Source organism: Wyeomyia smithii, chromosome 3 (assembly GCF_029784165.1).
Source record: "Wyeomyia smithii strain HCP4-BCI-WySm-NY-G18 chromosome 3, ASM2978416v1, whole genome shotgun sequence".
In the NCBI taxonomy this organism is placed as follows: domain Eukaryota; kingdom Metazoa; phylum Arthropoda; class Insecta; order Diptera; family Culicidae; genus Wyeomyia; species Wyeomyia smithii.
In genome coordinates this window covers 49,159,904-49,274,737 of record NC_073696.1, presented here as the reverse complement: position 1 = coordinate 49,274,737, position 114,834 = coordinate 49,159,904, and the positions used below count along the sequence as shown (strand labels likewise).

Sequence of the window (114,834 nt, the reverse complement as noted above, 5' to 3'; positions counted from 1 at the left end):
AATATACTGGAAAAACTTAAAATTAGTATGATTATTCAGTTGTACACACTTAAGTAAAAATTTTTTTTTTTTCATTTTGTTTGAAAAAAAAATTAATATTAGCAATAAATTAATTTTCGGTGTATCTTTATTATTTTCAAACGATGTTTTCTTTATCAACCCAAAGTTTTTTTTCTGAAATTTATTTTGTTAACCCATTACAACATCGCTAAGAGACTTAGCGATTATTCATGTGAAATCATACTAAATCGAATAAAAAAATGAATTATTATCCCAAAAATGATTCCCCGTGTTTGTTTTATGGAAACACGGCCATGAAACACCACACGCAAACTTCTCTTACCGAACACAATTATCACCGCCAGAGTTAAACAAATGTTTCGAGCTTGCATTTGGACATTTACTCGTCAGTTACAGCCGAAGTAGAAGCTGTGTACCGGATATGTCGACATTAGTCAGCCTATACACCAGAGAGACGCCGAAACACTCACCGTTAAGGCAACTGTCAACATCAAAACGGGCGAGCTGTATAATTTTGCATTGCCGTTATCCGTTTTGATGTTGACAGTTGCCTTAACGGTGAGTGTCTTGTCATTTCTCTAATATACAGGTTCCCTAGTCGACATACAGCATAAACAAATGGAGGTTCTCATGGTCGAACTTTTCAACATTGCAGTCATGTTTTTCACAAAATTCCATTGAGTTAACCGTCAATCTCACAACTACTCCCACGCGTAAACCCGCAATCTCACACATATTGTTATGCTCTTGAATCATGCGGCTCATATGTCTTTTATGGCTGACTGATTCTAGTTCATACCTTTGAAACGATCTGATTGCTTGTGTATGTGGGGGAAACAAAGTTTTATGTGTGCTTTACAGTTCTGAAGTTTTATTCAAGTGTTCTACGAAGAAGCGAGCAATAAGTTAATAAGATCGATTCAGTGAGTTTGTTCATTCAATTGCATTGAATTGATCAAGCACAGGTTTAAAACAGTTGTTTACAAACAAGATCATAGAAAACTGTATCAACATTTGGTGGCTCTACAATCGAGATTTGCCAAATCGTTTCGTCGTCAGTAGTTTTGTTTGAATTGAATTGCTTTACAAATTTGCTGAATGAACCATATCTCCTATCAAAAGTTAGATTCGTGCGCCATCTCTGCGGGCAAATCGTGAACTCTCGTAACTCTCGAAGCCATAAGAAGCGTTTTACTATTATGTGCATCTTTGCTGAAAACAGTAATCGTTTTTCTCGTTCCACTAACGAGTTATTTAGGTTCATTCGAAAACACAAAACATTTGCCTCAGTTTACGTGGTTTATAGACAGCCCCTTGTCAGTACAAAACTTTTCTTATATGTCATAATCATCTGCAGTGGAAAGCCATAAATTTGGCACACAAAAATTAATTTTGGCCGGAAATTTCAATTTTCCGACCATTGTGCACCCGTAAGTAAGTGGTTATCAGAGATGCCAGATATACAGACAAATCTGTATTATACAGACTTTCTGTGTTGCGATACAGACACGCATAAGCCTACAGATTTTATACAGACATTTAGTATAATACAGATATTACACAGATATCTGATATTATACATAATGGTTTTACCAGTATACACAAAAAAACGAACACAAAAACCAAAAGTCACTGTAGCCGTTGCTGGAAAAAGTGAACTAGGAACTGAACACTTTGCTGAACATAATAATCTTGCGTTTTTGAGAGTGAAATCATGACAACGGGAATCGAGTCAGGCTATCGGGGTTTTTATTGGCCCCGTGGGCACTAATCTGCCTGTTTCGCCCCCAGTAACAAACAGCTGATTGTCTCGATCGATTGCCATGCAGGTTATATTGGTGAAAAGACCGTTTGTTCTATTCGGAGCAATATCCAACGTTGAAGAATTGCTTAAAATGTCCCAAACCTTGAAGGTACTATTTTTATAACCGCGAGACTTCTGCCATCATGTATCAGTTTAGCTACATTACGACGAACGACGATTTTTATCACGGGAAAGACTCTTACTTCTATGTGTTACTTAGATTTAAAAGATAAATTAGTTATCGATTAATCGACCAACTATGATAGACTCGAAAAAGAACAATCAAAACAAGCAATAAAACAAAACAATCTGACAGGTCGACAAATAATTAGGTATCAATGTATCGGTAACTTTTTTTCGCAGCGGTATACAGACTTATACAGACATTTTTATGGATTATACAGACTTGCCAAAAAAAAGTCTGGCATCTCTGGTGGTAATGCTCCCGCTATGTGACGCTCGCATCACTGACAAACCAAGCACAGATATCGTTATAATTTTGATACGGCAATATTCATGCAGGGCAACTGGGGCACCACAAGACAGATGATTCAAATTTTTACATACGATTTTCAATTTTCTTATACACTAAAGTCGTTTTTTACGCGGGGGATACATGCCGCGTAAATTCCGGAATCCGCGTAAAAGAACCGCGTAAATTCCGGAATCCGCGTAAAAAAAACCATCGTTAATTTTGCATTCCGAGTGAAGGGGAACCGAAATCCGGGCAAAAAAAATACCGCGTAAATTCCGGAATCCGCGTAAAAAAAAACCGCGTAAATTCCGGAATCCGCGTAAAAAAAAACATCGTTAATTTTGCATTCCGAGTGAAGGGGAACCGAAATCCGGGCAAAAAAAATACCGCGTAAATTCCGGAATCCGCGTAAAAAAAACCGCGTAAATTCCGGAATCCGCGTAAATTCCGGAATCCGCGTAAAAAATAAACCGCGTAAATTCCGGAATCCGCGTAAAAAAAACCATCGTTAATTTTGCATTCCGAGTGAAGGGGAACCGAAATCCGGGCAAAAAAAAATACCGCGTAAATTCCGGAATCCGCGTAAAAAACACCGCGTAAATTCCGGAATCCGCGTAAATTCCGGAATCCGCGTAAAAAAACCATCGTTAATTTTGCATTCCGAGTGAAGGGGAACCGAAATCCGGGCAAAAAAAACCGCGTTAATTCCGGAATCCGCGTGAAAAAACCGCGTAAACTTCGGAATCCGCGTAAAAAAAACCGCGTAAATTCCGGAATCCGCGTAAAAAAAACCGCGTAAATTCCGGAATCCGCGTAAAAAAAACCGCGTAAATTCCGGAATCCGCGTAAAAAACCGCGTAAATTCCGGAATCCGCGTAAAAAAACGCGTAAATTCCGGAATCCGCGTAAAAAAAACCGCGTAAAAAGCGACCTTAGTGTATGTCTATTCGTTTTAAAATATCCCTGATGTTGGCGAGATGGACCAACATTGGTCTCAGCGGTCTCAGCCATCCGATGGACAACACATACAAAAAATATCTCTGATATCACTGCCATTGTAAAAGAACTGGTGCACTTGCTACACGCATTGATGTCAGGTAAACAGACAGCTGTGCATGCATAAATTTGGTCACCATCAAATATATCGATTATATCCATTTTATCAGTAATAGTGAATTTTTATTTTAATACATTTTGTAAATAGTAGAACATTTTTGAGCTAGGTTTTTTATGAGCAACAAAGAAACAGCAAAAGTCATTGATTTAATAAAAGCAAAACTGTTCGCAAATCTGGCATCGATGAAGTTACGAGTTACATTATGTGAACTTTGTTATCAAGTTCATATTCCAATACGATACACTAAACACTGTCTTCTAAATCGAGTTCCGCACAAAAATACTTAAATATGCGTAAATTCGCCAAATACTGGAGAGATTCAGCTAGTTTAATGATTCTGGCTCGGGATAGTGTTAAGCAAACCGGTAAAAACAGCTACAATTACAAGGTAATATCAAGTTGGTTAGCCGAGCGCACATCGAAATCTAGTTTCATCCAATTTGTAGGTGCTAGTATTTAAGCGAACTGAGAAAACGTCATTTATGCCCAACAGTATCGTTTTCCCCGGAGGAGCTGTTGATAAGCAGGACGAAAGTCTTCAATGGAATGGTCTTTTTGCGCGGCTGGGAGGTAAAAGCCACTTAGAGCAATTGGAAAATCTAACTAAAATTGAAGGCCCACGTCCTTTTATATTCGAAAACAGCAGCAGCGATACTTTAGATAGGTAGTATATATCGATTGCAAGATCCAATCCTTTCTGATAATAATATTCAAATTTTAGAAACATTTCACTTCGTCTAACTGCCCTGAGAGAAGCATTCGAAGAGTTAGGCGTACTTTTCGGACACACGAAGGAGCGGTCCGGAGTAAGTGCTGACGGCTACAGCAACGCAATAAAAAACTTCGATGTTTCGACATGGCAAAAATCTGTACATGATGGGGAGGAATCGTTTGCTGAACTTTGCGAGAAACTAAGCATAGCTCCTGATCTACTGAACATTTACGAATGGTCGACTTGGCTGACTCCAGCGATGTTTCGAAAGCGACGATTCGAAACCGTTTTCTATCTTGTCGCCTTGAATGAGATGCCAGAAGTTTGGTCAGAGCCTCATGAAGTGGCCGAATATGTCGTAAGTAAATTTGGTATGTGAACATCCTTCATAATTTTCGTAATTGAATCCAACACGCCAGTGGGACACACCGTCAGGTTTGCTACAAGCACACAAGGATGAGAAGCTTTGGTTGGCTCCACCGCAGCACTACGAACTGACACGACTGAGTCATCTGCACGATATTGATGAAATAGTACGCTTTTCCAAAGCTCGTAGCAGCAGCGGAAGCACTCTGTTCTGTCCGGTTCAGTACATATGCTCCGATGCAGCTGTGTTCGTTTTACCGGGAGATGACTTGTACCCCGAAAATTACGATTACATAACGCCACATAATGCAGATTTGGAAAAATTCAAGGATTCGACAGCGGAACAATTTCGTAGCCAAGTGAAGAACTTGCACAGGTGCGAGCATAGGGGTTTGAACTCGCAAACTTATTATGCAAATATTTCGCCATTTAATGCACATTTGAGCATACACGGAGACAACAAGCATTTGTCCAAACTATAGGAAATACATCGTTGCAGCATTAATGGGATAGGGCTTCCAAAGAGGAAACGGGAAACAGAGGATTAGTATTTTCAAAAGAGAGGCTCGATTAAAAATAAAGGAGAGTTTCAAGCAACTTTTGTTCTAAGTTCTTTTTCATTATATTTTTTCATTATAAATTTATCATGTAGGCTAAGTTACCTCTACAAACTTGATTATACATACAATTTGTTAAACTTAAAATATGCTAATGTTGCTATCATCAACCAATCACTTATTCATTTGTTGGGAAGCATTTCGACTGCCTCTCCATATATTCACCAAGCTATTTATTGTTTCTGCCTGTTCGTTAACCTTTCAAGTTGATCTTTTTTTATACTGGCGATTGCTTCACTCAAAATGATATCGAATTTCAGTGCCAGATCTGGGTCGTTTTCCTCCAGTGCGTACATTGTCTGAGCCACTCGATGTCCCAGTGTTTCACATCTCGCCCAGCTGGCATTCCGTCGATTGTAGTCATTAAGAATTGCGTCTGTTTTAGTTTCTAACCTAATTAGGAATTGGTCAATTCTTGACGAACTTGGATTAGTTTCTACTTCTTGCGGTTGCTGGTGCACCTCGAATTCATTATCGGCGTTTTCTCCCATTCGACAATACACGCTATCAGCATCTTCCGAATTTGGAACGTGTGTTGCAGCATCATTGAAAAAATCGGGATTATCCTGATACGCCTCGTTGGACTCGATTTCGGACGGTCCCTCCGACATTTGTTGAGCAGGGGAAGTTGATGCAGAAACGGAAGCATCATCGGGAAATTCGGTTTTGATAAAACTTGGGAACTCATGCTTGTACAAAGTTGTCATTGGAAAAACATGCTGTCGTTTGAAGCTCATTTTCGGCGCACGCCACCGTCGATCTCGCGAAATAGAGACGGAATCGAGAAATTTCAGTTTCTCGTATAAGCGCCAACATTCGACGTTTGATAGTTTTTTTGATTCAGCGAGTTTTTGTTCGCGTTTGTATTTCTCTCGCAACGCAACGAACTTTTTATAAGCATCTGAACCTGAAAGGAGGCTGTAAATTAGAACAACCATCTTCTGTTGGAGACATTGGTCACCTACCAGAAAGGTTGAAGCGTGCTCCAACTTCGGCCCACTTTCGTTCTTTCAGTTCTCGGCTCCGGTACTGAGGCAAACGCATATTCCACAGAATAGGAATATCCCGCACCAACTGGACGAACTCTTCATTCACTGTTGAATCCTCTGGGGTGTTTATTGACATTCGCATTTTGTATGAAGTTGTAATGTTGATAGTATTTTTCACAAGTGCAGTAAACACATTGAATACCAAGATAAAACTTCCTGCTCAGTTGCGTATCCTTCAAATCTCTTGTAAACATAAATCCCCGTTATTATTAATAGAGAAAAAGTCTACACAAGTTCTGCCATTGAAACAGTGATGCCAAAATATCCGGAACCACTTTCATTTACAAGTGATAGTTTAACAAACAATATGTATATAAATTAAATATAAATTGACATACTTATTGATAAATTTAAATTCAGTGGCTTTCACAATGGTGTTCATAAAAAATAAGAGGAACTGTAACTTTATGTTTCTATTTTGAAAACCCTATTTGAGTTCAAAACAGGTGGAAAATTCAGACTAATTTTTATGAAATTAATACAATTCACAACTAAATTGTACATAAGTATAATATGGATAACTACTAATTTTTTAACAAGCTGATGGGGTGCCCTTTTATTTCTGGGATGTTCTATAACGCAAATTAGAAATCTTCGTCATTTAATGAAATTTTACACTAGCAAAATGGTAAATTCTGTCAAAACCCTTTTGAAGTAGAATACTTCTCTCAGGAAGTTTGGCTACATAGGGATGTGAAATGAAAATCTAAAACCGAAAAAAGTGAAAAATATGTCCAATTTCAAATGCTAATAAATCGGTTAGTATTCGATGGATTTCCTTCGTTCTTGCAGCAATAGATTGGAAAATCTTCTAAGATTCTTCCCAAAATAAGATAATTGTAATTTTATTATTCACACTATTGTACTATTGAAAATAGTCAAGCCTTGTCAAAACGAAAAATTCGACCTCTGATTGGTCGTTGTATGCTTGCTTCCCAAGCACGGTCGACAGGATCATATACCTTGCAATTTAAAACATGCTATTTCGCCTATATAAGAGCCTGTTTCAGCCGGAGCCGCTCATAATAGTTCTAGACAGCGACAACAGCAGTCGTCCTTCCTTAGCAGCAGCACTAGCTCTGTGGTTGGTCACCACGTCTCAGGAGCAGCGCGGTTTTTCTCAGCGTGTGTCGCCAGACAGCCATTATTCCCCCCGTGTTGGGGCAGCATGAAGATTGCCATCAGGAAATCCAATTTTGGAAATCAAAATGCCTTTTTGAAGGCAAATAAACAAGTCATTGAAAGTTAATAATTTTTGTCAACGCAAGCAAGTATTCTGTGTTGCATCCTAGCAATTTAAATTTGTCGCACCCGTCTAATTTACTGAATGTGAAATAGCTTCCACAGTGCATGTTGTCCGTGTATCCTAATTCCCCCAATGTTAGGGCAGCTCAAAGGTTGTAATTAGCAACCGATTTTGAACAGCAAAATGCTTTTTTGAAGGCAAATAAAAAAATAATTGATGGTTAATAATTTTTTGGCATCAACACAAGCAGACATACTGTGCGGGATGCAATCAAATTCTGTTGTAGTTGTCTAATTTTTACTTTATTTAGTAAACTCCCCACTGTAGGGGCAGCGCAAAGGCTGCGATCAGCATAACCGACATTGAATAATAAATTGCCCTGTTAGAACGCATTCACAAAAGCAGTTAGTTCGACTATGCAGAGCTAATGTGAAGTCGATTCAATCAATAAGCATTAACAGATTTTGTCGTCTCCCAGCTGCCAAGTTGCAACATGATGCAACACGCAACAGCGAGCAAACGAAATCGCTTGATGTTACAAACCGCAATAAGATACGGGTTAAAACCGTTGCGTGTGTGAGAGCACCATCGATGTTTATTCGCTGGATACACTATCTACTGTCTACTGAACGCAATAATCTGCTTACATGCGACACGGGGGCGGGAACATTTTCTTCAACCAAGCTGCACAACACGACACAAAACATGTTATTTTGTTGCTTCAATGAGAGTGCTATCGGTCCGGCTCGACAAGAAATCATTTTTGTGCATCCGTGCTACGAAACTGAGGAAAAACTTTAGAAACTGAAAAAAGAGGTGGAGCTTATCAAATGATCGCTCTGAGCCGGAATGAAGTCACACATATTTTTCAAGTTATATCATTCCACCACGTACGAGAAATAATTCATTCCTATTTTCATCCCTATATAACAGCCTGTTTTAGTCGAAGCCGCTCATAATAGTTCTGAACAGCGACGACAGCAGTCCTCCCTTAGCAGCAGCGGGAGCGAGCAGTGGGTACCATCGATAGCGGATAGCGGCCACAACTGTGGCATGGCTGCGAATAAGCGTAGCAGTTTCAGCGGATCTCACCATCGATAGCAGCAGGGCCAGCAGATGCAGGTACAGCGGATACCAATGGCGGCCACAACTGTGGCATGGCTACGGATAGCGTTGCAGTTGCTCAGCAGTTGGGCCATCGTATAGCGGCCACAACTGTGGCATGGCTATGCATAGCGTAGCTGTTGCAGCGGGTATATCAGCATCGATAGTAGCAGGGTCAGCTGATGCAACGACACTCCCTTCACTAAAATGCTGTTTCAGTGTGGTAGCGGGAAGCATCAGCAGCAGGCTTGCATGAAGTGAATATATCAGCCAGCAACTTCCTCTAAGGCCTCTGCCATAGTAGACGCGAAAAGCGGCGCGAACCGATTCGCTCGGCCGTAGGTTGATGTACAGCTCTACTGATGGCTGTACATTAACCTACAGCTGAGCGAATCGATTCGCATCGCTTTTCGCGTCTATTATGGCAGAGGCCTAATGGGAAAGTTGCATCATTTTGTTCAGAAGAATATTATTGTCGGTAATATTACAGAGATGCGATTGCGTAAATCCGATTTTGAATTGAACAATTGTTCTTTTGAGAACAAATAACACACTTATTTGAAGAGTTAATAGCTTTTGGTACCAATAGCAGTATAGTGACAGCCTCAGCGGTAGATGCAGATGCAGCCGGTACTTCTCTGAGGCCGATGTAAAGGTAAATGGGAGCAGCACGGCGAAACAGTTCGGGTTATGCTTAGACGCGCGTCATTTTTCGTTGTTGATATTCCCCACATGAAACGACGCGCTTTCGTATGATAGAGGTGGTATTAGCGTTAGATGCATTTGCCAACACTTCCTCCAGTAAAGCCGTGTCTAGTTTTCAATGTGAAAACACCTTTCTCATTGTGTTGACCGTGCGCCTTAGTCCTCACTATCAAGGTAACACAGAGATGTAAGATAAACACTACATCCTATGATAAATTGAACAATTGTTCTTATAAGGACAACAAATGAATTAATGAAGATTTAATTTTGAATTAGAATACTTCTCTCAGGAAGTTCGGCTACATAGGGATGTAAAATGTAAATCTAAAACTGAAAAAAGTGAGAACAATATCAAATACTAATAAATCGGTTAGTTTCCGATGGATTTCCTTCGTTTTTGCAGCAATCGATTAGAAAATCTTCTAAAATTCCTAACAAATGCATGAAATTGCAATTTTATCATTCGAACTATTGTACTATTGAAAACTCTTAAGCCTTGTCAAAACACAAAATTCGACCTCTGATTGGTCGTTATACAATTGCTTTCCCAAGCACGGTCGGCAGAGTTATGGACCTAGTAAATTGGGAATGCATCATTTGGCCTATATAAGAGCTTCATCAGATAATAAACAAACATTTCAACGGATATTAAATTAAACAACTGAAATTTGAAGAACACAAATGATTATTTGAAGAGTTAATATTTTCTCGTTTTGCGCTATAATCCAAAGTCAATTATCTCCATCTACATGCATACTCTGACTATTATTACGTGTTTGCGTCGCTTAGTGTTTGGCTACGGTCATGCAGAACGCAAATAACGGCGCGATGCGATTCGGCAAGACGAAATCTGTTGAAATGTATAGCTCTACTTCGCCTTAAAAAGAGCTGTACATTTCACCACGGTAAGACGAATCGCATCGCGCCGGCATTCGCGTTCTGCATAACCGTAGCCTTTGTTCCGTTCCCGTTTAATGATGTTTTATTAAATGTGCATATTACAATTCGGCAGCACTTCAACTTCTCATTTGCACAAAATTTAAAAATACCCAATCAACTTCATTCAAAATATCAGACAAAAAGAAATTACAATACTGCCAATAAACGGTCAACGTTTATTTACTAGAAAAAATGACTGACACGCAAGCAGCCAGGTTATCTTTCTTGTAAAAGTATTCTACTTCAACCTTGCGGTCGTGGCTTTGCATACAACCTTCTTGTGATTTTTTTATTGTTTTTTATATACTATGAATGCGAATAAATTTGCAATTGTCTGTTAGAAACATGAAACGAATTAGTGCTGATAAAATAGTTGAATATGTACTGAAACTTTTGAGGAAAAACTTGCAATGAGCTGAAAACAACCAAGAAAGCATACTAAGAGCTTTGCAATGAATAGTTATTGATTTTCTATTTTACCTCAGTGGAAAAACTGAGAATTTTATCGATGTCCACGGTCAACAATAATGCTGATTGTTCGCGGTACTCGTAAAGATTTGTTGATAGCATGGAACTCAATAAAACCAACATGGCCAATCGGATTTGTTTTGCTTCATTTGTAAATCTGCTGCATCCCAAGTAACAAAATTGGTTATATCTAAGTTTTACAGTGCTTGATACAACCAAAACTAGCATTATAAAACTATATAAACAATTTTCCTACTTCGGATCTTACCCTTATGTGGATTGTACCCATTTTTTTATATTGTGTCATACAAATAAATAATATTCTGTAACGGTTAAATATCTGCTATTTCACTGCTGTCGTTCCTCCTGTTGTTTCCGTCGGCTCGTAACCCTTTCGAGCTGGTCTTTCTTAATACTGGTAATTGCTTCGCTCAGAATAATATCAAACTTCAGCGCCAAGTCTGGATCGTTCTCCTCCAGTGCGTACATTGTCTGCGCTACACGATTCCCCAAAGTTTCACACCTGGACCAACTAGTGTTCCATCGCGTACACTCATCCAGAATAGCGCTCGTTCTTGCTTCCAATCTGGTAAGAAATTGGTCTACTTGCGCAGAACTTCGATGGCTTTCTGTTTCAAGCACGTGCTGGTTTTCACCGCCATTGGACTCATCCAAATTAGAACCGTACATAGTGACGTCATTAAAACAGGCGGAATTATCCTGAAAAGCTTCGGTAGATTCATTTTCGGAAATTTTGTCTGATAGTTGTTGGGCAGGGGAGGATGGAATTGAGACCGAATTGCCATCAAGAAACTCGGTTTTTATTAAACCAGTGATATTTGGTTTAGGTACATATGCTATGGATAAAGGCGTTCCTACAATAACCGGATTGGATTTCTCATTACGCCGGTGTCGCGAGAAAGAAACTGGATCAAGAAATTTCAATCTATCATATAGGCGCCAGCATTCGCTGGGTGATAAATTTCTAGATTCAGCAAGTTTCTGCTGCCGTTTGTATTTTTCCCGTAAAGATACAAACTTTTTGTAAGCATCGGAACCTAGAACGAAGTTATCGATAAGGTTTCTTTATTTCATAATACATGACAGCCGCTTACCGGAAAGGTTGAAGCACGCTCCAACCTCCTTCCATTTCTGGTCTTTTAGTTCTCGATTTCGGTACTGGGGCAAGTGGATATTCCACAGAATAGGAATATTTTGTACAACTTGGATGAACTGTTCGTTCACCGTTGAGTCTTCTGATGTGTTGACAGACATAAGCGGCACGGTTAATTATTCGCTAGTCGCATATCGTTTGAACCGTTTACTTGCGATGCACGCGTGGTAACTCTTGCAAAAAAAGCTCAACTCGCCGATATAACCTTAATAAAAAGCAGTGGATCAATCTTCAATTTCGTTCAACTAAATCTGAATGTAAATACTATCTCAATCAAAATTGTATGTTGCAACTGCATCACATGTCAAGAAGTCTACACAAACAGTTAAGCGGCATCAAACCATGCACACCAATGAACTCTAAACAGGTATTTCCCATTTTTATATTATCCATTTAGTTGAAAATTGTAGTTGTCGACTGGCGACAATTGATTTTAGTCTCATGCCTCACATTATACTTTACGTCGCAAATAGTGCGCTGTATAGCGCATCTGATGTGCTATACAGCGCACGACTTCTCACGTAAGGATATTTAAAGTCGCAGCGAAAAGTCGCGCGCAACGAAAGTCGCGATTTCGATTTAGTGCTGCGACGATAATATATCATCTGGAAGAGTGTAATTTTCTGAGTAAAACGTGATTTTTTTAAACTTTATATCATTACCCTTCGATTTTTAAATGAACAATAAAAATTCGCTCTAAATCGCTACAATGACAGTTATACCCCGTTCACACTATCACCTGATATCAGGCGATTCGTGCTATCGAGGCCATATCACCATCCATACCACCTGCTATCCCATACAATCGAGCTATCATCGGATATCACCGATATCACCTCGGCTACATGATATGGTGGATATCATGTTTCGAAAACCAATAAGAACCAGGGGTGGCATTGCGCAGCTCGATTCGAACGATTTTCGCTATTTTCGAGTAGGTCACATACTGCCAGTTATGCTTTACACGCTCACTCTGGGCTACTCAGCGGCTGAGTTGAATTTTGATCATTTCTTTCAGTTGTTCGAAGACGTCAAAAAATGAGTAGAATTAAATTGATCATGGCGGCAAATTTACTCAAAATTGGGTAACAGGTGTGTGGTCCCCGTGGTTCTGTGGTTAGCGATGTCGGTCGGCTAGCTCTCCCACACGGTTGTGATATCGGGTTCGATTCCCGATCAGGTCAAGGAACTTTTCGAGCTGGAAATTTTCTCGACTCAGCACTGGGGCACGGTGTATCGTTGTACTTATCTAGTTGATCGAGACCGCATTAGCCCCCAGGCTAGCGTGCGATATTGTATATTGGGTAACAGGTGCTTGCGTGTTGTTAATATATTTTTTTTTGCAATTAAAAGCAAACAGCAAACCAAGCAAACCGTCTGAAAAACGGAGGAAATAGAAATGTTTGAAATTAGTTGTTATCGGTAGGTAATTCATAATTTGAAATAATTGACTGCAACTAATGCCAATTTTTCTTTTTCACTAGGACTCGTTTGTTGGATATACGGCGAATAAATTCAAAGATCTCCCGTGTCCCGGCGAACAAAGGTAAATCTCTTGAATTAAGCCTTATTTTAAAATAAAATTCATTCAAAATGCAAAGTATAGTCAATAATGATAATTTTTCCGAAATTCCCTCATTGAAGCTTAAAGTACTCATTTTTGAGTCGAAAATGAGTAACTTTTACGCATCGCGCATCAGGTATAATATGGGTAATATTTACTCAATTTTTATAACATTCGGTGGTACTCAAAAATGAGTAAAACAACTTCTACTCAATTTTGAATACATACGGTTTTAGCGAAACTGATTAGGTTTTGACTCAGTTTTGGGTTATCCAGAGTGAGCGTGTAGGCTTAAAATCTGCATTTTCTAAGTAAAACGTGTTTTAAAAAAAATTTCTTTCGTTGTCCTTCGCTTTTTAAATCACGATTTAAAACTGCTCGAAATCTGCTCGAAATCGCTACAATAACAGTTCACCCATATACCAACTATCATTGTAGCGATTTAGAGCGAATTTCGAAGTAGAATACTTCTCTCAAGAAGTTCGGCTACATAGGGATTTGAAATGAAAATCTAGAACCGAAAAAAGTGAAAAATATGTCCAATTTCAAATGCTAATAAATCGGTTAGTATTCGATGGATTTCCTTCGTTCTTACACGCTCGGCGGTTTTTACTCTAAATTGGGTAAATTTTGACTCAATTTCGTTAAAAGTGGATCTACCCTAAACAGAGTATCCACACATACTTAGACATACGTAACACTCAGGAAGAAATCTTTCAAAAAAGTTGGTACAAAATGAACTACTCGAAAGTACCAACCTCTGTAAAAAAACCTCTGTTTGAGTTGTTTTTGAAGGCAGTGTACCTGCGCAGCCCTGAATTTGTCTCGTTCGTACTCGAAAAATGTTGCATTGATTTTGTAAATAACTTTTTGACAGTTCCTTATGGGATTTTCTTTGGGGCTCGATAAGGCCGAGAAAAAGAAAATTCATTTTGTTCATTATTTATCGAGCAGTTTGACAGGGCGAGGTACGGAGTACTATGGAGCAACGTGTACCAGAAAAAAACGCCAGTGTTACGTATGTCTATGTATGTGGTAACCATGTAGTTACTCATTTTTGAGTAGCATAGATAAATGTCAAAAACTGAGTACTACTCACTCATTTAAAATAAAGCATGAATTAGCCAAACTGAGTAACTGTTGTCAGTTTCTTTAATTTGACTTCCCTACGCAAAAGAAAACAGGAAATTCGGAAATTAAAATTTGAAAACAACATAAGAAAAATCGTTAAAATGTTGTAGATTTATTTCCCATCAAGTTACCTAATTATTAATATTTTATATTATTACCATCTTTCGGATTGCTTCGCGTAAAAAAGCTACAACTCGGTGATTTGCCTTTTCCTTTGAGCTCAGTTGACAGTATTCGAGCACCGTGCTGCCAAAATCAGCAGAAAAGCTAAAAGTTTATCTCTTGCGGAATGTGTCCAGTAGGTGTCGGGCAAGTTAGTCGGAACCACAATTTTCTTACAATTTTGTATGCAGTGGTACGTCTGTTTGTCTGTGCAAGTATCATGGAGACAAAGCCCAGCACTAGGGAGAGCCCAAATGTGGATAAATCAGCGCTGTGTTAATTGTCCGGTGTTAGAGAGGTGCCCACGTATTTAACTTCAAGATTGCTTCCATCCGAGCTTCCATCGTACAAGGAACGAATTCCTTCTGGTATTATGACTGTAAGGGCTGTTCCCACCAACAACCTAGCACCAAACATATACACATTTTTAGTTTTTCCTCTAACAGCATCACGATTAAAAGTATACTTCCAGCTATACAGGAACCAACTTGTATTACAAAAAGAATTAGCATTACCGTCTCATCCATGATTTAAGAATATGGATCTGACCACTCAAATAGCTTGATGGATATGTTACAAAATCAATGTAACAAAAACAGAAGTTATTCGAACAAGCGGACGTGTCCGATGTTTTTATGCACTCATTCTTCGCGTTTCGTTCCCTCACAACTGCAGCACACATTTATTTGACTTGTGGCTCATATATCAAAAAGCGGATTATTATTTCATTGTAAACTATTCGTTGCAGTACTTTCAAAAGTAAATCCATGTACGAATGAGCGAAACAAACAGGGAACTGTTAAATGCTTAGCTTTTGTTTACAGCAAACTGATATAAAATGAACCCAAAAGTGAGCAAAACAAAAAAATACGAAAACTGGGTGAAAGTTACTCAGTTTTGTTAATCAATATTACTCAATTTTTGACATTTTGAATCAAAATACGAAAGTGAGTACTTTCTAACCAATTTAGAGTAAAATTGAACGAGCGTGTACAGCAATAGATTGGAAAATCTTCTAAGATTCTTCCCAAATAAAGATAATTGTAATTTTATTCACACTATTGTACTATTGAAAATAGTCAAGCCTAGTCAAAACGAAAAATTCGACCTCTGATTGGTCGTTATATGATTGCTCCCCAAGCACGGTCGATAGAATCATATACCTTGCAATTTAAAACATGCTATTTGGCCTATATAAGAGCCTGTTTCAGCCGAAGCCGCTCATAATAGTTCTAGACAGTGACAACTGCAGTCGTCCTCCCTTAGCAGCAGAACTAGCAGTGCAGTGGATACCAGCGATGGCAGAAAGCGGCCGCAGCTGTAGCGTAGCGATATATAGCGCACTAGTTGCAGTGGATTCCAGCAACGATAGCAGCTGGGCCAGCTGATGCAGGGACAGTGGATACCAATGGCAGCGTATAGCGGCCACAACTGTGTCATGGCCCTGGATAACGAACTAGTTGCAGCAGATCTCAGCATCGATAGCGGCTGATGCAGTGAGGCACTTTAGTGAAATGCAGTCTCTGTGCGATAGTTGGCACTAGTAAATGCATTCAATGAAAAGTTGACTCATTTTGACAACACGTGAGCCGTCTAGTTTTGGGTGTTATATCAGCATTTTATTGTTTACTTTATCACAAGGAATACTTCATTCACCCTGTCAGTGATAACGCAAAGATGCGATCGGCATCTTATCCGATACTAAAATAAACAACAAATCAGCGGTTTTTCAACCGGGGGGGAATTCCCCCCTAGGGAGGAATTTGACCGTTGCAGGGGGGGAATTGCGAGTAGAAAAAATTCACAAGCAATGCGCTTTTGTGATTGACGGTGGTGCGACTTTTTTATCAGTGTCCAATGAATTAGCTCGCAAAAAACCCATGCAGCAGTTTCATGCGCATTATTTTGCTCTGTAGGCATTCATACGTCAAATGTGCTTGTTAACAATCGTCACATACACCTTCACAAGAGATGCTGAATTGTATGCCCGTGTATTGGTGTTCTTCTGCTCCTGCTTGAAACATGTTAAAAATTAAAGTTTAAAAAGCCCTATATTTTTTAATTACTACAGCTTTTCTTTCATGGTGCCGATAGGGGGGAAAAGCTTGTGTAAATTATCAAAAGGGGGGCATGAACTGAAGAAGGTTGAAAACCACTGCAACAAATTGTCCTTTTCAGGATGAAATAAAAACTTGATTAAAGAGTTAATATTTTCTAATGAGTTAACGAGAGGTAAGACAGTGAGTAAATTTGAGGTTTTCCGAGTTTTTATGAGGAAACCTGAAAAATTAAGAGCAAATCTGAGTAACTCTCGTGTCTCTGAATATCCATCCTTGAACATTTTTACCACCGCAAATATAGACATGAATGTTGCTCGGTCCCACCGTTCATATATAATTCTTACTCTCAAAGTAATCAAAGATGTGATTCAGCTGAGAATTTCGGAGTAATATTGAGTAAATTAGAGTAACTCCCAAGCATAAGAGTAACTCAGATAAAAGTGAGTAAATTTGAATTTTCCTGAGAAAACGTGAAAAATAAAGAGCAAATCTGAGTATCTCTCGTGTCTCTGAATATCTATCCTTAAACCTTTTCCCCACCGCGAATATAAATATGAATGTAACTCGGTCTCACCGCGCATATATTTTTCTTGTTCTCAAGGTAATCGAAGATGTGAATCATCTGGATATTTCAGAGTAATATTCAGTAAATTAGAGTAACTCCCAAGCATAAGAGTAACTCAGATAAAAGCTGTCTCGCCCCTCGTGAGTTAGTTCACATTTTTAACTTTGTAAAAGTTATAAATTTTACTTTATCTTCGTGTCTCAAAACGTACTGAATTATCTTTTCCTTCAGTCATGAGCACGACACCTCAAAAAATTTCATCTCAAAATTTAAAAATTATCCAGCCCCAACCATGACAAGCAACTTACTATATTATTGAAAATGGTCAATCCTTGTTGAAGCGCAAAATTCGACTGGTTTGATTAGTCAACGTTTATTTACTAGAAAAAATGACTGACACGCCAGTAGCCGGGTTATCTTTCTTGTAAAAGTATTCTACTTCAACCTTGCGGTCGTGGCTTTGCACACAATTCTCCTGATATTTTTATTTTTCTTTTAAAAATCGAAGGATAATGATATAAAGTTTTAAAAAATCACGTTTTGCTCAGAAAATTACACTCTTTCAGATGAAATATAAAAATCGGAAATCCGTGGATAGCTAAACAACCCAATTGCATATGAGAGTTCGTGTTGGTGCGAGCCAAATAGCTGACATCTCTATCCTAAATACATTGCTCTTGTTGTCTTGTTTTTGCTTTGACCTGTTTTTGTTTTCTTCTCTCTCTCTCTTACTAAAGCAAATGTCAAACCTTATCATTTGACTGTAGTGTGAACACCCGAGGTGATATCCGATTTCATCTGACGATATCAGGTGTATCCGGCGTAGTCTGAACAAGGCATTATCACATACATAAGACATACGTAACACTCAGGAAGAAATCTTCCAAAAAAGTTGGTACAAAATGAACTACTCGAATGGTACCACGCTCTGAATAAAATCTCTGTTTGAGTTGTTTTTGAAGGCAGTGTACCTGCATTTAAGCCTCCCCAGCTGGTCTCGAGGTACGATGCTGGCCCAACAAGCCAGTCGTCGTAGGTTTGAGTTTTGACTCGGGAGAGACTGTTAGTGTCAATAGAATCGTAGCGCTGGTTCCGCAATTGTCCTGTACACTTAACGGTTGGCTGTGAAGTCTGTGTATAGTAAACAGAAGGTCAAGTTCCGAATCGGAATGTAGCACCAAGGCTTTGCTCTTTTTTTTTTGTACCTGCATTTGTCTCGTTTCTACTCGAAAAATTCTGCTTTGATTTTCTTTGGGGCTCGATAAAGCCGAGAAAAAAAATTCATTTTGTTCATTATTTGTCGAGCAGTCGGACAGGACGAGGTACGGAGTACTATGGGGCAACGTGTACCAGAAAAAAACGCCAGTGTTACGTATGTCTTATGTATGTGGCATTATTGTGTATGGACTACGAACATTTCACTAATACACTTCACTCGTGAAATCTGAATGTGTTTGTCCAACGCAGGTTTGATGTATTTTTAATTACCGTGTTGAGTGTTGTATTTTTTTTCGAAATTAGTAGTTCGATAATCGAAAAAAACGACAACTCGGTAAATAGGGTAAATTCAAATTCGAAATCATAACGAAGCCTTTTTACTTTATTGTTTCTATACACGAGTGGTTTGTGTGTGCTTACGTTTGAATATTTTTGTAACTTAACCTACTCTAGACAATGCCTAAGCCGTCAAAGCCATCAGATGTAAGTATATTTTATGATTTTGAAAACGATATTTTGTTTTTGGTTTTAATCAGTTTTCATTTGATTTGAATCTCATTTCAGTTTTGCAAAAGATGCTGGACAAAAAACCGTCCACATCCAACGAACATTGTTAATGTATGTAAATATACTTGTTATAATTGACTTCTTTTCAAGTATTTGCTTTAGTTTTGCATGACATGCGGATGTCGCTTAAAAAAGGATACTTCATTCGAAGTGAAGTGGCCGAAACCACGACGGCAGCTGTCGCAAACTGTCCAGATGCAGGCAACATATCAGCAAGTAACACAGGTCTATCAAACGCCAATTTGGCCGGTACCAACGTGGCAACTGCCTCTGCCAAGTCAGCAGCCAATGGCACCAGCTCAGCAACAAATGCCACTAATTCAACAGCAAATGCCATCAACTCATCAACAAATGCCACAAATTCAGCAGCTAATGCCACCAATTCAGCAGCACATGCTACCAATTCAGCAGCAAATCCAACCAGTTCAACAGCAAATGCCATCAACTCATCAACAATTGCCACAAATTCAGCAGCAAATGCAACCAGTTCAGCAGCAAATGCAACCAGTTCAACAGCAAATGCCACCAATTCAGCAGCAAATGCAACCAGTTCAGCAACAAATGCCACAAGTGAAAGAAGAAATTTATTACTAAGAAAAAATCTGTTGGACTCAGTTCCCGAATTCGAGGCATGAGGTAAATTTATGAACAACTTATCTAGCTAAGAATTCTAATGTAAGCGGTTCATTCGTTCAATATTACTTTATCTGATTCATGGTATTTTATGAAAAATGATTAACATTTTAAAATTTGTTTGAATCTGAATTTTGTTCAGATTTTTCTGTAACACTCGTAGAAGAACGTAACAGTTGAATTTTCTTTTATCCCAGGTTGAGGGAGTATATATGTAATTTAAGAAGAAAAGAAAAATCGAATACTAAATATTTTGAAGCGCACAAGCTTAAATAGCAGCAAAACAAGAGGAGTATAGGTTTAAGATACATACTTTTATTCGAATGAGATTAAATTAAGAGAGAATGATAAATACTGTTAACCGAACCAGTATTTTAAACACTAGAAAAAAATAGTAGAAGGGTGGTATCCGAGACACGACCGCATAGTTGACGTAGGACTACAATAGTTTTATATTTCCCTTGCAGCTCTGTTTGATTCGAGCTCGTTTTACTTTTGGCACGGTTCGATTTGGGCTCACATGTGCCAAAAACGAGCGATTATGTCTAATCACATTTCTTAGTTTTCTTGATTATGTTAACCAATTTAAGCTCCACATCCTCCAAAAGAAGGGCATTTTGGTTCTTTATATTGCCGAAGCGGATGACTTGAATCGGTGAAACGGTTCCTGGAATATGACGAGAACATGTGCCGGTAATATAATGATCATTGTCTAAGCAGTACTAAGCCTCTAATTACTCAGGTAGTAATATCAAATATCTAGGTCGTCAGCCTCAATTCATCAAGCGACACCTCAAACGACTTGGAACTGAAACTAGTTCATTAATGGAAATATCTATGAAGTAAAGTCATGAAAAGAGAACCGTTCATATTTGGCATGGTTCAATCTTGGCAACAGGAAAATTATGCCGTGCCGTGTTTGGCAAAATCGAACAAGGTCTGTAATTTGATCATTTATTTGCAGCACTCTATTTTAGAAGAAAAAATATTCTCTTTAACATTGATGAATACCTTTCATTCTAATACAGTCAATTTTCTTCAATACGCGAAAAGGCATGCTTCTCTAAATTCTAAATTAAGTACTGTTCAGTAGAAATTAAACAATATTTATTTGTCTTGTGAAAGATGGCTCACTCTCCGATCACCAAGCGGCAAAGATGTCACATAATGAAAGTTTCCCGCAGTCACAAGTTCGTGGAAGAAATAACGATAAAGAATTATAGTAAAATGTATGTTTGTATGTTTGCAGAAAACTTAAAATGGGCATGAGAAGAACAGTGTGGAGTTCAAAAATAAACAACGCATTTTATCTGCGCAATAAACCTAATTTATATACCCTGCTATCTGCCTCTACCGACACGTACAAATTTTTTTTTGTCCCCGGTGGAGCAACGTATTTTGCGGCACCCGAATAATCATATTGAATTCTGACTACTACTATACTCTGCTACTATACGAAACAAGAAGAAGTAGAAGACAATTCAAACGGCAATTCGATTGTGTTCCAGATCGCAAAACGATACCTACGCGTTAACCCAACACGCCCCACTATGCGTCGACAGCGGCTATGTAGTCTTCACTTGGCTTGGCTGCACATAAATGAATAGCGAGTTCTACTGCACTGATAGACGACGAGTGACCAACACTCTATTCATACATTGCTCGATGCAGCACTGTTGCCTGTGCCAGCATGTTTCCCTTCAAGACATCAGTTTTAATAACATTCTAACAGCAGAACGTAAAACTGTCTGATAGTGGAGGTGGTGACGAACTTTCCGAAAAAGCTTCACCTTCAAAACATCAAAATGGTCTAGGCTCATGGAAGCGAACAATATAGTTGACCTATTGGGACGGGGAGATTTTGTCATTTTTTTTTTTTGGATACTGCTATACAGGATATCACATCAAGCAGTTGGTGTCTACTCATGAAGTCTGTGCCAGGCGTGCTCGCATGTGATTGGTACATTGTTTGTAAAAATTCGACCTTGAAACTTTTATGAAATTTTCACTGTTTAACAATGAAATGATAATGATAACTGAGGAATCACAAAATTGTCCATCATTTTATCAATCCAACGACATATTGATTATTGAAATCCATCATGTGGTTACATCAGTATTGCCGTTTGAAATCTTTCATTCCAACGTTACACCTTGGTTCTAGTTTCCGCAGAATGTATGTCGATATAGTGCAGTTAGACGTAGTCCTACGTCAAAAAAAAAGTTTTGTTAAGTTTGATATACATAATACATTGCAGTTTTTTGTTCCGAAACAGCGAACTGGTCGAAACTTTCTGTTGGTATTTGATTTACACTAGCGAAGGGATGTTTCGGATGCCGTTATGTAAACAGACTGAGCGGTGTTACCTTTCAAACTTCAAACATTCGCGTATATTTTACTTTGACGTCATTTCCCGCGGGAATAGATGAATTGGAAAATTTTACATGCTTGTAATGAATAAATTAGTCTTAACCACTTGTAGGATACTTACTAAATCAGGCACCCTAATACTATTGACCACGATAGTATATTAAACTCATTCAGTAAAATTCGAAACATATCCCCACACAAGAAGAAAAAATCCGGTAAAGAAAGAAAGTCGGTCTTCGCTGATGCTTACCCATACTGTCTAAGCTAATTTTGTTATTTTGCCGAAATACTAAAATAAATCCTAATTTTGAATACAATCATGCTGAACGGTAGTTTAAATTTCGCCCTTACTGTATTTCGCTAAGCCAAATATCTTTCGCAAGCAATTCTTCTTTTGTTTGTTTAATCAAAACAGTTATATCGTAGACCAAATGAAATTTCATTCGTTAATTTGAATGCTCCTCTTTTTAAACATTAGATATAGCTAACCTACGTTTATAGTAGAAATTTCATGGCCGCTGAAAGCTTAAGCTAAGGTTTATCCTCTAATCGAATGCGAATTTTAGATAACTTCTTTTCGTAAAATTTAAGGAAATTTTTGTTTGCGCCCAATGAATACAAAAAAAAACGCGAATATAAAGAATTTAGAATTTAGTTTAATTTTCACAAAAAAATCGCGCATAAAAAAGAAGACGGTCTTAAAATTCGTTGTTGCATTTTTTGAAAAGGTAGAATTAAAATTTGATATTGGTGAAGAAATCTACTGAGCAGTAACGGTATAAATTACAATAATAAGAATAACATGAAATCAGTCTTGTAAGTTTCTGTTAATATTTTCTTCCCTTTTTCCCGTTTCTGCTTAACATATCTGCAATGTGGGTTTTGTTTTTTCATTTCTTTTATAATCTAACAGTTCCTACACAACGTTTATAGCTTTTTAACCGGGGGTATTCAATTATGTACAGCACTATGTTTTAACGAACTACTAGCTTTCGTAGGAAAGCTTCTATCAGGTGGGTGAATTTTTGCTTTGATTTTTCTGGTTTTGGACAAAAAAAAAAATAAAAAGGGAAAAGGTAGTGAGAGATGTAAGCCGACAATTATGGGCCGAATAGCTAATAGTTTTAAAAATAAATAAGAATGAAGATTCTGATTGTTGAAAGCGAACAGTTAAATATTGTTTTTTGTACATTTATATGCGCAGTTTCTGTGAAATGGGACAAGTTTGCAGCAAGGTTTTTTTGTTTAGCATAGGATACAATATTACCATTTTGCATTTGAGATTAATGTTTTTTTTTCGTTACATTATGCTTATACTATTTTCTGTTGCAGGTTTAATTTTGTTTGCAAAAGTGGTACATAGGCGCTGGTTTTGTGGCAGTTTTTGCGTTTCATGCGTGTGTTAAGACGAAAAGGCTTTGCGGAAATTAGCATTGCTTCTGGAGATTCTCAATTAGTGTTGTCAACGTAGAGGAAACGTGGTTCGACATTTGGCCGTTTGTAAGTACATACGTTTCGTAGTTTCTAAATCTAGATTTTTTCACCAATTCCATCTCACGAACAAATTCATACGGCACACCTACACACCTCAAGCTCGAATTTCTAAATATACATACAATAAATACAGTTTCAGAGTTTATACTAGTCAGTGTGACAGAATGGCTTTTAGTGTTTTTTTTTTTCAACATTTTGGTGGGATGGCGATGACTTGGAAAGATTCGCTGTCTTTCGCTGAGTTTTCTGATCGTAAAAACTAAACTATTTTGTTTATTCAAAATGTGAATAATAGCCAAACTTTAGTTAGTATAATTGTATAATTCATACAAAAAAATTCTATCATCAAATGGCAGCACTGGTACGTTGAAGACGCATCAATATAGGAGTTTCGAAAGCACCACAACAAATACTTTCCAAACCAGCAAGGTTACCACCAAAAAGAAATAACCCCAACCCCAGCTTATCAATCTAACAACTCCAGCTCTAGACATCGATTCCTGGAGGACGCCGGCATGATGCCCCCGTCATCCATCCCTAACAAATTTCAGGACTCATCGGGATCGTTCTCAAAGTGGTGATAGTGGTGATGGATGTGCTCATGAACGTAGCGATGGACTGCCGTCGTCGAAGCAGCCGATGCCGATGATCCGGAATGCTCACCGTTAATTGCTCCTCCATGATGCGTATGATGGTGGGTTGGTGTACTCGCCGAGGATTGCTGCTGCTGATGTACACGGGTTTGCGAATGCTCTTCTTCCGCATCGGAAATGCGAATCAGGGTCTCACATTCGCTCGGGTGAGCGTTCACCGGAATGGAAGCGTACTGCAGCTGGATCAGATCTTTCGACGACTTGTCGCTAGCGGTTGAACCCATGGCCGTTGTGGTAATGGTTTTGGTCGTGTGATGAGTTCGGATGTTTTTCTTGGTGGCAGAACTGATGAGGCATTCTTTGTTGAACGCTTTCTTCGGCGTTACCACACTCAGCTCTGCAATGTCTTCGGTTATTTTGAGATTTTCCAGCAGTAAGTCTGTCGTGAGGGCGTTGTCTAGTTTGGAGGGTTTGTGAGCGATTTCCTCCTTGCTTTTGGATCTCTTCAACTTCAGCCCAGAGACGCGAAGGTTCCGTTCCGCCAGCTCTTCCGCCAGTTTTACTTTGTTAGTCAGCTTCGGACTACGATGATCCAGCCATTTTTCGACCTGGTTGATCGAACGAGTCAATTTCTGCTCCGCCGACAGATTAGGATACTGTTGGTTGAGAACTGCCGTGCTCAATTTGACTGGCTGACCTGCCGCCAGTTGCGAATGGTTACGCGTAGCGATCGCTAAGCGATGTTCCTTCCTGTAAAGGAAAACAAGTTGCTACAAACTGTTGAAGCAAAAATTGATCAGTATTGAAACGTACCTTTTCGCCTTCGCATGATGACTGTGGTGCTGCAGCAGGCGATTCGGAGTGCTTGTCAAAACGGGAAGTGCCGTGAAGACGCCTCCATTCCCCACTACGGTACCGTTCAGGTGCAGTGCAGCGTGATTTGCAGTGGCAGCTGCGCAAATAGTTTGATGCAGATAGGAATCATAACCGCACAAGTTTGTCTCATGGGCCGCCATCAGGGCCTGCTGGGTTGCGATGACCGCTTCCCCGCACTGTTCGCCACCTCCTCCGACGCGTGCCGAGACCGTGTGTGACCGGTGACGATGCTTCGGTGAATTATCCAGAGCTTTTCTGTAGAGTAAAATTTAAATATTTTAAAATGGTACAAACAAAACACCTATGAGGGATTTCGAACACCTACTTAGATTTCAGTAACACGTTTGAAAATTTGAGAAAACTTTTTTTTGAAAATATGTTATGATTTTAATTTTACAAAATTGCTAACTAATCGATGTCACAGGAATCTAGAAGGATGCTGAATTATCATTAAATCTCATACTAACCTATTTGGTTGAAAACATAGACTATTCTTCACCATGCTATCCCGGATGATTTCGATCAGCTCCCGCCGACAAAGAGAACTCTTCCAGCATTCCTCTTGCGGTGTGTCGATGATGTTCTCGTAGCAGTTTTCATTGCCCACCGACAGACTGCGAGCTCGTGGGCGGCCAAAGTCCTCCGCCAGCTTGGAAGTTTTTCGCGAGGATCGGGACTTACGTACAACCTTCCGCTTGGCACGACTACTGATCGCGGCTGGTGCGGCTGGAATGACTACCGTCCCCAACGGTAGCGTCTCATCGATCGGGCATCCCTCCAGAGAACAATCCCGACAGATGACCGTCGAGGCGGTCGAGTTGTTCAGCATCACCGTTGGAGTAGTTTGATTCAGCGCCTTAGCCGCTTGCGCCGTTTGGATATTGCAGCACTTCAGGTTATTAATACTTTCGTAGATGTTATCATTTTTCACATTTGAATTCTTTCCTTTCCCACCGAGGTTATTGTGAAATGTAGCTTCCGCCATTTCTGAGCTCTTGATTAATCCGTTGGCCGTACCGTCGATAGCATCTTCTCCCTTGGTCACGTTAGTCTCCTTCTGTTTGATGTTGTTGTTATTGTTACTAGGGTTCGCTGCCACCGTATTTGCACGGCCGCGCATAACGCGTGGGCAATTTTCCGAAGTATCGCTGCCATCGTCGTCGGAGATGAGCTTTCGAGGCCGATAGCGTCGTCGTGGCGTCATGGAAACCTTCTTCGCTGCAGCCCCGTTAGGTTTGTTCTTCCCATCCGGGGAAACGGTAAGCCTTACGTTGATAGTCTTACTGCCGTAATGAGGAACGACTACCGATTTGCCTATAGACTCGTAGATCGTGGACACGATGCCAGCGATGTCCTACCGAGAAGTAAACATAATAAACATTTTAGAATAAATTAATGTTATTCTAACTCATAGAAGAACCTACATCTTTGGTGATTTTTCCGTGACCGTCGAGGTCGTACAACGTGAAGGAAAACTGTAGAGGCTGAGGTTTCTTGCCTCCTTCGAGCGAGACGTCGCAGGTGAATTCCTGTAAATGGAAAACGTAAATAGGAAATTGAATTGCGTGCCCAATTGCGGAAACAGGATAAAATTAGAAAAAAAATTTGCCACCCACGAACGTAAAGCCGCACTATCAACATTTATTGAAGTTGATTTCGTATAGTCAAATGCTCTCCGCGGACAGACACAATAAAACCGCACTCACAAAACGAGCCAAAAGCGGTGTTCTTTTGTGCTGAATTCCCCCCCCCTCCCCTTTCTACCTGCCCTTTTTTTCCGAAGACCTTTGAATAGCCAAATCGAACACAAAATACCTACAGTTGACTGGCGGCGGCGACGGCGGTCAGACCCATTCGTCCGATATGTATGTTAAACATGCAAGATTTACCGCGGTCTGTGCTGCCACCGCAGCCACCGCCTCCCGCCGGCGGCTTACAAAAGGTAAGAAAGAATAATGCCCGAAGAAGTGGAACTAGTATTTCAACTCTTTTTTGTGCCGGAATTCACGAGGGACAGAAACAAATCGCGTGAAAGGAATTCCAAAAATTCTTTTGTCTTTTTCCTACATTGTAGTTACGCAGTTGTTATGAACGGGCCTATGGCTTGGCGAACCCGGCCAGAGGTGAAGTTCAACCAAACCGGAGGATTAGAGTTTTGCCCTTGGATGGTGAGGTGGAGCGAAGATGTTGTGCAATACCGAAAAATTATGCGGATGCAGAACATTACTAGATTTTGAGGTTATGTTAATCGTTTTCAGTTTTTAGGGCTAGAAAATCGCTGAAGATAAAAGAAGACAATAGCTCTGAGGCACATTCGGCACAAATTATTGTTATACAGATGATCCCCTAACCATTCTAATTAATTACGTTTGTCAAATCGCCTCGCGGAGTCATTACGATACGGAATTTAAAAAAAACATGGAGACCGGAAACTTTTAGCAATACATTTTATTTATACAATTAATGTGATGAAAACGCCCTTAGCGCAAAAAGTAGGTAGCTAATGAAGGTTTTTTATTGCAGAAACTTTTGAAAAATCTCTTCACCTCAGAATCATTTCCAATTCGCTTTCTTGCTAAAGGGCGCACAAAAAACCTTGATGGGGTTTGCTGCGATTTATATGTTTATCTGTAAGCCGAATTTTAATCCATTTGACTTCTTTGGTTACACTGGAGTCTTTTTTTACGCGGTTGATTGTACCGCGTTTGAAAGATTAGATTAGATTTACTTATACTAAACTTATTTGAAACCGCATACAAATAATCTTCCGAATCACGTGAAAATAATCCGCTTTATTGTAAAAAAATCACGTTTAATAAAATTCATAAAAATAACCCGCGTAAAAAAAGACCCCGGTGTATTTCCATTATTCTCGTTGGTTGTTTTTTTGACTCGTCAAGTGATATAGACTATTCATTCTTTTTCTTCTTGAAATTCCGAGGATTTCCGTTCCTCGCTCAATGCTTTTTTTCCCTATTTATTCGACTGGATTTTCGAGAAATATTTTGCTCTTATCGTGTCTCGATTGACAACTTTTGATTTTTCTCCTGACTGACATGCGAAATTTTTTATCCTTTTTAACTTTTTCATAGCCTTTTGTACAACGTTTTTGTCTCTTTTAATAAAATAAATTATTTGAAGAGAAATAAAACAGAATATTTTATTTTAACTGATTTAACTATTTCACTGGGTGTTATCAGAAAAAAACTGTATTTCAGACCTATTCTGTGACAAGATGTGGAGATTTTTTTTAATTATTTTTTTATCAAATATAACTTTTTTTAATTATATCATAGTCGCTTTTCACGCGAAATACGCATGAAAACTGATAAAACAAACTTTCCAAAAAGACGGAAGAGCAAAGTCAATTCAACCTGAGAATTAAGAAGAAAACCGGAAGAAAAAACCGGAAGGTTGGGTAAAATCATTCACTGGTTGGAAATTTGATTTTGAGAATTTAACCGACACTCTGAGTAAAAGGTTTGAAAAAGAAAAATTAAGGAAACCATATAGACAAACCATCTTTTCAGGAAAACCTACGTGAAAATTGCATGAATTTGGAAGTTCGCTTAATTAAAACTTTGTAAACTTTGAAATCCGCGCAGAAAATGCGTAAACTCCGAAATCCACCTAGAAGAACGTGTGAAAGTGCGTGAAATCCACTATAGTGATAAAAAATAACATCATTCAACATTTTAAAAAGTAAAAAACGCAAACCAAAAGAAGTTTCAAAACAATAATAGAAGGTGCTATCCAAGACACGACCGAATGAGTAACGTAGGATTACGAGAATTACATTTAAACTCATTTAAGTTCTCGAATTGAGTTTGAGCTCTAGCGCACCTTTTTTTGCCAGTGTTATTATTTACCAACTCTTCAGCTATACCTGTAGTCGTCCTGATTTTTATTATTCTTGTGGATGAAAACGGTAATGGCTGTTTTCAAAAGCGAGGGTCACTTACTGGGGCTTATTACGGGTGTCACCTCACGGTGAGAACGAAGTGAAAAAATCTCACGGAGTAAAAAGACGCGTGCAAATCAAATGGGAATCCCTTGCACCGTGCCTATTACGGTTGTCATTTCACCGTGAAGTGACTCTCGTAATAAGCCCCACTGTAAAAAATACTGGTTTCGTTCTGCAAGATTCGTTACATTTTAAAGAATATATTGGAAAGATTCAAGAAAGACCGTAATAGTTTGACTTCCACAGCGTATATCACGTTCCGTGGCTGAGAGTGCTTCGATACTAGAAGAATTTGATTGCGCTACTTTTGTCACTGTTGCGTGGCTGAAAGCTCAATCGGTTCAGTTTCACTGCTTGCCAACACAAAATGAAATTCATGTTTCTTACATTCATATTACGTACGGAATAAAATCTATTTTTGTCTTGTGAAACTGAGGAAATAAAAGAACGTGAAAAAAAGATGGAGCCACTTACAACATTGGCCCGAAAAATCATGAATAGAAAGCGAGCTCGTGATTATTCAACGTTGAATTTTTCACTAGTTTGCAATCGAAAAGATATGCTAAACATAAAAATACTTTGAGGAAAACTTCATCTATAGATTAAGACATTAGTGTCTAAGATCTGTTCAGTGAATAACGCATGCATTCGAAATAGCACATGGAACGTAAGATTTCACACTAAACCATCCTGTTCTCAGCTATAAAAGCGGGCTGGCGATTGGTTGAATACAGGGAAACTAAACCAAAAATGGTTGATTTTCAACTCATGTTTTATTAACTTATCATTGAAAGATTCGACAACTATCATACCACAAATTGGAGGCAACCTTGTCTTAACGGATAACTCAATACTAGAACGATTTCAATAAATTTTCCTATTTTTAAAAGCTAAATCACCTATGTTCAAATCGAACGCATTTGCCACTGTGTTTAAATTGACCGACATGAAGCGTGTTAGGTCGAATTGACCTAATTGTGCATTGAGAACGTTCGGGGGCATATATATCCAGGTGGTCGAGGATATCCGGAGCATCGATTTCATCAAGAAGCACTTTGGTGCTCATTACGGGAATCACTTCACGGTGAAATCAGAGTGAAATAAATAAAGTCCTATTACGGGACTCACTTAAGTGAGAAAAATGTTGCAAAGTGACATCTGCCGTGAAATCTGGGTTATTATGAGTGTCATATGAGTGAAGTGAAAACGGAATAACCGACGTTTCGCGTGGAATTATTTCACGACAATTTTGAACGGTGAAATGATTTCACGAAGATAGGGAAGATGAAAAATCGATTGATTTGTGATCTAGCGAATAAATTGTATATATGGGATTTATTTTCCAGTAACAAGACGAATCTTTTTTTTTTCTTGAAAAAATCGACTCTGGGACAAATTTTTGAGATGCGGCCAATGGGATAAGGGAAAGATTGACCTTAGAAATTTGACTTCAAAGTTTCCTCTTGTCAAAAAATGTCCTCATACAAAACTTCAGCTCAATCGACTTTCCTGGACTTAAAAATTTTTGAGCTGGGGAACTGCAACATTTCACTTGTCCAATTCTCATTCTCACTTCACTGTTAATCTCACTTCACGGAGGTAATTTTTATCACCTCACTTTAGATGGAATCGGAAGCAGGTCTCAAAAAGTAAGGTGAGCGTGAAAGTAAAATATATTCCACCGTGAAGTGACTCCCGTAATTAGTACCTTTATCAATGAATGCAGCTTGCGTTTCGAATCGTCTCTACTGAAGAGTTTACATTCCTAGAAGCCGACAGCGTTCAGTTTAGGCTCGCAGATTTGAGGGATTGCGCTAAGGGAGGAATATAGGCATTTATCGTACAAATTTACGTTGCCCTGATTCAATTCTAGTAATTCATGAGTTGTGGAATGGAACCCGCTAAACGGAGCAGAATAAGACAGATTAGATCATGGAACACGGTTATCTTAAACATGAGTCCGAGTTATCGATTAGCTTTAGCGATGATCTCGTTGTAGTGCAGTTTAAAAGATAGCGCAGTAATCAAAATAATTCCCAGATCTCGAAGTTTTATCACTCTAGCTCAGGCTAAAGAAGGTTACTAAGGAAGCTGACCCGACATAGTATAGTAAAATAATATTGGCTTCCTTGTCCGATATATGAAGATGACACTACATTTCTAAACGCTTACAGAAAGAAGATTTCTAGAACATCACAGGCTAGGAATAACCACTAGTTGCTGAATCTCAACGCAGTCCGCAAAATTTCTTACGACTTTTAAAAAGTTTAATGTCATCGACGTACAACTCATGGCAACCTTCCGGAAGTAGTAAAGAAATATCCCTGATAAATAGCATGAAGAGTAGCGGACCTAGGTGGCTACCTTGCGGGATTTCAGAGACATTCGTGAACTGCGCAGGAAACTCAATTTCTATCTTCACACGTCATCTATGTCCTCAAATTGCACGGGTGGAGCTACATTACATTGATAGTTATATCTAATGCAGGGTGATTCATGTCAAGCGGTAGCAAGGACTCAGTCTCTTCAGCGAGTTCACATGAGGTGGCGTCATTCACTAGTACCAGATCTAGTAGACGATCGTGGTCGTTAGTAGTGTGGTTCACTTGAGTCAGGTGGTGCAACTAAACACGTCTACTAGCATGAACGGAACAGGAAACAGATATCCGTGAATGAATCAGATTAATTGAAGGTGTGCCATCGCTCGCACATTTCCAAGTTATGTTCGGCTGATTGCGGTCTCCAAACAGAAACGATAGATCATTGTGGTCGAAGCAAGAGATAACGGAGCTAATGGAGTGGATATGGTTTTCATCGATCGGGAGGAAGATAGACTACATACAAACCAAAGCTGCAAGTTATCATGAAGATTTTAATGGTGTCACTTAATAAAAGCGGGAAAACAGAACTGTTTAGGCGTTAAGATACAGCTATCAGACACCACTATCACGATTACGGTCGCACCGATAGACAGTGAATAAACTACTAAAAAGTTGTGCGGAGTCAATACGATCGTCAAGGCAGGTCTCGGTTATTACAATAATGTCGTGTTCACAATCGAGATAGCTTCCAAAAGAGATGAGCTTCGACAAAAAACTTATGGGCGCGGTCGTGGAAAACTCAGACCTGGTCAGGCCAGGTAAAGGTCGAGTGGATCGCGAAACAATTGGAAATAATCGACCATTCGACCGTGTCCCGTGTGGTAAGGACCTAGCGGCGAGCTGGCAGCGGAAGAAAAGCTGAGAAGACCGACCCCGTGAACGCAAGGAAGGTGAGGGATTACTTCAAGCGCAATCCGAACCTTTTGATCAGGGACGTGACAAAGAATGTCAATTCTTTCCAGACCGATAAACAGAATACGGTGGCCAATTCCCGCGCCAGAAAGCTGTAGCGCGAGGCGTTGGTGCAGCTAAAATGCATCGTGATGGACGATGAGACGTACATTGAAGCGGACACTAAGCAGATCCACGAACTAAAGTTTTTGGTTGGCAAATTCCGCTATGATGTTTTGTAAGAAATAGGTTGACAAATTTGCCAAGAAGTAATTGGAGTGGCGGGTGATCGGAGGGTGCGGTTAATTCATCAAACCGTACACAACGACCGGTACCATCAACGGCCAAATATATAGAGAAGAAAGCCTGTAGAGACGCCTGCTGCCCTTGCTCCGGTCCCACAAAGGTGAACTTTAGTTTGAAATAATAATAGAATTTACGACAGTCGGTTTCTAATATTCCATTTTCCAAGTTCCTAGCTGGACCCACTATCTCTTCCTCCAACCTTGTACGGATGACACACTGTACTGAAGTGTGTGCCCCCATAGCGACCAGCCGCCAGCCGGCTGATAGCGTGCTATTTCGGCGCACTGAACGCGTCACAATCGCCGCTGATTGGTAGGGCACAGCCTGCTGGCGCGGAATGATAACGCGCAAAATATAAAAACACCGCTTTGGACCGACCAAACACCAAACCAAGTGAATCGAACTCAAAACAATAAAAAAACAACAAAAAAACACACATCAAAGCGAGCGAAACGCCATCCGGAAACGTTCCCTGATAAGACTTGCTGCCAAAGCCGCCCGCCACCGTAGGCGCTTTGATTGCGCGATTTCGCATGCAGCCGTGTGTGTTTGTGCTGGAAGAAAGGCAGAAAAAAGTGGCCATTCGAGTGCGCTAGAATTCAGAATATGATGCCGCCGCAGCAGCAATATAGACATAATCGCTACTTTGCTACTTTCTGTCGACTGTCAGCTCGTATAATCGCCGAGTGCATCTATCAGTTGTGAATGGAGAGCAGGGAAATCATTCATGAATATTGCTACATGCCTACATCGCGTAACACGATGCACAGCACAGCTGTCGGCTTCGCTATAGAATGTAATCTATTTCTGCAATGCTGGTTTTGAAAGGTGCTGATAATTGCGAGTGGGTGGGTGGGAATAATCCGCCTACTAACAAGATAGAACATAGAGTAGCAAATTGTGCATAATTTGTGAATTGATAGGTTGCGAAAGTGCGAGGTGAATCACATCCCGTAACATTCGACTTGTTAGTAGCCTAATCGACTGAAGTGCCATTTGATTTTTGGTGAAGCCGTGAGTTGATGGAGATTTTGCGGGAATTCTACTCTAGTGACTGACTCTAAACCGGGTACTAACTAGATTAGCAAATTAAAAATGGGATTGGAGACTTTTCGAACCACTAGGAGAAACGCTTTGTTTGACACAGAAGTCAAACACAGTAAAATCAACTCTCTACGGAGTTACTAATGCCCTTGCACTCCATCATTACCATCGGATGCCACTGACATCGTCGCACCGCATCGTCATCTGCTCCTCCATTCGCGCGCCTTTCTTGCCCACCCCTTATACTGCGCGACCGAAGGTATTCCTTAATGGATTCTCGCTGTTTTCGTAACCGTACGGCATATTTGCCTTTCAGATAACAAAAAGAAAGCGCGCTTTCTCGACGATATTTTTCCTACTTTTTTCATTTATCGGTTTATCACCGCTGGCTGTTATCAGTTCGATATTTCTCTTCGCTTTGCCGGTGCTGCTGCATACCGTAGTGCGTATGGTATCGTAAATTCAACAAGCTCACATGTTCAGAAAAAAACTTCAAGCCCCCATATCCGCCAGCTGCTCCTCACCACTTCGAAGTCCACCGGTTTGTCTAATCCATCCAAAGCCAGAAGGGGACCTGCCGAACGACTAGCTGGTGGTGGAGTGTGCACACCGTACACGCTTCTATAGGGAATAAACCGAAAATCAGCGGATTACTGCTGTCAGAGGTAGAATACACATTCAGCGCTAATCAATCTCCATAAATAAGATTATCAGTGCGCGGTAAGGTGAATAGCGGAAATGAATTATGGCTCTTCGGGGGAAGCACGCAGCGCACGTTGCGATTCAATGTTTGCTCATCGAGCGCCACCAATCGGTCACAATTTCACCGCACTGTGAAATAGCTTTCGACCTGAAAACCGAACGGCGGTTACCGAGTGCTGCGCGACTACCGTTAGTTTGTGCCGCCTGTAGCCCATGGGTCGATCGAATCGAAATCCTTATTTATTAATGGTTTTCTCGTTTTCGTGAGATAGTGGATCTAATTTTAGACTCGAGGAAGTTAAAACTGGTGGCGAAAGAACTAGAAGATTAACTAATTGAACTATTTTCTACTTCTTTTACCTTATTGGCAATGTATCACCGTTTCACGTTAATGACAATAATGAGTTGGCACAAACACTATTTATATTACCGAAACATGTTTGCTATCGCAATTAGCAGCGGAAGTTTAAACATACCTACCTAGCAAAAATTATAAGATCGAAACACAAACGTTTAAAACTAATTGCCAAAAACTCGTTCGTATACTTCTCAAAGTAGCATTCAATATGTCTATACTAGTCAGTGCTGATGAAAATTTTTTCACTAGTTCTTCGAAAATTACAATTATTCTTTTTCAATTTATACTTCTAATAAACGCAGCACTCTTGCAAGTACACTGGATTTTCATCCTTATAACGAACTGCCATACTCTGATGAAACATTTCACTTGATAGAGAAATATTTCCTTATAACGCAAACGTTTATTGTTCACTTTCATGCAAAAGCGCTGAAAAATATCGGACCCTGAAAATGATTTTAGTTATTTGGCTATACTAGTGTTTATTTTCATTTGGAATGACACCGTTTTCTAAGCAAAACGTGATTAAAAGAAAAAAAAAGATAAATTTTATAAATATTTATAATTTTTTTCCTGAGGTTGTCTAATATATCTAAGCGTATCATAAGTAATTCCGATCTTTTTGGAGAAACTTTTGTAAGAAAAAGTAATGATAAAATCATTTATAATCGTTTTAAAAGTTGTAAAGCTTCTACAAGGTTTTGCCTTGGATTGAATTTGAAAACACGCTTTATCAAGAAGATATTCTATCCAAATTTTAATCCTGATTGACTGTCTAAAGGGATCAAAATGATTTTGTGAAATTTTAGACTGTAGCCTACCGTTCGCATAAAAAAATGGACAAATATTGCCGATTTTTTATGGGTTTATCTTCACGCGCTGACGAAACTACTCATGGAGCAGCAATCATAGTAACCCATTAGTGAGCAGAAAAATTGGACAACTCTATCAGTGATTTCGAAAACAGTGAAACTACCTCGTTCTGAAGTGTGCGCGCTCAAAGAACGGTGCCCCACCGCATCGAAATAGGACATCGTGCGACACTTTGCGACACCGGATACCTCCGTTACAGCATCGACAATATCCTGGCACTATTGAACAACAATCAGAGCATCGAAAGAAAGTCCGGTTCTGGACGAGCGACAAGAAGCTTCAAAGGATGCTGAAGAGGAAGACCGAGGGAAAAGTGACTACATCGCTGCGTGCGCTTAGCCGGGATGTCAGTGCAATCGTCTAACAGTGAAAAAGTACCTGGTGAACATAGACATACATATCAGGAAGCGGCAGTCTTGTCCACTGGTCTCGGAGCTGCAGGCAATGACGCAGCGGTGGCGGCTGCATAAGATGGTCAAGTCGACTTTCCCGGCGACGTGGCGGTGGTGATGAACGACGAGACCTATCTCAGCCTGAATGGCAACGACTGGTAGGGAACTTCATGTTTTACTCCCTCACAAAGGAACTGAGCCGCGAGGTGAAGTTCATTTCGCACACCAAGTTTTCCAAGAAAGTGCTGCTGTGGCTGACAATCAGCGAGAAGGGGATGTCAAAGCCGCTCTCCTCTCGTTCCGGACTGGCCGTGAAAGGGGTAAATTTATAATACGAAGTGCCTGCCAAAAGTTGCGTCGTTCATCAAAAAATACCATAAGGCGATGACGCGGTGTTCTGGCCAGATCTGGCGTCGGCCCACTAGTCAAAGCGATCGTTGAGGGAGATGGTGCGGCTATCGATGTGGTATCACAGTCAGCGAACCCGCCCAGCTGCGTCCCATCGAGAGTTGCTGGGCAAACTTGAAGCGTAAGATCTACTCCAACAATTTTGTCGCAAAAACTGGGGAGAAATTGATACATAAAGCGAAGAAAGAACTCAAAAACATAAAGACCAGGATGAGTGTAAAATTTACTACAAGCATGACTGCGATTTGTCAAGACTATTGTTCGTAGATGGATTATTAGCAGAGGCAGAATTGTTTATTTAACGTAGAACAAAGCAAAGCATAGCAAGTGAAATTGCCTATTGAACGTAGAATAGAAAAATTGTGCTGTTGTCATCCAAAGCCACGCGCGCGGTCTCCTCTGTAGTCCACGTAATTTTGTTTTCCACCCATTGACAAAGTGGCGGCGACGCGGCTGTTTTGATTTATTTACTTGAACAACGAGCGGTTCGCTTATTTTTTCTTCTATTTTGCTACTGATAACGAAGAGTGAATGCCGATTTTACGATGCCGCCAACAAATCTTCGCGGGCGCAGTGGGGAATTTATTTGAGTACATATACTTGGTGCGTGTGTGGCACAATGCTACATACCTCCAGTCGTACCCTGTCGGGATCGCTTCGAACGGTCGCCGCTTTTCCGGAACCTTTCCGAAAAGCGGTTTCCTTGGAATGCTGCTGCTGGTGAGACGTCACCGTGGCCGGAGTTCCTTTGTGATGGTGGTGGCCACCGTTTTGCTGCTGCGTTGATTGCTGATGTGACGATTGCGTCTGCTGTGATTGCTGCTGCTGTTTGGAACTTTTTACCTTCATCATCTGCTCCCGATCGCTGGTCAGTAACAAATCTGGTGGGGCACTGCAGGCGGATGACGCTCGGACAGGGTAGATCAGTTCCTCCGAATCGGTCGCGCATTCCTGGAGAACTGCAGTACGGGAGAGAGAGAGAGACAAGAAGCGATTAGTCAAATCATGATTTACGTGGGAAATGGGATATAAGTAATAAATGGCCCAAATTAAACTCGTGATAATGTATTATAAGCCTTAGAATATCATTTGCTGATTCTCTTTTATATATATTCGTTTTCAATTCACAAGTTCATGTTATCGGTTTCGGAAGCAACTTAGACGATAATTGATACATGCCTAAAATTTTTAGCAAGTTATTTCTGCCGAAGGCAGTAATCAGTTTTAACACGTAAGATTCGGATGATGGAAATCTTAAAATCTTCACTACACTTTTCACTTTTTATTCACTTTCACTATTTAATTCTATCACTTTTCACTTGCAAATACGTATTTCGGCACTGACATAGTGCCTTCGTCAGTGCTTATTTGGACGAAGGCACTATGTCAGTGCCGAAATACGTATTTGCAAGTGAAAAGTGATAGAATTGATTAGTGAAAGTGAATAAAAAGTGAAAAGTGTAGTGAAAATTTTTCTATCAAGACGCTCGAACAGAAGTGAATAAACTTAAAATCTTGCCCGTAGATGCACATCCATTAAGTTAAGATCAACTTAAGTGAGAACGATAATTAAAATATAATATCGAAGCACATCAGGCGCATATGCTACGAGAACACCGCTGGTGGCAGTCCGTAAACACCTCTGTTCTGTCACATCTGGCTTAGGGCAGCCGATTTTGAATGGTTTTCAACCGTTTTCTTGTTTCGTCAAATAACAAAATAAAAAAAAGAATTACATCGCGCTTTTCAGCTGAACGAAGCGGACCCGAACTGTATAAAGTATGGCATAAAGCGAGACAGATGTCGTCGAAAGGCGTGCCAAAAGATCAAAGCAGGTGTACCGCCAGCACATGACAGCCGAAACGACACAAACGGTCATTAGGAAGCGCTTCTCCGCTTTGAAGTATCAAACGGAACAGAAAATTGTTTAGCGCTAATACAGGCCGCTCTGCAAGCCGTGGGATTGGAAAGAGGTTCTTCAGCCAACCTGTCTGTCTATACAGGCCGAAATGGATGGTCTCTTACATCCAGACATCTAGAGTTGATGAAAAACTTTGAAAATAGGTTTATGAAGCAACATATCCGATGACTCGTAAATTGGTGAATACTGCTAATGCAGACGGAAAGTAAAAATAAAAACGAGAGTAAAAGTATTTCAAGAAACAACAACAAAAAAATGCTGTGTCTGAACGACCGGTTCGCGTAAAACTTCATCTTAAGAGCAACCGGCACAACAACAACGAGACAGTCAAAATCGCCGAGCCAATTTGCATTTCACACGACTACCGGACTTTTGCGCTATGCGGATCCCATTGCAATCCCCGGTCGTAAATGTATTCCACCAGTAGGCAACTCAGCATCGATTTTTCCGGACAAGCAAACGAAGAAAAAAAAACGCTGCCTCTTTGCTGGACCAACCTCGATCGCGATTATTTCGCGCTTCTGTTTTGATTTCTTCAAGGTGAATTCGCATGTTCTCCTTTCACCTCGTCACATCCCACTTACGGTTCGTTCGTCCGTCTGTCTGTTCGGTCATCGGGACGCTTTTGAATCCGTCTGCAAAAAAAATGTTTTTATATACAAATCGCACCAAAGAGCTTTGCCGCTTTTTACCGCGCGCTCCAAGTTATTTGTGCCGTTTGATGCCATGTAGGGACAACGGAACTCCGTTTTGTCGTCGATTGAGGGCGCGGAGCGTAGCGTGAAAATTTGCACGTTCGCAAACCAGACCTATTCGTTCAATGAGACACAACAACAAATCATGGTCATACATTCCACGAAATGAAACAGTGCTGCCGATGACAAAATACAGTGACTTGTTACACGGGAACTACTGAATATGAATTGGAGCACGTTTTGAGATCTGCTAATAAATAACTTGAGAGTACATGTCTGGATGTCTGGATTTCGACGCAAGTGTCAGAAGCACAAAATCGCTCCAGAAGCGTCACTTCTACGCAAAATAGCGCTCTTGTTTTTGACATATCTCAGCTTATTAACATTTTTGAAAACGGCAACAAGTATTTTTAAGTGGCGTATCTATATTATAGCAATACGTGAAAATATGAAATTTGCAAATATGGCACTTACATTAAAATTCTAATCCATAGCAGATCTGCTGTGTTATTTTCCTACCAAATTATTCAGACGCCAAACTAGACAGATTTAAACTTCATTTCGAACGCATCATGAATGAAAAACATAATGACTTTTAAATAATATGAATACTGTACATAACCGTACGTGACCGCAGTCAAACGCGAACAACAAAAATTTGTACAATATCAAGCTATTTTAAAGGATCGGCTATGTATACAAGCTGCTCTTTTAGTAGGTACACAAGATAGCACAAGGTGATTGCTACCAATCCCGTATATACGTGGCAGTAGCCAGATGCAAACTATCAATAATTTGCATTACGCTAAGGTGTTTAACAAAATATAAAAAATGTGTGTTAGTGGGACTTCCAGTGCAAGTTCTTTGTCTGATGAATCACTGTATTACCAGTTGAAAAAATCGATGTAGAAAAGAACTGTAATATTTTTAAGCTAGGGATAAAATTGAGAAAAAAAGGTCGTTAATGCTACCGGAAAAGAGGAAGATCATAGCTAGAGATGCACCGAATATTCGGGCCGAATATCAGCAAAAATTGGATTTTGCCGAATATTCGGCTCGCCGAATAGCAAGTTTATTAAAATTAAGTTTATTAAAATTAAGTTTATTAAAATTAATTATTTCTTGTGCAATAGTTCGGACAATTTTCAATCGTTTGAACAATTGAACAATTGGAAAGCGAAAGAAACAATTTAAACTTCAAACAATGACCATTTGGTTATTTTGTTATCATACGATCAACGTTGTGTTCAGCCGAATATGCGGCCGAATATTCGTCTCACCGAATAATGGTGCATCTCTAATCATAGCCCTTCAACCATTCCTGTGAATTTTGGTGCCCCTAGCCATTACAAAAACGCGTCATCCTGCGTGAGAGTTCGCATAGTAATTGCGCGCCGGGTTCGTCGCTTCAACGTTATATTTACGAGAAAACTTATTGAGGTCTCTGAAAAGTTAGTGGCTAGGGACACCAACATTCACAGGAATGGTTGAATAGTTATAATCTGTCATTTTTCCGGTTTGAGCTTTTGGAGTGCACCTGTGTTTACCAGTGTTTTCTAGCATTCGCAGACTTGATACCGTAGAAAGAACTCCTTCAAGTTGAATGGGGACATTATAGAGATTCCCCTATGAATACCTGTTGCCTCTCGTATGTCCTGAAATAAATATACAGTCAACTCCCCATATCTCGATACCTGCCTCTATCTCGAAAATTCCAATGGTCCCCATGCACCCACAATTTTGTATCTCGATATTTTGATTTTTTTCAATCTCGAAGAAACATAGCAAGCTTTTGCTCTAATTTTTCTCCCGGTAGAGCCCGAAGTGTCATATATTCGGTACGGTATCCCTCAAAGCACTGTGTCTACTTTACTCAGGAACAAAGATGAATGGCTTCAGAAAAAACAATCTCCTCGAAATCCTAGACAAGAGCGATGTATGGAGATGTTTGTAAGCGAAACAAGAAGCAGTAATCTTCTCAGTCTCAAATTGAATTGGAAGTTCGGGTTGGCTGAACAGATTTAGCAAAGCTTTCTTCAACAGGCTTGGCGGGAAAGTTGTAGTGTAGACACAGTGCAGGCCAACGATTGGAAGGAGACTCCATCGGGAACCAGAAGCAAAAATGAACCGCGTGACAATATAATCGGTGGTGAAGCAGGTATGTAGTAGTGTTAAATTAAAATCCTTCTGGTGAGAAACCTCGGGGTTTGAAGAATGTGGAGTAATTCCCTGTAACTTATGAAGCAAACTCGAAAGCCTGGGTAATGTCCGTTATTGTTCAGAAGTAAATTCTGGATTTGGACGCGAAATTTGTTGAAGAACGGCGGAAGGTTTTGATGTACCTGGATAACTTTTCGGCACAATCCAAGTCGACTCAAGAGAAGTTGCAAGTCATTGAATTGAAATTTTTCAACCCAACACCACATCTATATTGCAGCCGATAGATTTGGGGACAATAAAAAAAGTGATACACTACTACCATAACGCCCTGGTGAAGCAAAGGCTTGAAGATGTGGACAACAAACGATGGACCGTTTACCGGTTTAGGGCTAAACGAATTAGAGATGTGCAGCTTTTTCTGTGTTGGGCAGCCATTCTCCAGTCACCTCATGCATCAGGAGATTGTGCAACTTCTTCCCTTACACACTATGTGGAGGCCTGCCACGGAGTCGATGGCTTTTCCTAGTTCTCGGCTGACGATACTTTTGGCAGCTCTCTCGTCAGGCATACTGATTCATTACTCTCAAAGACACCGAACACCCGTCGATCAGCTTCCTTCAGTGTCATCGGGGGGATCAGCGTCTTATACAGCGCTAGATGTACATGGAAATTTTAACTCACTAGCAATACTCCATGCAAATGTGTTCTTTGATTTATTAGGTATCATCCAATTATTTTCACTCGCGTACAAGTTTTCCATAGAAACGATGATGATTGTTTTTCCCTTTTAAATGGTCTGAATACCATAAAAGGAGACTGAATGTTTCAAACACGATAATATTTATTGTTTCCAAGTTCACTTACATTCAATAGTATCGCGAGAATCTTTGAGATTATCGCCAGTGATACAAAATTTTGAATCCAAATGAACGTTATATTGCGTTCAACTGTTTGCTTACCGGAGCGAGTAGGTATTATCAATGCTTACGGAAATTGTAGCATGGTGCATTAGCATGTGATATCTGAAATCACCAAGAATCATAGAGGTATATCACGGTGAAAGCACGACGTGGAGTAGCCGAACTCCGCCTACAAGCAACCACCATAAGAAAGAAACATTGCGATCCATAAGTGCAATCTTTGACGACTCTTTTATCAAAACAAAATCATCAAAGAAAGTCACCATATATTTCTTTGCTCTAAGTTGTCTCTTGCATGCGTGAGAATGTGTAATTTTTAATGGCGATGGTTTGCTGGGATTGAAAGCTTATGAATAGGACGTTCAGAAATGGACCACTTCAAATCGTCTTCCATCAATCTCCACTGCAGCACCAACATCAACGGAACTCTCACGATCCCTGCTAGTAACCATGTACTTTGTTTTGGCAGAGGTAAGTCCCAACCTCGCCTTGAGGGAAAGTTAAATGGCCTGGCCTGGAAGCCTCCTGCACGTCCCTACGGTCGATACCGATGATATCAATGTCGTCCGCAAAACCAAGGAACATGTGAGATTTCGTGATGATCGTACCGTTCCTTTGACTGATGTCTCGCCAGCTATCCGAATGTATGATTCCGATCTCTCCAGCGTCATACGACTTAGCTTAGTTAATTTCATCGGGAAACCGTGTTCCAGCATAGTCTGCTACAGCTCGTTTCTTTTCACTGAGTCGTATTTTGCCTCAAAATATACAAACAGATGGTGGGTCTGCAAGTTATACTCCCGGAGCTTATCAAGGATCTGTCGAAGAGTAAAAATTTTATCCGTCGTGGAACGCCCCTGTCGAAAATCAGCCTGGCATTCACCGAAGGTCTCAATCTGAAAAACAGGATACGGGAGATCACTTTGTATGGGGAGTTGAGCAACGTCATGCCTCGGCAGTTACAACAATCCAGTCGATGGCCCTTCCGCATAAAATATTATGATTTTAAATTTTTCTCCAATCTCCTTTTACAAATGAGCAATTATGTTACAAGAATCCACCAATATTACAGTCCTAGCTACTATAATCCTTTTATTAAAGACTAAGATTCGGAGCCGTTATTCTGAATACCAATGCGAACTGCTTTCGGAAAGCAGGATTTTCTACTCCAAACTCCACCAGGGGTTGATCCTTAAAGCCCAACTGACTTTTTTGCGTCGTATTGCAAAATAGTTGAGAACGGTGCATCGTTTTGTAATCCAACTTGGAAGAGTATCAATGCCCAAATAACACACAAAACATGTTAGAAAATCATTCACAATGACAGTAGTCATATAAGAATACTATAAGCGCAATTCAAAACTTGTGTTGTTATATTCTTGTTCTCGAGATGTTATTTCATAGCATGAGTGTGTTTAATATATTATCGAATACAAACTGCTGCTGCTTATCTGTAACTTGTGTTCATGATGTTATCAAAACAGTACAGAAAGCAACTTGAAATACAACATTTGCGAGATGTTTTTCATCAGTAATCCAACCACATTTCGAACACAAACTCATTTTTTCCTGGTTTCGGAGATGTTTTTCAATAACATGAGTTGAACAAACAACAACTGTGACACAAATAACACTTGTCTTAAAGTTGTCCTCCAGATGTTTTCACTATGTATTAGAAAAACTGTGTATGAAATGCCCAGCCGGGGCAGCCGCGCGCGTTCAATATTATACGCCTAATAACAATACTACGTACCTGTAAAGTACTTTTCCCACTATTGGCATTCGAAAACCAACGTAAAATAACTTGATCCAATTGTTAAAAGAATTATTTAAAAGATTTTAATAAACCTATTCGAGGTGGGTCAAAATGCGCCATGAAAAGGTAAACAAAACGCTTACAGTGCAACCAATATCACTCTAATTTTTGTTACCGTATATCTAACAACGTTTTCTAGTTTTGAATTATTTTATGTCTACATAACATTGAAACTATGCGAAAACAATTTTAATATTCAAGCGACGGAAACAATTAATTTTGAAAGGTTGAACATTGCTTTTCATCATCAATTTATAATTGATTAAAAGTGCCACTGACAAAAACGATCATCGAACTGGTTGCACTGCGCTTAACAATACATTTGCGCATGCGCTGGGTAAATGTTGTCATAGCAACGCATTTGCGCATGCGCTTTGTTATGGCGAATTCTGACCCACGAATGCGCGAATTTCTTCATTACACTGGGTCAGTGCAGATCTACCCAAGGAAAAAAAGAACATTGCGGTTTACTACGCATGTAAGGAAGAGATGCCAGATAGTTGTTTACGAACTAAGCCCATGCGGTGGTGGGAAAAACTGACTCTTCGCAATGAAATAAATCAGTGAACATTCTGTAATGCATAATCTATTTTCCACTGATTGACAAATAGAAAACAATATCCAATAAATGGCGCATAATTTTTTCAAAAGTAAAATGTAATGTTTCACCATGAAATTTGACGCGCACGTAAAACTTCGTATTAAAAGCATCAAATGGTTGATTTATTATTGTTTCTTATTTGATTATTCGAAACGCCATAATCACTCATTTTTTCCATTATTGTTCCTGATATAAATCAGTAACTATCTGCGATATTTTTATTTTGAAGTTTCATGCTTGCGTCAACGATGCTTTGATTAGTTAGCAATTACAACTTAAAAATAACCTATTTTCAACGTATTTCTACCATATTGGTACTCGAGATGTATTTCACAGCTCCGGTCTAACAAGTTGGCTTGCTTTCATGAAGTTTTATAATACTTTATGAAGTACCAGTACTTGTTCTAGTAGCCTTTAATTTTTGCGCTTTTCTGGTGATAGAGATGTCATGAAAAAGGTAGTGTCAAGTGAAATCTATAACTGCAGGTTGTATTAGAGCAGTTATCTCAACAGCTCTATAACAACGTGTCTTACTTGGGTGCAGAAAATGCTCGGAAGATGTAACAGGAATCGCTCCTTGCATTTGTGGATTCTGTGGAACCTACTATCAAGTTGCTAAGGACTGCTCAGGATCAGCCGTAGTGAAATGAACAATTTATTCACGACATTCCCTGAGACCTAGTCCAGGTCTGCTATTTTCTGGTGACGCCCATAGGTATGTCTTAATCGGTGAACGATTAAGAGCTGTGGATAAGAGTTTAGCCATTCGCGATTTACTCTGGTCAGTCTTCAATATTGAAAATTAAATAACAAACTGTACAAACGCTACCTCCATATCTTTGTGAGACACCAATTGCGGTGAAACTTGAAGCATTGCAGTCAGAATGGTTTTGCAATAATTCAGTTGTCCCGCAAGGAAGCACATTAGGATCATTGTTATTTTTCTTGTTCATCAACGACATCACTTTCCTGTTGCCCCGTGGCCGCCGAATTTTTTGTCCAACTGTAACTTTTTTTCTCGTTTTGTTTGTAGTTTAAATGATTGTACTATGTGTATGAATAATCTGTAATTTATGTTTGAAACGATGATGGGTTTTTAGGCTCTTTTGAGAATAGATCCCTATCCTTATCATTATCCTTATATTTATTAAAACCTCAAAGATTGGATGAATAAAATAAATGAAATGAAATCAAATTATATTAAATATTCTTGGGGTAGCTCAAAATTCAGTGTGCCCATTTCATCGATACGGTAATTTCTACTGAAAAATTTTAGTTTCGTTTGCATTCATGAAACAAACTTACAGAAAACGCTTTCTGAACGTGCTGAAACTCATGGTTTAGGGTGGAATATCACGAAAACACAACCTATCACTGCTTTTAACAGTTTTAACAGAAAACATACGTAAAACAGAAAACATACGTAAACAGAAAACATACGTCAAAACCAACACGAGTGAGTTGTGAAGAAATGTCGGCTTTCTCATGCCTCCAAATTATACGAAGATCAACCATATTGTTTCCAGCTCATAAGGCAAAGAGCATGCAAGCATTATGAACAGAAAATATAGTCATTTACTTCACCAGTGAAGAATGGATAATATCTACACCGGACCTCAAGAAGCTTTTGACAGATATTGGAATGTGGTGCGTGCGGGGCAAAAGATTTGAACTGGATTGACATCTAGGAAACATATTGAAATTAGGTACCCTGTAGAAAATCGACTTTAAATAGGCACGATTGAATTAAACGAATTAATACTGCAAACTGAAATATCAATCAGAATGAAACACAAAACATCCACCTCGGGTTAGCTAAAAAATATCACCATTTGCACGCGGCGGTCGGTCTCAAACACATTAAATCAATCAGCGATTTTTAGCAACTTAAATGAAACGTGAGACCTTAACAAACTCTAAATTACCGAAATTAGCACTACTATTAGGATTTCTAGCCGTTCCGCTGGCGCATTCAGTAGCGTGTCGAGATTTTTTTTTGTTCACCCATTTAGTAACTCACGATTCAGCAGTAAAGCTGCCGCAGAAAAAAAGGCGAATCGTGGTCATCAGCATAAAGACAATGAGAGAAAAAACGTTTCAAATGAACGAATTGATTTGCATCTTTTTTCTTATTCTTCTTTTCATTATCGCTTTTATAGATTGATTGATTGATTTCGGAACCGAACGGTGACGCGGTCGACGACGCACCCGGCTCTTGGCGGCGCCTTTTCGGGCGAGGTGTGAAGTGTCGGGCATTAATAACATGCTCACGTGCCCCGCTGAAAATAGTCGCGCTTCGCCACCGCCGCTGATTGTCTGGCCGATTGACTAACCGGATTTTGGCTAATTCTGGTATACGTACTAGCCTGAGTATGGAGAGATTCGTTGATACCCGCCCGGCAGCAGGACTGAGCGACCAGCAGCGAGTGAAAATTTATCATGCCAATGCAATTACTATGCTGCTCAGGAACATCGCAATGGATGGGTTTTGATGGTGGTTTCGTATTGATGTGGAAATAAGCCTCGATTGAATTGATTATTGTCGATAATAAGCAATCACGATTTCTACTGGTAATCATGTAACAGCAACTAAGTACGTAACTAATTGGGGTGCATGGATGAATATGTTTCTAATAGTGAAACTCATCACTTTGTTTCAAATGCAATCGACCAGTTCATTGCTCACTATTGAAAACAGCTCCCGGCATCTTGGCTGAGATGCAAGGCAAACAAGTAAATAATTTTGTCATTATTGTCTGCCTTGTCACCGAGTATTTGACAACCCATCAAAACAACTGCTTTGTAGTATGGTGCGCTTCGAGCAAAGTGTTGGCAGTTTGCCGAGACAATAGCGGCTTCAAAGAGATTCGCCATGTGTTTTAGCTTCATCATATATTTGATGCTAGTATGAAAGGTTAGCATGGACAAGTTACCCAAAAGGGATAGATTTTCTTCGTTGATCGTTGACTGAAACTAAAGCTTAAATGTTCTTGGTACGAACAAATTTTACAACCTCCTCAACAAAATATGTTACTTACATAGTGTAGAAGAAAAGCAAAAGCACACACGTTGCAAGTAGGGCATCGAAGGCAGCGCTACTTTCCGATGTCGTTGTCAACAGTTCTCTGGTCGCGTCGTCATCTCTGATGGCGACGAAACGACGAAAACACACTGCCCAATGTGAAATGGAAATGCCCATCTCAAAGCGGCTCATCCCCTTTGCGTCTGTCGGATTTGTCCGGCTCAGCGATAAAACACTGCGTCGAATGAAAGGTGAAACGTTTTTGATTTTAAGTGGAAAAGCAGCAGTTTTATGGGTTTATGTTAGAGAAATGCCACTCGCTATTTGACATTGATAGTCGAAATTCCTTTTGACATTTCGTAGGAGGCGTAAGATCGAAAATCATAGTAAACTGCAGCTGAAATAGTGTGGGGTAAAATTACCTGTTTTGACCCATTGGACAATTTTACTTACATTCTCCAGAAAAATAAGTTGAAATTAGAGCAACACGCTGTTTTGTGTACTTGGGAATAGTATTTAAAATAATAAAATTTTATTCAACGACAGATCCATTTTAATTTTTGTTTTGGATGGTCATTACTGATGCTATGAGAAAAACCGATGCTTCTGCCCTTTCCTGGTAAAAAGTGCATCCAAAATCGAGGCCGACTCATTTAAAGAGCGCCAAAGATTACGCGTGGCAATATGGTAATGACTCCAGCGGATTACAGAGAAAAAAAGCTTTTGTAGTTATTTAAAGTATTCTCGTCTTGTTATACTCTTCATTTTTCGAGTTCGGCATTGAACTTTTCCCGCAGCCGCCGTAAAGGTATGCCAACGGATAGCGGGCTGCGATGGACGCAAAAGCTTCAAATTTATGTATTTAATCCGATAATCGCATATTAGCATTACCATCCGTCTGTCGTTCGAGTCGCCGCCGCCGCCCCGATATGGACTCGAGGCGTATGCGAACCAGCATTTAAATCAACAACGTGTTCGGTCAACTTTTGATCTCTCTGTCGATCCGCTGACCAATTTAGGGAACCAGACGTGAAGCAATGGAATGCAACTCCACCAGTGTTGAACAATATTATAACGTATTGCACAAATATTGAGTTCACAGGCATAACGAAAACTCTCCGGTGAAATTCTGTAAGCCAACATTAGCATAAAATATGACCAAACGAACAGCAAAGTGCTACTAACTGCTAGAGCAGATCATCTATCTCTAATTTGTCGAATCGACCCGACCGGGGACATCGAATTTAATCGAAACTAAAGAGCGAGAGGAAAAACCCTTCACTGTCCCCCTTCCGCCAGTTCGGCGGCGGTGTGCTCTCGAGGCCTCAGGTTTAGAACAAGCAGCGACTGCACACATAAATGTCTCTCTGATGTTGCCGGCCGAGGGGCGTGTTAATTTCAAAGCAAACATTTCCCACCGTGATCTTTTGATATTTTCCGCGGCGCGTAATATGGGGACAAATGGTGTTTGCGCGAAATACCCAAGGAAACGCGACGAAGCGCGGTAAGACAAACACTTTTTGGCGGTTTGCGTTTCAGCGAAACACCCATGTTCCCTCGGCAGTAATTAGTGGGCCGCTTTGAACTTGGCGCTCGATATCGACCGAGAATGGATTGTGGAACACCGTTGTCTCCTTTGATCTTGTACACTCGAACTCTGAAAAGTGATCTTCACAAGGATTTCTTCGCATGTCCGGTATTCATTACCGGGAGAGGGTTCCGCAAAATGGGCGTGAAAAATAGCACAAATGGTGCGCCAAATGTTTCTCTAACAAAAAGATCAAAGTTGTCTATCGTTTGATGTTCTAATTTCGGTAGGGAAACCACGACCAACTCGCAGATACAACGGAACAGTGGGCCCTCCTAACTTGCCGGCTACAAACGTGTATGAATAACACTCGAGCAGTTATTTGTACTGCCTATTTACTGCTGCAGCTCGGAATTCCTTTTGCAATCAAAGAGGAATGCTCACACAACAAAGAGAAAATCCGATTTAAGTGGATCAAAGGCAACGTGTTCCGGTAGCGCGCAGCGGCAGCGTGCCGAAATCCGATGCGGGAATCCGGATATTGGATCCCGTCGACAGCGGGAGGGCCGGCTCGTGGAGCTGCTTATGTTTGTTTGGCTATCTTCCAGAGGGAGTGCAGACACGGCTCTAAAACACCGGATACCTGATAGCACATTTCATCTAGTTGCTGCTGCTGTTTTTCACTTCAAGTAATATAGTTTATGGTGTTTCGTGTGTTTTGGCTATGCTTTCAAATAGATTAGATACCCCCTCAATCGTGCAGCGAAAACTAACAGTTTTTTTTTTGAAAGCGAACAGTTAAACTTAGTTTTCATTAAAGCGCAACCAACGAAGTTGTAAGTTGTTTTAGGATTTGTTTGTAGTTGTGTTTTTATAAGCAGTAATTCGAAAAACTCTTATTTCTGTTGTTCTCTATTCTGACTTCAATTTGCTAAATGCAAAACTTTTGGAAAAAACAGAGAAAATTGATCCTCAACCCTAAAAACAACTCATCACCATCACCGTTCGACATCCTGATACATTTCACATAGTATAAGTTCACTTTTGAACAGCAAGCTGAGTGGCATTTGTTGTTAAATAGGTTTTAGCAACAAAATCACATAAATAATGTTGGATACACTTAATATTTGGTAGCAGCTTTCTATTTACTGTGGCGCCCCTAGTGGCGGTTACGAGAAACCAATGACAGCACAGTAATGAGGAAGATTTGTTTACTTAATGGAGAAAGTTTCATCAAATTCGAGTTTGTGTATCAAAAGTTTTCGACGATGGAACGAGAAAGACGCAAGGAAACAGCGTGCTGAAACGATTCATTGAAACTATAATGCTGGATCGCGCTGATCACAGCAACCGCAGAAGTGGAACGATTGACAAGTCTGCAGAGCAGTTTGAACGAACTCTGATCTGCCTACGTGATTTGGCTAAGAAGTTCTCTGCATCGTACAGCACTGTTCGACGAATCTGCCGGCGTGAAGGCCTGCAGTCGTTCCATGCCAGCAAACACACCAACAGGACCCTCAAGCAGCATTTCGTTGCAAATCGCAGCGCTGCACAGTGCGTTGAGCCATAGACAAAAATCGTTTTTCTTTCTTTTTTGTTTGAATGCACCAAGTACCCAAAAGTGTTCATAGATATCTCCTGAGTTGTGAACAAGTATTGGTGAGCTTTGGGGAGCATCACAAATATTAATACAAGCATAGCAAGCGTCAGCGTCCAGAGCAATCATTAGTTTCACATTTCGTGCTAAATTGTCGCGCGTTTTCTAAACGTTGGTAAAACTTAATTATTTCGTGTATTTCAATAACACAAAATGGTAAATAACAATCAAGGTCAGTGCAATATATTTCATTGATAGAGAGACTTGGTTTAGATTGCGTGTATGATTAAACAGTATAATGAGTTGGTGAAGGTATTAATCCTTAAAAAAACGCGAACTCAAACTTTCGTTAGCGTTTTAAAAAAAGTTCCACCGAGTTCCTCTCTAAAACATATATCAAAAGTTTGCTTGAAGTGTCCTCTATAAAATATATAAACATTAGCTGCAACTTCCTGCAACTCTGAGAGATTTTTTATATTTTTCGTATGTCAATGCCGATCGCTCGTGAAGCGGCAGATATTTGAAAACTGGTTTAACTGCAATGCAAGCAAATAAACACCATGTTTATTTCGTTATTGTCTCTACCAGAAGATACAGTTGGGCATGTTTATGAAAATTTGCACAAGTTTTCTGCTGTATATTGTCCGAAATTGAACTCGAAATGGGAGAAATGCAATAGAATAAAAAAGTAATTTATAAAAAAGCATGAAATTTTGTTGGAGTCACCGCTTGCTCTTCCTCGATTCGGTGAGAATGATAATTATGAATACAACCACATTTATTCTCGTGAGCGTCCTCAGAAACTTCTTGAAAGCTGCTCAACCAGAATTAAAAAACGGCGAGTTGCAGAGTTGAAAATAACTCCCCAAAAGAATTAGTATTTGCTGCTACCGTTTTGAACAACTATTCCAATTCGTCTAAAGATGACCCAAAACTTGACTTGATAATATAATATCCATCATGAAGAATTTTAAATTGTTTGTTACTCTGGTGATTAAATATACAAAAAATAATAAAAATTATACGTAATAGAATACCTAGAAAAATCTTTTTTTTTGTTATAATTGCGCATAAGTCACTTTTGCAATTATGTAAAAGTAAGTAAAACATAGAAACCGCAGTTTTCGTTACAATGTACAACTTTTACAAAAAGATTAACGGTTTCTGGTATAGGATGAGTGCGTTGGCGTTTGGGACAGTTTTGTGATTAAGTGTATCACATAAGACTTTTATGCATTTGGTAGCTCTGAAGGTAACGAACAACTTTCCTTGTTACGTCAACATGTTTTATCGACAAAATCGTGTAGTTTTGATTTTTGTCCCGTCTTACCCTACATTCAACGCACTGTGCGCTGGGATGTTATATAAGAAAGTCTATACGAAATTCGACGGCTGCATTTTAATAGACGATGAGATATATGTAAAGAGGATTTCGCGTAACTCCCAGGACAAAAATCTATATGTCCAAGCGCAAGGGTGATGTTGCCAAGCAATTTAAACTCGTATTTGTTGACAAGTTCGCTCGAAAGCTCTGCAACTGTGGGTTTTCATCACCAGATCAACCATAAATGGCAGGGGCACAAGGAACAATGCCTCTAGAAACGGATTTTGCTATTCATCTAATCACATGACGGTCCAGTGAAGTCCGGGAAGACATGAACTAGTACAAAAAAAATGGAATTGTTATCATCAAAAAAGCTATCATCAACCCACCAAATTGCCCAGATTTTCGTTTAAATGTAAAATATGATAATCAAGAGCAAGCTGAAGAGAAGTGGCAGAACGATAAAAAACAGTTGATTTACAGAGATGGTGGAAGAAAAGGGCGGATCCAGTTGACAGTTCCACTGTGCAGGAGATGGTGGGAGGTATAAAACGAAAAGTACGTGAATTCATTCGAAACTCAGGCGAATAATTTTTCCTGTATTTTTTCTTTAAATGTCAATAAATTTGCTGCAAAATGATATCTCAAGATTTTTTTACGTGTTTTTTGTGCGACCAAATATTAAATGGATCAACCTTTAGGGTGAAATAGGGAGAAATATACCATTTTGAGAGTCGGGAATTTAATGGAACCATTACTTTGTAGGTTTGTAATTTGTTTGTTGGTGTTTTGTACATTTTTGTGCCATAAATTCAGCAATAATTGGAGCTACGATAGAGAAAGTCCAAAAAACACGGAATATAGGGTGCAAAAGAACAAAATAAACTAAATCCTGTGACTCACACAGGATGAAACCATCACCAATCAATTTGTTGACCAATTTTACATAAGAAATGCAATGTTTCATGCGATTTATTAGTGAGAATTCGTGATCCGTTCTTCCCCCTTCACCGATTGCCACTTCGTTACTGTTCATACCGACCAACATCACAATTTAGAAAATGAGTGTACACGAACCGAACAAAATGTCCATAGAATTTATAAACTCTAGAAAGATAGCCTATGTCGATTTGACTTCCGGCTTCAAGTAAATAGAACTACCTTGGATGGACCACTTACTTCAGTGAACCACCCTGACGAAAAACTGTTGATTCTCTCGACATAGGGTAATACTACCTTTAGATAACCGGTCAAATCAACTTACAAAAACTTGAAGGGTTTCCAAAAAACTTCCATCGGGAAACATTTCATCCAGCTATTCTGCATTAGAATTAGAATTATGTTGCAGATTGGGTGGGTAAGATGTTTTTTGATGGAAGTTTTTTGAAAATCTCTTAAGTTTTCGCGTTATTTTGGCAGGTGCTCCACACTAGAAAAGGGTTCCGCTGTAGGAAATGGATCCCTTATAGTTTATTCTATCTATATCAAGGAAATAAACAGTTTTTCGCCAGGGTGGTCCACTGAAGAAAGTGGTCCATGCGAGGTAGTTCTACGCTAAAACCAGGAGTCAAAATGACGTAGATTAGAGTAAATTATTCTATAGTGTACCACTCCTCAGATTTACTAAATTTCTCTTAGCATAGGGTAAATTAATCTATAATGGGCTTCTTTCCTATGATGGACCACCCACCTTAATAAGTAAATTAATGCGAAAACTTGAGGGATTTTTAAAAAACTTCCATTGGTAAACATTTTGTCCAGCCAATCTGCATCACAAACATTTATAAATTCTGATTTACAGTAAGAGAAATTGAGTAAATCTGACTGGTGGTCCACTATATGGTAATGAAGGAAAGTGGTCCACTATAGGTTAGCTTACCCTAAATCGGAATCTCATATATGTTTCTCGTAATTTCCCTAACCTGTATCAGAATCCCGAAAAACATTTATGAATTCCAATTTAGGGTAGGACTACCTTGGATGGACCACTTTCTTCAGTGGACCATTCTGATGAAAATGGTTTGTTCTCTTGATTTTGTCTGTTTCTTTCTAAAACAAAAGGCGCCAAATTCGTCGCAGTAATCGTCGCCATACAGTTTGTATGGTGACAATTTCTGCGACAAATTCAGCGCGTTTTGTTTTAAAAGAAACAAATAATATGAATTGGAATTTACAAATGTTTATCGTCATTCTGATGCAGATTAGGGTAATTTAATTAATAGTGGACCCGCTTCCTGAAGTGGATCAACTCAACTTAAGCCTACATTCGAGTGATTCTCAAAAAACATCCGTCGGGAAACATCTCATCCAGCCGACCTGCATCAGAATCACTAGAAACATTTATAAATTTCGATTTTTATTAAGAGAAATTGAGGTAATCTGACGAGTGATGCACTATAGAAAAGGTGTTCACTATAGGTTAATTTACCCTAGTCTACATCAATTTGACTACTGGTTTTAGGGTGAAACTACCTTGCATGAACCACTTCCTTCAATGGACCACCCTGACAAAAAACTGTTTAATCTCTTGATATAGGAAAAATAACCTATAATGGACCCCTTTCCTGCAGTAGACCGCTTTCTTCTAGTGGACCACCCGCCAAATCAACTCAATTTATGCGAAAACGGAGAGATTTTCAGAAAATTTCCATCAAGAAACATCAGAATCACGAGAAACATTTGTAAGTTTCGATTTAGGAAAAAATAAGTGAACCCATAACCCGAGAAATTGTCCAAAACCTTCCATCAGGAAACATCTTTTCCGGCCAAACTGCATCAGAAACATTTATAAATACCGATTTATGTTAAGAGATATTCAGTTGATTCGACAGCTAGTCCACTAAAGGTTAATAAAGTAAATGGGTCCACTATATGGCATTTTACTCTATATGAAGAGAACTTGAGTTAATCTGATAAGCTGTCCAATATAGGTCCGGATATTTTTTACATATTGGTGTGTGCGTAAGGGAAATATCTCTTATCTCTATAAGCAAACCCCTGAAGAATGTATGAAGATCAAAAAGTAAAGTAAAAGTTCCGGTAGTGCAACACAGTGCAACATCTACTCCAACACCGTCAGTGCGGCGGTAAGATAGGGTGTCGAATATTTTTTTTAATTGAGCATGTTCTCGAAACACATAGCGAAATTGAAACAATATTTTGTACTCAGGGATTGTTGTTAGATATTAAGCCGTTTACTTTGTGTTTTATTAGATTCATTTACATTATATCGAAAAAAGGTATGACAAAAATGAAAACCCAGTGCGAAAACATGTTAAAGATTCAATATAGGCTAAAAAATCAATCCGAAATTCACTCGTTGATAACTGCCTTGACATTTCTGGGGTCTTCCGACTTTGGTTACATTTGTTTTAGCGTGTTTGATTTTTCACCAAAGTTATCCAAGCAAAAAAACAGTTGCGTAGAGGACATGTAACTTATGTCTTATACCCTGCCCTGTAACAAACAACTTTGATGATGAAACTACATCAATGAATTGATTCCCTGCAGAAATGGCTTATGGGACAATTTTGCGATTGATGGTAAATGGAATGTCAACATACATTTTAAACGAATCTACTTTATCGAAAACGCAATGATTCTGTTTCATAGCTTAAGCGAGATTTTTATGTTTTGTTCTGGCAAAGAATGCGAACCTCTCTCCGTGAAGGGGGGAGGATCATGTGTAGACAAATTGTCATTGTATCTTAGAGTATCGCTTACACTCTTGATATTACATTAAACAGATTTCAAATAGGTTAATTTTACGCCGAGATAAATCTATTTCAGTAATGTAGGGAAATTGGGGCAAAATAAACATGTTGCTGACATTTTACGTGGATCAGACATCTATTAATCGATTAATAAAAGGCTTTTTTTGTGTTTTTTTTGTAGAATCGCCGTTTTGAGCTTTTGTCCGATTTTTTTTTTCAAAAGATGGGTAAGTTAATCCTATTATATGGACAAATTCTTAGAATTTTGATGTTCGGCCTTAAAACAAAATGGCCTCAAAAAAAACATCGAAAATTTTCGATTTCTCAAAAATTCAAAATGGTGCCATTGTTGCCCCTTAAGGTGAAATTTGCCCGAATTCGCGTAAATTTGTTTTTGCATCAAAATAGATAAAAGAATCATATAAAAGTATTCAATTTGTTGCACTATGTAATTCTTGAAGGTAAATTTTGCGGTAATTTTTATTGCGGTAAATTTTTATTTTCGATGTAGCTGAAAGAGGTTTATATTCTAATGCTTTTCGGGATTGACCTAATAGAAATGTGTTCATTATCTCTAGTTTCTCATACGCTTTCCCATGGAATATGTCACAACTTTCGTAAGAATAGAACAAAATTCTAGATAGATCTATCGCTTCAAATTCTAATACCTTGTAAAAAAACCTTTCCGAACTGTCATAAGGGTTATTACCATTTAAAATTGTACAGTTTTCGTGATGCACTCGATGTTTTGGGTATTTCAATTTGCAACCCTTTCTCAAAATGTTGCCGTAAGACGTAATTCTACGTCAAAAGTTTGGTAAGGCCGCTTCATGCAATGATCTATAGTGTTTATAGTAGTAACTACCCACACAAAACACACTAGTTTTAGCTAAAAACTGCACAACGTTAGCAGAACTGCCAAAACCTCCCATTCACAACAAATCATGATAAGAAAAAACTGGTCACAAATCGGTCCACTTGGACTCTTCACAAAAATTTATAAAAATTAACAACTTTTCTCTAAATTCTGTCATTATTTAGATAGGTATATCAATTAATACGAAAAGATCATTTTCAAAAACCAAACAGTGTTTATTATTGCCTAGAATTTATGTAATAATTATTACAGCTGGATAATTTATGTTCTAGCTGCGTTTATTTTGGCCTAAATTTGGCGGAAGTTTACAGGTTTATTCATCCCCGATCTGATTATCGTTAGAAGGCGGCTCCACCATCTGTTCGGAATCAATTACTAGTAGGCCACGCACTCAGTGGATATTAATAGTGTCTGATATAAACAAAATTCAATGCAGGTTGTTTTTGTTTTTTCTTCCAGTAAGTGTATGGGGGTAGAATCAATTTCATCACGTTCTAACATGCCATCCAAAGTTTTATTAGTTGTGCTACGCTACATAAAAGATCATCAATAACCTTGTTCAATCGCCGATGTAGTTGCCAGATTTTCATTTATGGTTTCACTTGACGTGTACAAAATTTCGCGGTGCCCGTTTGCTACACGTGCAATTCGTGTAATTACATTGATTTCTAGCCGGGCAGGCGGCTTGGCAGAGTTTGTGTGCACATTCTGATCAGGCGGTTTGTCTGGCCCGCGAGGGGCGCAGATACGGTGCGAGCAAATATTTGCCTGACTGTCGGTCGTGGTAGAAGGAACCGCGCTGGTGAAGGAGGAACTGCCGTCGAAGGGGTTATTTTCAATCTGCCTACCTTGGAACTCCCTCTTCCGACAGTGCATTGGTTCGGTAGTCGGCTTATAGCTGTTTCAAGAGGGCCCTTCTACCATCAGGAGTGTATTAATCACCTGTGTTGTTGTACCGTGCGATGTTTGCCTTCCTCGTAGCTTGTCACCCGGGTGGAAAGGGAGGTGGCCCAACTCGCAAGTTGAAAATCAAAGCGAAGCCGCCCAGTCACGACCAATATATATGTATGTATAATATACAGACAGATTTCCAGTCATCGCAGCGCCGCCGCTCGTCGATTGTTATGTGTACGGCCGGTTGTTGTTACATTGTCAGATGACGCCCAAAACCCGAGGCCAGCCACAGCGTAGCCTGCTCCGCGGTTTTTGCCCATCGGAACCTGTGCGTCGCCGTGACAGCACCATGTTATATATAGGGTAAAACCTACGTATGCAAACTGACAATCAGCGCAAATTCAAACGCTCTCGCTGTTGTGTATAGTCGCGGGAGGGAAAATATTCTGAACGAGAGGGCGCCACAGTCAACTAGCTGTCAGCCACCGGTGGAATAACAATCACGTGTATTGTTGGTGTATGAATACAGAAAATAGAGATAGCGTAGCGGTATTCAATTTTCTCGCTGTTGAACATGACAGTTGGGTATTCGGTCTTACCGCACCGCGCCGGTACGTGTGAAATTACGTGTACAGCAATTAGAGTGCTCGTTGCACAGTCTTGTTTTTACCCGAGTGCTTGCTGAAACCGTCTACCATCAGCTAGTAATGTGCTCCGAAGGTCAATGGCCATTTAGCTTAGAAAACTATAATTATTATAGGTGATATTAAAGTTTGATTATTATAATTGTAATAATAGGTATAATCACATTATTATAATTTTTTTATTGATCCTCCTATCGTCATAATAAATTTTCCATTATCTGTTTCCCATTTGACTTGCAACCATTTACAGCGAAGCGTAGCTTTTACTCGCTCATTTGCAGTAAAATGAATTATTCCAGTGTGGCGGACCAGCACTGCCCGACTTTGATTTAATCTTTCAATTCACTCGCAAATTATAATAATGTCAATTAAGTTTTATGATGATGCCGTTTCCCCTGCCCACCTGTTGTCGCAACAGGTTTTGTCACGTCGGCAAATTGATTTTACCCGACTGCTGACTAGCCGACCCCCCCGAAGGTTCTGAGACTATCCGTTAGCAAGGCGCGCATAAACGCGCGCAGTGTGACGTAGAATTGCCTCCCCGATCGACGACGATCCGATTCGCCGACTGAATATTGCCGGTTGTTGTTTGGGCGGTACGGCAATTACGGCTGCTCCAGCGCGCATCTATCGAGCCCGGGTTGAGCTGAGTTCAATTAAATAAACGCGAGCCAAACAAACCGAAACTAGCAAACCGGCCGACCGACCGATCGGGGAGAGCGATTATTGATTCTGATCGCGCAATCCTCGACCTAGTCTGTGCCTCTCTACTAACGCGTCTCTGCGCAGCGCAATCGACCATCAGCCGAGCCGACAAACGTCTGGCCAGTGCAGAAAATAATATTATATACAGATAAGCATTAACGGAACTACACGGGGGGGGGGGGGGGGGGGGGTGGGGGGTGTATAATAAAACTCGAACATAGCAGATAGCTTTTACAATAAAATCCGTGCTCTTTAGGACACAATTTCACCTTTGTCTGTTCTACATCGACCATTAAATTTGATTTTGGACTCAGTGGCTGATTGTTTTTTTACAATCCACTTGTACTGTTCCCAATGAGGCGCAAATTGTTTGACCACCCAAATGTTGCTTTGAGAGCTACTTAGGATTCATTAAAAAGACGGTCGGCATAATATTTTTGTGAGCACATTTTTCGATTACCCAAAGCATAACCGAATAAATATTATGGCTAAAAAATAACCTTTTTAATTGATAGTGACAGAATATGGATTTTTTTTTTGCAAAAATGAGAAAAGTAAAAGTCGTTTCTCATTTTTAGGTGGATTTTTCACAAAATTGCAACTTTTAGAAAATGTAGTATAATTAATGGAACAACTTTGCCGAAGACGAAGAAGGACACATGCAAGTTTTCCCAGACGGATCAACAGGGCCTTTGGTTGCGTACTTTCAGCCCAAAGCAGAACCTTAGTCGGAAAATCTGAACATTATATGAATTTTGAAAGTCTTGACACCACGTTACAACACCGTGACCGAAATTCTAAAGGCCAGACCAAACCAGATACATTCATTTTCGACGATAAAAAGGAACGTTGGAGAACGGTATGTAACGAGCTTTCCTATGAAGCTTTTTAATGATGCCACAACAAAATAATTGTACGGCTTTCACGTCGTTGCACCAATCAACTGTTTGCAGCTCGTTGCTCTCCAGTTGTTTAAGTGTTCCTGAAGAAATCTTCGATTGAACTCCACTAAGAGAGATTCGTTGGGTATAAAAGGGTGTACGGAATCAAATTGCATCATTTTCCAATGGCTGTTACTCTTTACTCATTGGGTATTTTCTAGTGAAAACCTGGGTAAAATTTGTTCAATGTGTATTGTTGGCACTGTGTAAGTTGCTGCTAGTGCAATCGTTGCGGAGATGGAGTCGGAAGAACAGAATCTCGAAAATCAGAATTTTTCTTATCGTGCCATCAGCAGGAAGCTGGAAATGGTTCATTCTACGGTAACTCGCGAAAAAAAGTGGCCAAAATGGTTCTCCGTATAGTGTAAAGGATCACAAGCGGGTAGGTCAAGCTTTTAAGAGGAATCCGATAAGTTCAGTTAGAGACGTGGCTAAAAAACTGCATTTGAGTAAAACTTTCGTTCAAGATGCGAAAAAAAACGTGAAGCATTAGACACGTTCAAAGTTAAGAAGGCAATGAATGGCAGAATACGGTGGCGACAGCACGTGCACGGAAGCTCTACACCCAGATGTTAACGAAACCACATTGCCTCGTCATGGATGACGAGACATATGTGAAAGCAGACATCCGACAGCTTCCGGGGCTCAAGTACTTCATCGCTCATGATAGATTCGAAGTTTCTGAGGACGTCAGAAAGCAGAAGTTGTCAAAGTTTGCCGAAAAGTGCGTGGTTTGGCAAGAAATTTGTTCGTGGGGAAAGCGGAGCACCCCATTCATGACAACCGGGACGGTCAATGGTTAGGTATACTTGAAGGAATGCGTTTACTTCCACTTTTAAGGTCACACAATGGTCCTACAACTTGCTGGCCAGATTAAGCCTCGAGTCATTACTCGAAAGATGTTCTGCAGTTGTACGAGACTAAGGAACTCAATTATATTATATACATTCCCCGAACGCACTTGAACTGCGGCCAATTGAGAAGTAGTGGGCCATCATGAAGCAGGTCCTTCGCAAACATCCTAAGGAAGTAAAATCGAAGGAGATCATGAAGAGAAAATGAATTTCCACACAAAAACAGTGGGTCCAAACGTTGTACAAGACCAGTTGAGACAGTTACGTAACTGTAATGTTCGCTCAAAATTGAAAATTTGGAGGGGGATCAGGTTGCGTTACGTAATTTTAGGGGGGAGTCATTTCAAAGGTTACTTATTGTTACATAGGAGGGGGCGGGGGTCTGAAATCTAGATTTGAGCGTTACGTAATTTGTGTACGAGGCCTTACATATACATATTCTCATTGCTCTCTGAGCGAATTTTTTGTTAAGTAAGAGAGCTTAAAAAAAATTTGTTTTTACCCATTATAAAGTTTATTTCCGCGTTCGTTACTAGGGAATATCGCGTACATATTCCCGCATGAGACGAGGAGATCGACCGTGTTGTAACCGATTCGACCCTGTCTGTCGAGTGCATCTTGGAAAGCGGTGTTGGCTATTTCAATAATACTGCTTTCCCTGGTGTAAAGATACTGGACTGCAAGCAATTGCGGTTCGTGTCACTTGTAGTTGGCACAATAGTGTATACACCGACAGACACGTTTAGGGTTACGTTCATCGGTTATCCCCTCTAAAATTCCCAGAAAAGGGATATTGAAAACAGCAATGTTTCTATTGAATTCTATAAAATTTTTGTAGTAGAATTGAATGGAAACATTACCTATTCTCAGTATCCAATTCCAATCTACTATAACGCTCAGTAATCAAACGTGTAATACAGCAAAAGATATATGAATAGTTTCTACAGCAAAGTTGTAAATCTATTCTGACTATTAAACTAATTAAATTTCCAGAAAGTCTATTTTTTATGTATAATTTCCAAAATATTTTTTATTTCAAGAGGATAATGTAATTGCCAAGTGTAGTTGACGTAATAGCTTTACAAACATTCACACCTTTTCCCAAAAAATATTGCAACCAATTATCCCTCCATCATTGTTAGACTGAATGGAGACATCACCACACCTTTTACACTTATTAAATCAGCAAATTTTCCATCACGCCGAGGAGAACGAAATAGGAAATATTAAAAAAAAACCTATCCAATTAAGTTTCCTTTTCTGCCAGCAGTTGGGAAACCGCTGCAGCCGCCCCGTCACTGTAGCTGTCAACTGCAGCGCTCAAGTGTTAAATTAGAAACATAGCCGCGCGCATTCGGCGGTACCAGGCAGCAAGCGCGCCGCCACCCCCAAACAATCGGGTCCTAAGTTCGAAATCCGCCTTCAATCAATGTGCCTTCAACTGGCAGGGCATTGTGTGTAGCAGCACGAGCGCGCAGCTAACGGCATACTGGTTTTAATGACGATGATGAAGTGGCATCAGCACAGGAATCCACTCTCACCTTCGAGTGGGGTGACTTCGGCAATTGGTATCCCCACTAACGCTGCTGCCGGTTTGCGAAGGTTCACTGCCCAGATTGTTCTTCTAATTAATCCCATTAAGCACCCTTGAGGCGCTTTGGACGTGTTCGCTCTGGAAGTACCTTCATTCAAAATGAAGAAAAAAATAAGTTCACACTCTAAGACAATCTACTCTACGGTAGTTATCCCTCACCGCATCGGTCCGGGGTCCACCGAACGATTGCATTTAATTGATTCCGTTGAGCCGAGAGCGTGCCGGTTTCAGTTCGGCCTAACAAGCAGACGGATGGACGAACATGCAATTCCTTCCTCGGGCTCCAGGGCGCCTAACGCTGTACCACTAGTGAATCTAATATAATAGATTTCGCTTGACTGACTACTGACTATACTCTGCCACCGTCGTCGGTTTCATCTCCGGAGACTCATGAAGCATATTGGACTAGCTCAGCGCTGACTGTTCCGTCACGTACGCTGTGTGACATACGTTTCAATTAATTTTTCGAACCATCCTGTGCTCGAATTTTAATTTTCACGATGTCTACAGGCTAGAGGCTCCGATATCGAAAGAGCGAACGTTGGGGGGACATACAATGAAACTAGATCTGGAATTCGAAAACGACAAGCGAAACTGTCTCCAATTTCGCTTAGAGCGTACGTTGGAACGAACTGAACTGTTGGATGCTAGTGGAGCACTTCAATGTGAAAGTACAGAAAAGGCGTATCTCCACCGAACCGTATTATTTCTATTTTTCTTTGTGTAAAATTCACTTTTGATGAATTTTTCAAGCACAGTGCAATTTTAAAAAATAAGATTTGTTCAAGGTTCTTCTAAAGTGTTAAATCTAGACTCATTAAATTAGGGTAATTTGCTGTTGAAATCTTTTATTGTTTACTGAAATATTTCACTGGGCAAATAGCTTATAAGCAACTTGGACTGATCAATTTTTTTGTTACAATGTTGACAATGTATGATATTTCATTCGTAATTCATACATTCACTGCCTAGCGACCAACCATAAAACTCATATCCGAATTATTCTCCCCCATGATACATAGTTGTATGAAACAATAGCTAGAAACAATTCTAGTTAAAGCAACAATTAATTTGTAACTATACAAAGCAAAACTATTTGCTTTCGAATCTAGACCATACACTCGTCTCGTTCAGTAACACTTCGTGAAAATGTCACCATGTTTCACCAGGAAACTTTCCACTCACACCGGCAGAACATCCCCCGCTCGTTTCACCGGCCCCAAATTTCCCCAGTCCTCCCGTAAACAACGTTCATTCCGAACTTATCTATCCGGTGGAACAAAATCGATATGCTAAACTTTCGATTCAATCTGCCATTGTGTTGTCTATGGTTTATGGATCTATGTAGTGCATAACGCCGTGTCACAAAACATCGAACTACCCTCTGCATCTCGCCCACCACAGACAATCGACCTCATTTTCCGATCTGCACCCCCGGGGTATCGCAGGCGATGGTGTAGATAAATCTATGCAGATTACTGAATACACACCCCACACCCCCTCACACCAAGGACAGAAACTGATTGTGAAGGATAAAAAATTGCAATGTACACATTCCAACCAGTCTAGGGGGTGGTTCGGTTTGCAAAATTAATGCTGGAGTTTTCCCGAAGTAAAAATATATTCTCCGTTTACCGGTGGCAAGCGCTTCTCCAGGCATATATTCTAGAACCTTTGTCTGGCTAGCGTATAATGGTTTGAAATTTAGTGCAAAAGAGATAATTTTATGTTTTTATTATGCTTGGCGAAGTGCATTGATATAATTTGCACTGAATGGTTCGCTAAGATCGTTCAGCCGGAAATGTCAACTAAAAACCAGAGGGGGAGCGAGAACTAAGCGATGTTATATAGGGAGGCTTTTGATGCCAGATTACCAAAAAGAGGGTGTTACATTCTTCACGAGTAATCTACGGTTTTCCAAGGGTTCCATACACAAGCTCCTGGTGTCAGAGAGGAATGTGGTCGAATGGCATGCGTGATGGTAATTGCTTTTAAAGCTGTAATGTGTTGGTTGTATTTTCTATGCCTATGATGTCAATGCTCAGGTGAAGGGAGCGAGAGTGTTAAACTAACAGCTATTCATGTGATGTTTTGCCATTGGACCCAAAAGCCGGACGTGCAGTAAATGGTACGGATAGGAGGCAGCTTAGCAATGCAAAATGGAGAAAATTTAGATATGTAGATTGACGGCATCATTTATCAAGCGGTTTCGAACCTGACGGCGTGTGTTAGTGAAACTATCAAATCTACCATTTTTGATCGGGTCTCGCGGAGTAACTGAAAGGACGCGGGACAGGACGGAGAACAATTTCTGATGGATAATGATTGTAGCGCCCGTGGAAGACGGGATAGGAAATTGGTCCCCGAGATAATTGTGGTGAAGATACGGCATCGCTGTTAATGATTGTTTACAAGCCGAGATTTACGAGATAATTGTTTCCACCGAAGCTGGCCCGAAACCGGAAGAGGATACTGTGGTAGTCACGTAATTGACATGTGATGTCCAGAGCCGGATCCATCTATGTGAGGCAGTAAATTTAAAATAATCGATCGGAATTTTTCATTCAGCTTCTGATACCGAATGAAAGAGAGAAAAAAAAATAAAACTGAAAACGATCGACGATTGAATGCTCGTAGCGATATCTGTAAAAAGTTGTTGGTAGTTAATACGCGGGCCCAATTTATGATTTCCCGGGTTCGAACTCGATGGAGTAAACAAGCACGAGAAAATATTTATACTAGTTTACGATCGTACACACGCTCGTGCTGTTCCTTGATCTTGAAGTTGTCCGAAACTGAATATCGCAGAACCGAAGGGTGCTGTATGTATGAGTAGCTTAACTGGAACTACTGGATCTGGCGGTTCTTTAAGCTTTGAAAAGTTATTATGATCAAAAAAAAAAACAAATTGAAAAATACTTATACTGTGTTGGCTGTTCTCTAATAAAAATTGCTAAAACATGACACTGAAAGAGAGTGACAACTAAAATGTCAACAATAGCAATGTCAACAATACCATAAATAAAAATATTAGTATTTATTGCACTTTAACAATTTTATCGGAAGCCTGGTTCATGGCACAACATTTAAATCAACTTCACTTGCCAATTATGTGCTTTACAGACGATTGAAGTGCACTGAGCACTAGCTTGTACCTATTATTCAAAAACAAAAAGCAAAATTCGCAACCTCTATAGACAACCAGTAACGGGAAAGGCTCTGCCCATTAACCCAAAACCCGCAATGTACTGTCGCGTTAGACGTTTTCGAATAAAATGTCGGTTCGCACGCTTTGACTCCGCGAGTTTCGCCAATTTTTACGGCCGTCAATAAAGATTGCGCCGATATAAACCTCAACCGGGGCACCATACTTGACAGTTACGTTTGATAATAGCGTCGATGGCAGACGGACGGCTCTTTCGAACGCAAAGGTTGTTAAACTAGCAGACACGAACAACGAAAAAAAAAAAAAACTAATTACGTATTTTGTGAATGGTTCGGGCTATATCACACAGTCTGATGCTTCCGAGGAGATATGTATGCTGCACGGAACGATAAAACGAGAACGGTAGAAGGCAGAAAACAATTTGCAGCCGCACCGCCAAGTGTGCCTAGAAAGTCAATCAATTCGGCCGCTGGTTGGGGAAAAAGCATTTTCCAAACCATCGCTTTCGGTTTGATTCAGCAGCAGCAGCAGGCTTGCGGCTGGAATGCATTTCATTCAATGTGCCTTTCAGTGCCAGTCAGGGCCGTAGCACAGCGGAGATCGAATAGAAATGAAAGTTCCATCTATCAGTCATTCGCATTCAGCCGGGCTGTTGATTGCACTACAAGTGTTGTTAGATATAATTTATTTTCCTTCGTAGGCTTGAAATTGACTTGGATTGTATAAGACGTCTTCGGTAAAAGATAAAACCAATCGGATGTTCAATCGCGTTATCTAAAGCAGATAAATTGAAATACGTCCAAACATTGTCAACCCGTTAGGAAACGCAAAAAGTACGTAAAGCGTCCCAAAATGGCATTCAGGTTCTTTGAAAAAGTAAATAATATTATCTTAAGAATAATGATTGACAAGATAGGAGGAACCGAAATTATAGCAATTCACAGCGCACTGAATCATAAAAAAAAATTTAAATTATTAACTCAATTATGTTGTACTTGCTGTTTTGATAGATCACTTATCATTTCGTACATTATATTGATTTTTTTTTACGTTGGATCACGTTTTACAATCTGGAATTGAGATACATACAAATTTAAATACCTCGAGAGCGTTACGAAAACTATCCAATTTCAAATGCTGAAACTAAGTTAGTTTCCAACAGATTTCCTTCGTTCTTGCAGGATACTCGTAGAGATACAGAGCATCATCATTTCTTTCCTTCTCAAGTAGTACTACTTTTTTGTCGTGGCCGGCGTCATTATTAGTCAGTGGTAAAAGTATTGTGAACCATTCATTTGGTTCATTTTGCAATTTTGTTGTTGCGACCAGTACTATGGTGCAACTACGGGCAGTCTACCTAAGCTAAGCTTAGGTAACATATTTCCTTTATTATTTTTCACTTTTATGACATTATGTACCATCCTTGACGTTTCCTATATATTAGACCTCTTTGTCTTTAGTCGCTGTCCTTATTCTCCTATTTTTTTTAATAATTTTAACACGTTTTGTATCTTTAGGAGAGCTCACAGAGCAGAGTGCACAGTGTCCGTTTTACATGGAAATGGAATTGAGTTCCAATCTTAGTACAATCAGACCGTTCGATGTCGGAGGGACTTTTAAATCTATGCGTGTTTACTCTTAGACTCTTCCTTTCATCCCCCTTCCTCACGCTGAATTCCAGCAAAAAAGCCTCACACAGCTGAATGAAAACCCCTCTGCTATAATTTCCGATAATTGGCAGGGGTGACTAACGACGCTCGATTAAGAATAACTTTAGAGTGTAAACATAGGAGTGTAGAGGGAAGGGTAAAAGTATAAAAATCCGTCACTGATCACGATGACATAAGTACCTTACTTCCGATATAATCGTTGAAGATGCAGAGGTAAACTCGATCTTTGTAAACAACGATTGTAACACTTCCTTTTTTCCTTCTCTAACTGACCGTATGGACTTAGCCAGCGCCGTTATCGATCTATACAAAGCGGAAGCTATTGAGTTGATGTACATTGAAGATGGTAAATTAATCCCAAATAAGCAACTTCACTAGCTCTCAGATGAAGCTCAAGCTCAATTTTAACACGTTTTGTACCTTGTCAAATAAATATGCTGGGAAAAATAAAAATGTGTATATGTTTAGCCATTCACTCTCTAATCTTTTTTGGATATTCTTTTTGACTCATTTTCAATGTTTACGACCTTCTTTGATATTTCTATCCCTCTCAACGTTTCAGCCTTTTAACCTTAGTAAGCATTTTGCGTCTCTTTTGACATATTTGACAATTTTAGCATATTTGTTTTTATTTTCTTAAACACTTCTTTTCTGATATTTTGTGTTTTTTGGCATTTTCATCTGGTTTGTCAATTTTAAATTGCAAAAATAAACCGTTTCAACCATTTTGTTCTCTTTTTACATTGAAACTTTTATTATTTCATTTTTTGACGTAGAATGCGTCTCACTTTATGAGGGTGCTATTTCGAAATATTGAAAACAGAGTGAAATGGCAAAATGCTAAATTTTAAATACTATCAACTTTGTTACCACTGAATGAATTTTAGTTATTGATATCGCGTTGTAATGCGAACAACTTTCTCTAGGTTATGAAAACAATTTTTAAACATTTTTTCATAGTAAAGATCAGGCTTCTTAAAATAACTGTATATCCATGACAGCAAGTTTTCAACTAGTTCGAATCTTATTATATCGCACAGCTTTCCCTGCTCCCCGTACGTTCCGTACATAACCCGACAGCCACACATGCAATGCCAAACAGGCTGTTATTTTTTGTCTCTTTATGTCTGTTGGTTTTTTCAAGCTGTCGCTGATGACAGCCTAGAATCCCCGGCACGAATCCGAGCGGGATGTCAGGTGATTATGACTCTCGAAAGTAAGGCCGATGCAATAATAAAAACGAGATGGTGCGAAACACGTTTTTTCTTACGTGGGGAATAATGGAAACACTTTTGCTTCGCATTCATTATGGCACCGGCCCAAGAAAAAAGAGAAACGAAAAAGTGCGAATCAATGACAGCCGTAGCCGATCAGCAGGTTGTCAACAGCGCAAGCCAAGCCAAATCTAGGCTGTCATGTCTGAATTAAAAAAATACATGCCTAAGAATGGGCTGTCGTGTGCAACACAAAACAGTTTTATTCCCTTGTGTGAGCTATAGGTGTATGTGAGCTTTCATGTAAAGCTTATTCATGCGGTTGTTAGAGTAAAAAGAGAGAGCTGTCTGTCTGGAGAAGAGTTACAAAATCATAGTCAATTTTATTATTGTGAGCCCGCAATGAGGGATTCTAAGCACTTCCCCTGCACAGCCGACACTGAAGTATACACATTTGACTTTTTAAACGATTCGTTGTTCCTTTGTTCGCTCGAGTGGACAATGACACGCCCACCGGAAGTATAACTGTCATGAGTCACCTATAAAAGCTAGCATGCAACAATTTAGTCTTCGAAAAATACGAAAAAGATGATTTACTGAAAACCAGATCGACCAGTAGCAAGCAGACTTGCCACAGCGCAGCAGGCGAAGATTTTATCTTTGTATGGTTTTTACTGCAACACACGCTCTTTTGATTACAGCATCCGTAGCAGATGGCGCCTTGGTTTTTAGAGCATCAAAATTATTGTTCTTATCTTTCTGCTACTCGCCAGAACGTTGCTAATAGTGATAGCGATAGTGCAAAAGCAACGATCGATTATTTTTTAAATTTCTTCACCATTCCTTGTCTTTATCTTAACACTGTGTTTATTAGGGTGGCAATGCGATGTATGGAAATTTATTTTTGAAGTTCAAAACATCAAAACTTTGAACACTTTAAGGCACCCCAAATCATGTCCGATTGACTGAAATTTTACACAGATCATTTTTTAGGTCAATAAACAAAATGTACATGGTCGGTGACATGACCATTTTCGCTGCATTGTTTATATTGCGTAGTTGCATTAATTTAGCTGTTTAATTTGTATTAATTTTCATTTGTATAATTTGTATTATTTTCTAATCGCTTGATATAAATTTAGAACTGAACAATTCATAATTTTCAAGGTAAAAAAATACAGCATTGTTTGATGAACGTGTTTGTGGCCTTGAGAAAGGCCAATTGTAAATTGTACTTGGTAGGAGGAACGGAAATATTCACTTTGAGCTACTGTATTTCGTAATAGCTTTTGCTTCGTACCCACCGTACTCGGCTAGCTCTCCTGGTAACAGCAATAGTACGGGAGACTATACTTGACTGCTCTGCCGCTTGTCCGTGGCCCGCTTGTGTCTTGCTTGTTACGGGTGCAACGTTCGCCTTTATAGCTAATAAAAACAACGCGCAGCGCAGTCCTTTTTTTACTTTCTTCCGTAAAACCGTGTGCGTGGCCCCGCCCACTTGTCGCGTTGATCTTTTTTCATAGGTATTTAGGACAATCGCTCGGGTATATTTCATCACATCATCTTTCATTCGTCCATTGAATTTCGCGCGATTCGTGTATATATTTTAAAATCGGTCCCAATTCACATTTACTCTTCATGTTTCTCGTGACTACGTTTCTACCATGGCTAACGTCACGGCCAGTGGAAAGGGGGAAAGCGCAAAAATGCTGTCCAAAAACTGAAAAGGTTACCCTATGAAAAAGATTGTAGCCTTTAAACAGTGGTGGGCACCATTCCGCTAATTCGCTAATCGCTAATTCAGTTAGCGGTTTAGCGATTTCGCTAATTTTTGAGCTGGTTAGCGAAACTGTTAGCGTCGCTAAAATTTTGGCCTTCGAAACGCTAATCGCTAATTCGCTAAATTTTGTAGAGAAGCGACAATAGAAATATTTAGAAAAACTGTGAATTGCTGATGGCGTACGTAAATTGCTTCGAAAGATGAACATACTTTACTGCGAAAGTTACTTTTGTCAGTCTTTTTACCTTAGAATGGAGTTCCAGTTATCGTACAAGCCACAGGAGGAGCATTTTGAAGAACAAGCTCAAGGTCTAAATTGAATTTTCGGCACACCAAGAACTTTTGTAAATTGCAATGTGCTTGAAATTATGACAACTTTGGTTCTACTTTTTCGATTCAGATAGTAATTGAATTTTAGAGCGGGGGCCTAGTGTGGTTGGTAACGTCTCCGCCAACCACGCTCGACGCCTGGGTTCGAATCCCACCGCCGACATAGGTGTCGATGGTTGTGAGGTGGCGTGATCCACTCACAACCAACCCAACTGGTCTAGATTCAATCCTAGCCGACACCGGGAGATTTTCTGAGGCGAAAAATCTCTGGGATCACGCCTTCCATCGCATGAGGAAGTAAAGCCGTTGGCGCCGGTCCGTTAATAAAAACGGGTCGTGAGTTAGGGTCCTGGGTGAGGAGTCGCCTCCCTGGGCGTCGGTGATTGGCCACAACAGTGGCGGAACTAGACCGACGGAAAATAAGCGAGAATAAAAAAAAAAAAAAAAGGATTGAATTTTTATGAAGACATTTCTAAGAGTATTTATTTTTAATGCAAGCTAAATAGCTTTTGTAATTCTTGTTTTTACAAAATCAAGTATGAATACCGTTTCGTGAACCTATTATTGCAAATAGCTTTAAAAAGTAATTGTTTTTGTTTGTTTTACCAAAAAAGATCAAAGTGGTCCAAATCTTACAAAACACGAGCAAAAACTATAGCGATATGACTATTTACATATTAAAAAGTTAGCGATTAGCGATTAGCGAAAGTTCCGCTAATGTGGGTTTAGCGTTTAGCGTTTAGCGATTATCGAGCTAAATTTTCCGGTTAGCGGCTTAGCGATTAGCGTCGCTAAATTTTTGGTTAGCGGTGCCCACCACTGCCTTTAAACCCTACCTGTGAAATTTGGTGCCTCTAGCCATTGTCAAAACGCGTCAACTTACATCCAAGTGTCGCGTAGTAATTGCTCCCCGGGTTTGTTGCTTCAACAATATGTTTACGAGAAAACTTAACAAGCTTCCATCCGGCTTCATTAATTGCCAAGGAAAATGTTCTTTCAAATCTCTGAGCTGTCCTCCGTAGAAAACTGGCAAAAAGGCATTATTCGATTGATTCCATCCCACTTCTAAGAGCTGATGTAGTCTAATCATGTATCTGTTTTCTCCCAGAAACCAATGCACCTAACTACATTTGTAAAAAAAATAAAATATTTTTTTCCAGGAAAGACTGAAAAGCAGAGTAATTGGCCAGAAAAATTTCGTGAATATTCGGGAATTTGATAATTGAGTCGGGGCTTTTAAAAAAGTAATTGAAAAGAAATCAGAACAATATAAATATCGAAGTTTTAAAAAATCACCTATGAATTTTTTTTGTTGCTTTTGTAGTACAAATTAATGGAAATTTCTTCCCTCTACAATATATAATTAAACTCTGGTAAGTCGCTCAATACGAAACTTTTTTAAATTTTTATTAGAATATACTACGCTTGAACCGCCTTTTGTGGTTGAAATCATCCGTAAAATCTGTGTTAAAACGTGTAAATTCCGTGTACAAAAAACACGTAGGCCCTGAGTAGAATTCTTCCAGCTGCAACATAAGCTTTTGGCAGACCACTGTTGAACGGTGAACGTTGCGAAGGCCAAATTTTCAGCTGACGCTAACAGCTTTGCTAACTCATTTAAAAGTTAGTAGCAGTCAGAAAATTTACGTGACTAATTAGTGGTTCAGCAAATGTTGGCATCAAAGTTTAAAAAAAGACATCATCGAATTTACCCGCTGCAACAATCCAGCATTCGTCCAACTGCGCAGTTGCTCAAATATCAATATTCTGTGCCCGTAATTCAATCTCCTATCGACTCAGTGAACTTTAGGGCGGCTTATTCTGGTATCAAAGGGGTGTCGTCTTACCTGGAAGAAAGAAAGAAAAACCAAAAGAAAACCGATTATTAATGTGTCGGCCTGACAGTGACGGGTTGATATTGTTTCTCGATGCGCCACTTCCCAGGCACTGGATATGATTGGCCAAAGAGTCAGAGTGTGAACAAACGAATTTTGCATGTACGTGATGTACCTAACGGTCACGTGTGATCCATTTTGGCAAACTTTTCGGTACCCTCATTCAATAACTGTCACTCGGTCAGAATGACATAGTCATTCCCTGGGCAGTGTCTAAGCAGGCGGGAACAAGTTTGCTATTCAAGCGGCGGAAAACGGAAAACTCACTGTAATGGGATGCGGAAATGTGGAAATGCGCTGTATGTAGGACAAACAGAAAGAAAGAAAAGTAAGAAAAAGAAAAAAAACACACGGGAGGAAATTGGATCTGAGTATTTTCCGCAAAGGCACATAAAGTGGTTCGTGCAGAATGAATAGGACGGCAGCGTAGGTATTCCAGTAATTACATTTCACTCGGGGCTCACTGGTAGATGTCGGCACACAAAAGCTCCCGCGGAACTCTATACTTGATGTCATTAGTAAGAGGTAGGGTGTCCTCAGTAATGGCACCGCAGTGAATTGGAATGGAGTTTTACTTTATATTGAACAATGCTCCAATCTCTTCACGCTTAATAACATCAATTATTAAATATTGTTGTTTGCTAACGGTTTATAATAAATTTGTTTTTTCTCAAATAGTAGCTTGTGCAAGGAAATGTTACTGTGTTCAGAGACACCGTAAAGTAAAAAAAAATGTAAGTGGGACTTATACATTATGATACAAAAACTTTCAGCGTTCCTTTAAAGGTGTCAATGTGTCACTGTGGAACAGATCCCCCACTGTACTAATGACAATCCTGGAAGCTTCAAAGCATCACCATCATGCATGAAAATTTCAAGTTTTTAGAAAAACATTATCCACCCTAGCAGCCGACTGTTAGACAGTCAGGCATCCTTCAGACCAATGTAGCGTATAACAATGTCCGCAATGAATTACGAAACCGGCGTGCGTTTTGCATATATTTCCTTGTTTTGGAAGATAACAGGCACATACTAATTCCTGGGTGCTTACTGCATTGTCATGAATACTAATCATGTGGAGGTCGTTTGTACACACACACACACATATATATATTTCAGCCGGTTGGTGGTGGCCCAAGTACACTACTTGTTCCCCACATGACTTACTAGCGCGCGGTGAAAGCAAGTGCGGATGAAGTGAGCCGATCGTCGTCGGTTTGCTTCTTGGGTTTCCACAGCTATTCAAGCCATAAGTTGGTTCCTTTCAGCGATTCCCCCTGGGCTGGGCCGCTCCGTTCATGGCACACAATGGGCTGCCAATGTGCACAGGGGTGGTGAAGTCGAGTGGTTTGCAGTTTGTCGCATACAATGAAAACACCAGCCATGGAAGGACTCTCTCTCTCGGCTCGACAAATGTCGGTGACGGAGAGAAGTCTCTATTGTGATTGCTTGTGCTTCTCGTCGTGTGTAAGCATTGGCAATGCTACGGGGGTACGTAATTATTATGTAAGACATGTCTTTCGACAAGTGAATGAAACCAACCGACGACGACTATCCGCAAACCATTTAAGACCATACGGTCCGCACGGCCCGGGATAGGATAGGGGCCGTTCCTAAACCACGTGGTCATGAAGAGGGGGACGGGGGGGTTTGTCAAAAGACCACGAAAGACCACGCACGAGGGTGGGGGGGTTAACGAAATGACCACGTGGTCTTTTTTCCTGACTTATAATTTATTGTTGCCACCAAGTCAAGAGCAAAAGCTTTTGCATTTTAGAAATATGGAATGTATTGAAAGTTTAATAATCCAAATGTAAAAAATTAAAGCAAATTTTTGGCACTTGCATGAAAAGACCACGTGGTCAAAGTCGCAAGGGGGGGGGGGGTTGGCCACAAGACCACGAAAGACCACGGGGGGGTACGGGGGGTATAAAAAGTGATCAAAATATGACCACGTGGTTTAGGAATGGCCCCATACGACGGACAATAGGAAGAAGCATTTGAAACTACGCTGCAAGGGTGGTATTACAACAGAGTTGGTTTTCGACGTGGTTGCGGCAGTGCAAACATATTTGTTCCATGCGATGTATCATGTATCTGTAATTGCGAAATTAGAACCATCTTGAATTAGGTTATTATGCTGCATAGGTTTGGATATTGTCGCATTCGCATTATCTAACTTGAAGTTGAATTGAAGCAATTTTAGGTGGAAGAATTCGAATTGAAGCAATTTTAAGTAGTACAGCAAATGCAGTAGACGTAAGCCTACAATAAAGATAAAAGAAAAGTTTTTAAAAAAATACATATCGAACTGCTGTAAAAGTAATTGGTAAACACTCAAAACGTGCTATAGAATTACCTACAAAATTTTAAAATATCGAATCAGCTAAGTTTTATAAATCTTGACAGGAAGGTTTTTCAAATTTATCACGAAGGGGCTGCCGAAGACAGTAAAAACACCTTTAAAGCTTTTTGTGCAACTCAAAAGCAAAACAAATATCACTTTCCCGAGCTTTGTTTCTGTCTCCATACTGTGGTGTTCTGGCATCTTAGCTATCTACTAGCGACTACGAATAAGAATGTTACACATTTGACTGAAGTTAGTGTCAAAATTCTACCAATATTCATATTCCCCGCAAAATTTTACATAAACTGTCGAATTCTCAAAAAGGTATATTTTTTATTTTGAAGATATATTTTTGTAAATCTTTTATGTTCACCATAACCACCATGCGTCTCCAGTGAAAAAATATCAACGAAATATTTCCGGTGTCTTGAACTTTCCAAAACGACAAAATACGATTTGTATCATGATACTGCATTGCAGTACACACTTAGATTTTATTGCCGAGAACTCAACAGCTGATAAATGCAGTGAAATGTTTCACAAGTTTTTGGCAGAATTTCCACGAACTTCGGCAAACGAAATTTAATACCTGCTGGTTTACGGTAGATTGATATATTTGCTGAACGTTCGTCGAAATATATTGCTGACATTTGTTAAAAATTTTGCCGAGCTGCATCAGCTGTTGGGAAGTTTGCCGAGACAAATTAAGTGTGTGTGTGTGTAGCTTTTTCAATAGAGACGCATAGTATCAAACGGAAGGGTATTGTATCAAACGAAAGGGTCTTCTGGGTCTTAAACCCCCCACAACGACAAAATAGTTGAAGAGACTAGACACTACCGCAAGGTTAACGTAGAATTACGACAGCCTGTCTTATGTTAAACGCGTTTATGTTCAACATCTGTGTGTCCGACTCCTTTATTTCTAATTTCAAATCTTGGTGACAATGTTTCTCTGAAAAAAGGTATAAAAAACAAATTAACGTTACCGAAGGCACAACATTTCCGATGCTGTTAACCCGAATCAGCCCAGAATTCCCCGTGAACTTTTCACTTTTTTCAACTTTGGATAGCTACTGCGTCCACGTACGAAACTAAACTAACCTGATGTGATTATCTCTACCAAAGGGCATCTATTGGTGTTCATAGAAGTATTGCCAAATGATAGAAATGTCGTTGAATTTCAGTTTGAGTCGAGAAATGCTCAATGTGTCAAATGATGCCATATGGCATCTTTGGGCTGATTCGGGTTCAAGTTTGCAGACGATATCGATATTATTGGTATTCACTGTGAAGGGTTGGGGCCATTCATAGTGTAAATTGTTGGTCTAATGATCATGTGATGCACATTCGAAGAGCCTCCGATTTCATACTTGAAGCGGCGTTTGTCAGTAGCGTATACCTACAATGTAGAAGTCCAGAGCAGATTTTGAAAGGCTTTGATCCTCTCCGAAAATGTCTTGAGCAAATTAATTAGAGTTTTAAGCCATTTCATTTTACCTTTCATTTAATCTTTTTCTGCTAATAAAAGAGATCGAAAGAGGATTAAGATAAATAATCAAATGATTATTACTATCATCGTAAAACTATAAAGATTTTCGCTTCGTCGAACCGAGATTAACGACCTTGACGATGGGCAACAGGTAGTCGCCGGCGTCAGCAGCAATACGGTGAATATGACATGCAGCCAGTCGAGATTGTAAAAGTAACTGACGGTCATTGCACAGCCAGAGTCATATGACGGTGCTAATGAAAAAGAAAGCGCATCTCAATGTGTAAAAGGATACGATGCAAGCAGTAAGTCGCCCCATCGTCGCCGTCGTCGTCATCATCATCCGGGCAAACGGAAGACAGAACTACATAAGCGGAATAAATGGCGCACAGGACTGACGCCGTCCGACCTTCGGTGTTGGTCGGCTGTGGTCCGCAAGTCGTCGAACCTGTCCAGGCCGATTTTCATAAGTGCATTTATACACATATAATCAGCAATAAATACATTAATGACGATTATTGTCGCCATTGTTAATGGAAGCAGAGTCACGTTGCAAAGTACGCTGGCGACAGCATGAAGCATCAGCCGAATGCCACTCCCGGTGCCGCCACTCGGTCATCGATTGGCGGACACTTTGATGCCGATCGGAGCACATCTGTATGCGGAGAAGAAGAATCTTAATTGATTACCGCTAATTAAAACCACTCGCTTTGCGGATGAAAAGCGATGCGCGCAACAGTGGTGGGACCTCAGCTGGTTTGGTCGGGGCCGTAAAAGTCAGAAGTCAGAAAACAGAAACGGAGGAATACCATCATCTTCACTCTTTCAGCGAATTTAATTTTTTCCTGGAAAATAACAGGTTGGATTCATCGGCGGCGGCCGTCTTCGTGTACACGGAAGATGATGGCCCCCTTCGTAGCACTACCATTGATGGTCGGCCTCCCCCCCCACTGTTTGGATTGCCGCTGCTGGTAGGCGAGCGTAAAAAGTCATAAAAATAATTTTTACCATTAGGCTTTACTACTACTTTTTATCTGTCTCTACGGCGGAGCCTTTCAGCTTACCTTTTTTTCTTTGAATTAAAGTCATCCTATAAGCAGCGGATGCCGCTGAGCCCGCCTGCGCTGGCCAGCAATGATATTTGTGGTCCACAGCGAAGCACCGTCCGCGGGTGCGGGCTCGCACCATTGTAAAAATATGTGGTTGCCGTCCGCAAGCGGGGACGATTTTCAAGCTACTCACTGCAGAGAGAAATTGTCACAAACAACTATGACACTGGTGAGCAAGATCGCGCCCAATGACCTATGGTCGAATATTGACCATTTTTGATTTGAATGAAACTTTGCACACGTATTTGGCTTAGCAAACTAAGCATTTTTCACAGATGGAAAGATTTTTTACACCCATGAGTTACATTCTAAAAGGGCGTATGCCTTTTGGCATAGGTTTTATTCGAAGCATTGTAGCCCAGGAACTGTTGGTTGTATAGAAAAACTGTCTGATAATGAGTTGTAGGGAATTAAAAATGCAACATAAAAAAATATACACTGTACAAAAAAAATGTGTTTGACTGAAAAAAATTAAAAATAAATATTAAATTTCAATTTAAAAAAAAAGAGTTAAATTTTTTTTAAAGAAACTTGACGTTAGTACACACCTTTAAAAAAAGTCCAGGATGGAGAAATGGAAAATAATTTTTTTATGGTAAATTAATTTTTTCATAAAAATTCTGATTTGAACATTTTTCAAAATATTTGTATTCTGATGATTTTAAAAGATGCAGAGAGTCATTTTGAATCAAAAAGCTCTTGGTAGTAAACATTCTAAAGGCATTGGTTTTCGAGTTATTTTAAATTTAAGCTCGAAAAATTATTAATATTTCGGAAAATACACGTTTTTCTTAATTTGTCCATAGTTCTCCAGCAAAAACCATACGTTCATTGGAATGCTTGATCAGAAATATACAATTCATTCTTTGACAATAAAACGATTGGATAAATAACTCAAGCGCTAAACCTTAGCTCACCTACACGTTCCCCCTTGCCGAATGTTTTATAAAAAAATATGTTTGTCGTGCACTACCAACTTGTTTACTAATAATAACTGTTTGTAAAGTACGCAACCAATAACTTCCGGGTTACCTATAATATCTGTTTTCGTATATAAATACGATTGCACTCCAGGTGTGTTCGAAACAGTTTGCATTTTGTGAAGATGAATAAAGTGAAAATGGAATACACCAAGCCCAAATGCTGTAAACCCTTTCCTGATCATCGGTGCTCATCGAGCTTACGCAAATTAAACGAAAACGTTATTGCAAAATTAAAAATATTGAACAGTCAAGCTCATTTTAATACGTCTTCATCAACTTGTGATTCGTGTAGTTATTGGAATAAAAATTAGTCAAGCCACCATACACCATACTGTCGCGGTTCAGGTGTTCATTGCCAAATTAATGAGTTTTTTGAAAACAACAATAGAGTTGAAAAAAGCGATATTAATGTCTGATGGAGCTGCCTCGCAATATAAAAATAGAAAAAACTTTGCAAGTCTTTGCAAGTTCAAAACAAAATATTACGTCGATGCAGAGTGACTTTTTCTTGCTACTTCTCATGGTAAAGGCCCATGCGATGCAATTGATGGCGTATTAAAACGAATGGCAGGAAATGCAAGTTTAGCTAAAGAACATAAACATCCCATTACAAGCGCAAAAGAATTGTATGATTGGTCTAATCTAAAAGTCTAAAAGTAATAAAAATTCATCAAAAATGTCATTTAGTTGGGTATCATATGAAGAATATGAAGAAGGAGTAATAGAATGGAGCAACATTTTAAAAAAATCTATAATAATAGCTGCCACACAAAAGTATTACTCTTTTGTTGCGATTTCAGAAAATAAGATACAAACGAAGCTGTTTTCAAAAGATGACGAATCATTTACTTATGATGTATATAAAATATAAGGTGAAACTAGTTCTGTAAAGTATCTATGTCATAAAAAATATGTTCCTAAGATAATAAAACTCGAAAATAAATATTTGTTTCTTATATATATTAATATCACTTAGAATATTTAACTCTTTTCTTGAGAACCGTTCGCCCAATCGTTTTGTTGTCAAAGAATGAATTGTATATTTTTGATGAAGCATTCCAATGAACGTATGGTTTTTGCTGGAGAACCATGGACAAATTAAGAAAAACGTGTATTTTCCTAAATAATTATAATTTTTCGAGCTTAACCAAGAGCTTTTTGATTTGAAATGACTCTCTGCATCTTTTAAAATCATCAGAATACAAATATTTTGAAAAATGTTTGAATTAGAATTTTCACGAAAATTTAATCTACCATAAAATTTTTTTTTTTCATTTCTCCATCCTGGACTTTTTTTCAAAAATGCGTACTAACGTCAAGTTTCTTTAAAAAAAAATAGAAAAAAAATTCAATTCTTTTTTTTTTAAATTGAAATTTAATGTTTATTTCTAATTTTTTTTGGTCAAAAAAATTTTTTTTTTGTACAGTGTATATTTTTTTATGGTGCATTTTTAATTCCCTACAACTCATTTTCAGACAGTTTTTCTATACAACCAACGGTTTCTGGGCTACAATGATTCGAATAAAACCTATGCCAAAAGGCATACGCCCTTTTAGAATGTAACTCATGGGTGTAAAAAATCTCTCCACCTGTGAAAAATGCTCAGTTTGCTAAGCCAAATACGTGTGCAAAGTTTCATTCAAATCAAAAATGGTCGATTAAATTTTCGCGTATTTCCAGGCGATTTGAAATGATTTTGCTCTGGTGCAATATACCGTAAGCTTTTCCATGTTATGGCCTCTGAATTGATTCTACAATAACAAATTTGCTTTGTTGCCTACACGCAAAAATGGGATGATGTGGAATTACATCAATACTGTGCGAAATAAAGCAATTGTTGATTGGGTTTGAAACCTGGATAAGAAATGTGTCTTAGCTAAAACACAACTTTTGTCAAATGTGTAATGATAGCTTCTTTCAATGTTTTGCCCGATAATTTTTTGGGTTTTGTACTAGTAGTAATGGTGCAGGTTTTTAAAAAATCGTCAAAACTGCCTAAAGCTGTTTTATTTCTTTACGGAAAAAAGTCAGATCTAAACTTGTGCGAATAAAAAAAACAATAAGCGACGGCATATTTTGTCACTATTCACGAGAGTCAGTTTTCTTCCCAATATACTATAAACAGGATCCGGATCATGCAGGCAATTTTGAAACAAAAATTGTATCAAACAAACAATAAAATCACATGTTTTTGTTCATTGTTTATCAAAAAATTTCACGAATTTTCTGAAAAAAAAAAAAATTAAAGTAACTCTCATTGTGCATCAGATTGCCCAAAGTCACTCCCACGGCCAGTAAGCCGCAAGAGTCGGCCGTCTTATCTGAATGTCGAAAAGCAGCCAGCTTATGGGATGGCCGCCGCACCGACGGGCGACAGCGAGCGACGGCACCGGGCGGGGAGAGATAATTCTAAACGAATTCTGAAAGCTATAAAGGCTGGGGTCTATACGGAGCGAAGTGCTCTTTGCTAGCGGTGCGGCTTTCAGTTGTTCAGTCAGTTCCTGCGTGCCTTTCAGCTGCGGATGTTGGCATATCGTTTCGGTGCGGCATATAGTGTCGTGGTGGCAAATGGTGTGGAAGGATTAAAGTGCATTGTAGAAGCCAGTTTTCTGGTCCATGCATGCACAACAAACAACACAACCTTCGAAGTAAAACCTGATGTGGTTAATGGTGCGGTATCGGCTTCAAAAGAAACCACAGCAAAACGATACTCATGTCGAAACACTGGTGCGCTGCTTGCTATATCCCGCACAGGTCGGTCGTCTATAAAACCGATCGCTCGAAGCTCTAATTCTAGCATACAAAGTACCGCAATCACACTGCAGAGGTCGCCTATCGTAACACTTCCACCAACCTCAGTCGCAGCGGGGGTCTCCCTTTTGTAGGGAACAGTCAGAAGATCTAGGCTTAAAAAGAAGAATTCAGTCCCATAAATTAGATTAAAAGTGAGCAATAAATTTCCCATCTCCTTCTTGCCTATTCAACAGTGCGAAGCTGGTTGGGCCTAAAACACGAAAAAATCATTTAATGCAGTTCCTCTCCCAGAAGATCTAGTTCGAAATCAGTGTGGTGCGTTGCGTTGTCACTGCCGCCGGTGGGACTACTCCAATAGAGACCCCGAACGATAGCCAGATAGAGAAGAAAAACTTCTTTAGACCACTTATCATGTATGCATAAAATGTAATCCTACTTTACATAAATACATATTTAGTTGCCTTCAACAATCCAAATATACGCGGCTCATGCTGCGGAATGGAAGGCCACCGAGGCATCATCCAGCCAAGGAGGAAGAAAACCAGCCGGAGACAAACATATGATTTGAATATTTTTCAACTGTTGAGGGAACTTGAAGAAATTGAACAACTTCGAGCTGCGTGGAAAAGCATATTTGTCTGTCGGTGGAACTGTGTGCAGTGTAGTAGGGCAGGCAGCCTTTTTTTGCTGGAGCCGAGGACAAAAGAGGTTGGAATACATAATCTGAATGTTTTCCATTTGCGCGGATGACTCGCGGGACACTCACAGTTGCACAGCACAAAATGCGAACGTCCCTCTTGGGATGCAATATTTCTACACACAGTGGATGATATTTAACTGACCTAGAAATATTCAAAAAGCTGACTTCGTCATGTTCTCCATCGAAAGTTGAATCGTTGTCCGCAAATTTTTACACTCCGTAATCCTCAAGCACTAACACAACCTAACTGAGAACTGGTGGCAGTATTTCCTAGTATTTCGAACAGACCTTCTAATCCCTTTTTAGGGGTTCGCTTTCGGAGTCTAACTTCGTGGCGATCAATAGAGCGAGGCAATAGTTGAGACCTCCCACAAACTCAATATTCTTTTCGGCTTCCTTTCTTCCCGAGAATTGATTGTGCTAACAAAAGGCTAGTCGGTGTATATGTGTGAGTGGATGCGTAACTAAAGTGTCGGATCGCTTGCTTGAATGGGCGATGAGTTTCCAAAAAGTGCGAGCAGTACGTTATGAAACGTTTCTTTCCCACCACTTGGATGGATAGTTTTCGCCTGAGCCGTGCCGGATTCCGGTACTCGGTGTACGGAACAGTTTTCATTATTCACGGGTCCCTTGCCGGGGGAATTGCCCGCTGGTAGCTAGTTAGCGTCAAAGATTTATACACCCTCCATAGTTAGGCGGCAGCATGAGCTTGAGCTGAACATATTGGTGGAAGGCTCAGGTCACGTACCGTCTCTCTATGGGGAAAAACGTACACATCCTTTCGGGAGAATCAGCAACAGTGCAGTGGGAATTTGCCATCAGCTTCCCTCGCTCCCCGGCAAGGTAATAAATTTCCGTCCAATTTGGAGTCTAACTTGGACGTGATTTTCTGCGAAGTGGCACTACTTTGGGGGCAGTCGCTGTTGACAACAGAGAATTTCAATTAGCTTTCTTCGAGGGGGCATTGCACCGGGAAAAGAAGTGAGTTCGCTTCCGGAGGGGGGTTATTATGACTGTCGGCCAGATCATTCATATTTTTTCGAATAATTTGCAAATTGTGAGCAGTTTGCGGGTACAAGTGTACAGCCTTGTATGCAAGCTGCGATATATTTTAATCAAGCGTCAACTCTTATGTCTTCGTAGGTGGACCAAGTGCATGACGCGTTCTTAGCATCTCTTAAGATGAAACGGGATAGTGGTCTTTTCCTATACAATTTTGAGGTTAGAGTTCTTTTTACTTTTGTAGTTTGAGCGTAAAAAATTCGGCTTCCACTAAATAAACAGCACTCAAATTGCTACTTCAGGCATGCAACAGTTGTGAAAACAATTGATCAAAGTTTCATGTACGTAGTCTTCATGAATCAAGAAAAAAATAGATTGCAAAATTCGAGTTGATCGCGACCACGTCCCGATTCACCTTAAAGATGCATTGTTATCTGACGATTTCGAGGCTCAAAAAACAGCTGTTCATGGGTTTCAAGCGTAAAAAGAACATAACGCAAAGTCTACTGTTACATTCCCAGCAAGCGTTTTTTCTATATGGACTTCTCACTGCGACCTGAAACGTTGATTAATTGTGATTATTAACCCGGGTGTCTGCTGTATTCCGCACTTCTATTATTAGTAATACCACTATTGAGTGACATGCTTTTTATTTTTCACCCTTCCTGTTACGCTTACTGCTCGCCTGTATGTAGCCAAGAATTTTTACATTTATTTCTGTGACATAAACAGAAAATACAGAGCAGTTCACACCGGAGAAAAGGAGTTTGAAGAAGTAATAGCAAAATGTGTATTCCATATGCCATCACGTAATAACTCATCTTTGCCCATATTTCGAATAGACAGCTAGAGAAAATCGATCAGGTGGAACCTGATGTTTCTCTACACGGGCACATAGTTTTCCAATTTCGTATTCGCCTCTACGAAACGACAATTGAATGGATGCTTTACATGCAGAATATTACCTATCTGCATATATTTCGAACAAATTTTCTTACCCTCAATCCCATTCCTTCGTATTTGGGACCCAGTGCCACGAATGATTTTTTTTTTATGGTTTATCTCTATCTCCCGACTCGAACCTCGTCATAAGGTTGGAAGAATAAACGAAAAATCATTGTTACTGCAACATGTGGACCCGCAAGCTGTGAGAGACGGTGAAACCAACTCGGCAGGTTTCTGATTGGAAACTGCTTCTTTTCGCTCGGTCGTACAGAGGAGTGCCCGGGGATAAACCCATTAGGCGAGGACGGTGCAAGCAAACAGCCGTTAGGTTGTGCTGAGCCGAGCAATATGGGCACACGGACCGACCGACCGACCGCCGCCGGACCGAAAGCAAATCTCATCAAAATGCGAGCCGACGGTAAGCAACCGGGCGGTGGAAGAATTTGGGCTTATTCTTCTTGGGTTTTGGTGGGGAAACTATTGATTTAACTTTGGCCACGTCCGATTGCAGTATGGCTTGACCTAGTTTCGTTACTGTTGAACGTATTATGGAAGACACTCGTACATGTTGTCATCATCGCTGGGACAAACTTGAATGACAGAGTATTGATACATTGTGGAAAAATACCGTAATATATCCAGCCTATCTACATAAAATCACGCTTATTTAATTACCATGTTGAGCCAATTAAAACTAGAGCCCATTTAAGGATTTATATTAAACAAACTTGGATTTGGTTTCACTCCCACCACTAGAGAACATCATGTCGTGTAACTTGAAACCTGCTCAAACAGCGCAAACCACAGATTACCTCCGTTTAAACACACTTAACCGTCACATTATAATTGAATTACCATTCTGCTCATCCCTTTTTTACCCAGCGACACTGAAAACACGATTTGCTGTTGGAAAAAAAATCCGCTTCACCAGTCGTTCTCGTTTTTCCTTTTTCCACGGTTGTGTGCTTCAATTTCCAACAGCGCCGAATTTTAATCTTTCCTAAAACTTTGTTCATTCGTTCCGACGCTGGAAAAATTCTGCCCTTGTTGTTTCATTTCAATCCCGGCTACAATTCGACGTTTTGTGAAGCTCCCGCGCGTACTTGAGCCCATCCTGCCGCTCTCAGTGTGTGCGATAGGTACCGATACACGGGTATTGTGCATAAGTATTTTCGATATGGCGGCATGCTCAATGAATGGCATGTCATTGGCAGCATATTAAGGCCTAGAACGAATCGGAACGAACGGCAAGGGTGAAGATTTTTTTTTTCTCCTTCATCCCGGAGATTTCCAAGCACTTTGGTCACGGGACATAGTCTCAATTTCAGCTTTATCACTTTTCAAGATTTTCAAGAACCACTGAACCGTATCGTTTCCCAGATGAACTGTTCCACAGACAACCCATCATTCTTGGCTGCGTTGTATAGGCCAAGCTTGGTCCCGGTGGTTGGCGGCATGAGACATAAGCGAGTGGCTGCACCATGATCGTTGATGTTCTTGGTTTTTGTTCTATTTTATTTATTTCCTGCGAGAAAATAACAGCTTCTATTGACGTACATACGATTATTGATTCTTTCAGAAAAGATTTTAAGCATTTTAGTGAGAAAAAAATATAAAATATCTTTTTTTGTCTACTGAAGCAATTGTGATTCTATGACACTAACTATTGTACTATTAGAAATGTAGAGCGTTGTTGAGCGCATATTTCGACCAAACAGAGCTGAAAACATGACCAAATATCAGGCGTATCTTCCAGTCTTAGTCTAAATCTAACTAAACAACCAATCACTATATTTTTTCCCAGCACAACCGACACTTAGGGGCCATTCACAAACCACGTGGACAGATTTTTAACGATTTTGATCCCCCCTTCCCCTTCGTGGAGGACAACCGGCCATGTAAATTCTAAAAATTTGTATGGACCGTGGACAGTCAAACAACCCCCCCCCCAAGCTGTCCTCGTGGAATGTGGATGGCCCCTTAAGTACGTAAGTACATAAACGATTTGACCACAGACAAACAGACGTGCCTCTTCGGAAAAAATCCTGAAAAATCTTCGTCCTTATTCGAAAAGTTACACTAGTGCGCCACCATGCGAGCTAATTGCCTATTAACTTCTTTTCGTAAAACGGTTTTTGTCTTTGCTAATGGGTGTGCGCGCTTGCTTAAATTAATACCCGTGACATTACTGACGGTTTTGTCTTTGATAATAAATGTGCACGCTTGCTTATAGCGACACTAGTGGCTTTATTGCCTACTAAGCAAAATTTCAAAATAATCGTTATTTTTCTGGTCGATGAAATCGTCATCGAGTGGCACGTCTGTTTGTCTGTGATTTAACTTTCCAAACGGTTTGTTTTTCTTGTTGTTATTTTGCTCGCGCGTACAATGTCACGCCCACCGGAAATATAACTTTCAATAGTCACGTATAAAAGCTAGCATGCACAAATTTAATCTTCAAGCAAGCAACCTGCGGCAAGTCGGATCTCCCATCTGTGTGGAAAGCACCGTCATACAGGCATGTCAGTAGTCCTGCTGAATATGTCCGACAATGTTCTGGTCCTGGCACGTTCGATGGTAGCGTGTGTTCACTTATAGTCTGTGTTGTTTGTTTGTTTGCAGGATTTGAAGAAATTCTAAAAATAACTAGAATCAGCCCGTTGGCAAATGGCATTCCGCAATGACGATAAATTAAACAAACTTCCCGGTGTCAGAATTGTGACACATCAATAAAACTTTCTAGTCCTCTTTATAATTATTGAAGACCACACGTTTTTTTTCACATGCGGGTATTAGTTTCGTTAATCGTCACATCGCTATTTCGTTCGATCAAATTTGCAAGTTATAATATCTGGTCGTGGCACTGGCCACAGGCCGAAGAGGCAAAGTCAAGGGAGAAACAATTCTCGGTAGGCCGAATTTATTGTCTGCTGCGCAATGGAAGTTATGCGCGTTGGTACTAGAGTACATGTTGACCTGGCGACTGTAATGGAGTATTTTGCAACAGAAGTATTGGCATTGACGGGAAATTCGGCTAGAGATAATAAAACAAGAATAATCCCGAATTATCTGCAGGTAGCAATTCACAATGACAAGAAATAGAACTATCCTTTATCCGGCGTCACTATTGATCAGGGTGGAAACATGCTCAAAATATTTAAAATTTTCTCACCAGCTCAGGATTCATCAGAAATTGTGGTTATTTACCTGAAACAAAAAAAAAAGAAGAAGAAAAATGTTACTTTACTGCAAAATCATAATCAACGTAGAGCAAAAAGGTTCTGCAGCCCAGCATGATAAACCCCACTCATCTAGCGGGGCGCCAGTGTGCTTGCGTTCGGCGGGAAACTCTGCCGGAGAGAGTTACCTTGTAATTAAGCGCGGTGATCCGCACCAAATCACAGCACATTGGCGTGCAAACTTGAAACAACAAAAGGTGGAAAAATGTGCCGCACAGGCATTCGATAGAAGCTGCCAGTACGCCCCGCACGTACTATACATACAGCAGTGAGTGATTGTGAGAGGGTCATGGGTTTAGGCCTATAATTATTCGCTTGGTAGTTAGTCGAGACGTGGGGCAACGACGGATGCCACGCGCAATCACGGGACTGTTTTGGCTTGCGATAGTAGATAAAGTATATCAGTTTGCGGTAAATTACGCTTAATTAGCCCGTCGCGCACCGTTTGACGGGAGAACGGCTAACTTTGTGGCAGCAGTGGCAGCGTCAGTGGAAAGAGAGATAAAAGCCGCTCATTCCACCCGATTGCCCGTGCATCAACATTACTCAATTCTGGAGTCGTGATGATTGTGACATTTTGAAATGCACTAATTTGAATAAGCTGAACAGTGATGTATCGTGTGTACTAACATGATAATTTATTATGTATATTGAAGGTTATTTCTATTGTTAGCTCCTAAGATTTACCTATGATTGTGAGCCGTTCGTAACCACATCAACTGCAACGGCGTCGGTGATGGTAATTATTAGTACCGGCAAAGTAACTCGATAGCAGCTGATTGAAACATGACGTATACCTCTTAGTTATTGACTTTTATCTTATAGATAATATGGAGTATTTTACAGTTTACTTCTTCGACTGAGTCGAGCACTAATACGGTGTTCAAATTCTTGTTCGGATGCTTGACCGTTAGCATGATAAATTTACTCGGCTAGTTGGCAGTGCATTGTATGCACAACTGTTCGAAATATGCTCGTGATGGCATCCCACTGTCTTCAAAGACATTCTTTGTTCGAAAGTTTACCATTGACACATAGCGGTTAATAAACAGCAACAATGTTTGAACCAATTGAACATGAATAATCAATATTTACATCGGAGAGCAAGCAGAGGGGATGTTGGCAGTATGATTCATCAACATAATTATAACTTCACCACAAAGCGAGCCTTCATGTATAATGCAGCCATAATTCCAGACTGCTTCAGATGTACAAGAAATAAAATTATTACTTTTATTCGCCAAAACGACTTCCCGAAGGGGAGACATCACCAAATTTATGATATGGAGTAAAAACCCTCATCCATAGCGCAGATTTAAATGCAATCCCATTAAATTTGCACCTCGCAGCGCAGTATATTCCACATACCCACATAGTCCTAGCGCGGTTGTTCCGTACACAGCCAGCCAACCAGCCACAGCAGGAACGTGGTGCCACCCACCGCACCGCCACCACACATCCAAGGATCCGAGCGGAGAATTCATTCAAAATCACATCCCGTAAAATCCTTTCTCGACCGTAAAGAAAACTGCTTTCATCGTGCCCGTAAGCACCAACTCCCGAAGGAGCGAGCCCTACCAAGTAAGATCAAAAGCAAAAAACCACCCAAGCACTTTCCACTTAGGGGTAAACAGGGTAAGACCGCACTACGGTGTAAGACCGCCCACCGTAGTTTTACTACCAAGTTATAAAATAATTGAAAAATTTCTTTAACGTGTCTATTACAGTATAATTACATAACATTTTGCACGTTTTTCTGTTTTGATAGTGCTCGAACGGTCGCAGAAATAATCAAAAACAACCTTTCAGCTGGCAACCAGTCAATGCGCTATTGTTTTGCGGCAACGGGACTTAAGGTTTTTCATTCTAAAAATCTATTGTTTTGTTCGTGAATATACGTTTAATGGCTTGCCTGAATCTATCATCTTTCGAAATATCGAAGGCCGTGAGTAATCTTGTAATTTTGACTACTTTTTCGGTCAAATATGAAAATGTTCCACTGGGGGTAAAGTCGCCCACTATACAAGGGGTAAAACCGCCACAAATCCAACTGCTTGTTGTTTTACTTCAAGACCCAAATGCCTCGACACTACAAAGGGAATATTTACAGGATCAGTAAAGCAACTTCAAGCCACATAAGACATCGATGTTAATCGACCATTTTCGATTTGGTTTAAGCTTTTCTAGTAATATATTTTAACAAGACTTATTTTTGAAAAAAGTAAAGCTGTGTGAAAATGGTGTTAATGAACCAAAATAATTTTAGAGCCTGGTCGGTGTGTTTGATAGGTATGACGTCTCCGGCAGAATTGAAAACAGTAGTTTTTTACTTTCGAAAAAAGTACACACTCTAAAAAAATTTAAAGAAAAAATATAGAAATAAAATTAAAAATATATTTTTTTTTTCAATTTTTTTTGAAAAAAACATGTTTTTGCCTGTAAAATCTACAAAAGGTAAGCTAAAATTTTATGGTTGTTGGATCATGGAGTAATAGAAATATAAATAGCTCAATTTTTGTGAAGAATTTTTTTTTGACGGTTTATTTGGTGTATAGAGTCGTTGGTAATTTTGTTCTTCAAAAAAAAACATAGAAAATTGAAAATATAAATAAAAGAAATAATAATTATTAGTATTTTTCTATACATAATAAGTCTTCAAAAGAATCATACAGATAGGTTTAATGAGTTTTAATTTTTAGCTTAAAGATAGGTATATTATGAATTCAATATCTTGAAAAACCTCAATTCTGAAAAATATATTTATTTTGAAAACCAAAAAAGGTACCTAAACATTGATTTGAACTTGAATAATCAGAGAACAAAATAAGTTAAAACTTAGAAAACAAATTTTTTTCAGATTTTTCACAGTGTATATTTTATTTAAAAAGAAAAAAAAATACCATCTACAACTTTGTCAGAGACACTATACCGATAGAATTAACCGTTTCGGCCCTAAAAATATTGTTTATCCTCAAAAAATGGTGGGCGATCTTACCCCGCTGGTGGGCGGGCTTACCCCGCATGAAAAAGATCTGCACATTTTCAATGAATTTTTAAAATTTAAAAAAAAGCTGGAAAATAAACAAAAATATTTCAGTTCTTATTTTTTCAATGCGGGTATTGAATAGAAGAACCTCTTAGCGAAGAAAAAACGAAATTACAGCCGCAACTTTTTTTTCTATAAACAGAATTGCTTAAGGGGGCGGTCTTACCCCGCTTACCCCTACTGCTGCTGCTGATAGGGAAACACGAACGAGCGCGCACGAGGCCTGTTGCCGGGGCTGGATGAGTATCCTGTCTGCAGGTGCTGTATCGGTTGCGAGATTTCGCACTATATAGCGAGCGGCAAGTTTTTCATAACTTATTCATGTGCAGTCTTCGGCTAGCTCCTGCCAGTAGAACAGTAGTTGTTGCAAAAACACAGGGCCAAAGACAGTCCTCGACAAGTACGGTGGCGGCATACCGAGGCCTGCAGCCGAGTGGTGAGGGGAAGTGGGTTTCCCTTAAGTATCTACTCAAGAGGGCTGACAGTTTGAATTTAGTTGGAAAAGTGGAGAGTCATTCAGCGATTGTTTTTTACGCTCCAAGGTGATGAACTCTTGCGTGAGTTAGCAGAAAAGAAGCTCGTAAACGCATGAGAACGGCGTTTAAGAGGTGAATAGCTCACAAGATGTTTGCTTTACTGGATGCTTGGCACGAAGGTTTGCATAGTGCTGCTGCAGGTCCTGCTGCCGACATAGTGCATTTATGCTGGGATAGTATATTTAGACTATGCACATTGCACTAAACATAGTGCAGGTATTCAAACTATTAACGGGTGTTTATGCTGAGCACTTAACAGAGGCTCTCTTTGCTAGTGTTTTGTTCCACATAATGTGGAATTTAAATGCTAGTTAGCAAACTAATTTAAATCCTGGTAGCACTTGGATTTAACCTGAAATTCTTCTCCTAAATATTTGTTTGCAAATATTTAGAGATAAAAGTTGTTTTAAAGGTAAAAGGTAAAAGGTGGATTTATTCGAAATATTTTAACTCCTCACAGTGCTGTTAACCCGTCATGGATCAGGTGTCAATGTTGAGTACAAAAAATCATATATCGCAGAAATGTGTTCGGAGACTGGAAAAAATAATTAAAACCATTGATAATAATACATTCTAAAGCTTGATCCATTTCATATTTCGTCGCACAAAATGGGACATATCTTCGTCAAAAAACACGTAGAAAAATCTTGAGATATCAATTTGCAACAAATTTATTGATTTTTGAAAAAAAAATACAGAAAAAAGTATTCGCCTGAGTTTCGGATGAATTCACACATTTTTCGTTCTTAAAATTTCTCAAAATTAAACTATACCAAATAACTTTTTCTGATGTGTTGTTAGAGGCCTACCATGTTCTAGACATTTTTTCATATTTGAAAAATACATCATTCTGTCGAACGTATCTTGGGCAAATTTTCAACTTTTTCAGACGTTTTTGGAAAAAAAAATCACTTTTTTTAACTGAAATTTCTCGCAAAAACAACAATCTACACAAACAAAATTAGCAGCATGCTTTGACTTTTCAATGCTTGCATTTCTAAAAGGAAATGTCGGCTCAAGGTAGATAACCTCATATTTTTTATTTATTTTTGATCATGTACTTCCCTAGTCCATACCGAGGTATTTCCGTATAGACAAAATTAAGGTGTCTATCACTGAGCCGACATTTCCTTTTTTGAAATTTCAAGAATGTCTGTGTATAAAACAGCCTGTATGTGGTCGATTGTCTAAAGATAGAATCAAAGTGTCTTCAGCAAAGTTTTTTTTTTACATAAGATTACCTACAGCTTGTTTCTCCTGATTGAGGCTCATATCAACACGTTGTTTTTACCGTACAATTCACTTTACCTTTTCTGAAGCTTATTCTCTAGGGAAGGATTTAAATGAAGTTTAAACATATTTAGTACAACCCTTCAAACCATTGCCCATGATTTAGTTTTGCCTTGGCCTTGGTCTAAATTTCAAGAGTAGCTAAGAATATCATAAAATAGTTGAAGAAGTTGTTTATAAGACAAGACCGCAAGATTAACGAAAAATTACGACAGCCTGTCTTCTATCAATGTATTTCTTGCTATAGACTAAATTTCTGCATGATGGCTTTTATACGTGACTACTGACAGTTGATCTTTCGAAAGGCGTGTCGAACAAGCAAAACAAAAAACCCTAAACTAGGGAATGACAAGGGAAGCAAAACATTTTCGTTGCTGCACCTGCCGCGGTAGAGAAATGTGCTCATAGTAAAGCACATGTGCACATAATTTGTAACGCCGTTGTTATTGCTGTCATCAAGGTTTTGGGAAGTGACCAGGCCCGGATTTGAGAGGGGGCAAAGGGGACAAATGCCCCAGGCCTCCCGACTGAATGTTAGTCCTGGGAATAGATTCCACGCACTTGGAAGTTTTCGTCGATGCTGACTGGGCCGGCGATACCAAGGACCGGAAATCAACCACGGGCTATTTGATCCAGTACGCAGGAGGAATGATTGGATGGTGCTCCAGGAAGCAAGATTGCGTAACATTAAGCAGTTCCGAAGCTGAATATGTCGCTATTACGGAAAGCTGCAAAGAATTATGTTGGATATTACGCTTATTCGACGATTTGGGAATCCACACTCAATTACCAGTTATGTAAATGAAGATAACCAGAGTGCCATAAAGCAACTTGAATGCAACTCTAGTGAACGCCGCTCGTAGCATGTTGATACCAAATATCACTATGCACGTCAACTGAAGCAGCAAGGAGTCATTCGTCCACAGTACCTTCCCACGAATGAAATGCTAGCTGACATGATGACGAAGCCGCTACAACGTAACAAGCAAACACTGTTTCGTGTTGGAGCCAGGATTCTTCCGTCGAGGAGGAGTGTTGGAGGTGTAAACCTAGCAAGCGACAAATAATCATTTTAATGTCATAAAAATAAATTTTAAGAAACGTTCATTCTAAGTTTGTCCATTGTCAAGTTAAGACGTATTTCCATTTAGTAGTAAATCCGATCAACAGCCACCACTCTCAAGTACAATACTGAAGCCCCCCCCCTCCTAGGTCCTAGGGCGACCTTTTTTTTAGCTCGTCACCTTCCAGAACGTTACCTCTAAATGTTTTAAGAAAAGAGGGCCTCACAAACAAATTTGCCCCGGCCCCCCCCAGCTTCTAAATCCGGCCCTGGGAGTGACAGACAAATATATCAACTTCTTCAATTATGAACAATGGCATTTAAAATGCTTTGGTGTTTTTCACAACATTGACAGGTTTGTTTGATTTAGCATCATTTTGGATTGCCATTTACCGTACGAGATGGTTCTAATTCTCTTGTTATTTTCCGCTTCGTACACGCTGCAAGCAAGCAAACAAGACATAATGACCATACAGACACTTCACCGGCACACTCATAGCTATTAGCAGTAGCAAAAAGCAAACGCGACGCCACAGATCCGGACAAAATTACTAGCATATCCGGACATGTTCAGCAATGCTGTGCAGTGCTACAGTCCACCGGATCGTCCGCCTGCTGTGGAACGCTGCGATCGAATGAGTAGCCTGGTCATCCTTATTGCGCAAAAAATAGCTGTTCTTCTACCGGCTGCGGGTCGAGCCAGTTTCCAGTAAGAGTCAACCGTTCTCTTTCTGCAGTAATCGGTTATACAATAAGACTGCATTTCTGCTTACTAGCCTTGATGCGTGACTACTGAGAGTTGAAGTTCCGATAGACGTGTTTTTGTGGACTAGAGCGAGTAAAATAATAACAACAAATCGGTTATAAGGTCAAATCGTTTGTATACTTTAACGTAAAAGTCCATTATTTTAGCTCTGATTGGTCAAAACATGCGTTCGATAATACAATAGTTATTATCATGAAATCAGAACTTTCCGCATGTTGATGGACGCATAGCTAATTTTTCAATCGATTTCTGTAAGGATGAACAAAATCCGTTGAAGACTGACTGAGTTTCAAGCTTTTGAAAGCGCAAAAACTACATAAATATCGAAGAGGTCCTTTTGAACGTTGTTCGTTCCAAGTTGAAATGTGTATGCACATAGGAGTTTAATTGCAGTCACTCTGAAAATGGTAAAACCAACAAAAGTTGTTGTGAAAGTGTGCGCGTGCGTAAGATTGTGGAAGGAGAACATGTGAATTTAAGCAAACATACATTAGCTGTAAGTTTCAAGTTATATTGTACAGCATTCATAATTAATCCAATACAAAATGAGAAACAACCCTTAACAATAAGTAGATGAAAGCACTGGCATTTAAAACTCGTCGAGTAAACTTGCCGTCGAGCACCGAACATTACCGCACGATAACTGAAGAAGTACACCCATCTTCGTTGCGCGAATTCTAGTTCACAACAATCAACCGACCGACCGAGCGGAAGGAGTAAATAAGTAGAACTGCAGGAAAAATAAACAATCCGAGCCTGGTAGGTACGTGATGTAAACCACCTGTGCGTTGCCAAGTGCTTTTGTCTTCCTGAAAATGTTGAAATTCATAACGAAATGGCCTTTTTATTTTTCTTTTTTCACCCATAGGTGTTACGGACTACGGAGGTTCCCCCGTTGAATCGTCTGTGGCAGTCCCGCACGTGAACGGAGCGCCGCGTCGATCAGAGCGAAGAAAATAACATCAAAAGATATTCGCTTTCCCGCACTTTCGAGACTTTCGAGAGAACGGTCGGCGGCCGGTCGGTCGGTCTGTAGTGCCGCACGCTCGCTCCCAGCCGCCCCAAACCATTACTTCGCATTTTTCCGAGATCAATGTACTTCTCTCCCTATCCGGCATATGTGCTTCTCAAGTGTACACGTTTTGAGGTTATTTTTATGAAGACGGCATCGGTTCCAAATTGAGTTTCGACAAATGAAATAATGGTTGAATAATATTATGAGAGCAAGCCATTCAAGTGGGATTTGGTCGTTTTGTTTCACTGGGCTAGCAGTACGATGCGTGTGTTTTGCTTCTGGGTTGATGGGATCGGCGATAAAGTCTAACATTCTAGGAAGCTTTGCGAAACGCGCTGCTACTGCTGCTGTGAGTCGCTAGAGATATGTTTTTTCAAGAGACCAAATTAAGCCGCGTCCGTCCAGTCGTTACTCAGTGAGGCAATCAGCGGTTCTGAAACCACACAAAGATCGTGAGATAGACCCGTGAGTTTGTTGTCGAGACAAGATCACGATCGCGCCGTACCGCGCGCACCAGTTAAATTGAAAAGCATTTTCCTCCAGCTGCGGACGACCAACACACATGTGTGAGAAGGCCGCAATTAAAACGGTCGATCGTAATCTTACGTGCCGCTCACGTCGACAGTTGATGTCTGTGTTATGTACTTGCCGGTATGGGGATGTGACGGTGGGAACCGTCTGCGTCGGTTCGCAGCCGGAATCATAAAGGCGCTATCCGCCACGTCTCGGTTAACAATAACCAGTCAAACGCCAAAAGACCGACCGATCATAGCAATTCTACTAATTAAAAAAATGATCCTCCTGCCGTGTCGTGCCATCGTCATCCGCAGTCGGGCCCACGCTTTTGCACGGTCCATGCATACTTTGTCGGGTCGGGATACTGGATCGCCTTTTTTAATTTAATTTAACGCACAAGCGGCGACTTGCTTGGTTGGGTTCATAAAAGCATACCTTTTATTACCGACCGGCGCTGATCTGAGGATTTTTTTTTGCTGAAGTGTATGACAAACAAAAAAAAAAGCGGGAAGTGGATGCAACGAGCGAGTTTAATGAAATTTGTTACATTCTGCATGAAGCCGATGTGGGATGGTCCAATAGACAGACATTCTCTAAATAATAAACCAACTGCTAGCTACCGAAGGTCAGGTTTTGTTTTTAGAATCGGATCCCGAGAAGAAAGGTTAGATGTTAGTTTTTCGAAAGCTAGTATACTGAGTAACATGTTGTTTGTGTTGTACATGAACGATTAGAACTCGTTCAATTCGTGGCACTGGTTATAAAATCCAACATTTACCATACCAATTGATTTGATTAGAAGCCAATACATCTCAGTTGAATTTACTTCACTACTTTCTTCTTCTAGTTCAACACTATCAGCGTCAATTCCGTCATAAGAAATTTTTTTTTCGTGCGCCTCAATGCCAGATATCAGAGTAGGCCGTGTGACTTTGCATTCATATCCAAGTGAGTTTTAAACCTTGCTTGCACATTTATTCTCAGTTACACATAAACCCTACTAACAGTGCAGTACACTTGAGTTAAATTTGAGTTTGAATCCTGCACAACAACAACTGAGAAAAAATCGAATTGCGATGAAATTCGCAACGTGTCTACTGCAATAGTTTGTTGTATTTTCCTTTGAAAGCAAAAATTCGATCTTGAAACAAATCACATCGCCTGCATCGTTGAATACATCGTGCACTGCATGCATTGAATGCATTTGAACTCAATCGATCAAAGTGTGCGGTGCAAAAAACTCAAACTCTTGTGAGGAAGCAGATTCAAGTTAGATTCAAATCTGGAAAAAAGATTTAGGTCAACTTTGTATAAGTTTATGCCATCACTGTAAGATATGCAAATGCATGCGAAAAAATCGAAATCCTTTACTTAGGGTTAAGTTTTGTAATTCATCTCAGTAAACTATGTAGACTGTGGAATTGTCAAAATCGAAACCAAAATCGCAGATTTTCTTGCGATCTCAGTTTAGTTCAGTTTCAGTTTCAGGTCAGTTTCAGAATTGATTAAATTTTTGTTCATTTTCACATAAGTTACAAGCCAGTTTCAATTGAGTTTCAAGTCACTTTCTCGTCAGTTTCATGTTACTTTTAGTACCATTTCAGCTTAGCCTTAGTTTAGTTACAGTTTTATCTTAACTTAGTTTTAATTCACTTTCAATTTGGTTTTAACTTAGTTTCAGTTCAGTTTTAATTCAGTGATAGTTGAGTTTTAGTTCACGCTTCTGGTAATACTTTAAGATAAATCATTTCAACAAACTATAAAGACTTGGAATCTCAGTTTAGTACAATTTCAGTTAAATTTCGAATTAGCTTCTGTCCAACTTTTATTCGGCTTCGGTCTGGTTTCTGTTCAGTAGTTCAGCGTCAGCTTAAGTTCAGCCATAATTTAGTTTCAGTTCCATTTCCATTTGAGATTAGATTTAGCTCATTTTCAGTTTAGTTTAAAATTGATTCAACTTTAGCTCAGTTAAGTTCTAAATCAGTTTTAGGTAAATATCACATCAGTTTTAGACCCGTTTCAGCTGAGTTTTAGCTATGTTCCAGTTTATTTTCGGATTAGTTCCTGTTCAGTTGCCATCCAGCTTCAGTCTAGTTTCAGTTCAGCAGTTTAGCGGCAGTTTCAAAACAGCTATAATTTATTTCAGTTTCAATTCAAATTCAGCTTAGATCTAGTTCAGCCTGAGTTTAGTTGGAGTTCAGTTTGTGTTTAGTTTATGTTCATCAGTACAGTTTTAGTTTAGTTTCTGTACGTTTACAGTTCAATTTCAGTGTCGATTCAATTTTAGTTCAGTTTCACTTGTGTTGCAGGACAGTTCCGGTTAAGTTTCAAGTCAGTTTAAGACCAACTTCTCTTCATATTTGATTCAATATCAGCTTAGTTTTAGCTCATTTTCAGTTTGGCTGAGGTTTAGTTTCAGTTTAGGTTTTGCCTCAGTCTAGTTTCAATTCAGTTTCAGTTCAGTTTCTGTTTAAATTCAGGTCATTTTCAGTTCAGTTTAAAGTCGATTCAATTTTAGTTAAGTTTTAGTTAGTTTTAGTTCGGTTAAGTTTCAAATCAGTTTCGGGTAAGTTTCTCATCAGTTTTAGTTCAGTTTCAGTTTAGTTGCAGTGCACTTTCAGTTTTAGTTTCATCTCAGTTTACTTTTATTTCAGTTTAAGTTCGTTTTTAGTTCAGTTTCAGGTAAATTTCAGAGTCGATTCAATTTTAATTCAGTTTCACTATAGTTGCAAGCCAGTTTCAATTGAGTTTCAAGACAGTTTCAGATCAATGAATTTTCAGTTCTAGTTCAGTTTCAGTTTAGTCGCAGTGCAGTTTCAGTTCAATTTTCAACTCAGTTTAGTTTCATTCCAGTTTCAGTTCAGGCTCAGTTCGTTCCCGGTTCAGGTACAGGACAATTTCAGAGTCGATTCAATTATAGTTTAGTTTAGCTTCAGTTGCAGGCCAGTTTCAGTTGTGCTTCAAATCAGTTTCAGATCAATTTCACATTAGTTCTAGTTCAGTTTCAGTTTAGTTACAATGCAGTTTTAGTTTGAGCTCAGCTTAGTATCAATTCAGTTTTAGTTTTATTTATGTTCAATTTTAATTTAGTACATTTTTAGTCTAGTTTGAGTTCAGTTTCAGTTCGTCTTCAGTTCAATTTTAGGTCAATTTCAGATTCGATTCAATTGTAGTTCAGTTCCACCTCAGTTGAAGGCCAGTTTCAGTTGAGTCAGTCAGTTTCAGGTCAATTTCTCTTCAGTTCTAGTTCATTTTATGTTTAGTTTGAGCTCAGTTTCAGCTTAGTTGCAGTTAAACTAGGTTTTGACTCAATCTAGTTTCAATTCAGTTCAAGTTTAGTTTTATTTCAGTTTCAGTTCAGGGTCAGATAGTTTCCAGTTCAGTTTGAGGACAAGTTTCGAGCCGATTCAGCTTCATTTCAGTTTTACTTCAGTTGCAGGTCAGTTTCAGTGATGTTTCAAGTCAGTTTCGGGTCAATTTATTTTCAGTGTTTTCGTGCAGTTTCAGCTTAGTATTAGCTCAGTTACAGTTTAGTTAGTGTAGTTTTAGTTTTAGCTTAGCTCAGTATCAATTCAGTTTCAGTTTAGTTTGTGTTAAATTTTAGCAACTCTCATCAATTGCGCGCCTATGTCCAAAAATTTCCGACCTTCGCTGCAACCAGAAGCATCTAACTTAAATTTGTTTACTACATTTGCCCTGCACCCTTGTGATAGCCCGGATTTCTACGCTCTCGACGCAGCCCCGAACTTTCTGAGATTCGAACCGTATTTTGAATAAATTTTCCAGCACAGGCGGCTGTCATGTAGGATGAAAAGCAATTCGGAAAAAGTGCAAACCCGAAAAGCACACCATCACCACACACACACGCATAGACATAAACGCTCACAACATCTTTCGCTCGAAAGCAAACGCAAAAAGCGGCAAAATCTACTGTTCCTTTCAGTAAGGTATCTTTTGGCAGTCGCAGCAGCAGCAACAGCAGCAGCACATGCGAGCAGAGGATGAATGATCATGCTGGATGATAATGATGATGATTATAGAGGCAGGAGTTATAACACCTTTTGTGAAATGTTTCGGTTTTTTTCCCTCTCCGTGGCCACAGCAAGCCGCAGCCGCCGGTCAAGTCCGTAGTGCGGAATGTACGTGTTTATGGTCGCGGTCGACCTTTTGGACCGATTCGGGACGGCTTTCGTGTGTCCGAAAACGATGGCGATGTGCTGGGTCCCAACCGCCCTTCCGTACCGCGATGCGCCCGAGGTGTACCGATACTAACACTGGGGCGTTGCAGCCTTCGTACATCATCGGCAGGAAGGGAGAGACTCTTTCTGCGCGATGTGATGAGGTCCTGAACTTGTACGACCAGTACACCAGCCGTCTTATTGTTGTTCTACACTATAATTATAGCTTCTTACATTTATTTTCCACAATTCCCTGAACCAATTAGTTTGAGTTACAATGTTACAATAAAGTTGTTACTTTTTTGTTGTCGTGTTCTGACATTCTGGTCTGGTGTTTTTGGTCAATCGTAAGCGTCAGTGTATGATGTTAAGGAGGGATTTTGAATATCAAATCCAAATCGAGAATTTCTGAAAAATTGGCCCGATCAATTTCAATTATTTTCGGTGCTACCCTTTTTTTCGGTTGAAATTACGCGTGCTTACTCTAACAGGCGAATTCTGTAAAGAGATGGGAGGGTAAATTGCATTTATTTTTTCCAAAAATTCTCCTAAGTCTGATGACAGTATTGCGAGCGCCTATAGTCAAACAAGTTTCGTTCGTAGGTATGTTGTAACATCTACTGTTCTTATCCCCAATCAGGATCATCGATTGATAAGGCTCATTTTGGGTACAGTAACTTTTAACAACAATTTCATGGCTTTTCTTTGCATGAAAATACGGAAAGTAGGGCAGTTCAGCACAACGCAAAAGCGAAGCAATATAACAACAGACGGACAGGCAGAGGCAACAGAAAAAAAAAACTCACGAAAACTCCGACAACCAAGAGGAAGATGATCATTCTCGCTTCCTTCGCTTTATCGTTCGTCCTCATGGTCGGGGTCTTAATATGTTGAGCCGACAAAAGCATTTCGGCCCATCAAGACAACTATGACTACGGCTACAACCGGCACCGCAAAGCACGAGAGCGAAACCTTTTTTCCCGTTTTGCCGTACGTATAGAAGAGGTTGATTTCCGAGCTGGGATGGGAGGAGAATGACCTGCCTAAGATCTCCTCTACATACAGTCAGCGGAGGGATAATAGATCGCTGCACAATGTGTATTACATACCTAGGGAAATTCAATTGAGACTATTCTCGTAGCTCCAAATAGGAAACCCTAGGTCGGTTCGAGAGAACAATCCGATTGTACTACTACAGTATTATTGATAAAGCTCCGCTACACAAAATATCTCCGGATGCTCGAGAAACAACTGCAGAACATTTTATTCATTGCCGCTTTCTGTCACTACGCTTTGAAAGTACGTTCGTTGTTTTTGTTTTGTTTCCGAAGGTAGGTACCCTAACTGGTTTGGCTTATATACATTTCGTCAGCCTGAGCCTACGACATGAAGATCGACCAAGCTTATTAATGTTTTTCGCCTTGCCGTTTTCTTTTGCTTTGACGGATCGTTGTTAGAAATGCGAAGTGAGATCGAAATGCGTGTTGGTCGGTAGTAGAAGATATTTCTCCGATTTGGCGAGCAAAAGGTTGCCGTCAATGGAAATAAGCGAATGATGCAAGGGGAGCTATAGATTTAGGAAATCTAGGTGATTTTTTGAGGCGGTTTTCTATCTGGACGGAAGCAACTTGGTTTTTGCATAACGATTATCTCACTAGAATAAGTACCTAGATTTATTTTATTCTTGTGAAAACTGCACGTTAAAACTTTTAAGTTCATACACTCAGGCTGTGTTCAACAAGCACTACTAGTCAATAAAAAGGCAGTTTACTTTTATTGTTGGGTTCAGCGAAAAGTAATATGAAACCCTAACTTAAGGTTTTTACCGAGATTTAATACTGCACTTGCTCGAAAAATATCATCTATACAATTCATCAAACTAATAATTAAAAGCACCACGGCAAACAGAACGTGTTGAAAACTTTGTTGAGCGTATTGAACTGCTTCAGCAGTCTAATGCCAAATCTGCCGAAGAGAACCGATACCGAAGTAGCCCGATATTTCATCACATATTGATAATATGCAGAGCTTGACACTTCAAATCATTTTCGAAGAGTACTGCGCAACCTGCACGTGAACTTGAGGTATTATTCATTGTTTATTGCTGGGCATGAGTTGTAAAAGAAAAAAAAATCTTGATCATTCTTGTTCATTGTGCACTTTTCATTCAGGTCGATACTATATTCAAGCATAGTTCTTACTCTGCTATCATATTGTGTAGAAAGTTGTATAGCGAGATGCCAGAGCAGAATCAGCCTTGTTGAAATGAATTGACTGACGGGGAATCAAATTGTTTTCAATCTAATGGGTTGGTGATTTTTGATCCATGAAACCAGTCAATTATTTTAAAGATTTTAATACCAGCTACTGTTCAATTTCTTGCTACTACTTCTATTGCCCGTTAAAATAGTTTACAGTCGAGAACTAAATTTTCCCTGAACAGTAACTATTAGAGCAGCTTGTTTTTTTTCAAACGAAAATGTCCCACTTTTTGTAGAATTCAGTGTGGGACTAATCCTTCATTCTCGTTGAATATTACAAAACTACGACAAATACCTCTTTACAAAAATAGGTCCCGCTTACAAAAAAACTAGCCAAAGCGAAATTCGGTTAAACATTTCCAGGGAATTGTAATTGGCGATAATATTGGCCGAAGGCAGAGCGAGGCTCGAGTAGTAAGCGCAAAACGGGAGGGGTGAAACGGCATACACACAAGCATGAATTATAATTATCATGTCACTTACTCTCAATTGTGATATTACTAATAGTAAAAGCGCGGAAAACAGCCGGGCGATATCACAAAAGCTCAATGTTTTTAGGTCGCAGTGATGAGTCCATTATAAAAAAGGTCAGATTTACCAGAAAATGCTTCTAAAGGCCTCAAAACCGAAATAAAAAATAATCCTAAATTGAGGGCCAAAATATCAGCTCAGAATCGCCGAAAAGGGCTTCTACAGGCCAATATGAATAATAATCCGTAATCCTGAGTCACGGATATTAGGCTCAGAATCGCCGAAGAGTGCTTCGAAAGGCCAGAAAAAAAAAACAGAATAGAAAATAATACCAAACTGAGCACAGAATAGTCAAAATGTACATCTAAAGGTCAGAAAAGGCTAGAATAGAAAATGATCCTATATTAGGCTCAGAATCGTCAAAAAGGCTTCTAAAAGCAGAAAAAATCAAAATAGAAAATTATGTTAAATTAAGCTCAAAACCGCCGAAAAGTGCTTCTGAAGACCAGAAAAGGCCAACATAGAAAATTATATCAAATCAGCCTTAGAATCGCCGAAAAGTTACCTTTAAGACCAGAATAGGTCAAAGTAGAAAATGATTTCAAATTAGACTCAGAATCGCCGAATAGTGCTCTTTAAGGCCGAAAAAGGCCAAAATAAAAAATGATCTCAAATTGGGCTCACAATCGCCGAAAAGAGCTTCTTGAGGCCAAAAAAGGCCAAAATAGAAAATAATCGCTAATTGAGCATAGAATCGCCGCAAAGGGCTTCTAAAGGCCAGAAAAGGCGAGAATATTAAATGATCCCATATTAGGCTTAGAATTGACATAAAGTGCTTCTAAAGGCCAGAAAAGGCCAGATCAGAAAATGATCCCAAATGGAGCTCAGAGTCGTCGAAAAGTGCTTGTAAAGGCCAAAATAGGAAATGATCTTAAATTAGGCATAGAATTGCCGAAAAGTGATCCTTAAGACCAAAAAAAGACCAAAATAGAAAATGATTCCAACAGTGCTTTTAAAGACCAAAAAAGGCCAACATAGAAAATGATCCCAAATCAGCGAAAAATCCCAGAATCACCGAAAAATAATCCTCAAGACCAGAAAAGGCCAAAATACAAAATGATACCAAATTAGGCTCAGAATCGTCGAAAAGCGTTTCTAAAGATAGAAAAGGCCAAGACAATCCTAAATTGAGCTCAGAATCACCGAAAAATGCATCAAAAGACGAAAAGTTCTTCTAAAGGCCAGAAAAGGCCAAATCAGAAAATGATCCAAATGGAGCTCAGAATCGCCGAAAAGTGTTGCTAATAATCAAAATAGAAAGTGATCCCGAATTAGGCTCAGAATCGCCAAAAAGTGCTTCTAAGGGCCAGAAAGAACAATAAAAGAAATGATTCAAATTAGGCTCAAAATTTCCGAAAAGTGCTTCTAAAGGTTAGAAAAATCCAAAATAGAAACTGATCCCAAATCAAGCTCCGAAAACTTGTAATGAAATGAGAAAGTTAGGCCCTTTCCAAAGCTAAGGGATAGTTGTTTGGTTATGCAAAGTGCTTATAGGTAGGGAGATATCTATACCTACAAAGCGCCATTGAAATCTGAGAGACTAAACTGAAAGATCAAAGTGGCATCGTACGCCAATTTTCAGTTTCCGAGCATAGTAAGCAAAGCAAAGCCTTGGTGCTACATTCCGATTCGGAACTCGACCTTCTGTTTATTATACACAGACTTCGCAGCCAACTGTTAAGTGTACAGGACAATTGCGAGGCCAGCGCTACGATCCTACTAACACTAACAGTCTCACCCGAGCCGAGACTCGAACCTACAACTGGTTTGTTAGGCCAGCATCGTACCTCGAGACCAGCTGGGAGGGTGCTCCGAGCATAGTATCGACCTTAAAAATATCAATATAACAAGTATTCGAACATTTGTTTATGTTAAGTTTTACAACTAAAAATGGCAATTTTTAGATAGCGTTGAGCATCAACTTACTGTTTCTTGGCGTCCCACTAGTTACTAAAAACTTGTCTTTTATATAAATAGATAGAATAAATAAAATAGATAGATAGATTTTGTTAATGCCAAACGGTATTGAATCCACGAATGGCCGACTTCGAGTCACTACTTCGAATTTTCAAAAGCACAAGACTCGGTAACAGTTAATGCGTCATGAAGCAAAAAACTTCGAAGTGTCGAGCCACCACTTCGAATTTTTTTGCTCAGCCGTTTGTGGTTTCACCTTAACAAGCATCTACAATATGAAAATACTGCATTAATAGCTTTAAGTTTTTGTTCCACAAACATGTAAAAAAGTTCATAGTTTTTCGTATTGGACATATAAACTCCCGATTTTTGACGCATCTTTATAATATATCCTGAATTATTACTGTGGTTCTTGAAAATATAAATAAAATATTATTCAAAAATTAAAACGAAAATTATATTTATTGATATTTTACATTACAAAACACCGTGAATATCATTACAATTGCATAAATTGACGTCTTCAAATGGTAAAATTATAGTCACAATTGAGAGCCGGATTGGGAAAAAACATTTCGAAAATGTTGCAGCTAGTAGGACCTGATGATCACTAATTTATTCCACATATGGTACAGATATCATAATGATCTCTTAGCTTCCCAGCACGCATTGTATTAGTTCACTTTACAAAGTGTGAAAGGAGTTGAAAATGAACCAAACAACAAACAGCTGTCAAAATTCCCGCAACGATTGCGAAGTAACTTCTACGCTAAGTTCTACGCGAATGGCGTGATTTTTTTTCACGAATTGTGCCTTTGAACTTGTTGTGTGTTGTTGTTTACTTACACATAGAGTTATATATGTATTTTTATTCATATATTAACTTAATCCTCTCGCTAGGCTCAAAGTAAACGGCGATAATAAGACAAACAAACCTGCAGTTAATGTGCGTTCATCAGTTATCAAAAAGTGCCGTGGGTTAGTATTATGTCATTCATGATGTAACTCGGCTCGATCGAAAAGTGAACGCGGGGTGAGGAAGCGTTGGAGATAAAACACCACTACGCGATCGAAAGAAACTTTTTTATTCTTGAGTTTTATCTTGTGAGGTACTATAATATACATGATACATTTTATAAAGAGCGGATGTTTGTGTTGTTGATAAATAAGGCTAATTTTTCTTTTTGAACGAATTCATGAAATAATTTCAACAAAATTGGTCAATTTTGTTGAAACTAAAAATTCAGCATTTAAGTTTCGACAGATTTCTCTACTCGAAAAACAAAAATGGTTCATTTTTCAAATTTACGAATAAAATCAAATTGTGAGTGTGTACAGAAGGTGCACCGCATCGGAGAAAAGCAGGAACCGAAAAAACCTTGCACTCGCTGGTACGTGACTTTGCAGCGAAAAAATTGCAATTTCAGCCAACCAACCGAATGCCAATCGGAAAGGATCCGACAATAATGCAATATAACGTGTCCACACAGCCCGCCACCACGCGCTGCCTGTGCCTTCGTCGTCGTTGTCGTCGTCAACCAAACCAACTCTAACGGACGGCGGCTGCGGTACGCCCGGTCTGCTCAGAATGAATCACAGAAACCGTCCGCATAAATCGTTGATGTCTTCTGTCAGTATCGCATCTCTTCCGTTCCGACCAGTGCAGCTCAGTGTGCAAGGCAAATGCATTTGATGAGCATCTCTCTGTGTTGTATTTTACCGCCCGTTGTCATCCCATAGGCGCATCTGCTGATGGTATTCTGAACTCCCACCGGTCTCATTGTCCTGTCCCGGTGTCGGCCGAGATCCGCAGGGGTAGGGTAAAGTCAGAGGCGTGCAGCGGATCCGCACATGTTCGTCAACACAGTCGTCCGTCCGTCCTTCCGATCCGATGATGATTGCACAGCTATTCACCGTCACCGACGTCGCCGCCCCACTACCCACCGCCGCCGCTTTCCATGATTGACAACGATACGGGAATGACGACTTCGAAGGGGGTAGGCAGCATCCCTCCATAACTGTCAAATCATCAGACATCCGTCTTATTCGATGTTTCGCTTTTCAAAGATCCGCCGCCAAGGGCCCTCCGCGCGGTACCACGAGCGCACATGTGTTGTTGTGCACGCGGCCGGCCCGCAAGATAAAATAAAATAAAACCTTTGCCGGATGAGACCCCGGTCGGTGCCGTGCGCGGTCATATAAATGGTTTCGTAGAATCATTAATTCTTTTCTTTGGACCGACGAGGTTCTTATTACTGATATTGTTGTTACTGCTGCTGTTGTTGTTATTGTTGGCACCGTGTATAATCTGCCCGTATTCACCCTCCACGATAGCTTTTCAGTTCTTCTTGATGCAAGCCTCACGTGAAGCTGCCCAATTTTACACAGTGCCGGATTCGTCATTCGAGAACTCCAAGCGTAGCTTGATCTCCCCATCCCGGGTCCAGTCCTGGCTCGAAGCCGTGAATGAAAACGGAATCATGTGGCTTTTGCTCATTGGGACGGTGATTTCCTTCGGCATGCGTTCGCCAGTTGGCTTGCCAAGTCGTCCGCTCGAGATGAATGATTAGCTAGGATAATTAACTGATGAGCTGCGGAAGCAGCGCAACAAATAAAAGAATCCAATTGTTACAGATCCAGAACATTAAATGGATACCGTTGCGAGCGAGTTATTCAACAATGGCTAATTACGAGCGCATGCAGTATCGATTTTACGCAATTGGGCATTCCCCGAGAACCTCATTCGCGCAGACAATTTCGTTCGAATTTCCCCCTTTTTCCACGCTCTAGTGCCGAGAGCTGGTAAACCAACTTGTCAGAGAAATTCGCTGTGCCTCGCAGCCACACCGTCCGAAATTCGACACACTGGGTTCAATTCTGCCCGGATTAGCCATGGCTGTCGCATTTTTACCGTGGAGGCCAAACTCATCAGCCTGAATTTGAAGTGTGAAGGAAACGCTCAACCGAATCCGCGGTAGCGGCAACCTTTCCCGCCTATGGAAGGCATTATTAAATACCAACCAACCAAACCAATTTTGGTCGAAAAGATCCACGCCAAGCAGGGACGCACGGTAGAGGGAGAGAAAGCGGCGAGAGACAGAGAAAGAGTGCGTGACGTCCAATCAACACAACCATACAAGGCGAAGGCCGGCCACTTCTCTGATACACGGTGACGGCAATGGCGGCGGCGGTTTGCCGGGGAATGACGGCCGATTTAGCCCCGTCTGGCCAGGGTAATAACCTCTAGGGGGGAAAACGAAGAAGAAAACTTCGTACCGTTCCTAATTAAAGTGATAGTCGTCGGGATTCCGGTGGAGTTCACGCACGTGTGTGGATCTAGGCAATGCATTCGCTAGGGTAGTTCGGAAGAGGTTCAAATCTACACTACTTTTTGCAGGACACACGCTTTTCAGTTGTTCAGAATAGAAGAAATTAGTATTAATTCGGAATGGCCTTTTTGGATTCCTTTTTACCAAAATTGGAAACATTTTCCATACAAATCATGTATCAGCAATCAAGCATCATCAAAAAAAAAAAATAGTATTGTGGCCACACTGCTCTAATTTCAATCAAACTGTCAGAGCGATTTTATTCTGTTATGTTTACAATCAATTCAGCTTAAGTTTTGTGCGATAGTTTCTTCCTCTGCTCCCAGAGTTTTAAGTACTTCAGTTCGACATCGGACCGGACAAGATCCGAAACGTTCGTTCCAAAATCCAACCAGAAGTGAATCCAGTATTCAAGAGTTTGTCATTTATTCATTCGTCACCGCCTTCTTATAGTGGACTCTTCAATGAATTCCGATCAGAACGGAATTTCAGGCTGTTTGAAATCAATCGAACTGCTCATTCTGATAAAAGGATACTAAGATATAACCTATTGAAATTGATATCAGAAATTTATAACATCTGGATCAGTTTTGGATTCGTAAAGAAAACCTTGTTATTATGAATTCGTTTCGTACAAAAGCTTATTAGAAAAAAAGGGCTTGAAGATTTTTAGAATTCACAGGTACAGATTTGCATTCTGTTGGAATGTTTATTACTGCGTATAATTACGGTCCTATTACTTTTATAGAGACAGTGATTTGTAAGCTTATAGGAAAAGCTCATAAAACAAGATTGCGTATTCATAGGCCAAGAACCAACCCTCGTTTTCTTCCAAAGTTAATTAGGGCAGCGCCGATTATGTTTCTCGTGGTAAACCTGCACCAAATTGCACCGTAATCTTCAAGCTACCAGTAGCAGTTGGCCGGTATGCCATCGCAAGAATCAACCTTACTGCCAAGAGGCAAACGCTACCCGTGCCGTGCGGTACCCTGCTGCCCCGAGTACAGTACTGAGGTAAGTGCCTCGTTCCATGTTGAAAAGTCTTGCTCTGCACGGATGAGGACGTCTTGCATCCAACCCGTGACTCTTCCCCCCAAACCCACACAAACTATCGCGGCAGTTTTCATTTCACTCGCTTTCGAGACAAAAGTGTGCTCGATTGCCGTTAAAAACGAACGAAGAGAAGAAAATCTCTACCAGGAGACCAAGTTTTGTTTCTTATTGCCGACACCGACGCCGCCGCCGCCATCATCGCGCTTCTGCTTTATGATTTTTACTTTGTGGTTCCGTTCTCGAATATGCACCGCAGTACACAACTCGAAATTGTTGAGTGTTGTTGTGTGTAGGAGATAGAGGAAGTAATGCTGTGGCATATATTGCTTAGTCAGAGGGCTCTTTTGATGCTTAGTGAAATTCGGTGCATCATATTTTTTGTGCTCTAGTCAATGAGAATTCTCGTAAGTAGATTACTGATCCAATTTTTTAGAGTAAAAATGTGAGGCAATCTAATTGTGTCCTGCAAACTGACTAACTTCAGCATCTTCTACCCAACCATTGTTATCAGATCTTTTGTGTAGCACGGAAACTATTGAAAAAATGCTGCGAACAGAAAAGGACAAACAAAAGGCCAACTGTTACAGATTAGCGTGTCAGAGAACTCAAGTTGATTACTTTTTCAAGCTGACCGAAAGGGGACATTTTGTGAGAAACATTGTTTTCAGTTTTTGGCTCTACCTGGTTCTAACTTTCCGAGTTGAATTGATTGGTTGCAAGAGAAGGATTCAATGAATGCAATGTTTTTGAAATGGCGTGTGCAAGCCAGAGCTTGATTATTTTCCTTTTTTTCTGAAGAAATCGTTCGAAAGTCCTTTCTAGGTAAGTTACAAATTACTTGTTTAGTTGCCATAAGAAGGGCAATTTTTTGTTCAAAATTGAATATGATACTGATCGCAACCTTTGTGCTGCCCCGACAGTGGGGGAATCAAGCACACTGGCAACACACACTGAAAATACTGTTTTCACATCTAGTAAATTAGACGGTCGTGGCAGATTTTGATTGTCAGGATCCAGCACAGAATGCTTGCTTGTGTTGTCGCCAAAATAAGGCAAAGCTTCATCACGGGGAAGAAGGCGGAAGCCATAAACCGGAAAATCGAAACGATTGCTGCTACCGCGCTGCTGCTGAGATATGTAAGCAGCCGGCAAGTGATTTGTTTAAGCCGAAAGCACATTCGGAAGGCCAGCTGATACTGGCGCAATTCGATATGCTACTGCTAATATAGGACCGTCCATCCGCCCCACCAACTACCAAAAGAATGTAATTAGTTTTCCAGAAGCAGGCTCTTTTCTAGCCCAGAGAGTGCATTTCCAGCGAGTTAGGCATACTATTTTGTCGACCTTTTTGGGGAAAACCAGCAAGCGACCAATCAGAGGACTTAACTCTCGTTTTAACAAGGTTTGATAATTTTCAATAGTACAATAGTTCGTCTAATCGAATAACAATAGATGCGTGTATTATTTTCCAATCGATTACTGCAAGAATGAAGGAAATCGGTTGAAAACAAACTGACTTATAAGCATTTAAAAAGGGAAAATTTTTGTCCCCGTTTATAGGTTTTTATTTACACTTCTATAGAAAGCTTGATCTATCTAAAACTTGGTTGCCCAAAATGTGGCATATTTTCGTCAATAAACACGTAGAAAAAAAACTTGAGATATCATTTTGCAGCAAATTTATTATTATACTTGCTCTTGATTATCGCCCAATATTGTTCAATTGAACGAAAATCTGGGCGATTTGGTGGGTTGATAGCTTTTTCGATGATATCAATTCCATTCTCCTTGCACCAATCCATGACTTCCTGGCTGTAGTGGCAACTGGCCAAGTCAGGCAAGAGCTTCACCGAACCGTCATTGGATGAACGGCTAAATCCGCTTCCGAAGGCACTGTTCCTTGAACACTTGGCCATTCATGGTTGATCTGGCGATAAAAACCGCGTTTTTTTTTACATATTTTACATATGTCTCGTACATCAAACTGCAGCCGTCGAATTTAATCAAGACTTTCTCATATAGCATCCTAGTGCGGCGTTATGCAACGAGATTCTGCTTGAGGGTCCTGTTGGAGTGTTTTCTGGCGTGACGTGACCACAGGCCTTCACGCCGACAGATTCGTCGAACAATGTACGGTGCCGAGAACTTCTTAGTCAAATCACGCAGGGTGATCCTAGGGTTCGTTCGAACTGCTCTGCAGACTTTCAATCGTAGCTGCTTGTCAATCGTTTCACATCTGCGGTTGCTGTGATCAGCGCAATCCAGCGCTAGAGTGTCAATGAATGGTTTCAGCACGCTGTTCACGGTTGATTTGGAGAATTTGAGACACTTCGGCTTACGAGGCACTGGTTTCTTGCAAGTGGATTAAGTGTATCTAACTTTAGTAACAGGCCTGGTGGCGGTCAACGATGTCAGAAATAGATATTTTAGTGAGCGAGTTGATGGAAAAAGTAACCAAACAGTGGCCAAGAATCGAGAGAAATAGTGACCAAAGGTTGGTAAAGAAAGAAATTAAGCCGTTTCCTAAACCACGTGGTCAAATTTTAATCAGTTGTTATACTCCTACATTTCGTGGTCTTTTGGTCAAGCACCTGTCTCCTCCAGTTTTAAATACGTGGTTTTGTTACTGTACATAATAATGATTTCGCTCAAGTGTATGTTAAATAGGTCGGGAGAAAATTGAAGAGAGAACAGCAGATAACAACGTAAGATAAGTGTTTTCCTTCTATTTTTAGTGATACCGCTTACCGTGCATCGCACGTGCTGTACAAATAAATTATTGCGCAGCTCAGTCACTGGTTAATTCGAGAACAATACAGGTCGGACTCGATTACCCGGAGTATCGGAAACATTTATTTTACTTATATGATGCATTTCTACGGGAAAATGAGGTGAAGTCTTGAGAAGCGAAATAAATTAATTAGACAATGATTGATTTCACTTTACTCGGCCATGTCCCAAACATGCCGGAAGGTACAGAAATGGTAACAAACACTTCTGAAAAGTTTTCTATCCTTGAAAAAACTTAAAATAAGAATTAGAAACAACAGAAAAAGAATTAATCCGGATAACCGATACCGCAAGATTTTTTGAATTATGTTTGATGTTTCGTCTTCTCTAAAGAAATCCCCATGCAAAATTTCAGCTTATTAGTGCAGCAGCCCCTTTTCCAGACCCTTATATAGTCACAAAATTCCATTCCCATAGACCGAGAGACATTCGATGCATAATATGCTTTTCCAACATTCCTTCGTTCGAATGAAGTGCTGATACTACACATCTTGTTTCCCATGGTAAACAACGACGGCAGCGATTAAGTAGAATATGTTAACCAAAATAAATCTAGCAATTGATTTCGGGTGGTCGTTATCGTCGTTAGGACTTTTGTATTACAAGTTCCTGGCAAAGGTCTAAAATTTTAAATCAGCCTTTGCAATCAAGCTTTGGAAAGTCGTGCTATCCTGATGCCAAAAATCTTAGAAATATATAAAAAGGTTGACATCTGATGTAATCGCAATAACATATTTTGAAGTTTTATGCACTCCCATGACGTTTGGCTTAAATGATCAATTTAAACAATTTCATGAGTCTGCCTTTTTTCATTAGGCTAAAAAGTGAAACTTTTCCGCCGAGAAATTTGTGCTTCCACCGCTTTGAGGCACGACTTCCAGAAGTCCGATTGACCTGAAAGTTTTCATGGCGGTTTTGTTACTGGGTATGGCAAATAAATCATCTAGAAAAACTAAAAAGTCAGGGTGAATTTTCACTATGAAATTTGTAGTTGAAAAATACTGAGTAAGAATGATTTTTTCTCTAAAGAGGAGCTTTAAGTAACGATAAAAAATCGATTTAGTGCTGTAAGCATGGCAACGAATATTACTAAATTTTTAGTTCTGAAGCGTTGTAGTTCTTCTGATCTCAAGTATTTGTTTTATAAAATTCGGGTAATGGCATAACTTTGTTACCTTCATCCTCCTGACTTTCATCTACTTAATACATGCGCGTCGTTTTAACAAATTGTTCATATTACATAACCTCATAACCACAGGCAGATTGTAAAACCTTAAAGCGCTTCTAAATTTTCTATAATAAGATCTGACGGTAAATCGACCAAGAATTCATTGTTATTCTGTAACAACAATAATAACTATTGACTCGACGAAATGGTACAAAAAGTAGGCCGAAACAAAACTTCTGATGAGGATATAGAAAATCTTATCATCTCCTTGTGCTTTCATGTTTTTGAAGTTTTTAATATTAGAACGTACTTCATTCAAGTATGTTTCCAGTACCTCTTTAGAAATTTTAATTTAATTATGATTACGCTTGGTATACGTTTAGCGAAATGAATAACTACGTAACCATTGTCACACTAATTCCTAAATCTTATTATTTAGGTCGCGGTCTTTAAGCAATCTCAAACTAAGTGTACAAACCCGCCTCAACCTTCGCTAAAATCAAGCCAACCTACCTGTAAACTGCTTATATCCGCCGAGAATTTTATGCTTCCACCATTTGACGATGTTCCCGGCCATGATCGTCTTTTGTGTCTGCTGCGTTGGGCCGACGACTTATCAGCCAGCCAATGGATACTTTTTTGCGTTGTTTTTTTTTCTCGCTTCTGCTCGGAATTTTTCGAACGCGCACAAATCAACACAATTACCCGAAACTACTGCTCTTTTATGCGCCAGCCACTAACGGGTGATCATCATTAATGTTGGCTTCATACTTTTTTCCGGCCAAAAAAGTGTGATCTCTTCAATGCCAAGATTCACTCAATTTTCCCCACATTTCCTCCATTTTTCACCGACACATTTATTTCATCAAAACACACCATTTTTCGCCTCGAGCTACGCACGCAGGCCGACGCAACTATTTTTTCTCTCTTTCTCTCCCTCTGTGCTTTCGCCTATTTTCCCGTTCTTTTTCGTTTCTTTCAATAGGCAGGTAAGTTATTCGAAAGATTATTTATTTCGTTTCATTCCTTAGCGTGCTGCTTTTGATGCGTAGAATGTAGAAAACCCCGCACAAAATTCAACAACACACCGAAAATTTCGACGTATGTTTTGAATTCTTTAAACTATTTACTACGATTCTCCGCGTGCTTCTCCGACCGCTATCGGTGTACCAGAGTGATGAAGAGGGGCGCGATACCTGTGGGACGAAAGCGCGCGGGTGGATAGCTATCTATGAAGTCTATGAAGAATTTTTCGTTCCGATCCTCTTCCCCGAGAGGTATAGACAGGCAATCCGAAAAGATCTCCGCGCTCAGGAAAGAAGTGAAATATTTTGACCCCTTATCCGTACAGGCGGGCACCGACAAAAAAAAAGACACACCGACAAATATTATTCTTCCCTCGCGTTTCAAGCTCCTTTCCACACACTGTCCTCTCGGTCCCGTGCGTCTGTTATTAATTCAGAGAAATTTTTACAACTTTTTGTTTGTGTTGCCTCCACGACACCTCCTTGCACTGGGTTGTCTCCGTTTTCCGACAGTCCACAGCGCGTACACAACACAATGCCAATAACAGTCGTCTTCGTCGTTCCTTCGTTCCACGTTACACACGAACTTGAGTAGAGTTTTTTTTCGTAAACACACACGTTCGCATACTCCTTCGCAGCACTAAAATGGTCTCGATGTGTGCAGACCTCGGGTTCACGTAGCTGTCAATTTCCACACAAAATAGTGCAAGCATAACACCAATGGAGGCGCGTTTAATTGGCGGTGCTTTATTGTTCAGTATGTATATCAAATTTAACAAGACACCGTTTCTGTTCCTCCAGTCCTGCCTTTTCTAGGGCTGCCGCCCCATTCACAGAAAGTTGCCTCAAATTCTTCACTAACAACCGTTCATCACAGTCAGTTCGAATCCCTTCAAATTATTTCACCTCCGAAGCAAATACTCGCATCGAAACCAAACAGATTGTTTTAGTTGTACTCCGCCCGTTCAGGAAATAGTTGAAGATGCAAGTTGTTCAATTTCGTCGTTGATATCCTTGAATTGAGCAAGGAATTGAATAACATTTCTCTATCCAAATAAGAATATACAGAAAATGTACACGCGCACACTAACGGCAAGCACAGTCCGAACAAGTGGGTAGTTGAATTGGTACTGACGGCGAGCGACGACACGAACGTTCCCCGTACCCCGCTATATGGAGCTGCTGCAGGCAGGAACGAGATCTGCAACACCATCACTTGGACGGAATGGGCGCCGAGTTTTCACGACGACAAACAACATTTTATGCTGCTGCTGCTGTTGTTGTTGCTGTTGCTGCTACGCAACTCTATGCTGCCGTACCGTCGTTCGTCGCTCATGTATGAATGAGTCAACATAGCATCCCTCCGTTCGTACGCAGACACGTGAAATCCGTCATACCGTCATGCTGCGCTCGTGTCTTCCACGCTCGGTCGGTGGTGTTGTTATTTTTGTTGCTGTTGCTACGTCGTGTGGAAGAGTGGTTGTGTGAGCAGAGCAGCACAGTAGCCTGCCCATGAATGGGAGAGGGTGGATGGAAACCGAACCGAAGCGCTACGCATAGTTTCCATGTT

The 114,834-nt window shown here is 39.8% G+C and overlaps 5 protein-coding genes across 7 annotated transcripts; 2 read left to right on the top strand and 3 right to left on the bottom strand.

Annotated features, from left to right (window-relative positions):
* The first annotated feature begins 3,466 nt into the window (after positions 1-3,466).
* LOC129731853 (acyl-coenzyme A diphosphatase NUDT19-like) lies at positions 3,467-5,092 on the top strand. The gene is made up of 4 exons (XM_055692204.1): positions 3,467-3,805; positions 3,864-4,081; positions 4,139-4,487; positions 4,549-5,092. The coding sequence occupies exons 1-4, from the start codon at positions 3,707-3,709 to the stop codon at positions 4,975-4,977; spliced, it is 1,095 nt and encodes a 364-aa protein (XP_055548179.1). The 5' UTR covers positions 3,467-3,706; the 3' UTR covers positions 4,978-5,092.
* Position 5,093: 1 nt separating this feature from the next.
* LOC129731854 (uncharacterized) lies at positions 5,094-6,459 on the bottom strand. Its single transcript, XM_055692205.1, has 2 exons — positions 6,078-6,459; positions 5,094-6,019 (listed from the first exon to the last, which is right to left on the bottom strand). Exons 1-2 carry the CDS (start codon positions 6,241-6,243, stop codon positions 5,286-5,288), a joined length of 900 nt encoding a protein of 299 aa, XP_055548180.1. The 5' UTR covers positions 6,244-6,459; the 3' UTR covers positions 5,094-5,285.
* Positions 6,460-10,472: 4,013 nt separating this feature from the next.
* Positions 10,473-12,142, bottom strand: LOC129731852 (uncharacterized). 3 transcript variants are annotated; one of them, XM_055692203.1, is made up of 3 exons: positions 11,739-11,843; positions 11,663-11,681; positions 10,473-11,343 (listed from the first exon to the last, which is right to left on the bottom strand). In XM_055692203.1, the coding sequence occupies exons 1-3, from the start codon at positions 11,771-11,773 to the stop codon at positions 10,972-10,974; spliced, it is 426 nt and encodes a 141-aa protein (XP_055548178.1). In that variant the 5' UTR covers positions 11,774-11,843; the 3' UTR covers positions 10,473-10,971. The 3 variants fall into 3 exon arrangements, with proteins under 3 accessions (XP_055548178.1, XP_055548177.1, XP_055548176.1); XM_055692202.1 differs by adding an exon at positions 12,063-12,142 and having other exon boundaries at positions 10,502-11,681; positions 11,739-12,002; XM_055692201.1 differs by having other exon boundaries at positions 10,503-11,681; positions 11,739-12,101.
* Positions 12,143-18,875: 6,733 nt separating this feature from the next.
* LOC129731851 (uncharacterized) lies at positions 18,876-19,688 on the top strand. Its single transcript, XM_055692200.1, has 3 exons — positions 18,876-18,980; positions 19,062-19,115; positions 19,167-19,688. The coding sequence occupies exons 1-3, from the start codon at positions 18,954-18,956 to the stop codon at positions 19,656-19,658; spliced, it is 573 nt and encodes a 190-aa protein (XP_055548175.1). The 5' UTR covers positions 18,876-18,953; the 3' UTR covers positions 19,659-19,688.
* A 2,372-nt stretch (positions 19,689-22,060) lies between these two features.
* Positions 22,061-114,409, bottom strand: LOC129731850 (protein naked cuticle homolog). The gene is made up of 6 exons (XM_055692199.1): positions 112,753-114,409; positions 36,981-37,309; positions 26,456-26,560; positions 25,499-26,385; positions 24,969-25,286; positions 22,061-24,905 (listed from the first exon to the last, which is right to left on the bottom strand). Exons 1-6 carry the CDS (start codon positions 112,814-112,816, stop codon positions 24,110-24,112), a joined length of 2,499 nt encoding a protein of 832 aa, XP_055548174.1. The 5' UTR covers positions 112,817-114,409; the 3' UTR covers positions 22,061-24,109.
* Positions 114,410-114,834: the final 425 nt, after the last annotated feature.

Coding starts and splice junctions, on each gene's coding strand:
- LOC129731850 (XM_055692199.1), bottom strand. CDS start 112,816: ATGGCCGGGAACATCGTCAAATGGTGGAAGCATAAAATTCTCGGCGGA. Junction 26,386..26,455: donor ACGGAAAAATCACCAAAGAT/GTAGGTTCTTCT, acceptor ACTTCTCGGTAG/GACATCGCTGGCATCGTGTC. Junction 25,287..25,498: donor CTATGTTTTCAACCAAATAG/GTTAGTATGAGA, acceptor TTTACTCTACAG/AAAAGCTCTGGATAATTCAC.
- LOC129731852 (XM_055692202.1), bottom strand. CDS start 11,898: ATGTCTGTCAACACATCAGAAGACTCAACGGTGAACGAACAGTTCATC. Junction 11,682..11,738: donor AGCGTGCTTCAACCTTTCCG/GTAAGCGGCTGT, acceptor ACTTCGTTCTAG/GTTCCGATGCTTACAAAAAG.
- LOC129731853 (XM_055692204.1), top strand. CDS start 3,707: ATGCGTAAATTCGCCAAATACTGGAGAGATTCAGCTAGTTTAATGATT. Junction 3,806..3,863: donor AAAACAGCTACAATTACAAG/GTAATATCAAGT, acceptor TCCAATTTGTAG/GTGCTAGTATTTAAGCGAAC. Junction 4,488..4,548: donor ATGAAGTGGCCGAATATGTC/GTAAGTAAATTT, acceptor CCAACACGCCAG/TGGGACACACCGTCAGGTTT.
- LOC129731854 (XM_055692205.1), bottom strand. CDS start 6,243: ATGCGAATGTCAATAAACACCCCAGAGGATTCAACAGTGAATGAAGAG. Junction 6,020..6,077: donor AGCACGCTTCAACCTTTCTG/GTAGGTGACCAA, acceptor GCCTCCTTTCAG/GTTCAGATGCTTATAAAAAG.
- LOC129731851 (XM_055692200.1), top strand. CDS start 18,954: ATGCCTAAGCCGTCAAAGCCATCAGAT. Junction 18,981..19,061: donor AGCCGTCAAAGCCATCAGAT/GTAAGTATATTT, acceptor ATCTCATTTCAG/TTTTGCAAAAGATGCTGGAC. Junction 19,116..19,166: donor ATCCAACGAACATTGTTAAT/GTATGTAAATAT, acceptor TATTTGCTTTAG/TTTTGCATGACATGCGGATG.